This window comes from Lepisma saccharinum, chromosome 8 (assembly GCF_977018435.1).
Source record: "Lepisma saccharinum chromosome 8, izLepSacc3.1, whole genome shotgun sequence".
In the NCBI taxonomy this organism is placed as follows: Eukaryota; Metazoa; Arthropoda; class Insecta; order Zygentoma; family Lepismatidae; genus Lepisma; species Lepisma saccharinum.
This window is the reverse complement of record NC_139236.1, coordinates 30,630,566-30,766,657: the sequence shown is the minus strand read 5'-3', so window position 1 is coordinate 30,766,657 and position 136,092 is coordinate 30,630,566. Positions and strand designations below refer to the sequence as shown.

Below are 136,092 nucleotides of genomic sequence, written 5' to 3'. Positions count from 1 at the left end.
GTAATCAAGGGGTCCCAGGTTCGATACCTGGTGGAGGCACATAGTGGTTCGGATTCCACTTTAATCTGTAGGTCCAGTCCCGATTAGCCTTACTGTGCATAAAGTGGACTTAAAACACAAACTCAATCAATCAAATAATTTCCTGAGCACATACTGATATCTTGAAAGCAACTGAAATTTTTGTTGTGCACTTTGAGGAAAGGTGGAGGAACAAGCAGATGGAAAATATAAAACTGCTTCTTATGAACGATACTGAAAAAAAACAAGTTAACTCAATTTTGTTTGCACTACATCATCAGATCAAAGTGAACTACTCTTAAGTGTTCCTTTGAAATACAGGAGTGAGCTTCCGAGGCACCCAGCGATCACAAACTTTTCGATATTCTAGATCTGTGATTATTGCACGCCACACTTGAATGCAAGCTCTGCCTGGGTTATGTGACTGTTCGCTCTAATTAGAGTTCGACATGATTCTGATGACCTTTGTCACACGTGTTGAGTTCCTTGGTAGGGATTTTCAATTATGGGCACAAATAGTCCGTCATCATACAGTGCAGACATCTACAATTTGGGGCACATTTTCTGTGGTCAGAAACTCTCGCTGCAGAAATTTATGACTTCTTTCATCTAGAATCTAGTATTATCAAAGTGAAAATTTATTACAGAAATTCGAAGGAAACATAATTTTGCAGAAGACTGACACTCATGAGAACGAAAGAAACAAGTTTCTAAACTGAATCTTTTTTTGGGAGCGGAACTGCTTGTTCATTTTGCAAGTTTTTCATGCTGCCATTTTCCTCACTCAGGGTTGTTACGATTTTTTGATTATGAAATTCCCAGGTTTTCCAGTCCAAAAATGAAATTTTTCCAGACATGTTTATCATCATGATTTTTGCTTCTGAACCTTGTGTTTTTCAATTAAACATATAATCCATTAATTATTATGAACATTCACTTTCACAAACTTTTTTTTTTTTTTTTAGCAAATTTCATTCTACACACACAAGAACACGTGAAAATTTGAAGAGTAAAATGCAAAATTACTATCAGCATCAAATAAATGTCTTGGGTGCTACAATCACGTGCATTTTGCCTTCAAACTAAGGTAACAGAGGTACCTCATTTCACGATAGATCTTCACAATATAAAAACTACAGGTTCATAAACCATACACAATTTTTCATTTTCTGGTGGATTTATGAATGTACTTTAGTTATCAATCAGATATCTGGACTGAAAATTTTACTTTGATATTCTTTATAATATCTAGTATTATCAAAGTGAAAATTTATTACAAAAATTAGAAGGAACCATTATTTTGCACAAGACTTTGACACTCATGAGAATGAAAGAAATAAGTTTCTAAACTGAATCTTTTTTGGGAGTGAAACCAATCGCAAGAACCGAATACAGAAGTGGAGGTGAACTGCTTGTTCATTTTGCAACTTTTTCTCTTGCAGACTCCAAAATGCACATAAATTCTAGACAATCTGCAAAATTACCTGACATTTCTCTGTTTTCCGGATGTGTAGTAACCATGTCACTGCATGGTTGCTCAAAATATGTGTAACTGTAACCAAAAATAGAAGGCATTACTTTTCAGCATGCCCTCATAGATAAAATGCATGAACTTGAAAGTACGCGAGCACGTGTTTCTACATACCTACACGTGCGTGTCATATAGGGATTTGCATGTATTGGTCACTGGCATCTGAAATCATGTCTTCTAATTCTGTTAAGTATGGAGTTTCAAGATTAAAGTCATTCCATGTCAGATCGACCAGGGCCTCCAGGTCATGGTTATTTGATATGAAGGTTCAATCATGTCTGGAAGGCTTGTACTCCAAATATTAGGTTCCTCCGAGAAATTGTATACCTGTGGAAGAAGGTGGTGCGCAACAGAATATGTGATCCAAATATGAGAAACGAGCCTAAGAGCTAAATTCAAGACTCAATAACTTTGGAATTATTGATCACAGCTTAGTGATATTAACACACCAAACAAACCTTCCACCCAGGGACACGTGTATTGCATCAAAATACCCTCAGCTTGTTACGTTAGCAAATAAAATATACCAAAATATGCCCTTAAAAAATCTTACGTGTCAAAAAATTCATATTTGGTGTGTGTGCTGTTACAACTGTAATCCAACCAGGAAGATGGCATTAATTTTTCTAGTAACCCTGATGTGAGCTCAGTATGCACACATTATGTCATCTCCATATACATCACCCAATCCATATTATATGTGGTCGAATATGCAAGAAATTGAAAAATCACCAGAAAATGGTGAATGTTTGAAATGGTGTAGCACAAAAGGAACAAGAGATATCCAAGCCAAGTTGCATACACTACATAATTAGATCTTCCTCTAAGTGTGTCAAAATTTCAACTTGTTATTGCAAGGCCCCAGTGCACAGTAAAGGTTTGCCCTTAAACGCTTAGCGCATTTTCTGTGGGAAGTTTAAAATTGTGCAAGGTTTTAAATGAAGATGTATATATCCGTAACTACGAATACTATAGTTCCTGAATATTGCCTAATATGTATTTCGTTCCCATAGCAAGAATTGTGCACTTACTGATGACACTTTCATAGAAAATTATTTTCTAATATAAAAGCCATGATTTTTAACGGGAAATTCAAAATTCCAAATATTGTTATCTTGGAAACAATGAATCTTGGAGTTAAAACTTATATCTCGTTTTCTTTCGTATATATTAAATATATTCAGAATCAAATTGAACTTTACTAAATACTAATAGGATGCTTAAGGCTCTTTGTGTAGCACTCAAGACATGTATCTCTTAACATTGCCTGAATCGCAGTATACTTCAAAAGTCTAAAAATCAAATGTGACGTATTTCACTTCTCAGCGTTTGTTTAAAAACATGTATTGGAACAGATGACCACTTTTCTGTAACAACCACAAAATTGGATTTTAACCTTGCAAAAAATCACGAGAGAGGAAGTAGATGATTATTTACAGTTCTTTAGACATACATTAACAGGGTGAATCGACTATCATAGGACACCATTTCATTTCAGAAAAGGAATGGATCATTAAATATTCGAGTACCACAAGTAAAAAGGTGTGACAGGACCTACGTTGCAAGATAGAACTACAACATAGCACCCATATTGAAATTTGCTATCTTGTGTATCTTGGATTTGATTTTTTTTCAATTGGAAAGGGTTATATATCATATGACTTACATATATCGAATTGGGCCATTTTTTTCACTACAGAATTTCATTTCTGCAATTAGATTTGTTTTGCCATATGTGGTGTAGTATGAAAGTCATTAGCTCCAAAATTTGAAACTACTACATCCAAGTGACCACATGATGTGCTACTATTTTGTGTGTTCGGTATGTTAACCATTGTGCTCGTTGAAGTAACTTTGTCTAGTCGTTATACACGAAAACATATGGAGAAATGAATTATGTTGTAGGCCTCCAGGATTCCTTGCTGCAGGTGGTCCTCGCCGCACCCATATTCACCATAAATGCACAGCGCTAGCTGGAAATTCTACAGGAGAAAGTCTTCTCTTCAATTCTTGGTGAAAGAGAGGATGGCAGTTTCCCCTGTTATTTCCAACATAATGAAGTTCCATCATAGTATGGAGCAAATGTTCGTCAATGTGTCGACATGAATTACCTGGTCCTTGGATTGGTTGGCATTATCCAGAGGAATGGACATCCAAATCACCCGACATCACACCCTCCTTTCTAATATTTCCAGATATTCTTGTGTGGGTGCATAACGAGTGCATTATGCTGTGCTCAGCCACACAAGGAGTACCGTACTGAACACATCACATACGAGGTCAGACAATAAAGTAATGAGAATGATTTTATATTGTGAAAAGGAAACAAAATAATTGAACATTGCTTGTTTATTACTAAAAGTACATCCCTCCTGCATCAATACAGCAATTGGCACGGTTGGCCAACGATCGATACGACATCTGCAAGTCTTCATGTGGTATGACTTGAAGATTAGACGTCACAACCTGTTGACTGGTCCTGTGCTCATCAAGTGTGTTATTTCAGCAGCAGCTTCACTTTCGGGAACGGGAAATAATCACAGGGGGATAAATCTGGGGAGTAAAGACGATGATTCAACACATTCACTTGTTTTTGGACTAGGAATGTATAGACAACCACTGCTCTGTGGGACCGTGTATTATCATGGAGCAGGAACCAACTGTCTGGTTCAGGATACTGAGGTCTGATACGGTCAGTTCTCTTCCATAATTAATCCGAGCACTACGATAGTAACAACCAATTACACTTTCACCCTCTGGAACAATTTCATGATGAATAATGTCTTTGCTATCATTAAAAAAAAACATTGTCTTCACCCTTGGCTTTTCGAGCTGCATTTTCTTGCCTCTTGGTAAATTTAGTGACTTCCATTCAGCAATTTGTTAGTTCGTACAAGGACCATAGTAAAATGCTCTGTTTTGTCCTCCACAACAATAGAATTCAAGAAATGTTTATTCCAGCAAGCAGTTTTCAGAATGTCCTTCATGAAACTTGATGTTCACTCGCTGCTCCACAGCTATTACATGATGACACCCTTCACGACATGGCGGCATAATTCCCAGCATGCCTATCGCAAGTTCATGAGGTGTTGCCAGGTTGTGGATTATGGACCACACTACATCAGGAACGCGTTACTTCAGAGATAGAATGCATATGTGGGACAATAAAGTTCAATTTGATTCTGAATATATTTGGGTGGGGGATTTGAATTTACTGCTATTATATTAAAAATTATATTTTTTTCTCAGAAAGTATCAGAAGCAAGTCGACAATTCTTGTCACGAGAATGAAACACACATCCGGCAATATGCAGGTTGTTTTAAACCATATCTCGTTCCCACATTGCCTACGTGGGGGGCCTGATGAAATTTAAATTTCGTAAAAATACAGTTTTATTTAACTTTCGTCTTCTTCTACTTGATAAATGAAAATTAAGTTTATTGGACCATGGGCATATTGTCTACGTGTACAAAAGAAAACTAGATATAAGTTTTAACTCCAGGATTCATTGTTTCAGAGGTAACAATTTTTGGAATTTTGAATTTCCCGTTAAAAAGCATGGATTTTATATTAGAAAATATTTTTCTACGAAAGTGTCATCAGTAAGTGCACAATTCTTGTTCCGAGAATGATATATATATTAGGCAATATGCAGGAACTGTTTTGAACCCTCACGTCCTGGCGTTGCCTACGAGGGGGCCCGACAAAATTGAAATTTTGTAAAGAAATAATACAATTATTAACCTTAGTCTTCTTCTTCTATTTGGTTAGTGCAAATTGGATATTTTCAACAATAGGCATGTAGCCGAGACTGTACTGAAAGAAAAGCTATAATTTGTAACTACAGCATTCGTAGTTACGGAGATATAAATCCTAGTCTAAGACTAAGTTTGCCTTGCTCACAAAAACATTGAAACAGAAAAAAGAACCACGAGGTGATAATATATTCACCCAGGTCTAACCAACCTAATTTAACTTGAAGCTGCATCCTTTTTTTGGATAAAAGATCTCGGCACTCTTCATAAGTTTGTCTGGTATGGTAACACTAATGAAAAAGGAAAAGTAAACTTCCTATGGAAATCATGCAAAGATTAATAATAAAAGATTCCAAAAATATTTTGTCTGAAAAGAAAAGAAAAGCACTTACTAAACCTTGTTTGTTACAACCTGTCATGTTTCCTGCACTAGCGATCACTGAGACAGTTTTTGTGCCAATGAGAAACTAGGGAAAAGTCATCTGATAAGCAGCGAGGAGTGAATGGAAGCCTGAAGAGAGGCACAGATATTGTCGTCACGTGTTTTGTGTGTCTGAAAGAAGCTTGTAAGTATGGTGGTGAATTTGTGCAATCTTGCATATTTTATGCACAGCCTTGCATTGGCTTCACTCAACGTGGGGTTCACCCTGTCTATAGCAGCAACGCCACATGGTTGCTGTTAGATATGGTAACGATTGGCAAGCATGGGAAATATGACAATGTGGTTTAATATAAGCAGGTTTGCAATTGAATATGCTCATAATTCTTCAATTTCATTACCAACAGAAAATTTCATGTAAATTAATAAATTACACAATTAAACTCGCCAGGCGAAAGAACTTGCTTCAGTCTTTCGCAGTTTCGATGTCAAAAACAAGCTGTTTATGGATGCTTGGACTAAATTCTTGTCTTTGCCTTTTACATTGTGCTTTTCACTGAAAATGTTTCTGTACGGATTCTCGATGTTCCCATGAACCTTTGCAATTGCAATATTTGCACAAGAATTTTCGGATCACTGCAATGAAGTCCATTCTTCTCGGGATGACCCTTTCCAAAGATACCCAAATGTCAATTTCTCAAAGTCTTCCAACCACAGAGTCCTTTTCATTCAAAGACAAAGCTGCGAAGCTCCAAAAGCTTTCCTATGCCCGTCTGAGCAAAATTTGCTTTTACAGTCAAGTCAATGAAAATTTTGGAATTAAGTTTTGGTTTTTAGCTAACACCACACAAACTTTTGGTGTTCCTGATGTTCTGGAGTCCTTGCAGGGCAGAGCACACTTTGAGAATCCCTGCTCCATGGGAATTGTGTTGTGTCGTCGATACTAAATAAAGAGAGTCGTACTCAGCCTTTTATCTTTGTCCTTGAAAACTTGCCTCAGGGATTGCACATCACCAGTGCATCCCTTTCTTGAAATTTTCACTTCATTCTTGTTGTGATGTTAACGAAGAATGATTTCAGACACTTGCAAATGTGAATGTTGGATTTTTGCTGTATTTTATCTTCCAAATAGGTGAAGAGCTAGCAGGAAGAAAATTCTTGTTTGCTCTTCACCTGTAATCGTGTCAGTGGAAAACACGCCACTTCATATATCTCGACGTGTAAATGCCATGGCTCCACGAAACTCCTGCCGCTGGAAGATGGTTCTGTTGTCACCCAGTAGATGCAGTCATGTTGCAGCTGGTGTGAAGCAGTGCGTGTGAGAGCCGTGTGAAGTGCAGACGTGTAGGGACTTGCCGTCCGGCATATCAAGGAGGCCAGCAAGGAAGAGCAGTGAACAGTCTTGCATTTCCTGGTGGCGGAAGGCACTAGTACGGTAGACATTCACCAATGAATGATGGCAGTGTATGGAGAACGTTGTTTCTCTCTGTCGCGAGTGAAGGAGTGGAATCAGAGGTTTCGCAAGGGAAGAATGTCACTGCAGGATGATAAACAATGTTCCCAATACACTGCCGTCATTCGACGGTGAATGTCTCTGTGTACTGACTCGCTGCTCTTCCTTACTTGCCTCTATGATATGCTGCACTTCACACAACTCACACTTGCACTGCTTCAAAGAAGACTGTGCCATCTACTGGGTGAAAACTGAACCCCCTTCCAGTGGCAGGAGTTTCGTGGAGCCGCGGTACATACATGTCAAGATATTTGAGGTGGCTTGTTTTCCACTGACTGACCCTTATATGTAATAGTGGTATATTCCTACAACCATGCAAAGTTGCATTGAAAGTAAAGATGTCACTTCTTGGGGGGGAAAAAATAATGTACAAGCAAGGCATTGTTGTTGGCTAACAGAAAAAAAAATCCAGAAAATCGCTCCTAGCATCAGACCTATGGATGCTGGATGGGCCAAATTTGCAGGAAAGCATGACAAAAGATCACTCTTTGCGAGTATGTAATGCCCATCCCCCAATTTTGAAAAAAAATGGAAAATATATAAAATTGGGCATTTCATGCTGGATCTCTATTTGTCGCATGTTGTGAACATATTCTTTTGCTTTCATTATTACATATAAAAGTAAAATATATATTCAAAAGGCTGTGGGGAAAATAGAAAGAAATATTCAAACTCCACTTGTTAATAATAGTAACAATGGATATACTGTTTTCTGATTCAAGTGTCATACCTTTATATGTATACAAATGAACAAAAAGGCAGAACTGAAATATCATGTGTAGTTTTGAAGAAATGGCACATTAATTGCTGCCATATGGTGGTGGTGGTAAGACACCTACTATACTACCCGTCCACTAAAGGTTAAATCTTAATGGTTCCAATAAAACAAATGCTGTAAAATTTTCCCACATTTAAAGTTTTTTGATCTTAGTCTGCAGAAGAGCATAAAATCAAGGTTTCACTACGTATGTAGATTGATTTAGTTTATTTTATGTTGCTTTTCTGCCACTCTGGCTAGTCATAATGTTAAATTGATTGATTTTTATAATATTCGCACATTGGCTATTATTGCCCAACACGGAATAGTGGGATAAGCCCCCTTAACTAAAACAAAATTGATGATAGGTTCCTAATAAGAAAATAAAATGTGTGTTAAGACTTTTTTAAAACTATTTAATTCATTGTAGATTATCTATTAGGACTAAAAATTTTGTAAAGGGGCAGTCGGCACACACAAGGACAAACACAGCAACGTGAACCTACAATGGGCCACGGGTCCAGGCACCAGAGCCAAATAGGGCTGCAAGAAGCAGTTATCAGCAGGGTGTGAAATCCCGGTGGGGGATGTCTTGAAATTCCAAATTCCTCCCCACCAAACATTTCCGGGTGGGAAGATTGATTGATTGAGTTTATTTTACTTCGCGTTTTGTGCCTCTTGGCTACTTTGCGAAGATGGGTATGATTGATGAATGGACATTCACAAACAACCGAGCCCGAGTGGGATTCGAACCCGGGACCCTTGGCATCGCAGTGCCTGGGTGAGAAGTTTGTTCTAACAAACAATTAATTTACGAGTTGAATATACTTTTACTGGAATAATATCGAAAACATACGCAAAGATCGAACAACAAAGAGCCTCATCTCTAAGGGCACTGAACCCAGCAATCCCTAGAACACAGAAATTAGTCAGACTTGCTATTTCTTCTTCCTTTTTTTGTCAGCTACAGCAAAGTATATAGATATATGTATAAATAAAACACGTAATAGCACTTAAATGTGAATTTTATATAAGATACCATTATCTTCTTAATGTCTATTAATTTTTGCCCCTTCCCCTTAGTCACACACATCATTGTTCATGTTCATGGCATTAGTAGTATATTGAAATCTTAAATTTGCAATTGAATTTGAAATGGGGCCTCCCTGATGATGTAGTGGTACAGTCGTCACCTTGTAATCAAGGGGTCCAGAGTTCAATACTGAATGGAGGCAAATAGTGGTTTCGGATCCCACTGTAGGTCCAGTCCCGATTATCCTTACTGTGCATAAAGTTAACTTAAAACACCAAATCAATCAATCGAATTTTAAATAAAGTACAGCGGATATAATATACTGTGTGTATATGTATATTTTATAATATAATTTGATTATATAAGACGTAAGCGAGTTACTAAAGATATATCGACGAAACTTACTTGTAAATGTTCTATTAATTTCGGTTGCCTCTGCCACCATCCACTTGGGAACTCTATGCTTTACTGTTAGGTTGGCTTCCGGTTCCTGTTGTTTCCTCGACTACCGCTAGGGGTGCTGGTGTAGCCATTTTGTCTGCTGCGCATGATGGGTTTCAGCTGTTGTAATAGCGGGAGCCATTAGGCACACATCACACACCCTAATCAACACCAAAATCAAAGAGACGCATGCAATTATGCACTTTCCGCACAAGCTGAATATCGACAGCGGTCAGGCTCATCACGCGCAGCAGACAAAATGGCTACACCAGCACCCCTAGCGGTGGTCGAGGAAACAACAGGAACCGGAAGTCAACCTAGCAGTAAAGCATCGAGTTCCCAAGTGGATGGTGGCAGAGGCCACCGATATTAATAGAACATTTACAAGTAAGTTTCGCGGATATATCTTTAGTAACTCGCTTAAGTCTTATATTATCAACCATGTTGTTTATTCCCCCTCAACATGAATAATTTGATTATTTAATAATTGACACATGTCATTAAATGTGACTCTTCGGTGCCTTACCAGAAGGCCACTCCTTAAGCCCCTCACAAATGCAGCTAAATGGTGATGAGATGGATAAAAGGACAAACCCAAACGTATATGGACAAAACAACACAAGTCCCTTAGAGAATTATACTGACTGCGAGTCCAAACATTAGAGCCCCATTACACTTTGTCTCAGGAATCACTGGAACAAGTGAATGAAACAAGTCTCTGCACAAGTAGTAGTCACTCGAGAGGGCTCTGACCAGGGTTGGCAAGGTAATTTAGTCGCTGTTTTTTATGCAGATGTAAAAAAACTAATTTTCTTTCGTAAATTAGTAAACTTAAATTTTCTTGCATATTTCAGCACAAAATAATTATTTTCTGAAGATTGTTTATAGGCGTTTTTCACCTACGTCACAAACGGTTGCATTGCAGCTTCAAGCAGCGATGATTGTGGCCAGTTAAGGAATTAAAGCGGGCAGGCGGGAGGTACTAAAACCAACGAACTCATGAGAGTGAAAGGGAATGGAGCTACCAACAGATTCCAGAGACAAGGGTACAGTGTGCAAAAATGCAGTCCAGTGTGTACTACATGAAAGTGAGATTGACATTCGCCTGCCTTTTGAAGGAATCACCCCTCCAGGTAGGTAGGTGTGAGGGTAGAGGGGTGAGTGCATGTGAATTTTCCTATTTGTTACAGTTTCACCCTAAAATGATCTCATCACCATATCAAACTTACTTAACAGTTGGGGAATGAAGGTTAACTACAAAATGTATCATAATTCAGGCAAGCACATTACATAAAAAGACACATTCTACATTTCTGCTTAATCTATTACTAAACCACACTTAGCAATGGTGCATTAGGTACTACATTAGCAAATACAGATATAATTGCATAATATAGTTTTAATATAACTGTCATACTGTAATTTTGCTACAATTATATTTCAACATGGTAAGGAAGTACAAATAACAACAATAATTCAGACCAAGATAGACATTTAAATCTCCTATGTCCTTGAATTCTGTTCTGGAAAATAGTTGGGGGAAAGATAGATTTTACACAACCACAGTCATAAGAATGGGGGAGGGGGGAACTGATCTTTTCTTTCATTTATTTGCATGGCTGTGGGCAACTTTATCTCTTGATCATGTCCTTCGTATTTTAACATTAATGAATAATTTAATAGGTTTTAAAGTACAAATACTATTACAATAAAATTAACTAATATGAAATTTCTGTGTGTTATGTACTCATTTGATTCAAAACTTTTGTCTGCGCATTTACAACTGACATGATCAAATTGAATTATAAATTCTTGGTTATAATTTTATTTGTTAAGGTACTTATTTTCTCTTCCCCCCTCTACTTAGCCATTGCTTCCTAAAGCAAGAACTCAATATTTAACTTAACCTTTAGCGAACAGAGCCTCGTATGCCAGGAAAGCCTCTGTGGACAGGACCTTTTCATGCGTGCACTTTTCAAATTTGCCATGAAGTAGAAAACAAATAGTAGCTCAAGAACTAATTGTCGTGGAGAGATGCAATCTGTTTTGTTCTCTTTCTTAAAGACAGGGCTTCGAGAAAGGCAAAATTTATACATTGTATCCAAATTATTAGCATTAAAGGAAGAAAATTGAGATTTTTTTTTTTTAAACTGTGGGCCCACACTAATAAACCGATGTGAATGAAAATGTAGTATGTAGCAGCTGTACATTCCTAGAACCATGCAAGACTGATACTTCTTGGCTACAAAAATAATAATGTTGCCAGCTTACCAATTTTTCGAAATTTCACTTCTAGCATCCACCCTATGGACTAGATTTGGAGGGAGACATGACAAAATACCACCCTCTGAGGGCCATGCCAAACTTTGAGGAGGGGAAAACCGGAAATTACAGCAACTGGAAATTTTGCACAATTATGGAAAATTTCAAACTTTGGGCCTTTGCACTAGCATTTCCCTGGACCTTTGTCGCACATTGCTTAAAAAAGTTGCTTTTTACTCATCATTACACGTAGGAGTGAAATATATTTTAAAAAGTGGTGGTTGAGGTATTATAGCCCTTTATCTAAAATGTACCTCATAATACCAAAAGGGAAACAAAGGACTTTTTTCAAACACTGCTTGTTAATAATAGTAACAATGGACATATTGTTTTGAAATTAAAGTATGTAATACCTTCAGAGGTATACTAATGAACAAAAGAGAGAGAACTGAAATATCGTGTGCGTAGTTGTCAAGAAATGGCATGTTAATTGCTTGGTCGATGTATCGACCATCCGTCCGCTGAAGGTTAAATATCCAATTACTTATTCGTTCAAATTATATCAGGCATTTTGGTTGGGACACAGTACCAAATGTCCAGCCTCAAATTTCTATTAAAAATTACACTTTCCAATGATTAAGTCGAAACATTTGTGTCAAAATACTCTAACATCTTTTTAGATTTTGGTCATAATTAACTGCTAAGAAAGTACTATCCTTTAGAAGTCTGTTCAAACAATGTTGAAAACAACTGCATGTGTGGTTCTGGAAATAGAAGCCCACCACTCACAAACAGCACAATGAAAAGCAATAATTCTTACATAAACTCTGGTATTATTTTCAAATACTAAAAATATATATATATATTACATGTGTGTACCCCATAGCAAACTGCTAGTCAAGGGTATCTGTCTTTGGAATTCAATAACCGAGTGAAAAAAAAATATTAACATGTAATTCTGCACTTGGAAATTCATGTTGCTCAAACTTATATCCCCAACAAGTGGAATAATTGATAACTGGCATTAAACCATGTTGTTCTTCCTGTGCAACACGCACGCACACTACTTTAGCGTCATTGGTCCCATTCAAGAATTCATTTATGGTGCTTCTTTTAAACTACAAATTTGCTATGGAAGGGATTAATATAGACTTGGTGCAAAAAAACACAGAATAAATATGATTATGTACATTAAAAAACACAAATATCATTTATCTAGAGCACTACATTATTTCTGAGGAGAATGTTTTTGTTATCAAACTTACTACTATAGATTCAACATTCTCTTTTTCTACTACACATGCACACGCGCGAACACACACAAACAAGCATATTCCACATGGACAATATCCCAACGCATATTACATCTGTCATGGGTCTTTTGATATTACAGTTACTCAATTTCACAAGAGGGATTTGAAAAATATAATGGAATCATTATATTAATTTAAATACACAGGTGGCTGCATAAATTTACCAAAAATAAGTGCTATACTTTCTACCGTGCACATAAAAAATTAAAATTACTCTGGACCAAGATCTACATGCACTACCTGCTATATGGCATACTCACAAGAATAGCAATTCTAAAAAGTTGGTTATTACATTGATAAACTTCAAAACTGTATGGGACTGCACCACACACAATTGTTAATACAAAAACAGACAGGACAACTAAAAATTACCCAAAATTAATAACAGCATAACCAGAAATGAATTCTTACTTTGGGACTTGCTTTTCAACAATGCCTTGTAGTTTTACATTCACAACCACATTACCCCCCATTTTTTCTATTTTCTTACAAAGACTGCCATGCACATGTAATGTTTCCAAAAGGGTAATTATCTATGGCTACCTATGAAATTATAACTCCCTCTATTATTTCATAGTACATTTTCACAACCCCATGCCACAACAATTATCAGAAAAAAATCAGTTCGTTCACTTAGCAATAATTTTTATTTTAATGGGTTCTACTTGTGAAGCTATAAATCCACAATTATTCTTTTTAAAGATTTCGAACTATCATTCATGCTAAAAACTTATGCAAATCCACCCTTAACGTGCTAAATGGTTATGCAATGACTGTCAATCACAACTGTAACAGGAACTTTTGGGCCCACCTTATCGCATGCTGTGCTCTCCCACATAATCCTACAGTAATTTGAAAACACAAATAGAAAGAACCTTCTCGCCTACAGAGAATATCACTATATCAAAATATCTGGTTCATGCATAGGTACTCTTACACTCCGACCTACAGTTTAACGAACTGTATTTCATTGTGGGTCCACAACTGAGCTCTCGATCCCTTGTGTTCTGACAAAGGCACTTATCAACAGCAGTTCAAGACTTGGTATGTATCAGAGCACTACGATACAGGCACTAGTTCTTCAACATACATCTTAATCAACTAAACTTCTAACTATACTGCAATCCAACTTTCTATAGAGTACCTGAATGACACCATTTTGTACAATATCATCATATTGGGCTCTGGTAATTTAGCTGCAACTAACAAAAATATACTTCAAAAAAGACTAAAAAGAGACTGACATTTGGCTACCACTAGAATTCTTATAGTATAAAGTGTCTACCAGAAGGGATACAGACTTGCACTTCTACAGTAGTGGGTCTGAATATGTAACGAAACATCCCTGGAATGGGATGCAGTGTTGTAATAGTGAGAAACTGATGGAAAAAGCACAATAAATAGATTACAATACTGAATAAATATTACAATCAAATTGAATAGAACTCTATATAGTTTTATGATGAGATACAGTCTGCATTTTGCAATATGGTTGCATGAAATTGTATTCTGAATAAATTTATCTTTGATTGGTAAATATACATGTAAATCTACAACAATGACAAAATATAACTTTTCACATATGCCTCAAGTCAATAGCATTCAATACCCAATCATACATTGTATAAATACACCAACAGCCTTTGCTGCCCGCATACACTCATTCATGGCAGCTGCTGGTATATTTATGCGCTCTTACTTGAGAATATTCACTGTAAGCACAAAAACAGTACATAATAATAATAGTAATAAAAATCTCTTCCTTATGGGAAAGCCAATAAAGAAAATTTAATCAAACTTCACATTCTTTCCTGTACACATTTTTTTCTTCCTTTTAAGTGGTGACCCAGAAAATCACCTTGAAATGTATTCAAATATCACGTACAAAATTTACCTTGTTTGCCACAACATATATCTTGCATAAAACAGTATCTATTTCATGGCTGTTGATGCCCTCAGATGCATTATCACTACCATTCAAGTGTGTAAGAAAAAGTGGCACATCATTGTCAATATTACAGCCATCAGCCAAGATATCAATGAGTGTGAAATTTAATCAAACTGTCCAAAGGAAAAAGTCACTAAACTTCACAATCGAGCCTACCGACCCAGTGGAGTACCACCAAAGTTGAATGATGTAGGCACTGTTTGCTGATGAAACACATATCCTAAAATAAAGCAAATCAAAGTTATTCATGGTGTGATGCGGAAAATGCAGTGAATGTATTAAAGAATTTCCATGTTGCTCTTTTCTTGATGTCATCTGATTTATTTTGAAGAATCTCTGCCTTTATTAAAACACGTTTAGACATCCTGGATAACAATGATAGCACATTCTTCGAAATTAGATAACAGCAAAAAAAGAAAACGGTGGAAATGAGGAAACATAATGCAAAATCAAAATTAGTAGACATTTCCTAATAATGTATTACAGATATAAATAAGTTTATAGACAACATTTCAAAAATAAAATAGGCCAGAACTATAATCACAGCCTGTCATTTTTGTTAATTTATATCAATTTTGTAGTCAGGAGGAGTACATTGATATTGTCCAAGACTGATTAAAACACCCTGAAATTTCTACAACTTATGCCAGATTCTGATTGATTGATTTGGTTCATTTTACTTTGCTTTTCTGCTACTTTTGGCTAATTGTGAAGATGAGGATGAGTGATGATATGATGAAACTGATGAAGGGACACTCACAAAGAACATCCATGCTCAGGCCGGAATTCAAAGCCCAGGACTCCTGGCATTGTAGCATGCTGTGCTAACCACTCTGCTAGGAAGTCAGACCGTATTTTGAAAAACAACATTGTCTTGGGTAATGGCTCATGATGTTTAACAGTCATAAAGAAATAAGTCATGAATTTCTGACTGCATTTTAATGATTACATAACACTGGCAATTTCTTCCCAACTGTTCTCTACATATTTAATGTGGATGAAAGATAGGTTGTTCAAATAGAAGAAACACTTACCCTGATGTAGAACTTACAACTCCTTTGGAGCTGGTATTCTGTGTTCCAGAATTTTACATTTTCTTGCAACGTACGAGGAGCCTACTGAAAGTAATGAGCAACACTTTTTCAAAAATCAGAATTCATCAAGACGCAAACGAAGTAAATCATCGCAAATCACAGGCTTTACTGAATGCATCGAGGTAGTGTGATGTTTCGATTCGACAACATGTATGATTGAATTCCTTCTTAAAGAGGGAATTCTTGGTGCTGAAATTCACAATAGACTTCAGCGTGCATGGGTGCTATTGTTAGAAGATGGGCAAAACATTTTAAAGATAAAAACACGAGCATCAAAGATCAGCCTTGGAACTGCCTCCACGGAATGCAACATGGAAAGAGTTGACATGATCATTAAAGATGACAGACTGGTCACTGTGGATACAATTGCAGCAATACTTGAGATTGGAAGGACACAGTGCAGTGCAGGAAGTGACGGCAAGGTTAGGCTATTGAAAAATTTCTTGCAGCTGGGTCCCACGTTTATTGACGGAAAAACATCGCCCAAGAACTTCTTCCGAGCTATCACAATGAAGGTGATGATTTTTATTGAGTATTGTGACCGGTGATGAAAGTTAGTTCCATCATTATGAACCAGAAACATATCAGCAGAGCAAAGAATGGCACCATTCGACGTTGCCAGCAAAAAAGAAAGCAGAGAGAGAAGTCTGCTGGCAAATTTATGGGCATTGCCTTCTGGTTGAATTCCTTGAACCTGGGGTAACCATAAAAGCTCATCATTATATCCAAACACTTCACAGGCTCCGTTGTGCATTGCGGGATAAACATCCTGGAAAGAAAATCACCCTGAACACAATAATGCATGCCTGCAGTCTGGTCAGTTCACCACGGAGGAAATTGACGGACCCTGTGGCCGAGTGGTTAGCACATCGTGCTGCGATGCCAAGAGTTCCGGTTCAAATCCCACTTGGGCTTGGTTGTTTGTGAATGTCCATTCATCAATTTCATCATTTCATCACTCATCCCCATCTTCGAAAATTAGCCAAGAGGCACAAAACATGAAGTAAAATAAACTAAATCAATCTTAACCACGGAGGAAATTGGGAAAATCGGGTGGGAACATCTGCATGACCCTCTCTACAGTCCTGACATTGCACCCTCCAAGTACCAAGTGTTCAGTTTTGTGAAGGAACAGTTATGAGGCCACCGCTACCAGATGTCAGAAGACATACACAAAGCAGTGCGGCTGTCTGCGAGCAGCTGGGACGGAGTTCTACCATTAAGGGTATTTTCAAGCTTCCAAAAAGGTGGGGAAAGTGCATGCAAATAAATTAAGACTGTTGAAAAGTAAAGAGAAGTCTGTAGATTATGATGTAGTATGTTTTTCTTTAATAAAATTAAAACCTGGTTCCTGAAAAACTGTTGCTCATTACTTTCAGTATGCCCCTCATAGATATATGATTTCTATCAAGTTTATTCCTGAAGAGAAAACTATTTTTAATTTCAAATTTTTCTGCACAATATATATCTTTGGTTTTGCATTACATAAATTCTAAATGACATGTTTAACTTGCATTCCGCACTTGATTTCCCATAATCGTAGAGCAAAATATAGTAGAAAAATTAACCAGACACCTTTCAAAAACTCCACAAATCAATGTTCTAGTGGGTAATCTCACAACCCATCTATAAGTCTCCACATTATGAATGTCTTTTGAATTTTGATGAGCTAAAACCACTTTATGAGCAACTTGAAACATCATACTCACCACCACTTTGTTCTATCCTTTTGCTCTCCGCAGCAGCTTTCCTCTGGTCGGCTAGGAGAAACACATCTTGAAGAGATTTCTGTTGCTCACCAGTCAAGTGAGACGTCAACATATTGTACCAAGTAGGATCACTACCTTGAATATCTGGAATTGCAATTAACACATTTCCCCATCAGTTTCCTTGAAGTGCTACAGAAAAGCTTAACACTGATTGCTTTACATGTACATCACATGCTTCTTCAAAACGTTTCTCTCTAAAGAAGAGGTTTTAGGAGGAGGCAAGTTATAGGTAAGAGTTGGTGCTGGTGTTTTACGTCCTATATTTTATGCACAGTAAAGCTAATCGGGACTGGACCTACAGTTTAAAGTGGGATCCAAACCACTATGTGCCTCCAATGGGACCTATTGATTCCAAGGTGGTGATGCTACCACTGTGGTATCGAGGAGGCATTATAAGTAACACGCTGATATGTTTGACCATGTTTTAATGCATCAAATTCAACAAATCTCTAAAGATATACATTGCAAAGTTTCAGAAGAAGATAGATATATGGAGAGGCAGTATGCAAGAAGACAAAAGGTGAAGTAAAATATGAAGTGAAAAGGAAAGCAATAGTTGAGCTATAAGTAACACACACACAAAAAAAAAAAAATTAGATGCTTCAATTTACATTAATTTAGGTATTCCACTAAACCAACTTAACTGAACACAGATTTCAATTAACAGAATTGATGCTTAACATTTCAGCAATTTGAAAATATTGTGAATAATACTTCAACTGCAAGAATATACAGTTACTATGTACATATTAATAAAATCTTATCTTCCTAGACATGTTCATTGCCTGTCGATTTAAACTTTAAAATTTAAAAAAAAATAAAAGCTTTCACATCAAGGCTAACTTTAGGTTCGTTTTTATTCTGGACATTTAAGACATTAAAAATGTTATATAAAGTATATACATATACTTACGTTGTAAAATTTCTTTGAATATAACATATTCATCTACGTTGCAGTTTTCTTCATCTAAAGGTGTCGTATAACTTTCCAAGGCCGTTTCTTCAGCCTGTTCATAATCCTCATCACTTTCGTCATCTGTGTCTTCATCCTATGAACAAGAAGTCATTGAAATATAAATTAATGGGCATTTTTGAAAATCATAATATTTTTCTCTGGGTCTAAATGCTACAAACTGCAAAACTTCTACTGGGATGAAATGACAGAAATTGCACATGACACATATTTTGAAAATATTCATATGAAGGGTTCGTTGGAGTTGGATTTTTCTTTCATTATGTGGCTTTTCTGCACCTTTAGGCAAATTGCGACTAAAGATGAACAACTAAGTTAAACTAAAGAATGGACACTCGCAAATGAACAAGCATGCTCAGGATAGGACACGAACTCTATACCTTCAGTTTCAAGGAAAAATGGAGAATTCTAATTTTTTTTTTTTTTCAGGTTGGATGGTTTGTATCGAGTTTGCAAATTGTTTGCAGGATCTTGGAATCAATTATTTATTTGCCATGTGGAAAGCACAATTAAACTTCATGGCGCAACAGCTATCTATGGACCAGGGCCTGCTAGAGCAAATGTGTCATTGAGTGAAGCATGGTCAGTGCATGGTCACCTCTGGTTTCTGGCTTTTGTAACTGATGCCTGCTAGTTCTTCTTTTCAAGTAGCTTTCCTCACAATGCTGGATCAACGTGGGACTGCTCACACCAAAGGTAAGAGTGATAACCATTTGACTACATGGGAGCACATATAAACAAGAATAAAAAAAAATAAAAATAAATGCATGAAACTAGAATTATCTCTCAAATACGTATGGATCTGTACTTAACAATATAAATTAAATGCTCTACAGAAAAAATTCATTCCACATTCACTAATAAAAATAAAATACAAAGCACTACACAAAGGCAATTTACGAATTCACTACCAGTCAGTGAAATTAAAAACTGAATCAGGCTAATGAGGAAATCATTGACGGTATAAAAAAAATAAAGCATAACCCTTTCATTTCCCATGAATTTTAACTAAAACCATTTGAGTTTTATAAATATGCTGCATAAATCTAAAATAAAACATCAAATAAAATTGAAATTACATGAATAATTTGCATTTTGTTTTCATCAAAATTAAAATTTTAAGTATGTTTATCGTAATATATTATTCTATGAAAAAATAAAACACACTGCACTCGGAGAATTATATCATGATTAACTATAGTCCTACTTCCAATGCCTGAAAGAAAGTTAGTGTCAATGTTAACAAAATAAGGCATGGATCATTCTAAGTCTGATATTGTAAGTAATACTGTTGAACTTCCTGTTAAAAACATGCAAATATTGCAAATTCCTTGATACCATACATATTAGCACAGTGTTTACTTTGTGAACTTTGTATTTGTTCCTTCTATGGTGTAACTTTTCTACATTCTCAGTTTCGATCCTACAAACAAGCATCTGGTAATGCATTTGGCTATGCAGGAGCTTGAAATGTCTACAGACTTGACAAGTACTTATCATGCATAAACAATAAAGCATGAAAATAGGTTGTTACATTTTGCACATGAGATGGTTTTGACACAAAGTTCACAAAGACCAGTGCTTCTTTTCTGGCAGAACACAAAGGTATGTTGTACAGCACCTTCTTATAGGTGATCATTTCTGAACATCAGTCTGTGCTATTTCTGCCGTGTCAATTTCACCGAGGCCATCTTTTCAGTTCAATCCAGCCTTGACAAATGCCAGAGTTTCAAAACGAAAAGGGACAAGATTGGTGAATGAATGTAAAAGGAAAGTATATGTAAGGTAGCTTACTTTGGGAAATTAATCATTCTGATCCAGAAAGAAGACAAGTGAACGTAAAAGTTGAGTCTTGACGAAAGACGAGGAGATGGCTGAGAATATGGAGATTATAGAAACAATGCATGGAAGGAAGCCATCTCTTATTTACGAATAACGCTACATATTTAATGTTTTAGCAATTTTACGTAGAATATGAATTATTAATAAATAAATGTAAATGAACTTTGCGTTTGACACTAACTTGGAGGAAAACCAGTCAAGGAACCTAACACACGACGTGGGGGGATTGACACAGCAGAAATAACACGACAGTGATTGTACCACAAAATTTTGAGTTCTTCTGATGAACACAATAACAAACTAAACTGGAGAGTACCAGAACCTTTCATTACAGAAACAAAAAGCACCGACAAAGAGTATAAATGTTAGATAAGTATTATGTAGCAAGCCACCCCCAACTTCCATTCAAAATACAACAGTTCTGCTTCAAAACATTCAAATTTGCTCGAGATTGAATAAGATCCGCCATACTTCTCCCACATATATTTGGTGGAGAACTAATAAAAACTGATATTTTAGCAAAGTCTTGTCCACGTTTTGCATATACTAGGCAGGATGACCAAACTGCAAAATTTGCCACTTCTATTTTAAGTAATTTGTAGCACGAGATACATATTGCACTACCGAGGAAACAAGGTATGATTTTGGCAGAGATCGAGTGTGCATCTACATTGGTATTGTCGCACAATAAAAGGTCTTTCCCAATGTATTTTAAGTCATTTTAGTGGTCCTTTAGTTGTTACAAGGGTGAATGATATTCGAATACATCCACAAGGGAAAAATGCCTATGCTGGGATTCAAATTCTGACATTGAGATGAGACTGTGGCAATGAGATCAGCCACAAAGGTGATATTGGAGAGAAAAATTAAAGCAATACTAAAACAGCTGTAATGAATCAGGCATACTGTATACATAACATAATGACTGCCCCCACCCACAAAAAAACACCAGTATACATAAAAAAACACATTACACACTGCACTTTGTGCAACATTTCACCATATTTATGGGACTTGCTATTGGATTCATGGTGCAACAGCCTTGGGAGGTAACCGGGCATTGAGCTTCATTGCCTGTTTATAGGGCTGAAGAGACTCATTCCCTCATGGAGGTCAGCTACAAGGGAGCATGTTGATACATACACTGGAAACAGTATGCAGTGTCTGGTTCCTACTTTAAAGAAGATGAAATATCTCTAAAAGTAAGAATTGTATTTATAAACCATGCCTCCCTTGGTTGATCACAGACCAGGATATAAGATTATGTTCGTACAGGTTAGATTGTTTGAGTTTATTTTACTTTGCTTTTCTACCACTTTGGCTAATCGCGAAGATGAGGATGAATGGTCATAAAATGAGATGGATGACGGAACAATTGCAAACATATAGGGACGACACAACAAGAGCACCACAGAGGATTATACTGGCTGCGAGTCCGGACATCAGAGCCTCGCTAGTCTGCAGAATGCAGTGCAGGATGTACTATGTGGAACGGATGTTGGTATTTGGGTGTCTCAAGAAAAGGGTCATGCCTTAATTTTATAAAGGATCCAAATGGTTCAGTAATTAGAAGACATTAAAAAAATTCACAAAGACGAATTTTGCCTTGAGTGAAACAAACAAGTTTTCAGGTTGTGTTACTAAAAATCATATCAACAAAACATTTCTGAATTTCCATTCTTTTCTCATCTTCCTGTATTTAAAGCAGCAAGGAAAAAAGCCACCCACATTGTTTTCAATGCCATTCAGAACATCATGGAACAAAAGACAATACAAAACCATGTCTCACGATACACAGACAGGACACATTCATACATAGGACAAAAAAAAAAGCCCGCCAACCTATGCAGCATATTTACAGATCAAGAGCCGTTCCTCACAAGCCTATTTTTGTATTCACCTGAATGGTAGCTGTTATGCTGAAGGGACTGCTCTTACTGGCTTTTGATACCTTTTCTTGGAGCTTCTCCAAATATTCCTGGTTCGCTTCATCTATTTCATCTTCGTCGCTTTCCAAGACTTCTGCAAAAGATAAAGAAGGTTTTAGTTGTCAAATATTTTTTATTCACTGCAGAGTTAATGACCTAAAAATTCTCCAAAAATGATGCATAAAAGTAATTTAAAATCACAAAAATAAAGATTTTAAAATATATCAAACTATGGAAGCCTCTCCTGCATGGGCCGATAACCGATATTCTACCAATCCGATATAAAATTCCAAATGGTTGACTTAACCTCCTTAATAAATATACGTTACCAGATAAGAAAAAGAAGCTGTATATTTAGACATTTACTTAAAAAAAGTGTATTATGACCAATCAAGGATTGGACATACATGCTCAGACCATGATACTAAGAGACATGGTAGGCTTATGCGCATCGCCGGGGGTTCCCGAGGCTGCTGTGATGTCAACTGGTGAGCAACTCGAGATTTCGCCCGCTACATCTGGAAGTGAATCTTTGTCTCTCGCTAACAAATAGACGTTTCTTTCTTTACTGAGAGTTTTCTTCAAAATGGCTTGTGCTGTGTTCGGATGTAATAATTACAACAGTAAGACTAAAGGAGGAGCTGTTAGGTATTTTAGATTTCCGAGAGATGAAAATGCACGAGAACAGTGGATTTCGCTTTGTAGAAGCGTGTGTAATTCACACATATATGTATACTTATGTAAAATGTGGAGCATGCGGAATTCCAGTTTAGACGCGAATATAGAGTTTTTAAAATTTGCCTAAATAAATTTGTACTTATTTATTATTACTTACGTTTTACAATTTATGACTATTTTAAAATCGGTTTCAAGACCAGATAACAATTCCAAAACATATAAAGCTCTGGAGCTTATTCTGAGCTCATTTTGAATTTAATGGGATGGAAAATCAGGAGTTTGTAATATGAAATTTGCGAGCAAAGCTACATGTAATAATTTTAATGCAGGTTGCTATGGGGTGAGGAGCATTTCCCCTCCTCTAACTTGATTCATTCCAAATCAGGAATAATCATTTCCTACCCACTGAATATGAAAATCATATTTTTAAATATATCGTACTTACAGAATTCTACTTCAGTTGAGTTCATTTTAGAGCCCCATAGCTATATATAAAATATCATTAAACTAATTTATGACAGATATGTACCGTATGCAGTGCCCTTTAGAAGCCATGTATTCGGTATTTTCTCAGACTTCTAGAAGGTGTTTTACAAAAGTACTTTTCTATCAAATAAGAAAACTTTGACGTATGTTAACAGCACTTTTCGAACGCTTGTTGACAGCTATAGCGTTGTGTTGTCTTTTTTTAAAAAAAAAAAAAAAAAAATACTGAATCGAGATGATTCCCGATCAACTCGAAGAGTTGACTTTGCAGAATTTGTAAAACATTTGACATAGTAATTATTTGTAATGTAATTAGCTGTACCTTATGATGCTCTTCAAACGCTGAAAGTACTATCATTGCATATGCTAAACCGAAATCCTTCATATCTCAGAGCAAGCAAAGTTGGAGGAAAACCATACGCTTGAAATAATTTCTTTCAATGGTTGGTGGTAGTGTTGCCCACGGGACGAGACGGGACAGGCTTTTAAAAATTCGAGACGAGACGAGATTGACCATGTGTCATAAGACAAACGAATATTTTCGAGACGAGACAGCATTTCCACGAGACGAGACAGGCCAAAGTCTCGTCTCGTGCGCAACACTAGTTGGTGGACAATATGAAGAGCCGGTTTGAAAAGCAGGGTTTCTTTTGGGGTGTGGTCGTATTAAATGCAGATACATACATGTGTTTTATGGTGACATGTTAATTCCTCGTTTATATCAAAAAGTGAACTTTAAAATGTAAGCGAAAGCTTGTATGCGTCACCAGTCGAAGATATTCGCATCTACAAAGAAAATTCAATACACATTCCCACCTCACTCAAAGACTTTGTGAATCCAATTCAAATTGTACCAATATCTACAGCTGAGTGTGAAAGCAGGGTCAGTGCCATGAACTTTACCTTAACTAATTAGAGAAATCATTTAGAAGTTTTAAACCTGCTTTTTTTTCAATACTTGTAGACTCCCAGTGCATTGTTTTAATGCAGAAAACTTTGCAACAAAATGGATCAAGTCATAAGCATTACAGTGTTCTTGACAAGCCAAATGGCAAATCATCGAACCTGCAGTGTTTCATTAATTTCGTGCATTCAACTGAATAATGTAATTTTCTTACAGTTTGACTTTAGAATTTAACTTGAAATGGTGTTATGTTTGTGTTGCATTCAATATAAAAATTAGATTTTAAGCAATTTATGTCCAATTCTAAGCATATCTAATTCATAGGTAAATCCTCCCCCTCTGATAAAATCACAAATCGCACCCCGTTTTAATGTCTAGGAAATATCGCTGATGCATTTCAACTAGGAATGGTATCGAGATGAGACAAATGTATCACCACTCAAACTTTCACAACGTATATATGTCATTAAAGCAAAATCTTTTCTTAATAAAGTTTTTCTGCTTTACATTTTGTACGAGGCTGCGAAACATTTTATACTGAATTGATGAAACCGGGTAGCACAGGCTCGCAATTGTCACTAATGGATTAACTTTTCAATTACAATAAACAAAATAAACGACTTATTTGGAATATGAACAAGATATACGTTTTGTATGTCTGAATAAGACACACTAATTTAAATTTATTTTAAGTAAATTCTTCAAATGTGATACCAAAGTTTCGAATGAGATCTTCTCAGACATCAAGTATCGTCTCGTTTTGATTTTGCAGATATTTATTTCAGTCTCTTCTCCAAATTTGAGACTTTTCTTGTCTCAGTACCATCTCTATTTTCAAAAAATCTCTTAATATGTAGGTTTAAGTACAGTTTTCCGAACACCCTCTGACAAAGTAATAAAAATAATCGGTGAGGTATATTGTACCCCAGAAATTAGTCTGTCGTGTCGCATCTCGAAAACAAGTCGAGGCAGGAATTCATTTCGGAAAATTCCATTTGAAAAATTCAAAATGAAAGAAGGTCAGTCATATGCTCTTCTGATGCAGTTTTATATCTTCGAATCGACGCGATCACTTGTTTATAAAACATGTACCCCCCTAATACGAAAGGAATTCGTCTGCAGCATGTTTTCTGAAAGTAAACTTTAACTCATTCCATCGTTCCACACACATTTTGAATAATTTTCATCTCCTTAAAAATATTTCCAAACACACAGATCAATGAACTAACTAGTAGCAAGCAGAATGTAGTACATGTAAAATAAGTCTACAACGGCTTGAATTCCTGTGGTAAGGAAATAATGCTTACAACTTATATTTTTTGTATTGAGCAATTAGAAAATATTAGGTTCTTTTAACAGTATCATCTTGTATCTGAGGGGGGTACAAGGGGTACAACTAGAATCTTCGATTTAGGGGGTACAGTACCCCCTTAAAAAAATTAGGGGGTACAATGTACCCCTGTAAACCCCGTTCCTGCGCCACTGTTCTTATGGGCTTGATTCTAGGTTAAGATGGATTACATCAGCCCTTGTGCTTGTACGTGTGGTACTGTATTGTTGTTTGTGTACTTTATAAAATTTGTGTTAAACTAAAAAAAATTGCAGTACAAACTTACATTAGAAATAATGTAACTAAACATTTGGCATTTAGGAAATATCATTTACAAGAAAGGAAAAAACTGCACTATATAAAATTTAATATTTATATTCTTCATTCTTCCATTAAAGAAAATATTCAATTTAAATTTTTGTTGTTTCATTGATACTTTTTCCACCCGACGAACTGTATCTTGGATGACTACCGTATGTACTATATTTAACTTTTTTTACTACTTTTCACAAACACTGATATGGGTATATTAAACTAACTAAAATTAGTAACAATGACACTGAAGGATCTTAGAATGTGTTTTAACACATTACATTTTAGGAATTTAAATATTAGGCTTCATTTTACATTTACGTATCATTAGACAATATATCATTTAGTAAATGCAAGTAGTGTCTAGTGAGTTACAAAAGTTCGAATATAAATAAATAAAATAATAATGCATTTCTGTTACTTGCATTTGCGAAAATATTAACACAATGTCCAAACACTTACAAGGATTAATGCAACATGTGTTAACTTGAGGTACAGAGGAAAAAGCGACTAAACCAGCTACAGGTTTTCTTCCGCATGTGCCTCCCCTACGCTCATTCCTACTTTTACTGACTTTGTGCACAAAGAAATACCAGTCCTTTTAAGCAATAAATACGGTTTTAAACCTTCCCCGGAAAACTTCATTCAATGAAAAAGAACCCCTGCTATGTGTTTTCTACCCGCTGGCTGCGACATTTGCTCACCAGATGATGTAATGCGCTGGAAGGGACGAAAGTCGTTCGCCATATGAGCCAACCTACTAGTCTTAGAACCATGTGGTCAGACACAAACACCCACAGACCCAACCTAAATGCAAGGGCCATTAGGTTAATAATAGAAAGGGATGGTGAGAGCTATTTCTCAATGTCTTATACTTTCCAACAAATAGCATCATGAGTAACGCTCAAAAACCATTTGCTACACCCATGGGATGGATAGAAATGCTTTATTCATTAAAAAGTAACAATTTTCAGGCAAATAGTAGCCATCTTGAATACAAGAAACCATGTGCTCCAAACCATATACCGTATTTACGCATGTATAATGCACGTGCGTGTATAATACGCACCCTCATTTTTGATGGGGAAAAGCAACAAAAAAATATATCTCTTATATAATGCGCAGTACAATTCAGGTCCCAGTAATGGCTTTCTTTGTGTCGGACTAACATTTACGTATTTCATTTCAAATTCATTAGTAGATCATAAAAACGAGATTTTCCTTGCTTTCATAGCTGCTGCATTCACCATGCGACCTTGAACTTCCAGATGTTAGGCTTTTCATAGGAGAGGAGGGAGCAAAGTTATCCACTGCCCGTTCAAGGTCGCAGTGCGTGATGTTTACAATAGATGGATGACATCAACTCTCACCAAGCGGGAGGGTGAAACATGCGTCGCTGCCGATTGTTTGTGAATGGGGTTCGTGAGGCATGGAACTCCATCTCTCTGGAAATGGTGATCAAAAGTTTTAAGGTAACGGAAATATCGAACAAAAGTGAGGACATTTCAGAAAGCTTGTATTAGTAACTGGGAGTGAATGACGAAATTAAGTGTAAACGTTATTTACGTGAGTAAAGCTCCAATAGTGCAGTAAATATACAGTAGTTATTTGTATAAGTGTTGACATAATTATTTTACCTTCATATTTGTTACAGTCAACTCTCAATACAACGACCTTTCTCAGTTCCCGGGAAAAAGGTAGTTATTTCGAAGAGGTCCTTATTGCAATTTGCACCAATAACGATTATCGGGAGATAATCGGGCAGAATGAACGTTGAATTTAATACGGGTTTACTAGAGCATTGTCTGTTACAAGATGAACTGGTAAGATAAGATCTCTTGGAAAATCTTACCTTTCTAGGCACACACACACACACAAAAAAAAGAAAAAAAGAAGTGGATGTATAAAATACATCATAAAAATGTCGTTTTCCTTCCTTCGACCAACTTCTAATTCACCCCCTCCCTATTCCAGGGAGCAATCCATACTCTTCCTCGACTTGAATTGTAAGCCAGCCTGAAAAAGGAAACACGCAACTTGCGATCTGTTTGCACCCAGTGCGTATTCTAAGACACATTGAACAGTGTCGCACTCGATAATCATTTTGGATTGGAATTGGATTTCACTAAAGTGGAACTGTATATTTAGTCCCGATTAGCCCAAAACCTAAAATGAACACAAAATAAGCTTTATGAAACCTGTGCATTTTCAGATATCAAAATGGGAGATTGTTATTTACTCTCACGTTAATCGACAATAATCGGGGTCAGCTTATACATTAAATACTTTTTTTAAATCATTCTCAGCTTACACATTGAGCAGTTTTCTCACCCCTATAACACCGAAATTTTGCTTTTTTATTTACCAACAATATGTGCCTCTAGGCATCAGCCCTATGGATGTTGGGTCGACCAAAGCCCTATGGACATTGGGTGGACAAAACTTGCAGGGAACCATGACAAAATACCATGTTTTGAAGATACGTAATGCCCATCTTCCAATTAAAAAAAAAAAAGGAAACTAATTTTCAGGAAATTTTAATTGGGTAATTTCCTCCTGGACCCCTAATTGTCGCATGTTGTGAATATGTTCTTTTGTTTTCATCATTATGTGTAAAAGTACGATATATAATCAAAAAGCAGTGGTTGAAGAGTAAATAGCCCCTATATACAATCTATCCCATAATATGTTGAGCAAAATCAACATTTTCAACTCAGTTTGTTAATAATAGTAACAATCTTATATATTAGGGATGGGACAGATTAATCAATACTCCATCAATATCGGCTGATATAGGTATATCGGTGTATCGGCACAATGACCAATTATTTTACCACTCTATAAATATCAATCTATGCAATACCATATGCAATACCTACACTTCTCCAGCTCCCATCCGTTCCACACCAAGAAAGCCATCCCATTCTCCCTGGCCCTCAGAGGTCAACGCCTCAACACCTCAGCCACCTCCCAACAGAACTATAACCTCCGCTTACACCAAGCCTTGACCAACCGTGGATATCCTTCCACCCTGGTCACCAAACAAATATCCCGAGCTGCTTCATACACTCCCACCAAGAAACCTGCCACCAATCCCCCTGCACTTGTCACCCAATATCACCCCCCCCCCCCCTCAACAAAATCAGACACACTCTACGTTCCCTCCTTCCCATCCTGCACAGTGATCCTGACACCAGAAATATCTTCCCCGACAAGCCCAGAGTTGTCTTCAAACGCCCTCCCAATCTCCAAAACATCCTGGTCCACCACAATCCACCTACTCACAATCAACTCGCACCTGCCCACAAATGCAACCGCCCAAGGTGCAAAACCTGCCCCATATTTGTCACTTCCCGCACCCTCCAGATCCACACTGCCACCGGCAAATTCACCCTCTACCCCAAAGGAACCTGCAACAGCTCTAACCTAATTTGTATCCTCACTTGCGACATCTGTGGGAGCTTCTACCTGGGGGAAACATCCACAGCCCTGAACCTCCGCATCAACAACCACCGCTCCTCTACCCAAAACCTGGACTTTGCTGTTGCCATTCACACCAATCACCACAATATTCCTTTTAATGACTGCTTCCAGGTAGCATCGTCCACTCCTTGCCCCAATCCACCAACACCTCAATACGTAGAAGATGGGAGAGGGCCTACATATCGACCATGAATGCAACCACACCTCCAGGCCTGAACAAGGCCACCCAGTAACGCCCCTCATCCCCTATCCTCACCCTCACCACCACATTTTCCCAACCAACCCCCCCCCCCCCACCACTCACAGTTTTCGACAAGCCAGGCGAAAGAACCATTTCTTTTTTTGTGGTACTGTCAACCCTTTTTTCTCTCTCTTCGGGACCTGGCAACACTGCAGGTCATGCTTACTCTTCCCTCTAGTCGCTTAGTTATACACGTGTCTCTACTCCTGAAGATGTGATACACCATCACGAAAATTTGAATTTTTTCTTCGTCCGGTGTGTTTCCTCTCTCCTCTTTCACTTTTTATTTAGCCCTTGTGGCCCTCCTTCCTTTTATTCAATCTATAAACAGATATATCTATAAATTTATTATAATTTAGTGCAAAATTCTGCCATTTAGTTATAATTTTTATAGATAATGTCTAAATATGCAACTTTCCTTGCGCTGCAGTTACCTTGAAACATGCATTTATAAAGGTCAAAGATCCATTCAAGTTATTCAAGGACCATTTATATCCGATCGGTAGAATATTGGTATCGGCCAAAATTTCATATCGGGCCACTATTATATGTACATATATTATTTTGTGATTTAAGTATGTTATACCTTCCTTCCTATGCATACAATAAACAAAAATGATACAACTGAATTGCTGTAGTTTTCAAGAAAGGGTCTCTTAATTATTGCCACGTGAAGGTGGTAAACGAAGCTACTAGTTACCCACTGGCGAATATGCATGCTGGTAAACATAGTTCCCACTCATCTTTCAAAGGCTAAACTACTGAAGCTCAGGGAGGAGGAGAACAATTAAGTGCTTCTGTAATCTTAATGCTAAGTCTTAGATTTCTTCCTTCGCCATAATATACTTTAGGTGAAGCAATGGATCCATTTTCTGAATTAGGGTTTTTGAAGAATTTTTGGCTTAAATGCAATAATCGGTCGTAGAGGAACAAGGTGAAATTGAAGAAACCTCAAATATTATGAGAATTGGAGCTAAACCGATCCCAACACCAATGTATTGGCTACAGTTGATAAAGTCTGAATTTATTCACCAATACCTTTCTGAAGTTTTAGTATTTCTCAGGGTCCACAAAAATGCAGTCTCTCTCTCTTGCAGTCTATCATAAAAATGCAAAATTCTTGTATATTGATTCATATAATTGCAGTGGAATACTTACATATTAGGATTACTATTTTGGATAACTTTTAATAGTTACAAAAAATTAGGAATGGGACAGATTAATCGGTACTGTATCGGTATCAGCCAATGTATGTATGTTCAGAGCAAAATCAACATTTTCAACTCAGTTTGTTAATAATAGTAACAATCTTATATATTAGGGATGGGACAGATTAATCAGTATACCATCAATATCGGCCGATATAGGTATATCGGTGTATCGGAAAAATTACCGATAATTTCACTGATCTGATATATCTATAAATATCTTATAATTTAGTGCAAAATTCTGCCATTTTGCTATAATTTTTATGGATAATCTCGATGCCCTACAAAAAAAGTAAATGTCTAACTCTGCAACTTCTCTTGAACTGTAGTCACCTCAAAAGACACATTTATTAAGGTCATTGGCTCTTCAGGGGTTGCTTGGAATTTTATATCGGATCGGTAGAATATCGGTTATTGGTATCGGTATTTAATATCGGTACTTTATCAATATTGGCCAAAATTACATACAAAAAAATGCAAAATAAAAACCACGTTTTCTGCTTCTAGATTTAGGGAAATGTTTAGTATAGCCACAAGAAATGAAGAAATGTTATCACTATTTGAACTCTGCATTAACTTTTACTTTCTGCCAAATGCAACAAATGACAGATTGATTTTAGAAAACAAGGAATTTAACTTTGTGTTTTGGAGGTGCTTATTAAAATTATGTAAGAAGTAGATGGATCTGTGTGATCAAATTCTACGAACTGCTCAGATTCACTTAAAAAATATATAAAACAAAACCTTACCCTGGTCAATGTCAGATTCTTCCTCTTCCTCCTCCTCTTCTTCACCTTCTTGTGCTTTAGCTGAAATAGAAAAAAATATGTTACTTTTGTAAGAAGGTATTGATTGTATTACAGCTGAACTCTTTATTTCCTAAAACATCAAAAGAATAAACAATACAGAGAGAGCTGACTTTTTGTGCTCTACTATACAGATAATTTCCTCTACAGTAACAGCCACAGAAATTCCCACCATACAAGTTGGTCATAAAAACTATATGAACTGAGGCGAGTGAGATTACTTTTAACTCCATCTATGATTCATTTACTGGAATTAGGTACTCAATTATATGCGAGTCGTTTGGTATCTAAAATGATACAAACAAATCAAGTTTCGAAGAGAGGTGATCTGCACAAAGAGAAACCAAACAGCACGAAGGACCCTGCTGACAAGCACACCAGGATCACAAAGCAGTCAAAAATGGCCCAATAATCAGGCATCAAGACCACAAATTCCTCCTCCAACCTAACAAACTGGTGAAGTGGACAACTTACCAACTAAACTAAAAACCAAAACATCGAATCTGACCACAAACTAGCATAGTGTTCTGCAAGAGTGCCGATGCTAAAAAACCTAATAGCATATTGACATTGCAGTAATGTACAATTCAATACCCATAAACCTGGCACTAAGATCAGTTGAAAGTTTACTAATGATTAACAATATAGCTCTGCTGCAAGTAAATAAAATCACCAAACTGATAGAAATCTACCTCCAGTGCAATTACAAGGTAACCAGAAAAGTTCTTGCAGTTTTTGAAGTCCCATTAATCATGCGCTCACAGAGAGGAAACGAAATGACGCACGTGCCTGCTAAGCGATCGGGAGTTAGTCTGACCATTGACTGTCAGTAATACAGGCATGTTGCGCACACACAGCAGCCATAGCTCGTCCAGTGTCGAAGAGAAATGGAGGTATCGAAGCAGCTTGTTCACGTGTGTTTGTTGTATGACTTTAAAGTGGGCCTGTCAGCTGCCGCATCAAGTCGCCGCATTTGCCAAGAATGCCGTGCACACTGCCAGGCATTGGTTCCAGAAATTCTGTTCGGGAGATGTGAGCCTTTCGGATGAACCTCGCAGTGGACGACCACATGTGTTGGATGACGAGGCCCTGAAAAGCAGCCGTCGAGGAGGACAGCGGTCTAACGTGTGATGAACTTGCAGAAAGGTTCCATGTTTCCGCTGAAACAGTCAGACTGCACCTGCATGGGATAGGGAAGTCATACAAGTTAAGCAAGTGGGTACCCCACACATTGTCGGCAGCCAACAAGGAACAACGAGTGACAGCCTGTTTGTCCTTGCTCACTCAGCACCGAAACACACCCATATTTGATCGCTTGCTCACTGGTGACGAAAAGTGGGTCCTGTATGACACTCCCAAGCATACCAGACATTGGTTGTCGCCACGTGACCCTGTTCCTCACACCTCAAGACCACCTCTGCACCCACGAAAGGTTATCCTCTCTGTATGGTGGAATTGTCGGCAAGTGGTGCATTACAAGCTCCTTCCACCTGGTCAGACCATCACTGCTGACCTCTACTCTCAGCAGTTGCAAAGGGTGCACCGTGCATTGCGGCAGAAGAAGCCGGCATTGGTGAATCGCAAGGGTGCAAGGTTCCTGCACGACAATTCCAAGCCACATGTGGCAAAGAGGACCTGGGAGACCCTTCAGCAACTTGGCTGGGAGACACTGTGCCATCCACCATATTCACTGGACCTTGCACCAACAGATTACCACCTGTTTCGTTCCCTCGACAACCACCTCTGTGGGAGATCCTTCGCAAATGAGGGAGACCTGCGGAACGCACTCACGGACTTCTTTGCATCCAAGCCCACTGAGTTTTATCACCAGGGTATTGTGCAGCTGTAAGAACGTTGGCAAAAGGTGTTGGATGCTGATGGAGATTACTTCGAAACCTAAAGGTACGTACCGTCCACTGTACTGCTCTAGAACGGCAAGAACTTTTTTGGTTACCTTGTACTTTCTATTTGAGGATTTTATATCAGCAGGTGGACAAGTTTAGTCACGAGTAATCCCATATCAGCTCCTATAGCCAACATAGTGATGCACTTGGTAGAAGCGATCATACCAGAATCTCAGTATATCAGCGGAGGGTATGCTGATGACACTATAGTCATTTACAAATGCCAAGAAGAACCAGGCTTCCTGGTGGGAAATTTGGCAACATCCAAGCCAAACAAAGGGCAAATGTGTGGCTAAACTTTCTCCAAAGATCCTTCTCTTATTTGTTACTCCTCAAAAGAGGTAGATCTGGTGGGAGGAGAGCAATCATTACAGAACTAGGCCTAAAATATGGTTACACCGAGCAGGTAGAACACTAATCAAACCACCCTATGGCATTTTGCTTGTATTTGTTCGCTTGTTGTGTTTATTACTGTTTGCTGGGTTGTGTTTGTGATGTCTCTTACAATTTGTAACAAACCGTTTTGAAGTGGAACAAAGAAAACTGTGTCGTTTTGGTCTCTGTTGCACATTCTACAAAACACCCTCGATATGATACACAATGCCACAAACTATTCAGTTACTACATTTTCTTTATTATATTTATAATACTATGTATAATAATAGTAATACTATTATTAGTGAATACTATCCTGATTACTGCTGTGTACATTTGTGCTAATTATAATATTTATTAAGATCAATTTAATTGAATGATCAAAAAACGTTACTGGTTTACAAACAAGTTTATCTACTAATGTGACGTGATGGATACTTTCCTGATATTTTCTGTTTGCTATATAGTATATGGATGGCTATTTCTTTCATTCTGTACCCTTACATAATTCGTAAACATCTCATGTATTTTGGCGGCGATGTTACTACGTTTGAAACTTCATTGTTGTTACCACATCAGACCATTTTCACCGAACCAGCTTCCTGAGCAAAGTGCCGTCACCCCTATTTTGCCAATGAACACGTCCAGTTGGCGCATGCACACTTCCGTCCATGGTCTCAGCTAAGGCAGCCAGACAGTACTATACACTACACTCTTCCATTTGTAAATTTCAGATTTCTTGCTGATTCTACATTTTCGCCAAAAAAAAAAAAAGTTGCCATGAATTATACACCCGCTTTTGTTATTACGTAACTTTGTGCCTCTCTATTAATTGGTTGTCTGCATAATATCCATTGGCACAACTGATACGACCTTATCTAGTAATTACAAGGGAGTCAAATTAAAACCTTAATCTGTTTTTGTTACTTATCTAGTAGTATCTGTGTGTAGGGTTGCAGAAATTTGCTGCATTTTAGCACAGAGATATTGCGAGAGGCACATATTTTTGGTAAATAAAAAAGAAAAATTTCTGTACAAAAACTGAGTCAATTTCAGGTTCAAAAGCGGTAAATAAAATAAAATATCGGTGTTATAGCGGTGAAAAATTGGATGAAAGGTGGTATATAAAAAGACATTTTGGTTTTAAAATTGTGAATATAATCCTAAATTTGATTTAAAAACTACGCTTATTCCACAGAATTAACATTTCACTTCTAATAGCACATTTATGTAGTTATCAGAGTATTAAGTTTATTTCTGTGTAAAGGAGTCTATTTTTGCTTCTCCAATATTAACAGCACAATTAATCAATTTTCAGGGAATTGCATAACTCTCAGGATAATTCAGAACTCGGAAGGTGTCGCGTCGGTATATAAACGGTAAATTTCGTGTTTAAGAGTTAATTTCACTTTTTGCAGTTCATTTCGCATTATTTCATGACAAAACATGATCACAAAATGCATCTCACACCTTTCAAAAACATGAAAAATTAACACTACAATGTGTTTTTTTCAAATTTCGTTTTTTCGTCAAAAACGAAATATGCATGCCCCTAGATATTGCTGATCTACATATATTTTCAACTTTGAGTTATTGCCTGTATACCTTAAGAAGAATCCATCTTTGGGGTCCACATGCAGTCACATATGAGCCACTGCGAAGGCCTTTTTCCTCAAATAGTAAAATTGCTGGTGTGGTAAGCATGGACAGATATTGAATTTTCATGTCGAGAAATTTCTGTAAGTTTAAGGCTGACAGAGGCAAGAAAACAAGCCTCTTCACTGGAGCAAGTGTGTATAGGAGGTACCTCTTTAATAAAACAAACCAAAAATGGCATTTTGAAGCACACTTGATTAGTGTTGCAGCCTTGGGGTTGATTTGTAAATTGTTGATACCTCATGTAAATTTGAGCTGTATACAGTCTGCCCTACAATTTCAATTGGACTTTTAAGGATTTCATTTGACTCTTGTAATACATAAGAAAAATGATAAGAAGTGTTGACAGTAAATGTGTACATATTGCAAATACTGTTTGACATTACCCCCACACCCCCTATACGCCTTCATGGCGTGGTGCTATGCACAGGGGAATACTTTACCTTTTTTTTTTTTTTTTTTTTCCCAAATAGCTTCTAACACCAAGTGCTGAGCAGAACATGTTCATCTTATCTGTCAAGAGAGCAGGAAAACAAAACAAAACACAGCACATATAAAATTACAACTTACTGCACAAGTTCTTTCTCAGCATAAGCGCAACTTCAAGAATTGAACTGTCAAATTTAATTCAAAATTCAGCACTTGCATCTACTCTCCAGATATTTAAATTTGTACCGTACCTGCATATGCTCGTTTCAAGCCGTCAAACAGAAGAATTAGAGAAGGAATGATCTGCTGAGCACATTCGTTTACAGCCAATGGACGTCCACCTGCAGAACTAACTAAGGTACACAACCCCAATACACAGAGCTTCCTATCATGCAACCTGCAAGGAAAAACTTTTTAAGTCACTCTCCTTAGTTCATAATTATGTTTCAAGTGAAGATAATCATATGAATGAAATCTAATACTACACTGAACCTTAATTGTATCTATAAACATATATGTTTGGCGGTTACGCGGAGATAGGTAATTTACTCTAAAAAGTTCACATTTATTTTTTCCATGTAGTTTTTGTTTGCAATTGATTTAATCCAACAGTAAATTCATGTGCAATCTTAACCTCAACTTACAGATTTAGTGCACTTAGATAAAACAATAATAAGTGGAAGCTTGATTTTACATTTTCCAGGGGTCTAATGAATAAAATTTTAACCGGTTGTTGAAGTGGAACAGGGAATATTAAGTGTAATATGTAAAAAATGTAGAATGTGGGAGCATAAAATTTCAAGTTCTTAATCCTTAGAATATACTATCGATTTCATGTGGTTCAGAGAAATTTTTGATACAATCATGTGACAACTAAATCAAAGCCCCAAAACAGTAGTTGTATGATTCAACATGTACTCAAGTATAAATTTGTACACACATGTATTTGACGTACCGTTTAGCAAGATATGGCGCACAACCACTTTCTGCTTCTTGCAGAGTGACTTGCTACTGAGAACAATTACTTTCTTAAAATCTGCACTATAAATACAGTTCTCTCTGTTTTACATCTTTTGTTTTGATAAATTTAACTAATTTCTAACACAACAGATGTGCAGATTTCAAAAAATGTTGTCATTTTGCTCCATCATGTAAAGATTATGTAGAATTCAATATTTTGTGCACACTATGAAACTTTTCTTGGTTGCGTTATAAGACCACACTCTTATTCGTCTAGCATCCTTTAATTCTTCTAAGTATTATTTGCATGAAGTAAACTTTCAAGGCATCTGGAAGTTTCCTATGTTGGTTTTGAACTGTTATGTTGGTAAAGTGATGTACATATACATATATAGTAAGTAACGAGGATGTGAATTTTCACACCAGATGAAGACAAGAGTTTACTGAAAGCAAGTTGAACAATCTATAGTAAGGGGCTTACAATTAACAAACAAGTTAGATACTTGGATCAAAATTAAAATAATATTTACGCCAGGTACATTTTATTGGTACAGGAATCATGAGAAAAAGTTCAGCAACTGTTTCCCAGTAGAGGATAAACTGATTTCTTGCTGTGATATTCCTACCTTGATAGGTCAGTCAGGAGAAGAAACAGCCAAATGATAAATGCTTGTTTACTAACTCATCAAAAAGGAATCTAAAAAGGCAGTTTTGCCACATAATGATGATAAATTTGCATCAGTACCACTACAAAACTTTTCAGAGGATCTAGAGAAAAATACCAAAAACACAATTGGTTCGGTTTCTATGATCTGAAAGTCTCTGGTATTTTACTGGGTCAACAAGTGGAGGCTATATAAAATGTCCATGCCTTGTGTGTGATTGGGACAGTAGGGAAAGAGAAAAACATTGGACATTTAAGGCATAGCCAAGGCGAGAAACTTCAATACCAGGAATAAAGGATGTCAAATATCCCAATTTAGTTAATCCACAGAAAGTTCTACTTTCGCTTTGCACATTAAATTTGGTATTATGCAGTGGCGTATTCCCCCACGTTATCTGGTTTACCACTGGTAACCAACTATTTTCATATTATAGAAATTGCAGAAAAATTTGAAGTTGTCGGACTTCTGTTCTTGTTTGACTTTCATGTCTGCATTGGTATTTTATTTATATTATAGCTAATTAATCTAGATGAGGTGTATAATAAATATATACAATAAATAAGAATTTTTGTGGAATTTTCAGATTACGCCACTGGTATTATGATTCTATTTTTAAAGGCACTAGACAAGAATAAATTATTGATTGATTTAGTTTATTGTACTTCACATTTGTGCCTCTGTAGGCTAATTGCGAAGATGGGGATGAGTTACGATACAATGAAATTGATGAATGAACACTGACAAATACATATGTCCAGGCCAGGATTCGAACTGGGCCCCCTGGCATCGTAGCACGATGTGATAACCACTCTGCCACGGGGGCCGGCTAGACAAAAATGAACAATGTTTCAGAAAAAAATTTAATAACTTTTTTGTTCATATGAAACTCACTATTTTTTACAACATATGACTTTCAAGGTTAGAGATAATTTTTTTACAAAATATTAAAAAATAAACAAGTTTTGCACATTGCAAAAAATCCTGATGTGATGCAAGAAAACTGCTTCCACCTTGGGATTCAGAATGCTTCAATTATCGTAATCTAAATCACCTTTTAAATTTGAAACAGAAAAAAACTTCAATTTCGCAGGCAAGTTGAACTATCTCCAACATTCTTGTTACTCACCCAAGAAAGCAATCTGTGTCATGTATCCACTGTTTAATAAAATGTGATGTTATGGTGTCAGTTGCATTAGCTGGAATTTCTACTTTATCTAAGGTTTGAAATAGCAGCTGTGGGTTGTAATACAAAGCTGCTATCACCACTTGCAAGCACATTGTTCGTAACTCTGATGTTTTCACTTCCTTCATTAGCCTCTTTAGCACCACTTCCACGAAGGATGGGATACACTGCAAATAATAAAGGATACCATGCATACAACAGAAACAAATAAATTAGTGATAAACTAAACAGGGAATTTACTGACCCTGATATGCTAGCTGAATATTTTCGAACCAATTCTGTGCAATTTTCAATAAGACAAACATATATATTTTTTATTATTGTTTGCGATTTATAATTTTCCCCAATTTTATACTAGTACAAAAGCAAATATTGATACAGTCAACTCTCGATTCAACGACCTTTCACAGTTCCCGGGAAAAGGTCGTTATTTCGAAGGGGTCGTTATTGGAATTTGCACCAATTTGCAGCTTAAAGGGAGCTCAAACGGACACCAAGATGCCTAGGAGATGGTAACACCATTTATCCTAGTAGTTATACAACTGTTATGCACAGGATGCGTGTTGTGAGAAGGAAAATAGAACATGAAAAAGTTTTCACAAAAGAGAATTTAAAATAATGTTACTTTATTTCAATTGTGCACAGTCGTTGCTTTTCCAGGAAATTCTTACAATTCTAGTTCATGAGAAACCTGTTTGCACCGAGACCAGTGGAATGGAAAACAATCTCTCGCTTATTGCAAGCGAAACTCGAAGAATCTTGACACCAGTCAGACTGGTACCAGCAAAAGTCGGGAGATAATCGGGCAGAATGAATGTTGGATTTTATACGGGTTTACTGGAGCATTGTCTGTTACAAGATTAACTGGTAAGATTAGATCTCTCAGGAGAAACAACACAACCTCTCTAGGTACCAGACAAAAAAAAATAAAGGCAGGGCTGTAATTTTAGTTCTGGTTCGGCTGTGTAAAATACATCGTAAAAAAAAGTCACTTTTCTTTGCTTCAACCAACTTCATTCACCCTCCTTCCCCATTCAAGGGAGCAGTCCAAACTCCTTCCTTGACTTGCATTGTAATTGTAGCGATTTTCTGCAATTCACATTGCAAAATCTTACAACGTCCAACTCGTTGGGTTGGAAATTGCTCCGCTCCTCCTCCTGATCCCCCGCCAGATGGCATCACTGACTATTTGTGAAATATTTTGTTGCAATCACGCCATCTGCAGCTCGGAAGTTACAGGAAGTGAAGGCAGTGTGTGGGTATGTGCGTGAGCACAGAACAGTTGCGTCGTGTGCTTGGTATCGGCAATACACGTAATTCTCGTGCTCCACTGCAAAAATGTATCTCGTAATACGTAGTTTGGACTTTGTCGTCTTTAGAAACTCCTGATGAATTGCCAAGATTTGTGGAACATTAATCAAGAGTCTTCAATTGCTAAAATAGACGTAGCTACGTTTCAAATATGGTACCGGTTTCAGAATTGAAACATACGAAGGAACACGGCATTTGACAGTTTGTACGCTGCCGGTGATATGGAAAAAGGGAGAGTGAGGTACTTCGGCTTCTCACCACGAGGCACGTACACCCAAGAGTGAAGGAAGTCGTCCCCTTGCCAGAACCTATAAGTTGCGACGCATAAAACAAAGGTAGGAAAGTGAATTTGTAGTTATTGGTGAATTAGAGTGTGAGTTAAGAAAAAATGCCGATTTTTACTCGACAAGAAACTACTCGATTTTTCGTAACGATTGCTTCAAAGTGCTAAAAATAACTATTTGTTACTGGACAAATTCAGTTTTACGTAGTACATATATGTGTAGGGGATTGCTAGAGAAACGACTGGATTGAATCCTGTAATTGATACCAAAGACGTAACTTTAGTGCAACACGTGGGAAAATTAATGGTGCGTCGCGTGTTTTGTAAGGAACCTAGTACAGTTCGAACAAATGGATGAAAGTAAAATGATGGTCTTAATATGCCCATACAAAACAGTTTGATAATTGCCGTTCGTGGCGGGTTGGTTATTTTTGCGAAAAGACTTGTAGCATTTTTTTTGGAACACGTCGCAAATAGTTACCTTAACTAATCGCGACATCATCATTAAACAACGACGTTCCACCTTTCTCCCCCCCTTTTTTGACATTCCGCCAATTATTGGCGAATATGGCAAAGTGATTAAAATACTTGATTTTTGAATGAGCATCTAGGATGGTACCTTGTACAAAATTGATGTGAAATTGTCGCAATTTCTTGGCATGGTTTTTTGCTGTTTATACACTTATGATAATGTTGACTGTGTTTTAAAATACTGAAATCATTGGATTTAATCTTCGTCTCTAAAAATGATTGAAGCATAGACACTAAAGTAAGATAACAAAATTGTAGATTTCACAAAATTTGCTTATTTTGCAAATTTTGAACATTTCCTTTTTTTTGTTGAATGGTTGCTTAACATTTTTGAAGAACAAATACAAGTATAGTGATAAATGTGGTACAAAAAGGATTCAAACAATTTGTTTCTAGTCAACGTCGAAAGGGGCATAATTTGTTACTTGATTGGGATTAACCAACATTATCTTAATGTTATGGGGGAACTTTGTTAATGATTTAATTAACGAAATCTTGTTGTGGTAAATGTAAAAAGAATATACTCCTTGTTGTGAACATTTAATTGTTGAATAAAATGTGTCATTGAATTGTTGAAATTTGTACATCCGTTTTTGACTTCATATAAACTTAATTTTCCTTTTATCACTGCGTGGTCAAAAATACCAAAAGAAGAGTGAAATAGGCATTTGTAGTTGCATGTAATTGTAGTTTTTGGTGGAGGTCAATAATACTAGATTGCAACGTGAAAAAGGAAACGTGCAACTTGTGATCTGTTTTCACCCAATGCGTATTCTAGGACAAGTCATTAAACACGTATTCTAGGACAAGTCATTAAACAAAGTCGCAGTCAATAATCATTCGGGTTTGGAATTGAATTTCACTTTAAACTGTATATTTAGTCCCGATTAGCCCATCAGCATAAAATGAACTGAAAACAAGCTTTATGAAACTGCGCATTTTCACATATCAAAATGGTAGATCGTTATTTACTCTCACGTTTATTTAATGTTGGATTTAGGAGTATTCTCGTTGTCAAACACCCACCCTTCCAAACGTTTTCCCCTTGAATAATGTATTTTTAATCAGTCTCGGTGACCATTCCTACATTGAACACACTTTCTTTTTCCTCCACATGAATGGTTCTGAAGAAAAGCGGATGCAAATTAAATTTACAGATTTGAGTATCAGAAGGCGCAGAACATGAAGTTATTTTAACTCTTGTTTTCCTTTCCGGAGATCGAATTTCGTTATCGTTTTGCGAGATTCAAAACAATAACTTTTGCCATCGCGCTGGATGAGTCATCGCTGTTATCGGCAAGCAGGAGCTTTGCAGACGCTAGACAAAACACTGCCACCAGCTGCAACGTGAAAACAAGGAGACCGGCTGGAAGTTCGAGAAACAGGTGGCGGAAGACAAAAGTCCCAGCATTTTAAAGATAACGCAACTGTCGAAGACTGAACTTTTAACAGCAGTGTAAAGAAGAAAGAAATGACCCTTGCTTTACATTTTACCATGCAACAGACAATAATACGGGCAATATTTCCTATGCAGACAACAGCATTAAAAAAATAATAATAAATAAATAAATAAATAAAAAAACTGAAATCTGCAATTATCAACATTGCCGTGCACACAAGTGGCGGAGAATGAGCTGGGGAAAGGGTAGAGGGTCACTTTTTTTTTTTTTACTTGTTCTATGGTTTTTGTTCGTTTTCAAGAATATAACCAGAACTGGTTGCCCCATTTTAGACGTCAAAGGAAAGGAAGAGGGGTGGTTCCTTTTCCACCCTCGCCTGTAATCAGCCCGCATCAGCAAGAAAATCCTGGCTGAAACAATCTGCACCCCCCCCCCCCCCCTACGTTTGCTGACAGGAAAAGAGGGAGAAGTCAGTCGTTTAACGGAACACTTTTTGGCAGATATTACGACATCGACACAATTAGGAAAACATATGAAGTGGGAAATGGAGTTATGATGCACGTAAGATCAAAGTAAACTTTTGTGCAAACCTGGATGACAACGCATTAAGCGGGTTGACGATCTTTAGTTCACCTATGTGGTTTTGATTATCACTAACAGTTTTGCTTTATTATGAAGTGTTGCAGGGAACAAAGAACACGTTTTGAATGAAAGCGGTTACCGGAAGTTGTCGGCTACAAGGCCGAAAGTTGCTCACTCACAGGAATCTGCTGAACTCTAGGTCAGAGATGGACAGATGGGCCAAACTTCCAGGTGCCACGCATCTGTATTTTGGAACATTCCTGCGATCTTATCTCTCAAGGTGGTGTATTTAGCCATGAAAGAGCTTGACCTGCCATACACATTGGCAAAGACTGCAAGTCCAGCAGTCATTGCGGGCTGCTCCCACCCTCCCCCACAAGTTTTCAGCAGCTCTTAGGACAAGGAAACAAGTCAAGTCGATTTAAAATAACATCCAAGCACATTCGATCTTCTCTTCTTGCGTATCCAAGAGCAAGCGTGGCAAAACAAGCCTGGTGCTTTGGGTAGCGGCAGTCGGGTGCACTTGAGGGAGGGGAGGGCAGAGGTCAAGTGCTATTGGATATCACTCAAGCATGGTGTGGTGGCGTCTATTTTTAGTTCAGACCTAACTGTGAGTGGTAGAGCGTTCATAAAGGGAATGAGTGGAGGAAAAAACAATGCATTTTTCGGCCGATTTCCTTCAATTTTTCAAATTTTTTTTCCAAATCTTTTTTTTCTAAATTTTTCACGGTTCCCGGGAAAAGGGTCGTTACTTCGAGAGGGTCGTTATACCCGGCGTCGTAGAATCGAGTTGACTGTATGTATTTTTAAAAAGGAATAAAGTGCATCAGATTTGAAAGCATTACAATGAATCAGAGCTTCAAACTTTTCTCATATGTTTGTATTAATCATGCAAAAATTAGGGAGTTGTTAGGAAAAGAAACCTGCTTAAATTTTTTGTGTATAGTTTTTGGTTGGGAAATTATTGACATCTTACCCAATTTTTTATACACAAACTTAACTTTACCTACCTACCTCTCTCTCTCTCTCTCTCTTTCTCTCTCTCTCTCTCATGCAACATCTATTGTAGCATGAGCTAAAAATGCAGCAGCCTCACTCAACAGGGACTCAGTTACAATATACAAGGTCTATTTTATTCCAATTTTAGAGCCCAATACTTATTTCAAGACAGCAGATATCATTATGTATTTTTTCAGGTTGCTAGTACTATATCAGCATAATGGGTGGAGAAATACTACTTGCAGGCTCAAGCTAAAATAAATTCACTGCATTAACAATAACAAATGACATAAGTGAAAATTGTTGTATAATAATAACTTATTCCTCATTGGTTAAATTAATTTAGCCTGCAGTGTGCGAAACTAGGTGAGATTATTAAAATAGTTGCAAAATATGGCACTAGGAATTTCTCAATCCAAAACTAATGCAGCTACTAGGATGGCCACAAATAAATTTTAAAAAGCAAATATTTTTCACTTTTCCCCTAAAATCTGGTTACAACACACATGTCCTCTTGATCAAACTTTGGAAAGTATGAAAACTAGTATCATAATGAGTATATCTAATTTTTGCAGATTTGGATAATGGTTCCAATATACCATATTGACAGATATTCAAATGTCAGAAATTGGATGTCACACAGCTAAAACAAATATACCGAGCACACAGCTAAAACAAATATACCGAGCGAGTCAAAAAAATATATATATACACTTTGAACTGTCATAGAAAATTTATTTTACAACCTACAAGGTTAAATTTCTGGGAAAAGAAAGGCTACACTCCAATTTGAAAAATAAGTGTCCTTTTTGGTCAAACTGAATGTTCCAAATGGTGGTTAAAGTAAATGTTCAAAATGATGGCCATCAGCTTAGATACATTTCTGAGTACGAGTCACAAGTACCGTTACTTCGCACCAAAGTGTCCAATGGGATTTCTTTACACACCGCTTGAATCTCATCCCAAAGTGTGTCCAGGTTACGTGGTTTACGACAAAACACCTCATCTTTTACTGTGCCCCATAAGAAAAAATCGAGCGGCGTAAGGTCTGGAGAGTGTGCAGGAAACTCGATTGGTCCCCAGCATCCTATCCACTGGCCTGGTACATTTTGATCCAGGTATGCTCGCACATCTGTATGATAGTGCGGCGGGGCGCCATCTTGTTGGTAATAAAACCTGTCATTACCGTACATTGCACGAATGGCAGGGAAAATGGAATCAGCAAGCATTGTTAGGTACTTTTCTCCAGTTACCGTACCTTCAAAACGGAAAGGACCAATGAGTCCCCTAGGAGACAAACCACACCACACATTTACACCAGGCAAATTCACAGCCTTTTCAACAGTAATGTGGGGATTATCTTCAGCCCAGTACACACAATTATGTCTATTGACAGTTCCATTAAATTTGAATTGTGCTGCATCCGACCAAACAATGCTACCCATAAATCCCGGTTTACGTGTAACCATCTCCTGAACCCATTCACAAAACTGTATCCTGCGATCTGAGCCATCGTCACTTATCTGTTGCACCAGCCTTGTAATGTACACACGCAACTTGCCTTTCTTTAGAATAAGTAGCACACTACTAGCACTTACACCTCTCTCACGTGACTCGTACTCAGAAATTTATCGAAGCTGAGGGCCAACATTTTGAACATTTACTTTAACCACCATTTGGAACATTCAGTTTGACCAGAAAGTACACTTATTTTTCAAATTGGACTGTAACCTTTCTTTTCCCAGAAATTTAACCTTTTAAGTTGGAAAATAAATTTTCTATGACAGTTCAAAGTGTGTATACATTTTTTTGACGCACCCGGTATATACCAGCTAGATCTTACAAAGTTTTCTTGGATAATAAAATGTATTCTGTACCTGATCGATTTGACCTTTGCATTGTAGAATGATTACTTCTAGGAGTTTGGCGGCATGGCACTCTGGATCTTCGCCAGCATCACCTTCTAAAACCTGAAATGATAAAATGGCATTATGAACAAGATAAAATTGTTTTCACTATACATCCTAATTTACAATAATTTCCTTCCTGCAATTATAATTGGTCACCACTACCATGAATAAACAGTACTTAGTTATAAATTGAATTTTCTTGACATATGAAAACATTTCACTTCAAGATTTCATAGTGCCTTTTTGTTCAATGCTTGGGTTGATACATGACAATTATATACACAGATTTTACATTTTTCCGCATTATACATTCATGCATACAGTGAAACCCCGATTTTACAATTTTCTGCATTATACATTCAATCTGGATGGTCCCAACATAGTAAAATGTTAATAAATTATCCTAGATTTTACATTTTCCTAAATTTTAAGTTTCTTTAGTTTGGTCCCCTGAAAAATGTAAAATCGATGTTTCACTGCACTTTATTTGTTAAAATCATTCTCATGTAATTTAATAAGCAACTATATTTTCCTTTCATTCTTAGGGCATGCAATGTTTTAGTACAACTCTCCCCTCCTCCCTCATCTCCATAGAACCAAAAAATTGTCAACCTAATTCTACATGATTTTATTGATGATATTCAGGGTTTTAAGATCTTTAAAAATTACCATACATTTGTTACACTAAAATGGGCAACATGATTTTTTTCCAAATATTAAACAAAATTGCACATCGTTAACCATATAAAGCCATATATGTAAAGAGATTAAATAAAAACAGAGATGACGTTTTTTGAGTGGAGAGAAAAATATCTGTTCTCTCTAATGTGTTTTACAGCACATTCCTGGTTTCTAACTTCATTTAATCCCAACGTATAGATAAGATAAGAAAAGGGGTAGAATTACTCCCCACATTGCACATGGGGGGGATGTGGAGTTATCACCTTACATATTCACAAACTCTGTCATTTGTGAAGGTGATGTGATCAGCACCAAGGCTGGGTGAACCCCAGAGCTGCTCCACGATATATATTGATGCAAAAATTTCCACCCATGAAATCGTTCTTCGACCCCCTGCAAATTAAATTCATTTTCATCACCAGCACAAACATAATTTTAAGAACAATATTTGAGGACATGCTAAAAATAGCAAATATATAAAAAAAGAACTTTTAAAATCTGGTTTTGGACAATACCTGACAAAGCCAAAGTAATCATTAATGTGACCAATAAAACAAACATCGCCATATTCATGCAAGCTAGAAACATATTTAATTTAGGTATGAAAAAAGATTCCAGAATAATCATATGACATGCCATAAGAATCCAAAACCTAGTAATAAAGACTGCCAAGGAGCCTATGACATTAATTGGTTGTCTTCAGTGTCAGCTGATATACAGGGTGACTGGTAATTAGATGTATTCCCTGAAAGGGGTTAAAGTAGAGACAATTTGCAATAAATTTGACCATATGATACCCCATCCGAAAATTAGTAGTTTTTGAGATAATAGAATTTCTTTTGTTTTTTTAAAAAATGACAATTTTCCACATAAAAACATGAATTGAGAAAAAACTGCTCATTGTATGGAACTTATTTCAGCGTTTTCTGATAGCTAACAAATAAGTGGTTCGTTGAAAAAAAAAGTTTTTTCCCAAATAACAATCACATGTAAGTACCGGGTGGGTCTAAACTTACAAGTGATGATAAAAAAATGCACTCTTAGTTTACTTGGCAACGTATTAATAACAAAAATGGTATGACACGAAGCGTACAAATTACTTAAATTACTTCCTTGTGTCATCTGCTATCCAACAAGGTACAAATGTTGCTAACATTCACATTTGTGTACAAGAAATAATACTTCATTCATCTTCATATGAATGGAATCAATGAACAATAAAATTAAAGAACATTACACATCTTGCTCAAAGTGGGCACCTCCGTTACGAATGCAGGCACGGAGGTTTTTACGGACATTTGGTTTCGTAACTCGTGATGCGATGGTGTCCTTGATGTGTTGACCAGCTTTTAAGATCCTCTCCCTGAGCTCTTCTTGCGAGTTTACCAGTGTCTTGTCATGTGGCTCCAAATGTAAAAGTCGCAAGGCATCCAATCGATCGGGGGATCGAGCTGGGCAGTCATCATGCTGATAAATCATGTCACGTCTTGTAGCTAGAGGCACATCCTCCAACAACATTGCCATCCCGTTCCTCAAAAAATGTTCATAAGTGATGCCATTTAAGATTTTGGGCAGGAAAAATGGCTCGATCAAATTATTGTTGATGATGCCCATCCATACTTCTGCCTTGGCGTGCGACACTGGCTGGATAAAAATTACCCAAAGAAATGGATTGGCCGAGGGGGCCCGTTTCCCTGGCCGGCTCGATCCCCCGATTTGACGCTTTGCGACTTCTACATTTGGAGCCACATGACAAGACACTAGTAAACTCGCAAGAAGAGCTCAGGGAGATGTTCTTAACAGCTGGTCAACACTTCAAGGACACCATCACATCACAAGTTAAGAGAACAAATGTCCGTAAAAACCTGCGTGCCTGCATTCGTAACGGAGGTGCCCGCTTTGAGCAAGACGTGTAATGTTCTTTAATTGTATTGTTCATTGATTCCATTCATATGAAGATGAATGAAGTATTATTTCTTGTACACAAATGTGAATGTTAGCAACATTTGTACCTTGTTGGATAGCAGATGACACAAGGAAGTAATTTAAGTAATTTGTACGCTTCGTGTCATACCATTTTTGTTATTAATACGTTGCCAAGTAAACTAAGAGTGCATTTTTTTATCATCACTTGTAAGTTTAGACCCACCCGGTACTTACATGTGATTGTTATTTGGGAAAAAACTTTTTTTTTCAACGAACCACTTATTCGTTAGCTATCAGAAAATGCTGAAATAAGTTCCATACAATGAGCAGTTTTTTCTCAATTCATGTTTTTATGTGGAAAATTGTCATTTTTTAAAAAAACAAAAGAAATTCTATTATCTCGAAAACTACTAATTTTCGGATGGGGTATCATATGGTCAAATTTATTGCAAATTGTCTCTACTTTAACCCCTTTCAGGGAATACATCTAATTACCAGTCACCCTGTATATCATATATTTGTGCCATCTGTAAAATTATCAATAATTTTACTAATCTGAATCTATGAATATTCTGCCATTTAGTTATTAATCTTACGAATATAAATCATATGTCATAGTTTCATCAAGTAAAAATCATAATATACAGATCCTTTTCAAAGGCAAATCCACTGCATTTACAGTTATAGTATCAGACTGGAAGAACATCCATATCAGCAGATTATCATTATTGGTAAACATTTCACATCTGTCCATGCCTAAAAAAATGAAGTATTAATTCAGCTAATGTTACAAAATAAGTAGTAGAACATACACTTCGACACATGGTGAAGATTGCTAGGATGTAATTTTCATTTGAGAGGAAGGCAGACGTATCCACTGTGACGTAATTATGAAGGGCAGGCATCATGTCAGTGAAATAGTCAAAGCCATCTCGTTGAAAGACCTGAAAAAATAATAAAAAATTAAATACAAGTAAATAAATTTCAAAAGCATTCAGGGAAACTATGATCCTTGTTAAGTACCATTTATACACACAAACAGATTGGCTGTTTTATCAGACAAAAAAATAATGGATGGAAGAAGACTTGAAAATCCACAATGCAAAATATAGAACAGAAAAATATTATTCATAAATATTAAAAAAAAAAAAAAGTCTTGGTATGGATTTTTTTTACTTCATCAGTTCATTTTAAGGATTAAAAACTCTGAACACAATTTGTAGTGCAAAAGTCTGAGATACATCAATCTTAGTGCCATTTATGTTATTGAACTGGGTAAGAATATATTAATTTCTACAAGAAATTTAAGAAATATGTATAAACTATTTTGTAATCATGTTTTTACTCCATGTATAAAATAACGCAAGTTTGGTAAAATACGATTTTTAGTGTTGAAAATTGCAACATACATATTTATTTTATCACAATCAACTTTCAACGTGATAATTCTCTTTGTTCACAAGGTTTATTTTTGAAGGGCTCGCGAGTAAAACATGGTAAGCGACATTGTGGTCATTATTAAGTTGCAAAGTAAAAAGAGCCATCCTTCTATTTTCGCAAATAATTGCCATGTCATGCAATATGTGTTGGACTCGTTGAGTGCTTCTGAAATTGGTGAACACAATACGAAAACACTTTATCTAAATAAAGCTTCTAATAATCCCTTTTCCTTAATAAACTCAATAATCACCAAAATAACTGTCCCCATGTTTTACTCGTGAGCACCTCGTTTCATAATATGTGACAATACGGATCTTGTTGCTAGATTTATGTACTTTGCAAAAAAAATATGAAGTATAAGAGCATTTGCATATTCAGGACCATGTTATTCTAAATAAGAATTTCGACAATAAATCCAGGTATTTTGGGATAAATCTTGACGCTCCTACTTATAAAATAAGTAAAATGAGCATGATAAAATATCATCCCAAAGAGCCAAATGTGTATGTGATTTTGTGTGTGACAACTTTACAGTCAACATCAGACTTAATCAGATATGACTGTAAAAAAATTGCATGGCTACTAAGACAGGAAAAGAAGAAAAGTGGGAGGACAAGTGTACTGTGCTTACCTCAAACATATCACCTAGTACACTCCACATTTCAGGAGAAATAGTCTTGCTTGTGAGATTATAAACCAAAGACAGAGCTTCTTCATAAAATTCTGCAAGAAAAATAAAAATCGATTGTGGAAAAAACAGGCAAATGCAAGAAGCAAGAGAAGTCAATTAGTGAAAATTGATGATGCATGGTATTGACCAATTAAAGTATTTTCTATATTTATTTTATTTTCATTATCAGTCAAGTGTTTGGAGAATTTTTTTATTTTTTTTTCCCTTGGGTGGAAAAACAGTTATGTAGGAAATATTCACCTATAAATTCCATTCTCTCTCTTCACGTTATCCTAACATATTCATAACTAAAGAAGAAAAGTCATTAACTGCAGAAACAGGATTCTACTATCAGTATTACATGAAATGTTACCACTACCCTAAAAAATGGTCAATATATGGTAAAAATATATTCATTTACATGACCAATAAAACCATCACCACTATATTCCACAAAAGTTATAAACATTACAGTTAAACAAAAATACCTTTTCCTCACTGATTTCACCCCAACCCAAGATAAAAATGTGCAACACAAATGATACCAGTGATAAAGGTATTAGTTGGAATTTTTTGCACTCCATAAAGTATCTGTAGGTAACCGTGATCTATTTGAACAGATATCTTCCGAGATTCTAACTGCCCAATACTGTTACCAGTCCTAATTTGAAATCTTCATTATTTCTTACATTTTACATACTGCAGGCAAGCAAACTCAGCTACAAGCTTTTCACAGAGATTCATAAAAAAAAAATCTTGCTTTTCACTGGCTACACTACCACTAACACTTGCACCCTTGATCCGTATAGGACAAATGTGGATGCATGAAACTCATTTATATGTATTCTATAAAACATACCCATCACACTTTTCGTAAATATGTGCCCAACAACATTTAATACAGTAGGTTGAAGTTGTGCCATTATTTCAGGTTGATCATCCATCACAGCCAGGAGGGTTTCTATTGTGTTGAGCAATCCCATTGATGTTATAGCTTTTTCGTCTGAGCCTTCGTCCGTTTCCAACACTTGACGGAATGTTGTGGCCTAAAAATAGACAAAAAAAAAAAAAAATAACTAACCATTAAATTAGAGATGGGGCAAACTAATTGGTACTCTATTGGTAGGAACGTTTTTATGATGGAAACATGAAATTTGTGATTATATGGCGTAATGTTTGATTCTTGGAGAAGTGTGAGGTGCCCTTTCTTACCATGTTGTCATGCAATGATGTAAAATCAAATGTAAAATCCCCTCGAACACAAAATTATCAGCACAACACTTTCCATAGTCCAAGTTATCCTACGAGTCATGAGAAAATCTCAGAACATTGATTATTTCCGTTGCAAAATGGACTTCGCTATGAATAAAAGCTACAGAGTTCTTAATTATGTTTCTTAGTCAGAAATGTAAATTGTAATTGAATGATTTTACTCCTTAAATATTACCGCTTACCAAACTTACCAAGTGATCACATATTTCAACTGCTATTGGCAGGAGCTGTTCTCTGTACGTACAAACAATCCTCTGCATCACGTTCGAAAGGTCATCATTCTCGGTTTCTCTGATAATCTTTAACAGTTCTAAAGTAATCAGTTTAATCTGGAATGTAATAATAATAATAATAATAATTTTAAATAAAAACAAGCAACCTTTGCAATGAAATAACAATTAGTTAAAAAAAACTATTTTCATGAATTTTTATGTAGCTGGAAAAAACTGGCCTTTCACACATGCATAACTAATTTGTCATTGCTTCAAATGTGAGAACAAGCCTTCATTTCTTAATAATTTATAGGGAAGAGAGTTCAACCCACTGGTTTTTGTCCTCCATAACAGTAAGAATTGAAAAATAAAATCACGGACAAATTGCCTTCCTTGATACACACATTTACCACAAGAACAATAAATGTCATGTAAAACTCTTCAGGAAACCAAATGCAGGAAATAAGTTTATCCACTAACAATCAAAACACCCTGAATCTCAGAAAAACAATGTTTGGTTACAAACTTTGTAACAAGAGCACCAAAAATTCGTACTATCCAAAATTGCTTACTTGAAGGAAAACTTTAGCTGCCTTGAAACAAATACAGGTTGGACATCACAGAAAAAAATATTAGTAAAGTTAAGGCAGGCAGGCAATACAGTGGAACCCCGATATTATGCTCCAAGATTTTACATTATCCCGCATTATACATTCAATCTTGATGGTTCCAATATAGCAAAATGTTATAAAATTTTCCTCGATTGTACATTTTCCTGCACTTTAGGTTTTATCAGCTTAGTCACCTGAAAAACGTAACATCGAGGTTCCATTGTATCGACAAAAATGCCAAAACAGAACAAAAATGTATAGGCATTCCCTACGTAGAAGGGGGTTTCCTAAAGACTAGCTGAAGTCATTCAGGCTGCAAAATCACCTGCCAAGCTGGCCAAAAAGCACAAAATTCCATCTTCAAAATCATAAAAAAAAATGTTAAGCATAGAAATTAAAGTTAACCCGCAGCTGCCTACCTCAAGACTGGTTTCTCACAATGTCATTGAAACCAAAAGTGCCACTGAATCTAATTACAAAATTTTTGTCAGCTAAATGTCCTTTATCGTAGCCATTACAGTTGCACAAACTATCACATCTTTTTTAATGAATGCTTTGTTTTTTTTATCAAAGCTGTTTGATGTCCTGAGCACACTTTTACATTGATTAATTTTGGAATTCTGTCATTGAAGTTTTATAGTGAGTATAAGAATTAGAATAAGTGGAGATTGAAAACCTATCATTTTGATACTGAGTATGCTGAGAAAAATAACAATTTTTGGAAAAAGTACCACCAAAATATTCATGGCAGGAACACCAACTGGAATACTTCATACCTTAGAAGAATGCCACCAGTAGAGGAATGCATATTTTGTTTTTGACAAAAACATGAAATAACACATACAGTGAAACCTCTATTTTACGTTCCCGCATTATACATTTTCCTGCTTAATACGTTAATTCAGTCAGGCCCCGACAAAAGGTCATCTTAAATAATAGGACGTTCACCTGAATCTTACGTTCGTTCTAACTCTCGTTTCACGCTTTATAAGTTTTCAAAGCTGTGGCGATGTCTTAAAATTTGGCACAAACCTGTTCTGTTGACCACGTAAGTTCTCCCTACTTTTTCTTGCTTTCGAAGCTGTTTCATTCACCACGCAACCTTGAACTTCCAAATGTTAGGCTTTTATGCGAGAGGAGGGAGCAAAGAGCCATGGTTCAGTGAAAAGTGGGAAGACAGGGCACAGCTTGCATTTGTCGCACCTTCCTTAACGGACAGGAATTCCCAGTGAAAATACAATGGGCAGATTCTTCTGCCTCAGGATCAGACAAAAAGTGCACTGTTGCCAAACCGATTCTCGCTAAATGGTGCCTGCCTTACAGTTTGGACAAAGAAAGTTCACCCTCCCCCCTCCGAGTGGAAAACTGACAACAGGACTCGATCATCATTTGCTTCTTTGCCCACAAAGATTGAATCCTTCCTAGTTGATGGGAACGAAAAAGAAAAGCGAGAAGGGAACTTGTTTGTGAAAACTTTTTTCCTTTCCTCTTGTCTGCAGCCTTGGGATTAAAAAAAAAAAAAAAAAAAAAAAAAAAAAAAAAAAAAAAAAAAAAAAAAAAAAAAACGGTTTGCCAACCTCTGCTATCCGATACTGAATAAGAACTGCACTTCTTTAGCAGACAAATTTAGTGCACATCTAAATGCCATTAAAATGCAGGTGATCTAAGCTACCACATAAAGCGGCTCTGGAGCTCACCCAGACTAAAATAAATTTGTACCTGGGGGCAACCTTGGGGGGGGGGGGGGGTAAAGGCTGCCGAAGCATGGTGCTCATCACATCACCTCCAAATTGGCAGATCGAAGAGTATGTGGGGTAAAGATGGCCGGAGCATGGTGTTGATCACATGATCTCCCACATCTGCTATATATGCATCATGGCATGATGAAAAGTGCATGGGGAACTTTACCTTCACCTTTTTCTCATTTGAAAAGGGGGGTTGCTTTCTCATGCCCCCTACGGTATCATCACTAGTCTTGTAATTACTGAAAAGTGCCAATTATTGCTGCCCTGATTTTCTTGCTCGTGTGGAAGTGAAGCCCCTTACACGAGACATCTTAACCAATTAACATAAAGTTAAAAAGCGATCTCCCGTCTCCTTTCCTCTGACTTCTAAAATTACGCAGTTGCTCTTGAACGCGCATTCAACGAACATTGCGTACTGCAATTAAAAGAAGAAAAAAAAAGACTAGCTGGTTTCTCATTCTTTAATGGCCTGCATCGGAAATCTTGCTCCTATGTCTGAAGCATTAACATGACAACATGGGAGAGTGTAAGCAGTGATCCCCCCCCCCCTTTTCCTCCTTTCTTTTCTTTCTGCAACTTGGTCGGGCAGGAATGAGCACTCTTCTGATAAGACTGCATTGATGTCGCTCCACCACCTGCTCATCTCCCCCTTCCCCTCCCTCCCTTACAAGCTGGTCAGAGGGCCCCCCCGATGGCTTAGCGGTAACGTCGTCCCCTTGAAATCAAGGGGTCCCAAGTTAAATTCCTGGTGGAGGCACATTGCACAGTAGTTCGGATCCCACTTTAAACTGTAGGTCCAGTTTAGCCTTTCTGTGCATAAAGTAGACTTACAACAACAATTCAAACTGGTCGGAGGGGTGTCTGCAAGCAGTGGGCAGCTGGCAACCGGCACCAATGTTTCATCTCTGGCTTCAGAGCTACGACTCATTCAGTCTGAAGGGAAGAAAAACGGCAGTGTTTTGAATCTCGTCTCAGAAGGTTGTTTTGCTTTGAAGATTAGGAAATACGAGCAGCAGAGACAATGCGAGAGTTAAAAAAAAGAAGAGATCATTTTTTTACCCTTGTCTGTCTTCTGATAAATGCCTTGAACACACAAGACCTGTGCAGGAAGGAAATGCACATGATGCTAAGAATAATATAATGGCAGTTTTCTTTAGAACCATTCACGTGCTGAAAATAAATCACGCAATATTAAAACGTTCATGGCAAGAATATAAAAAAAAAAAACGTTATTTATGTTTGCCCTCCCCAAGACTTCTAAATCCAATAATAAATCGTCAATTAATATGGATTTAAATAACACTCAGTGGCATGCCCGGGGGTGGAGGGGGGGTTATGGGGTCATAATATATAAAGATGCTTGACGTCCAGCTATGAATATCACCTACCCCTCCAATTACCCGGGACTTCAAAAACTAGCAACTAATTACCAGTTTACAGAGTAAATGGAGATCCCACACAATCAAATGCATCAACTGAACCTAATAGGTGGCAGTTAGAAGAGTCATCCACTGTCCCTATTTATTTAGAAATTCATTATCATACCTCTATCCCGTTGTTAAACAATTTTTGACATAATATACCTCTAAAAGTCGATTATGTCATCATTTCTTACTGACACTTGAGTTTCACTACTCCCACATGCTTTCCTGCTTTTTACGTTTTTTTTATTTATGGGCCCCTGAAAAACGTAAAATCGTGGTTTTGTTGTAATGTTAATTTTTCACATATATTTATATATTTTCATTCTCGCGAAATAATGAACTGCAAAAAGGGAAATAAACTATTAAACATGAAATTTAGAGTTTATTTACCCTTCTGAAGTTTGAATTATCCTGAGAGTTATGCAAATCATGGAAAATTGATTAATCCTCATGCAAATCACAAAAAATTTGTTAATTCTGCTGCAAATATTGGAGAAGCAAAAAATGACTCCTTTACACAGAATAAATTTAGTACTCTGATAACTATATAAATGTGCTATTAGAAGTAAAATGTTAATTTTGTGTAATAAGTATAGGTTTTAAATGAAATTTAGGTTTTCATTCACCATTTTAACACCAAAATGCCACTTTATATACCGCATTTGATCCCGAAATATGTGGTTTTTGTACAGATACCTTGATCTTTTATTTACCAGAAATATGTGGCTCTAGCCATCAGTATTTACACAAAGGTTTGTGGCTGTATTGCTCTTTAATCATTTGGTACTTAGCAATTGGCCTGCATACAGAACACCTTAGACTAGGGGTCTTCAACCCACTGCCCTCTGGCCCACTGGCCCGCAGAGCCCGTTGCCATGGCCCATACCCGTTTAAAAAATTAAGCACCTAACAAAACCGGAGTAAGTAAAAGGTAGATCGCAGCATCTTACAGTTCTCAATACCGTAGTATTAAGCTTCTCGACTTTCAGCATTCAAAACGAATACAATCGAATGAAAATGTAGCTTACCTGTGGTTCTACATATTTTTGAGCTTTCTCTTGACTAGTAATGAGCATCTGCAGAGCAATTGCCGCCTCCACTTTGACAGGAAGATCTTGATCGTTTAGCAATGAATTTGTTGTCAGTCTTATAGCTTCTGCTAGTACAGGCTCCTGTTTAAATCTTATTGCACTAAAGTAATGGAGTACCCAACATGCCTGAAAAGAAACAACACAGAATTGTATGTTATTCATCCAGAATGTTCTATATACTGAAAGGCAAGGAACAATCACATTTTCATCAACATTACAAAACACTTGACTCAACTGAATATTGCCAGAAACCATAAGCAAGATCTTATATATTTAATAGAGGATGTTCCAAATAAATCTAGATCTTCCAAGAAAATTTCTAAAATGAAAAATCAAAAAATGAAAAAAATAATAACTGTCTGATGAAGGGAGCGTGTTTTCCTGAAACGTTAAAACTGTTTTCTTATACTTGTAATAACCGTAAACTACAGGAAAATATGATCTATTATTTGATATATCTAAAGGTATGAGGTTATCAGATACACTTACCGAAAGCAATCATAATTGTTAAATTACCCTTAAGCAAATCTCCAAATGGAGCAAATAATAACCTTACCCTTGCTCTCATATGACCCCGAGGACTGCTGAATTCTGGAAAAACATACTGACACAATAATTTGTCCATTTGTTCCTTGTACAATTCTTTCTTTAATAAGATGTCTGCTAATGAACCAACCTAAAAATAAAAATAAAAACAGCACTATTATTAACTATTTTTTATGCAGAATTATGAACAATCTATGCAGTAATAATCTTGTGTGCATATGTTTTCATCTATGGCCTATTGTGACCAATAATGAGTTATTTGTATGATTCACTCAATGCTGATACCATACAGATTATTATTACCATGCAGATACTTGACACAGTTGTTCAGAATATTTGTAAACTTGATATACATGTGTGTTACATTGCAACTATACCCTGACAAGCTACCAAGTTTTGATTGGAGATATAATTTAATCATGATATTCAATTTCATCACACAATGTTGATGCAAAATTAATGAAAAACACAGATTTTGCAAACAGTATGAGATGCTTGTGCTCTACATCAGCTGGGACTTGTGATTAAATTCAAACCAGTATTTTTTTATTACAAACTGGTTTATCTCTAACTATTTGCAATCCTTTCAATACAGAAGGTAGTACTATACAACGTATCATGTTTTACACTTTACCAGAAAGAAATTTATACACAGTGCAATGCTGACAAAGTAACAAATTTATGTTTATAAACTTATTTTTCTACATACACAAATATATATACTACTTTCTAGTTCTGTTGTAGTTCCTGTATGTTGTTCCAACCTTTTGCACATATTACCACATGACATAGTTTAGAAATAAAATAATGAATATTTAAAAAAATAAGGATGTTCTCAAATAAGAATAATCTCAAATGTTTACCAACTTTTCAGTAAGTTAATATTAAACATCTATATGTAAGTACATTCTAATAGTAAAAGCACCTCTTCACCATAATATAAAAAAAAAAACATTTTAAATACTTCCATGTACTGTAAAATATATTTTTTTGTAGATTGTTGGTATAGCCATTATTCATCAATTTTTCATTTAATCTTTAATTTATTCAATTGCTTACCATGTGTAAGGCACCATCCTTTTGACGTGGGTCAGCATTTGGAGAAGTTAAAACTTGCATTACAAAGTTCATGGTCTTCTGTAACATGTCTTTTCTTTTCTTGCATGACGAATGGAGAAGGGTTTGAGCAGCTGTTACTGGGGACACAAAGTCTTCAAAGATATCTGTAAACAAATTATAATATGCTAACTTGATTTAATTCCAGTACTATGAAGTGAATATACATTTGTACATAATACCATGTCCTTGGAATAATATAGATGAAAGTAAAATGCATGTTAGGGATCTTTCACCCCAAAGTGACAAGCAGCATGCAAAACACATTTAAAAATGAACACACTGCGATGGCATCTTACAATGCATAAGGCTGTAGTCAATTAGTCAGTCTTCAAACTGACAGAGGACACATGTTGCCTCCCTGTGGTATCGCCCTTATACGGGGGTGGAAATTAGTTAAAATGATCAAAATTATTGCTTAACTGACAAACATACAAGGATAAATACTCATCAATTCAAATAAACTCTAGCAACATAGCAACACGCAAAAAAACAACTGCAATTTCAAAAATATATATTAGAGATGGGACCGATTAATCGGTATCGACCGATATAGGCATATCGGTGTATCGGTAAAATTACCGATTATTTTACCAATCCGATATATCGATAAATATCTGATAATTTAGTGTAAAATTCTGCCATTTTGTTGTAATTTTTAGGGATAATCTCCATGCCTCCATCTACTTTCTGAAAAAGTAAATGTCTAAATATTCAACTTCTTTTGCATTGCAATGAGCTCGAAACACACATTTATTACGGATATCAATTAAAATTTCAGGGTCTTCAAGGACCATTTCTAATTTTATATTGGATCGGTAGAATATCGGTTATCGGTATCGGTAAATTTTATATCGGTACTGTATCAGTATCGGCCAAAATTTCATACCGGCCCATCCCTAAAATATATATATTACATGGTTTCCAAATCTTCATATCTAACATTAACGCATTAAAAAAACATTCTTAAAAACAAAAATTATGACAACAAAATATAATTACTATCACATGTCTTTGGATAATATCCAGGATATTCACTCTGCAAAAGTATTGCATGACATTTTTCCAGACTCTGGAAACATATCATCTGGCATTGGTGATTAAATTCCAACCGATATTTTGCTAATACCAATACATACCACGGGTATTGGTCTCAATCCTAGTTCCCATTTAGTCTGACATTTAATTCCCTGATTTTCTCAAATTTTTCAAGTATTTTCAAATAGAGACATATTTTCCAGACAATATTATAATACTTTACCTTACTAATGTACAAATGTTATGTCTCAAACCTTGGTGCTGCTATCGGTGCTCACTTCCAATTTATATGAAGAGTCATTTTAACAGTATTTAAAATATTGGCCTGTGGTACTCTCTAGCTGACTCTTATGGAGTCACAATTGACCTGATCACATTCTAAGGTGATGATGTCATAAACAGCAGTATTAGACACACCACAGTTGTAGAATGGGTGTTGTCAGAGTGAGTGCAGAGCTCACTCGTGACCGATTATGTTACTTTTTTTTATATATAGATTTGTGCATTATTTAGTCAATAAGTCTACGCTGTTTCTAGTGGGTTTTCATACCTATATGTTATGTTAATAAAAATACAAAAAAGAGTAAGTGATTTTATATTGTATGATTTGCGGAGCACAGATGGAACTGCCCCAGAATTCTTAAGGGCCGCTTTGAGGAGCATGTGCTTCTTGTTAGCGCTGGAAATTGTTTGCTTCTACAGTGTATTACGCTGCTTGAAAACAAACATTTTAAAACAAAAATGTAATAAAGAAGAAGAGATATAATAAACAGACCACTAGTACAAAAATTAATTTGAATAAATTAAAATGCAGAGAAATATACCTGAAAAGTAAGGGCGAGGAGTGGCACGTACGACCGCAACCAATCGAAGGTTAATAGGGGTAACAATAAATGAACAAATATTAAACACTTTTTACAAAAAAAAATTCTTTCATCAAAATGCTCTTCTTTTATTAAAAAAAATGTGTTTTTAAGGCTTTAATCCTAGCAAACAAACAAACAAAAAATATGATTTTCTAAGATTTCTGAATGACTTACAAAATTCAATGACTTGTATGACATTCCACTCGAAACTGATTCCATAACTTTTCCACAGAAAGGCGAACCCTATGGGTCAACACTGACATTTTGGAACTCCAACCCAAGACCACTTACACGAAATATAACAGTACTAACCATTCGCATATGCAGAAGCTCCATTTTTTAAATACCGTATACTATTTTCCATGGGAAGCAAAGCCAACCGTGCATGACAACTCCTTGCTTACATATTTCTTGTGTGGATGGTACATATTAACCTGGTATCTATTGGTAACGGGCGCTATATTCATACTTTTATTCAAAGGAACCTTGGTTTTACGTTTAAATGGAAACGAAGGGGGAAAATGCAAAAATCCAGGAAAATACAATTTAATTTTTTTAAATTTTTATATTCATTTTAAAATTTTATATTATTGCTCTGTTGGAATGATGTGGCAAAATGTGAACTTGAAATGAGTGTTGCACTAGATCAGTTTACCCATAATTTTGTCATTAATTTTAAAAATCTAGTACACACTTTAATACAGAGAATAAATCTTCCTCTTTCTTATTGTTTCTACCAATAAAAAAGAGTAACTCTATTTCCATAAAACAAATTTCTAAATACATCATTTTTTGTTTAAGGTAAAAGCCACTGCACACATATACACAAAAGAATAAGCTTACTGCTTACCGAACTTCACACGAATGTATTCATATGGATCAGTGTTCCACAACTCCTCATCAGCTTGGGAATAACACAACAGTGGGAAAAGAACATCCTGGATAATAGCAAACATATGTGGTTTCAAGAATTTCCAGGAATATGCATGGCTGACACTGTAAGAAAAAAAACCATTTGCCTTGTAATAAATGCAATGAAAGATGAGGGAATGTAAGATCAAAGTTCCATTGTATGTCATCGTAACGTTGGTATTTATCATTTGAGAAATTATGGAACATACTTCCTCAAAAATAATTTCCAATGTATGATTCTGTTCCTGACAGTCGGTGGGCAGGCCATGTGGCATGAAAGGGAGAGGAAGGAAGAGTTTACAGGATTCTTGTTGGGAAACCTGATGGTAAGAGACCTGTAGGAAGGCCAAGATGAACATGGAGGGATAACGTTGAGATGGACCTAAAGGAAATCGGTAAGGATGGAAAAGATTGGATTGATCTTGCCCAGGATAGGGACAGATGGAAGGCTTGTGTTACTGCAGCAATAAACCTTAGGGTTTAAGAAGGCTAGAGAGTGAGTTAGTTATGACACTGTTCCAAAATCATAGGCCATGTGACCTACAAACTAAAATACAAGTTTAAAAGCACAATGAAGATAACATTTCAGGTATATTTGGCAGAAAATGTAACAAAATAAAAATGCAAACTTTGGAAAAAAATAACACCATTTTTCTTTTGCCAGGGGGAAAAAGAACACCAAATAATCCAGGTCCCTAACTAGAGCCAATGATCCAAAACAGATGCACCATATCCTGCAAACATTTATATATGAAATATCAAGAGCTTGAAATTAGAAATTTGCAGATAAAGAAATTAAAGGAACACTTTGTATGGCAGTCATCTGTTGTTAACAGCCAATTAGGCCTACTGCTGCCAATCTCTCCTCCCCCAAAGCAGCCAGCAGGGAAACAGGATTTTGTCCAAATAGCCGTTGTGCTGTGACTGCACACCTGTTCGTAGCCTGAGTGGAGAGTAGGTTAAAATTTTCCAGAACATTAGATTAGAAATTGCCTGTATTTAATGTCAACTGAAATGCGGTGTTAAATAACCATTCAGTCATTGTGTGATAAAATATAAATGCAAAGGAGTTATTTACGTATATAAGTTAATATATATAATCAAAGTTAAACACTAATAATACTTACCCCTGATTTATGTAATTAATGGTCTGCTGAATTACGCGTGGTGATACATATATTTTTCTTCTATACTGGTCCAATATTTTTAAAAGAACTTCTAAAATACCAGCAGAGAAAGTCTTCAGATACCACTCAGCAAACTCTCTATATGGTTTTAAAACATGGCCTGGACTTCCATACCTGAATATAGAAAATATATTTTCACTTATACGAAAATGAACAGCAATATGCTAACACAATATTACTAGGGAACTTTATTTTCTGATAACATTCTGATAAAAAAAAGGTTTTTAATTTATCATTTTGTTCCAAATCAAAAAAGTGCCTTCCATTTCTAAAACTTTTTGCAAAATACACTAATTTCGGATGCAAGCAATCATCATAAACATTGAGAAAATAGCACTTTAAATTTATAATACAAACCTGCTTCGAATTTGTCTATCAATTTTGGTTAGGGCCTACCTAACCTATTGATTAGGAAGCTATAAACTGTGAATTACACAGAATATGACATATTTAGACCACAGTAGGTATACTCAATTTACTTTGGTTCGCATAATCATTAGCATTCTTGTTGGGTCCATGTGGATTTTTTTTCCCAAGTTCTTAGGGATAAAAATACATATTTGGAGTAAACAGAAATTTGACTACTTCAAAAATACAACTTTGCTTTATACAAGATACCAAATTTAGCTGCAATATGTTTGTCTCCAAATATAATCTTTAGGCAATTTTAACCGATCGTTATGAGCAACTACCTGTAACTATATCAGCTTTTACGAGTAACAGTGAATCAAAGTGCCAAATCTGGATTTTCTCTCAAAAAATGAATGAGAACATAACTCAGCTCTAAAAATATTTGTTGTTTTCAGAAATGATGCCCTTACTAGAAATTTCAGCAAAATAGATGTTGTCAAATCTCTGCAGAACATCGAGGAGAATATTTGTTTGAATAGCACAGGTTATTACTATAAAGATGTTATTGTGGTTCTACATATGTATGAGATGAACATCATCACGTTCTAAATGAACAGATTGATTCACTAATATATTTTCCGCTTTCAGAGAATAATTACGAATCTACAAAATGAAAAAAAAAAAACAAGGCAGGTTAAAAGTGCGAGTTTTTGAGCTTTGATCAACTTTGGAAAACTTATTAGTTTCTAATAACTGGCTGTTAAGATTGATAAGCTTGTCTGATTTGCGTTGAGAGTATGACTATGATGGAGGGGATCTCAATATATTTTATAACAAACTGAACTTGTCCTGACGTGCTGTGAGACACCCAATTCTGAATTTCATTTGTTGGTTCCCTTTCGGTACTCATTATTTTTCTCTTGAATGTAATGTTGTTGACAAAGATTCTTTGTTTATTTACAAGGTCACCTTCATTCTGTTTATAGATTGTAAACAGGCAAACAAACCCAAAAGAAACGGTGGTAGCAAGTCTATAAAGCAAAATAAAAATTGTATTCTACAAATAACTTAGTTTTGGTGACTATTAATATAAGAAGTGAGAGATGTATCGCTAAACTTGAATGAAGCACCAACTCTAGAACAAATTCTGTTACTGAACATGGTGTGTCATGTTGCTTTATAACTACATATTTATAAGACGATGTAATAATCGCAAAACTTAATTGTAAATGTTCTATTAATTTCGGTGATATCTGCCACCATCCACTTGGAAAACTTGATGCTTCACTGTTGGGTTGACTTGTGGTCCCTGTTCCTTCCTCAAGTAACTTTCGTGGAAAATATTTTAGTAACTCACTTATGTCTTCTTATTATGAACTTCATTTTTTAATCTCCATAACATAAAAATATATACAGTCAACTCTCGATTCTACGACCCCGGGTATAACGACCCTCTCAAAGTAACGACCCTTTTCCCGGGAACCGTGAAAAAATTAGAAAAATTCGGAAAAAAAGTAGAAAAATTGAAGGAAATCAGCGGAAAAATGCGTTGTTTTTTCCTCCACTCATTCCCTTTACGAGCACTCTACCGCTCACAATTGGGTCTGAACTAAAAATAGACACCACCACACCATGCTTGAGTGATATCCAATAGAACTTGACCTCTGCCCTCCCCTCCCTCAAGCGCACCAACTCGACGGCCGCTACCCAACGTGCCAGGCTTGTTTTGCTCTTGGATACGCGAGAAGAGAAGATCGAATGTGCTTGGATGTTATTTTAAATCGACTTGACTTGTTTCCTTGTCCTAAGAGCTGCTGAAAACTCGCAGGGATGGGGCCCGAAATTACTGCTGGACTTGCAGTCTTTGCCAATGTGCAAGGCAGGTCAAGCTCTTTCATCGATAAATACACCACCTTTTCCCAGGAACCGTGAAAAATTTAGAAAAAATTAGAAATGTTCGAAGATACAGATGCGTGGCGCCTGGAAGTCTGGCCTATCTGTCCAGCTCTGACCTAGAGTTCAGCAGGTTCCCGTGAGTGAGCAACTGTCATCCTTGTAGACAACTTCCCATAACCACTTTCATTCAAAACGTGTTCTTTGTTCCCTGCAACACTTCATAAAAAAGCGAAACTGTTAAGAGATAATCAAAACTACATAGGTGAACTAAAGATCGTCAAATCGCTTAATGCGTTGTCATCCAGGTTTCCACAAAATTTTACTTCGATCTTACATGCATCATAACTCCCGTTTCCCACTTCATACGTTTTCCTAATTGTGTCGATGTCGTAATATCTACCAAAAAAGTGTTCCGTTGGCTGACTGACTTCTCCCTCTTTTCCTGTCAGCAAACGTAAGGGGGGGGGGGGGGGGGTGCGATGCAGATTGTTTCAGGCACGATTTTCTTGCTGATGCGGGCTGATTACAGGCTATGGTGGAAAAGGACCCAACCCTCTTCCTTTCCTTTGATGCCTAAAATGGGGCAACCAGTTCTGGATATATTCTTGAGAACGAACAAAAACCATAGAACTACTAAAAAAAAGTGACCCTCCCCCCTTTCCCCAGCTCATTCTCCGCAACTGGTGTGCACGGCAATGTTGATAATTGCAGAATTCAGGGTTTTTTTTTTATTTATTATTTTTTTAATGCTGTTGTCTGCCCGTATTATTGTCTCTTGCACGGTAAAACGTAAAGCAAGGGTCATTTCTTTCTTCTTCTTCTTTACACTGCTGTTAAAAGTTCCGTCTTCGACAGTTGCGTTATCTTTAAAATTCTGGCATTTTTCTCTTCGGCCACCTGTTCCAGCCGGTCTGCTTGTTTTTACGATGCAGCTGGCGCCAGTGTTTTGTCTAGCATCTGCAAAGCTCTTGCTTGCTGATAAGAGCGATGACTCATCCAGCGTGAAGGAAAAAGTTATTGTTTTGAATCTCGCAAAGTTGTTTTGATTTGATGATAACGAAACTCGATCTTCAGAAAGGAAAACAAGAGTTAAAATAACTTCATGTTCTGCACCTTCTGATTCTTCTGATGTAAATTTAATTTGCATCCGCTTTTCATCAGAACCATTCATGTGGAGAAAAAAAAAAAGTGTTCAATGTAGGGAATGGTCGCTGAGACCGATTAAAAAGACATTGTTCAAGGGGAAAACGTTTGGAGGGGTGGGTGTTTGACATGGAGAATACTGCTAAATCCAACATTAAATCGTCGATTAACGTGAGAGTAAATAACGATCTGCCATTTTGATATGTGAAAATGCGCAGCAGTTTCATAAAGCTTGTTTTCAGTTCATTTTATGCTGATGGGCTAATCGGGACTAAATATACAGTTTAAAGTGAAATTCAATTACAAACCCGAATGATGATCGACTGCTACGCTGTTTAATGACGTGTCCTAGAATACGGATTGGGTGAAAATAGATCGCAAGTTGCGCGTTTCCTTTTTCACGCTGGATTACAATGAAAGTCAAGGAAGGAGTTTGGACTGCTCCCTTGAATGGGGAAGGAGGGTGAATGAAGTTGGTTGAAGCAAAGAAAAGTGACTTCTTTTTACGATGTATTTTACACAGCCGAACCAGAACGAAAATTACAGCCCTGCCTTTTTTTTTTTTTTGTCTCGTACCTAGAGAGGTTGTGTTGTTTCTCCCGAGAGATCTAATCTTACCAGTTAATCTTGTAACAGACAAAGCTCCAGTAAACCCGTATAAAATCCAACATTCATTATGCCCGATTATCTCCCGACTTTTGCTGGCACCAGTCTGACTGTCAAGATTCTTTGAGTTTCACTTGCAATAAGCGAGAGATTCTTTTCCTTTCCATTGGTCTCAGTGCAAACAGGTTTCTCATGAACTAGAATTGTAAGAATGTCCTGGAAAAGCAACGACTGTGCACAATTGAAACAAAGTAACATTATTTTAAATTCTCTTTTGTGAAAACTTTTTCATGTTCTATTTTCCTTCTCATAACATGCATCCTGTGCATAACAGGTTGTATAACTACCAGGATAAAATGTGTTACCATCTCCTAGGCATCTTGGTGTCCGTTTGAGCTCCCTTTAAGCTGAAAATTGGTGCAAATTCCAATAATTCCAATAACGACCCTTTTCCCGGGAACTGTTCAAGGTCATTGAATCGAGAGTTGACTGTATATATATTTAAAAAGAATGTATATCTTGTGGTTAAACAAGAAAGGAACACAAGAAATGAAGCTACATATTCTATTTTCTATGTTTAACAAACTAAACAAATACTGCAGCATATGCAATATGTAAACATTTTCAAGCATCAATTAAAATTTTTTGTTGTTATGTAATTATTACATATTAACTTCACTACAGCAATCCCTGTAGGCCAGGATACTTTAAATACAGATTACATGTTGAATCTGTTAAAATTTCACTGACACATTTTAAAAAATAAAATTAATCAGGGCTGTATGTTATATTGATTGATTTAGTTTGTTTGACTTTGCTTTTCTGCCACTTTTGGCTATTCGTGAAGATGAGGATGAGTGTTGAAATTGTTTAAGGAACATTCAACAACGAACGAATGCCTATTCCCAGACTGATTCAAATCTGGGACACTTGTCATCATGCATCTGTGCTAACCACTTCACCATAGGTATATTACTTGATTTGACAAAAATCTTTTAACATTTCCAGTTGAGGAAAAAGGTAAAGGTAAAGTGCTCCCCTGTGCATAGCACCATGCCATGAAGGCGTATAGGGGGTGTGGGGGTAACGCCCCACACTTTCTTGATCCGGTCGTGAGTGGGGGTGATGTGATCAGCATCATGCCCCTAACTGCCTTTACCCCCCAGGGTTTCCCCCAGGTACCCATGTGTTTCGATGCTGGGTGGGCGCCGGGGCCGCTTCTACCGTTAGAAAAGTTCCAGTTGAGGAGGAAAGTTTATCAAAAATCATTCTAAATGGCTTATTTTAAAGACACACTGTTTGATTTATAGATTGTCATTTATACTTCTTTCCAGAATAGGCATAACCAGGTAGGCTATCTTACCTTTCAAACATTCGTTGAAGTATATGAAGGGCCCATTTCTTGCATTTCCACCAAGGCAGATCCACACGCTCTTCCTCATCAATGGCATTTGTCTGCTCAGGAACTGGTCTGTCTGCCACAACTCTTGCAATTTCCATCCATTGGGAGAATACCTCACGTGAAATCAAATCGAGTGGAAGAGAATACTGGAGGGGAGAAATAAAGAAAAAAGTTCAGACATGAACGGAGAAAACACATTAATAAAGGTAGGGGAACATGTTAACTGATAATAAAACTGGGGGTAGAGCAGATTAATTGGTACTCTTATCGGTATCAGCTGATATGTGCATAATCGGAAGGACATGTGTATTTAATTTTTGACAAAAACACGAAATGTGAAATAACGCATTGTAATATTTTTTCACAAGAGCAAAAATGAACTCTTTTATACAGGAATAAACTTAAAACTGACTGTATAAATGTGCTATGAGAAGTGAAATGTTAATCTTGTTTAATAAGTGTCGTTCTTAAATCAAATTTAGGTTTTTATTCACCATTTTAACACCGAAATGCCATTTTATATACCGTTTATGATCCCATAATATGCCAGTTTTTTGTACCGAAACCTTAATCTTTTATTCACCATAAACATGTAGCTCTATGCATTCTAATTCCCTGAATGTTCCCCTATGATTTTTTGTGTGGTTCCTCTTCATATTAAAATGTTTAAGCAGACTAAACATGGAAGACATAGCATACATACCTGGGTTAAAGCAAAGTATATTTTCAGGATCTGCTTCTGGAGGAGGACAGACTGTTCTGACTGATCGGGGAGAAGACGCACACACAGCTGATGTATCATGGGCAACAACATGTTCATTGCCTCATTGAGTGGACCTCTTTCCTCGGGTTTCTTGTATCTGCAATAAAAACCAACTATTACAACACATACATTCAGAATAAACACAAGAAATTTTTTAAAATATACGGTAATTCTAGACTCCCAACACAGTACGTACTTTCTGTAATTTCACCATACATTTACTGATAAAAACTTCCCGAACCGAAATAAATTTGTAATTGTTCCTTGACCTCTTTACTTAACATTTGTACCCACGTGAGTGGAAAAGATTTTGACTTTGAAAAAAATTACTGAATTATATTTAGACATATAATGTAAAAAATGAAGGAAACTGAATTATAAGTTTATAATTATAAAAATAACAAAATGGAAGAATTTTGCACTAAATAAGATATTTACAGATACATTGGATCAGTAAAAATATTTGTAATTTTACAGACAAACAGATATGCCAATGTGTCTATTAGCATATATTGATAGGGTACCAATACTGATCAAATTATTCAAGTTTGAGTAATATATTGTGTTTTTTAAGAAAGGAAATGGTATGAGAGCATTTTGATACCAATTTAAAATATAGTTTTTTGTAGTAAATAAAACGTTTTCACACAACGTTGACACAATTTCACATAAAAAGTAGTAGTCACTTCCAAAGCTTTTACAAAAGTATATATATTTTTTATTTTCTCACTCACAAATACACACTGTTCTGCAAAACAGTTTTTATTTTACAAATATATAGAGAGAGGCTGCTGTATGCTAAAGGTTACGAATATTGTTCAACTAAATAATTGCTATAGTAATGTTCACTACATAATTTTCTGTCTAATAAAAGTGACAAGTCTTCAAGACCATGTCTCCACAATTCAACAAAGTAAGCCCCACGACAGGTTAAGTTTGAAGCAGATTTTATGTATTTTTCAACTCGAGAACGGCACTCTGCAACTTCAGTGCCAGTCATATCCTAGACTGTGAGAAAATTCACAATATTACAGCTCAACTAAATTCTGTGTGCACTTTTTGTTCTATATATGCAAAAATTTGCTGAAAACTTAACGTGTCGCAGGGCTTAGTAATATAATATTCACCCTGTGCTCTTAAAAATGAGAAAATCATTACACCGCTGAGATATTCATACTTACTCAAAGTTCTTCACTAACTGATACAAGCATAACAGAGCTCCTGGCCAGCCAGCTGCATCAGGATTCTGTAAGTAGATACTGATCTTGTCCACAATTTGTGTCCATCGTCCAGGGAAATCATGCTTCACAATGTTGCTCACACATACAGCGAGCTGAACCCTAAATGATCAATATAAAGCAATGCTATTATATGGTGGTATGGCACAGTTAAGAAAGCAAAATGCAAGCAAGTTTTAAGTTAGATTTTTGCTGTTCTTTTAACTACAAGGTGTCTGAAAAGTAAAGCACCATGGGCCAAATGGAAAAATTGACAGTGTCTTGTCAAATCTGGATGGGTTGAAAAAGACCACTGAATGGGTCTCATTCTTACTGGCTATAAATCCATTAGACTTTGCATTCTAAATACCACGTGCACACAGTGAAAATTCATGATCTGACACACATCTTTACCATGTTCAGGATAAATGGTATGCTATAGCTCTACACTATTTTCCCCATGTGCTCAACAACCTGCAATTTCACCTACAGACCTGTGTGAAACTCAACAGGGAACATATTGAATAAAAACTGTCATTTTGTCCTACAGTGCAAGACGTTTTGGATACCTTTCAAAAGCAACATGATTTTAGCAAATGCTGTTGATGCCATCAATATTTACAATAAAAGTACGGTACATTGTCAAGAGAGCTCCTGTAAACCATGTTAACTACATCAATTTACATTTCCACCTTTCAGTGAGCTTTATCTGCATATATCTAAGTACATGCGATTATTTTGATGAAATGTTCCTCATGAAACAAAGACGTTAACAAACAATTTTGACACCTTAATATAAAGAAATTCCATCAAGTTGTCTGTATTTGAGACAAAATGCTACAAATTTCAAGTAACATTTCTTCCTGTCAATATTTTATAATATCTAGGACTCAACTGATACTGATGAACAGTCAAGGAAAAAATAATTCCACAATATAGTCTTAAAACCAGTAATCTTGTGGGGAAGTATTTCTTTGCACGACTGAACAGGTATCAGGAAATATCGGTTGGAATATATTTCGGTTGGAATATATTTACTATCACCAGTCAATACTTTTCCATACATTGGTAATGTTATTGGAAATTATGAAAATATGAAGTTTACATTTATTTTGCACCAGTATTGTGTGAAAAAGTAGATTTTGTGATACAATTACAGCTAATTTCATATTCCGATATAATTCTTAAAACATTTGAAACCAAAACACTAATAAATTAATGCAGATAATTGTGGTAGAATACCTAAATATAGAGTTGGAAGTGGTCGGAAAAAATTTGCTTTCTTGGTTGGACTTTTCCAACCAAAGTGTTTCAAATCAATGAACATACATTACATGGTTGTTCCACAGCTTTCATTTATCTCTCTACTGCAAAAAGACACTAATATCTACAATGAAAATACAACTTTCGACAAGGAAAACATAACTAGACACAAGCAGTAGTTGGGAAAATGCCGGCTTTTTTGAACTGATGGTTTTTCCCCCAAGTGTTAGCTTCATATTTCAGTAGGCTTAATACAAAAGCACTAGGAAAGTTTCGAAATACACCAATAATTTTCACAATCTTTCAAATTATTTTCCACAATACTCTATACATTTCTTCATTATTCGAAACCACTCACTGAATCAAATATACCAAGTTTCCTCAGCAAGCTGGGCACACTCGTCATTCCATTCCTTAGAAAATTCTCTTTGTTGGAAAACCACAACCCTTTTAGCCTCTTCTTGACATGAGAGAACAACGTGAAGTTGCATGCAACAAAGTCTGGACTGTAGGGAGGATGCTCCAGTATGTTCAGGCCTGTATCTGTCAAATGCTCAGTGCAAACTTTGGTGCGGTGGGCAGGAGCGTTGTCATGTAGCAAAAGCCACGTATCTGCCCTTGAGCATGGATGAATGTTTTAGAGAGCTAGAACAACTCTGGGCAGGCACTCCTCGGTGTACACTTTGCGGTGACTGACTTCACTGTTTCCAGCACCACATGTTGCACAACTCCCCTTACAGTGAAGACGACGACCACGATTATCTTCTTAATGGATCAGGATTTTCGCACAGACAGGGGTATGTTTTCATCTTAAAAAACCCAGACTTTGATCTGGGCTTTAATGGGCACGTCATAATAGTAAAACCAGGTTTAGTCACCTGTTAAGATGCTGTTGACATAGCAAGAAGTTCCATTTTCAAAGTTCTTGAGCATTTCGCAGTACCATGAAACGTGTCACGCCATCTTCTCGATAGTTAAGGCGTGGGGTATTTTGAGGTGGTCGTGCAGAATGATATGAATTGCTTGTGCAAGAATGTAGAAACCCTCTTCTTCTTTGTGAAACGTCACAGGCCTGTTGAACTTTAGCAGCTTTCTGACAGCAGCAATGTTCTCCTCTGTGACAGACGAGGCTGGGTGTCCTGACCTTCGAGCATCTTCCAGGCTGAAATTTTCTCTCTGAAACTCATGATACCACCTGCATGTGGTTGTACGATGAGGACAATCATCTCCCAGCAGAGGAGCCATTTCCTCCAAACACTGCTCAGCACTCAGTGTGCAAAGTTGTAGCGCAAAATTGACCAGTATTCAGTTTTTGACCACGCTGACATTGCAAGTTCTTTTCACTGCCACAGTTCATGAGCAACTAACATGAAAAGGTCATGCTGCCGACTACAGTGCTGGTTTGAACAAGTCTTGACTCCCTTCAACTTGTCACAAAGTGAGATCTTCGGTTGCGCCATATTGCAAAACTTTCCTAGTACCCCTTGTAAATTTATCTAAGTACTATATAAACACACTAATAACTAGAGTACATTTGTATCTATTTTGCAAATAGAATCTAACAGTACAATTTTCACTTTGACATATGAACATGACCAAGAAGCAAAAAAAGAAGAAAGAAAATAGTACTACATCTTTTAACATACTCATCAAATGTACCCTCAATGATACAGTTTTGTCTTTAACTATATCTGAAATAGGGAATCTGGTATAAAACTCCTTACATTTGTATTCCGGCTTTCAAGTGCATCATGTAAAATTTAACTTAATGGCTGATAAACCTGGTCATGGAGTAAGTCTTGACATATTTTGGCTACCTAGTGTGGTTGTCAACCGTGAGACAACAGCATGTAGAGTTGGAAATGACCGGGGGGAAAAAAAAACTTTTGAAAAAACAGTTTTTTCAGTCGCTTCTTTGGTTGGGCTCTTCTTCCCAAAGTGTTGCAAATCAATGAAAATACTTTACTTGTCTGCATTTCTCTTGTTCCACAGCTATCTCCCTATTGTAAAAAGACACTAATACCTAAATTTCAAATACAACAGTGAATGTGGAATTCATAACTTGACAAGCAGTAGTTGCAAAAATGCTGGCTTTTTTGAAAGGATGTTTTTTTTCCCCAAGGGTTGGGAAAACTTCATATTTCAGTAGGCTCGCATAACTAGAGCAGTTTTGTATATATTTTGTAAAGAATCTAATAGCTTAATATAATTTTCAATGTTTAGATATATATCAAATGTACTCTCAATGATACAGTTTTTATTTTAACTACTAAAAATAAGATTTTGATTTTAAATCCAATTTATGCACAGAAATGCTAATCAGGATTGGAACTATAGTTTAAAGTGAGATACGAACAACTATGTGCCCCACCAGATATTTAACCTGGGACCCCTTGATTACAAGGCAATGATGTTACTAATAACCACTGGGTGACCTATATCTAAAGTACAAAATCTAGTGTCAAACCCCTTTAAAAATATTTTATGTTAAAAGTGCATTATGTATAATCCTTTGCACAACAGCCCTGAAGGGCCTTAATTTGCCTTAATTGCTGGTAAACCTGGCCAGGTACAAATCCTGACATATTTTGGCCACCTAGTTTGGTTGTCAACCGTTGTGAGGACACAGCATGGTAAATTCATTTTAGAAAAGTCGATGACCTAAATTTCTTTTACCTATTTCAAATTTTTTAAACTTTATACATTAATATGCACCTTTGAAATGAAATGCTATTAAGAAATAAATTATGGCATATGGAATATGTCTAGGCATGTTGACAAATGTAAAATCAGAGTTAAAATAGTTGGCAACTGGGCCACGCCTGACAGTTGAGCAAAACTTATCATCCTGGTGCACAGTGGATCTAAAAGTGAAGCAGAAACTGAAATAGATTGACCACAAATGGAAAAAATAAGTTAATTAAGAAAATCTGGATTTCTCTCAGTAAAATTTTGTTTGTTTAATTCGACTTTATGCTCAAGATATTCTAATTGGGATTAGACCTACAGCTTAATATGGGGCCTGAACCACTGGGCCTCCATTGGAGATTGAATCTTGAACCCCTTGTTTACAAGGTGACATCATTATTCAATGCCATCAGGAAGGCTCATTCTTTTATATATATCAGCCTATTTTTCCAGCAACAGTACTCACAATTGTAAGTTAGTTTGGGAACTAAATCTACCTTGTAGTAGATTAAATGGGGTATATATGCATATATTTGGATAGTAAAAGTTTAATTGTCCTGAAACATCTACTAGCCCCTGGTCTAATAGTTTAATAGTAACATTTGCTTCATTCCTTCTGACATCAATGGCACAAACATGTGAGTTTGTTTTAAGTTCATTTATGCTCAGATAGTCTAATCAGAATTGGTCCTACAGTTTTAAAATGGAATTTGAACCTTTATGTCTCCACTGAAGAACAAACCTGGTACCCATTGATTACAAGGCAAAAGGGTTACCACTATAGTATTGAGTAGGCACATACATCAACTCACGTAAGGCAAAAACAAATTAATAACTACGTGGTATCTAAAAAATCATGCAACCGAGATTTTTGATTGAACGTAACTTTTGTACAAAAAGCAATAGACATGAATCTTACTCAGGCTATTAATTTTGTCTGGATATTTCTTGAACGTTAAACTAACCTATCTTTTGTACGACCAATTTCAAGTCTCTTCTTTTATCTGGACACTAATTGAATAACATAGACAGATGTCTGGCATATCTGGTACTGACACAATCAATGTTGCCAGTCAGTACAACTTGTATTTAAAAAAATATATACTTTTTTATGAATACTCCATAATTAACCCCATAAATTGCCTGCAATGCGTAAGATGCATACAAATTTATCATTTCTTTATCAATTTGGTAAATATCCCCTGAGAAAATCTTTAGACATCAAAAATTTTTGCAAGCAACTCCACAGCTGTCTTTTATCGTTTGTTTTCACTTCATACAAAAACTATTTGCACCTTAGTAAATTTTTGCCCATACTGAACGTTCATCTACAACATGATTTTCTAGTTTAATGTATTGCCAAAGTTAATACCCAATGTAAGATTCATGTGTCTATCACTTTTTGTACACAAGTTAAGTGCGTTCAAAGTTTCGGTTATGTGATTTTTGGACACCCTGCAGAAGAAATTAAAAATGTGTGTCTTTTGGCTACTACACCATGTAAAATAACTTAGCTAGTTCAAAAATATTACATTTAAAACTCTAAAACTCTTGACTAACACTTCGAGTGAAATTGGTTAACTACAATTGGCAAAAAGCCAAAATTTGTTTTATAATCTTCAAAAAAGTCTGCTTCTTATCTAAAAAACAAACATCCGTTCAAAAAAGCCAGCTTTTTTTGCAATACTACCTGAATATTAATATTAATCAATATTTTGAACTTTTATTTCTTACAATATTTAAGCAACAATATTCGTGAATACTAAAAAAATCATCAGTTATTAGTTCAGGCCTGTTTAAAACATCATTAAATTTCCTGAAAACAAAATGATTTTCCAGAACAGATGAAAATGCAATATATATATATTGTAACCTAACTGCAGGGGGAGGGGCTTAATGTATAAGCCCCTAGCATGCTTTGCAGAATAACATTTTGTCTTAAAAAATTAATCTTTCCAGCAATAGTAATTACTGAAAACAAAATAGTAATATCGTACACTTACCTAATTAGATCTGGTGCATGAACTACAGCGTCAACAATAGCATCTCGGATCATGGCACGATCCTGCTCATGTATACTGAAGGGGATTGGCTGGCCAGGTTCCACCTCCTTATCAGACCAATATTGTGTGACCAGATTCTTTAAGAAAATTACCCCTGAAATACAGAACTTTTCTTCAGCCTTCTTTCTGGATTTCATGACAATGTTGTTGATAAATATAGGACTCTGTTTATCACTTTCATTTTCATTCGTACTATTATTGTAGTTTATTATGATTTACACCTAATTTTCCAGTTTGTCAAATTTTACATTCTGTGTAGCAAGAGTTAAAAGTTAAATCAATTTCGTGGGATTATTAGCTCAATTTTTTCATTTTGATTTCAATAATTGGAATGAACAACCAATGTGAGGAAAGTACACATGTATGTGGATTGTTTGTCATGCAAGTAAAAGTTAAAGAACTGTTGTAATATTTAACAGCGAATGTTTGAAATATTGTACATGTTCTAATCTGATAAACTCTTTCAGAGACAACAACAACAACCACCTATTAACACAAATTACAGATTTCCAGTATTAACTTTTGAATACCAAGTTTTGAAATTTCTCCCATACTGAATAGTAACGACACACTAGAATTTTTGTAATACCAAGATGATATTACTTAAATACCAAGTCATATTTACATACTAAACTAGATACTCAATAATAATGTTTTTTCAATATTACTTACATACAACTTATTCACATAAAACCACTTCTAGCAGCATGTGCTGTTTGTCTTACTTGCCTGCAAGCATTAACACAAAATTACACATCTGGCCCACCTATTTTCCTCACTGGTTTTTAAAATCCATTTTAAACTTGCATACAACAAAGCTAAATTCTGTGATACATTGTAAACAATTATGTGCTAAAAGATGATATTATAAACATACAAGAACTTATTTTTAAAATACGGTACATACCTGCTTGTCTGACAGGCATATCCACTTCAGAAAGCATTACTGCTTGCAGAAGGGTTGGTGCAAACCCAATGATTTTATGAATCTGGAATGGAAATTCAGCATGTCATGATATTTGAAAAGATCACGCAATTTATTCAAATGCTCATATACATTCAATATCACACAACACAAATATATATGAACTTCCTGCCACTGACTTAGTTATTCAAGATGGATAACAATAGCTGCTATCTCTAATTGACAATGAATGACACTAACCTTTTGAGGATTCTAGGAGGTTGGGAAAAAATAATCACAAAACTCAAACAGGGAAAAAATAATCACAAAAATCAAACATTTGGCAAAGTTGGTTTTGAATCCACTACAGTAGGGTCTGAACTACTGTGTGTTGTACCTCCACTGGGGATTGAACTCGGGACCATTTGCACCAAAAGTGAGAGGCCTAAACATTTGGCCATGCAGGAGCCCACTTTGGTGACGGAATCTTGTAGATTCATTATTTGGTCAAAGTCCCGATCGTGTTAAGTTTACATTGATTTGAATATTTTTGTTTTTGCCAGCACCACCAGGCAGAGTTCCATCATGACATACATAAATGCCTGAGCAAGACACAGAAGAAACCTGTACACAAGCAGTCTGACGTAATATGACATGCAGGTCAAACAGGGTGTTGGATGTTGCCTACGAGAGCTTCCTTGAAGCATGCATGGAAAAATTTCAATTGAAGTTAGTGATAGATGCTGTTTAATTTTGTAATTTAGCATTTTCCTGTAAGAATGTTTCGCTATTGTCTCAAACCACCAGCTTTGACTGAATTGGTGTTTTAAGTCCACCTTATGCACATTAAGGCTAATCGAGACTGGACCTACAGTTTAAAGTGGGATCCGAACCACAATGTGCCTCCACTGTGTATCGAACCTGGGATTCCTTTAGAAGGCGACAACGAAAAACCACCAGCTATTTGCACCCATCTCAAGATACTAAAAATTAATCTATGTTGTGTTACTATAAGTGAAGTCTTTAGAACTAGTGACGTTCGGCATTTGTTGGGCTGTCTACAGCATTGCCACACTGTTCTTTTGTTACTTGCAGAGCATTAGTTGTTGCTTGGTCAGTGAGAACGAGGAGGTAGAAGTGCATGTGGAATGCGGACTTTGATTAGAGGTAGGTTTGGCAACGGTGTTCGAGCGTTCTTCTAGGAGTTGTTGCAACAATGGGATCTGGCTTACGCAACAACAAATGTATTGTAAGCAGCATGCCTGTTGGGTTGAAAGTGTGCTTATCTGCTAGATTTAGACTTTTATTGTGAGTTTTTTTTATAATAGTTTTAACTTTAATGTGTGACAGTGTAATGGCGAAGCCAGTTACAAGTAGCGGCAGGCTATGAAATGTGGTAAGTTTGGTTAAGTTAGGCAAGCATACTAAAAAAAAAGGGGGTTGAAACACTGACAGGGGCTTACGTCATCAAACGTATGCAGCAGCGAGAGGAAAGTGTTTTTAAACGTGCCTTTTTTTTTACCAGATTTTTTAATTTTTTTAACTATGCTTACCTAACCCAACATTGCGGAAATGGTTCATGGGGCTAACGTGAATGGTTTTTGGGGCTATCAGGAATGTTTTTTGGAGCTATCCGTCAATGGTTTGTGATGACATAATGAACACGAAAGTAGGTATTTTTCAGTTAAGAAGGTTGCAACACTGCATGCCCACTCCAAATCGACAAAACACAAGCACGATGCGTGATGATCCACAGCTGTGCGCGAAATATTCTACGTTCCGCAACGGATGAAAGGACCCAAAAGAATTACTCGTAATATGAAAAAACAAAGTTATTTTCATGTAAAAAGCATAATGGCACCTTGAAATAGATTCCGCAATACACAATTGGTAAGTACGAACCATTTAAAACTGAAAATATCCGATAGAAATGTGTCTCCGATGTATGAAACTGTTACCCAGATTCATAATTAGAAGGCCAAATTTAGTTAGTATACCAAATATTAACGAAATTAAGAGACATTCTCTATATTCCACATTCGCTCCATAAAAATAAACGCTTGTCAACTCCACCTGCAAATATTATTTGCATCGGTAACACTTTACTATACCCGAGACAGATTTCTTCAAATTTACAGGAGAAAGTACTTAGGCAAATCATTTTCTGTAGCGTTGTTGAAGTTCGGGAATGTAATTTTGATTCATTTTAATGCGAATGCATGTGGTTTTGTACGAAAATCTATTTCCGACGCGCTATTGCTGCTGCTGCCCTTTGCTTCCTGCATGAGAGCACAATACGCTCTCGTATTGTCCGTATATGCTAAATTGAACGAAAGGAGTGCTAATGAAACCAAACCTAACAGGCCTAACCTAACCTAGTAGGCATACCTCGTCCCCGTGATGGTTTGTGGGGCTATCGTGAATTTCTGGGCTAACGTCAATGGTTTTTCTGGCTCAAGGAACGATCAATGTTAAGCTATCGCCATGTTGTGTGTGGAAATAAACAAGAACAGTAAGTACTCGTAAATGTAAGAAATATACATTACTTTCCTAACAAATTCAATTATTTCACCTAAATAAGTGTTCCGGAATGCAGAATAGTACGTTAGCAATGTAAAAAAGTGTGAAAGAAATTATTCCCAGGTGTCTCAGGTATAGTAAAGTAGTACCTTTGCATCATTCTATCAATTTGAAATGCCACCAATGTTTTGTTACAACCTTACATTTTGATGTGCTGCAATTTCTTCCTACCATGGATTCATTGTGTTCAATATAGTTAATTTGGAGTGTTTCCACAAATGAGTAACCCTACTGTCATTGAATACTGTACACACTGAAGAACTGAAATGATGTATACAGACAAGTTATTAGAATAACTTAACAGCTGTAAGAAGTGCACAACTTTGGCGCGAATAATTTCATGGGCACCACACCAACATGGGAAGTAGGCATAGTGATCAATTATTTATTATCGGTGCTAGCTAATAGTCCGTTAGATACTAATCCGTTTATTTTCTCAAACAAGCTATTCGTTGTACAATGGCACCCTATTAAACTACAAATCAGGCAGTTCCATCTAGTACAAAGTTAAAGTTCGGATTACATTAAATTGTTTACCTAATTCTCAATAATATTCAAGGTGACTTCAAATTAATCTCTGACGCTAATATGCATAATCTAATGCCATTAAATGGGAGACAAATCAATTCTATGAATCATTATTCATGTAATATGGTGTTATAATTGCAATTGTGCACATGTTTGAAGACTCATCGTACCTGGTTAAGCTGATCTTCAGCTTGCTGGCGTTGGTTTTGGTCTATAGTTGCCCTTAATATTTCTATTAACTTTCTTGTATCCATCTTTATGCGTCACTATCACAATAAGCTAGAAAAAATACAATAGTGTGACTATTCTTTACAATTTCTTAACCCGGTACATTCACTTTGATCTTACTTCACGTGATTCGATGGTAACATGGCGGGCTTCGAATGTGGCAGAAGAGTGCAACAAACACTTAATAACCAAACCACTCTTGGCTTATACAAGACATTCTTATTCTGTTGCATCGGAAATAAAATACGATTAAAATAAATTAAGGTATTTGAATATAAAATGTTTTGTATTCTGTTTCATATTTTTTGTGTACTCTAAATTTCTCACTAGACATTCAATGAGCTACTGTGTACCAAGTGTTGCCACTTGCCACAAATTGCGCAGAATTTCCCTTTTTAGAACTAGTGATTTTACTTTTCCCGACACTCAACCAACAGTATAAATTTTACACACTGTTTCCCTCTCAAGTAGTAGTTTTTGCGAATAAAGTGGATGCAGGCATAAACTGTCGACATTTTAAATACTACTGCTACTGCTCCTTCACTTGCAAGTAAAGTGAAATGAAGTATGCCGATGCATCAAAACATGCTGCATCTTCTGCTGCAATATGCACGAAAGCATCCATTTGCAAAATTCGTTATCTTTACAAAGAAATACCACTTAAATTCGTACTGCACATGCAAAATAAGATGTCGTTAAGTGTAAATATATAATATTCATGAAATATCTTCTGTGATTTAGTCACTGATGGTGATTTTTCCTGATAAACGCGGATTTGCGTGTGCATTCCGAATCTAACTTTCATTTGTTTCAGTATGAAGCTTTCCTAATTTCATCGAAATTGACATCATTTTTGGTGCACCAGTCTGATGCACGCTGGTGAAATCTGGAAAGCGGGGTTTGCTTCCAGAGATCTTTACTAATTCCTTAAAAAAAAAAATAGTAGGGGTGTGCGGGACAGAATTTTTTGGGTCGATACGGGAATGGGATTTTTTAAATTCCGACATTTGGTACGGGAAAAATTCTCAATTTCCCGAAGCTCTTGAAATCTGAGGCTGTGTCCAAAAGGTACAAAGTACATACTTGAAGTACAGTCTTGACGGAAGTGACGTCACCTAGTGCAGTTCGAAAGCGCCAAGCAAACGAGTGTACAAGACCAGAGGACGCAGCACACGAGCGGTGCACACTTGCGATCTGTTCTTGCTTTTCATTTGTTAAAAAAATGGACGTCTGAAGTCAATCAGCTGGTAGTTGTAGTTCTTCCATTGTGTGGAAATGTAAGTAAACAAGTTTTTAAAATACTATGTAATTTTATTTATTAGTTTTATTCATATATGCGTGGTTTCTTTCTTCTATAGTGAGAAGGTGTTTAAAAGTGAGAAAACAATTTCTTTTCCCGCGATCGTAAACCATGTTGCGGAATGTGTGAAAATTAATTTGAAAGAGCAAATTTCTTTCATATTTCTATAATTAATAACGTGCTGTGTTATATAAACTGCACGCCGAGTCATGTGTGTGTTGTTCACGGAAAACAAGAGTGGCACATACAGTCAATGTTTGATAATTTTAGTTTCGAAGCAACTTTTGTTGCATTCCTCACTTCTGTTGGCGTTGCAGTCGAAGTGCAGTTCGAAAGCTTTCCGCTTCCAGGCTTCAAGACCGCACTGCGAGTATGCTCTCGAAGTATGCTCGCTTCAAGTATGGTCTTGCAGCTTTCGGACACAGCCTCAAATTCTACACGCCATTTTCACCTAAAGTGGTTATTTTTGCCTTTCTGGTACCAAAAGTAACAATTTCCGATAAGTTCCAGACATTTACAATGCAGAAAACGTCGAGAATTAAAGACTTCTTTAAATGACCATTCGGTGTTTCCCGACTGCTCGGGATTACGGAACGTGTCATTTTCCGAAATCGGGATCATTTTTTTCCCCGATTCCGGTCCCTACTTTTCAGAATCCCGCACACCCCTACTTGCTAGGGGTGTGCGCGACAGCGTTTTTTGGGTAGAGACGGATTTTTTTAAAATCCCGACATTCGGGACGGGAGAAAAACGCAAGTTCCCGACAAAGTCGGTAAATGTTCGAAATTTCCCGAAGCTCTGGAAATTTCGAGTTCTACACGTCATTTTCACACTGGCTGCGTTCCGAAAGTCTTAACGAAACGAACGCATTCAACGTAAATAACTGGGCTCGTGAATCTGGTGAAACCAGTTATTTTACAGACTTATGGGACACGCTAGGCGAAAGCGCAGCGTTTTGTTTAGAGAAAGTTTCCGCATGGCGTCAGCGGAAGGAATGTCCTTATGACAAAAATAAACTCTATTATGGCCACTGTTACTCATTTTAATCACATTCTAAGAACGGTCAAGGCATACTTATCTTGTGCATGTTGCTTCATATCGCTATCTGTTAAAATTATAATACATTTTCCGAACTAGTGCAGTTTGAATCCATCAGCACGCGCTTTGTCTGCAAGGAGCAGACGATTTTCACGGAACAAACCAGCATCCTGGCCCGTGCGTTTGGTGAATCTCGTTCTTGCACGAAACGCACGCACTTTTGGGATAGCATAATGAAACTCACGAAACGCACGGAAGCACTTATGGAACGGCCAGTTGCCATAACTCGTTTAACGCGTTAAACTCGTGCGACTTTCGGAACGTGAATTAACGACTTTTCAAAATGACCATTCGGTGGCTCTGTCCTAAAGGTGCAAAGTACATACTTGAAGTATGATTTTGACCAGTGATGTGCGTCTACGCGTAAACAACGATAGTCTACATTCTACACGTAGACTATGTTATACACGTACATGACGTAATCTATGTAAACAATATGGCGAAAGGTGATAACTTAGCAGTGATGTGCAGTAGATTATAAGTTTACGTCTACATGCGTTGTCTACACGTAAAAATTAATTTTCAAGGGTTTCATGAAGGGAAAGTGACATTTTCAACTATATTGGTTCCTAACGAAATTAAAAGAATCCTATTCACAACAAAATTTATCTTCTCTTCTATTATCAACTATGGAAGATGATAAATGGTATGCAAGAAACAACAACAGATGGCAGTCGTGAGGCAAGAGTGTTCTTCTTCAATAATAATACAATATATTTATTCATCGTTAGACATTGTACAATGCAATAGATGTCGTCAGATATTGGTTACATATTTGTTATTGTATATATGTAAATATATAATTATATATAGAGAGAGGGATTACATGGAACTCCAATATGTTATAGATACTAATATGAGAGTATATGCATATATAAAGTAAGAGTACATAGACATAAGACAATTATAATATTAGTGACGATGAAATAATATAAATATGGCAGTGGCAATATACATAACAATAATTCATAAAACAGGAAATAAACAATACAATACATTCTAGAATATTAAATCATTTTTGGGATGGATTTCGAATTCTTCTAGATTGTAGAAGACCTTTTCTTTTAACCAGGGTTGAAGTACACTTTTAAATTTTTTAAGAGAGACACTGTGAGCAGTTTCTGGTAACATGTTGTATAACTTAATTCCTAATACTTGTAACTATTTTATGTTTTACTTAATCTGATTGATGGTGTGTCGAGCTTGTAACAGAATCTTGTATTGTGTCTGTGCACAGTGTGTCTTGCGTTATAATTATGTACATTTTCTTTTGTATACACTAGACAGGTAAATATATATGAGCTTGGCACAGTCATTATCTTTAGTTCTTTAAAGAGATTTTTACAGGAAACGCTAGAATATTTCCTATATTAGGTTTCTTCCTAGGTGAGAAACTATTCTCGGAGGATGCTCGCTTCAAGTAGGGTCTTACACCTTTAGGACACGGCCTGTATTTCCCGACTCCCGATGGCGCAGTGGTAGTGTCGTCGCCTTGTAATCAAGGGGTCCCGGGTTCGATACCCGGTGGAGATACAAGTGGTTCGGATCACACTTTAAACTGTAGGTCCAGTCCCGATTAGCCTTACTGTGCATAAAGTGGACTTTAAAACACCAAATCTATCTATCTATTTCCCGACTGCTCGGGATCCCGAAAAGTCGGGAAGTAATTCCTCGAAGTCGGGATTTCCCGATTCGACTTTTCGGGATCCCGCAAAATGTGAATTTTTCTCAAACTTTCGGGAGGGTCTGGAGTGGAGTCCTCGTAGCGTATGGTTAGGAATTATGATAAAATTTATACTTTCAATGAATATTTTGCGAATGTATTTGTTTTATTTTAGTTTGATTTTCGAGAGAGTGGACAGGGAACATCTGCTGCTGTGGGATGGTGTGATGGAAATGGTGCACCTCAGATTCATCATTGATGCCTGTGATGAAGCAATGAATGTACATGATAGGCTTGTTTTTGTTCACCATGTTTACAAAAATACAAATGTTCTGAAACTACTCTTATAGTAGATACTAGATAATGCCATCGCCAATAGTGTTTGACAGGTGTATTTGCCACATATCACGAACACATAGCATATTTAAATTTAATGGATTACGGCATACTTCCAGTGGAACTATTCTTGCGAAGAGTAGGGAAAGAACAGCTGATGGTTGTTTGCATGATCAAAGGTATACATATTTCATTTATCCCTGTGTATTTAAAAAATACCTTCTCAAACGTAACCAAAGATGAAAGCTGCACCTTCGTTTGCAGCAACAGCAATGAGGAAGGTTTTTTTAATGTGTCCTTACCTTTTTAACCTTTTCTGTTTGTCGTGTTCAGGTTCCTTCACAACCTTGTGTTCAGGTTCCTTCACAACCTTGCACTTTTAACTTTACCAAGGGATACTTTACACCCTTTTTTTAACTTTAAGGTAGGGGTTTTACATAAGAGGATTTTTCCTCGTATACTTAGAAGGGTGCAAAATGACAATAAGTGCCGATGCTCCCAAAAATGTTGACTGTAGTCACTCGCACAATAGAATGAGCCACTATGAGAGTTCCAATATATTTATGTAACTTTTTCTAATTTTTGTTCTTTATAAGCTAGAGGTAAAATGTGATTCGTTATTAACGCCTTGCATACAGACATTTTCAATTTCAGAGAATGCATAATTTAAAATGCAGAAGTGACTCCAACATAAAAAGTGTGCTGTTTCCACGGAAAAATTTTATCACAATTTTGAGTAAGGGAAATTTCACACTGGCACGACAGGCGACACGTGTCAGCAGCCTGCGTTAGACTGGTGAAATCCTCAAGCGACAGCTGTTGCCTGTCGCTTCTGTGTGAATTTACATTCACTTTTTAAATGTAGTACCTGCTTGTACATATGTATAGAATTCGAGGTACCAGTTAGATATGCCGGAAACACATTTAACTCGTTTATTTTCAAATAAAATTCATTTCTACTTACCTCATATGCATAGCTGAACATTTTTCAACTTTGGATCACTTTTTTCCATGAAAAAAGCATTATTTTTAACATTATAATTATTTATTGGTCTTTGCTAATTCAGCAGGCAAATCTCGACTCACGTTGTCTATTGTCAGCTGATGTGCAGTGTTTCCAAACTTATGAACCGATAAATGCCGCACAAACTAGTCACAAAAGATTTTTAAGCGAAAATTGATCCACAAACCATTCACGGAAGGTTAGGTTCAGTTAGGTTAGGCAAACAGAAAATTAAATTGGAAAAAAAATCCCGCTCACACGTCATCTTGTAAAACTACCACGTGGTTGCTACACTGACAGGGGTTTACGTAATCGAACGCACGGAACATTTGATTCACGTAGTTGACTGTAATGGTGGCACGAGCTATCGTGCAACGGAGATACATGAATGTCGAAAAATACCTTATTTACAGGCCGAATAAGTTGCACGATTCGAAAAAACACTTTCCCCAGCTTCAAAAAGTCCACAAGAACTAAATTCCATAAGTACTTTCTCGTTTTTTCTCCTGTAAATTTCAAGAAATGTGTTTCCGGTTTATCTAATCATTACCGAATTTGATTTATGGGAAAAAAAAATGGTGTATGATTTAATCGGGGTCCAACTTTCAATTACTGGTTGTTGAAACCTTGTCATCATGTATGCATCTGTTGTAAAGTTGCAGCAAATTGCTGTTGTTAGGAACTCATTAAAAAACATGCTGGGATTCCCGCATCTTATACCCTGTCTTGAAATATGACTTTGCATCATGCATTGCCTGCTTGATTTTTACAATTACCTTGATTTTGCAGTTGATATACCACTTTAAGGACAGACTAGTTGCATTACCCACATATCATGATAAGGGTTGGATTTTCTAATTAATCCCTTCTTCCTATGGTTTTAATTTATTTCCCAATACGAAGTAGACAAATAAACTACACATCACCCCGTAACTGGTTGGATGGTCTCTTACCTTCCAGTAGTTTTCTCACGGTCTGTTATTCCATGAAAAAATTAGATAGAAATATAAATTATTACAACACTACACATTTATTTCCTGCGATGCTATGCACAGCACAGTTTATACAAGATGATCCAGAAAGGATGCCCGATTGCGATTGGCTACTGCAAAGCCAACACTGGTCGGCACATGCTGGCGCCAGTGAAGCATGTGCACGAATAGTGGGAGAATTAGTTGCGATGGAGAATTGGAATGTGCAAAACCGTGTTCGCGCGGTGGGGCTGTTTATTGAATGCAAGTCCATTGTAGCAATCCAACGAGCTTTCTGCCGACTAGACCAACTCTGCGTTGGACACGCACTGGATATCCACACCATTCGGTGCTGGGTAGCGAAGTGGTGCAAGGAGGGTTCAGTACGAAATAGCACGTTTCCTGGCCGACCCCGAGCCGTAAGAACACAGGAAAACATTGACCGTGTATGGGCTGACATCCAGAGAAGTCCACGAAGATCAGTGCACCACAGATCGCAAGCACTGCATGTGAGCACTATGTGACCATGCTCCAAGACTTTCTCGTGCCGGCGCTCAAACACCTTCCTCAGATCACATGGTTCCAACAGGACGGTGCAACGGCACACACATCCCGTGTTTCCATGGCCAAATTGCGCAACCTCTTTCCGGGCTGCCTCATCTCCCGATGTGTTGACGTGGCTTGGCCGGATCTGATGGCAGCCAATTTTTTCTTGTGGGGATACTTGAAGTCCTGGGTCTATGAAACCCATTCAGCAACGATCCAGGATCTGGAGGTTAACACATTCGGGTCTGGCCTCATAATACAGCATTGTTACCTCTGGTCTGCGGTTTTTGGTTGTTTTTAAAAAAATCATAGAAAAAATATTTTTAATTTGTTTTTATTTACCACATATTTCTTAAATCTACAATACTTCCTCTTTTCAATGAACAAAAATTCATTAAATTTTATTTTCATTTTTAGACGTTTTTTAATATTTTTTTCAGCAATGTTTTGTGAAGAAGAAGAAAGTAGAACATTGTTACAAATGTTAATATAGCAATATTTGAAGTTCGTAATCTGGAAATTTCAATAATTAACTACATAAACTATCAATACATCTTTTGAATCTTGCATTAGAATACTTTTTATGTGCACATAACCAAAACGTAATTACAAATTACAAGTAATTATCTCTTGTATGAAAAAGTGGCTGCAGGACAGGACCAGACGATGTATCAGTTGGTTCTGCGTCATCTGTAAAAATAAATAAATAAATAAAATAAATAAATTAAATAAATTTTCATTTTACATACACTACACAAAATAATAAATGGAAAATCTAAAAATACATCAGTGCATGTAGGAGAATCAAGCAAGAGGCAAGATGAATAGACCCAAAAAAATTACCACTTCTCACTTCATTCATAAAATACTAGAGTTTGCAACACTGTTTATATTGTCGACAATAATTATTACGAATATAACCTACCTTCCAAATCTTCAAATTCATCTGCATCATCAAAATCGTCGCTAACTTCAAACTCTGAGGCGGAATCCTCTGTGCAGTCTGGATCTAACGATGCCATTCTAAACAATGCACAGTACATCAACCCGACAACAAACAGTCACAGGTGCGAGATAAAAATAGCACATGAGTCACCTAGCGGTTGGAATTTCAACAGAGGGGCTTGAATGAACACGCGCATGAGACGAAGTACGAGCATAGCCCGTCATTCAATCAGCAAAGTGATTGCATATTGCAGGATGGGCTATGCCCGTCGTTCGTCCACATTGACTTTAAGTGCACTGCGGGCTATGCCTCTGTTCCTGTTACTATGCTGGAGCTGGAGAATATATTGTGGCGTAGCTTCGTGGCTCGGCTGCATGAGTGCTCCAACAACGGTGGTGCCCACCTGAGTGATGTGATATTCAAAACCTAAGTGATGAGTGATGTGACATTCAACACCTGATTGACATATCTTGCGTCAAACTCCCATGTCTGTGTCACACATCTGTCTTTGTAGCTTGCAATTATTTGCATAAATACAGTGATGATCACCAATTAATATCGGGCATCCTTTCTGAATCACCCTTTATATTAAATAAACCCATGTGGATGTGCAGGTCAAAATAGTATTCATGTGCTTCCATGCAAATAAGTATCAGTATCTGTAGGAAATTGAGGCACGTGGACTATATACATAAAACAAAGCAGCCAAACATATATTGCTTTTATTCTTTTTCCTACTTCAACTGCCATGTGTGGTCCTCAATTCTGATTAGTAGTTCTATGGTGTTAAGGATGAATTCAAGGACGTTTTCTAATTCTCTCATTAACTGAAGACTAGAAAGCTCTTACATGAACTGGGAGCTAAAAGCCCTAAACCTTACCCACCTAACCTAACAATTAAAACAATTTAGCAATGAAATATCCTTTCGCACCTCATGTACATGAAGCACATGACAGCAGTAGTCCATATCCAAGATGGCTGCTCACAAACAAAGAATCGTAGGAGTATACAGAAGAGAAAAAACACTCTCCAGAAAAAGTGCAGTAATTTATCACTTCAACTGAAGTATGTGTTAACAGACATAATTAGAAATCGAATATATAAAAAAATGTCTGTGCATCATGATGATAAATTACAAATTAAACAATTAGAACTTAGGCCACTATTTCCTTACTCCCGTCTCCTTTTTGTGCACACTAGCATTTTTTACACTGAAGAAATATATGATGCAGGCAACTTAGGTAAATTTGATTTGATTATTTTTTAATTTACAAACTTCCTTGTTCATTTTAAACCCCAAAACCACAATTCCAGCAGCCATTGACATACCCAAAAGGGGAGTGAGGACTGATGGGGCTACAGCTTTCCCCAAAATTTTCAAAATCAAATGAAAGCATTAAAGAAGTCATGAAAATCATGTGCAAACTTCCTTGATATGACTCCACCCTTCCAATAACCATTTTTGTCTTTGAATAACTTTTAGAAGTGAAGGTTTAAATTATAATTGGAGCTCATTTTAAGGGAAGTAAATCTAATGAAAAACACCAGAGTATCACCAAAATTGATGCATGGCAGTGTATTCTATGATCCAAGCAAAGATTTAATGTCACTGGAGTGGTAAACATCATTGTTACATTGTAACAGTGTGGGACATATAGTGTTGATACAGTTGAGTGAGTTCGGACAAATATAGTTTACTTAATATTGAAAGGAGAATGCATCATTGTTGATGTTTACAATACAATACAATACAATAGTGGCTTTAGCATGAGAACAAAGGACTGAATGAATTTTGTTTCTTCAGTGGATAGCATATGGGACATGAAGGAGTGTTTTTTCCAAGATATACTGTACTTGCCATCCTTCTAAATTTTTATTCCCCTCATCCCCCTTATCAATTGATTTCTCACTGATCACTGTTGTGAGCTTTGCCGGCATCTGTCATTAGAATTTTCAAATTCTAAAAGTAAGTGTAGATCAACTTTGTTGTCCATAGTTTCTTCTAGCCTCTTGCCGATTCTTTTATCTCTATTAGACATTTATCTGTTTTCACAAACTACATGCGTAAATCTCTACTGTAAAAGACACTCATATATAAATTGAAAATTCACATTTCAACATGGAATTTATAACTAGACACAAGCAGTAGTTAAAAAATGATGGCTTTTTTGAATGGATGGTTTTGCCCAAGTGTTAACTTCATAAACTTCATATTTCAGTAGGCTTATTAAATATATCTACAAAACATATAAACACTCGCATCATAGGCATAACTAGCAGGGGGTCTGGACCCCCCAACCTGACCTGCACCCAAACCCCCACGGAAGGTTTGAACCCCCCTGCATTCAAAGTTGGGTGGTCCAAATGATCAATGCATCTGATCAATGATTACGAGTCAAATTCGTTGCTACTACGAAAAACTGATACAAAGAATCAGTCATTTGGGAAATGATTCTTAATTCAATCTTTCTATGTGAAACACAGTTCGCCTGGAAGTAATTCTCTGTTGCAGGGCCAAGTACATTCACTCCTGTTCTGCCAAGTGCTAAGACAATGCATCCACATTTTGTCTGTCATTATTCAGGAACAGAGCAGTTCCCGATTTCTTTCGTCAGTGTGCTCATCTCTCTACAGGGACCTCCGTGGATAAAGGTGCTGGCCATGCGGAAAGCTGCACGTGGGTCAAATTTCTTGGAATTTCAGGTGCCTCAGCTAATGTCCACTCCACTTTGCAAATTTAGACTTGGTCAGAGAACACAATCATTATTCAGAGTAGAACAGCCTGCAAGGAGTAGGTATGTTTTAACAGCAGAGAACATAATGGGACATTGGCATTCTTTTTCAATGGAATACCTTTACCGAAAGTATATGGTTCCGAAAGTACCATATATACCCGGTGTGCTGGTTAATAATTCTTAATTGATCCGAAAGAAAACAAGTGTATCTGGGGAGAAAGGTAACAAATGCTTTATTCGAAGTATACGCCATCGCTAGCTATACATTGTGCCCATGTGTCTATCAAATTGTGGATGCCCTTCCATAAAAATCATTTACATTTTGAGGTGATCCAGTCAGCAAGCCATTGTCTGGTGAGTATGGCGGGTGGGGCAAGAATTCCCAGCCAAGTGCAGAAATGGTGTCTCTGACTCCTTTCGCTGTGTGTGATGTGGCATTGTCATGCTGCAAAATCACTTTTCTGTGTCTTGTCACCCAATCTGGGTGCTTTTCAATCAATGCATGGTTCAAATTGATGAGTTGTTGACAGTAGCAAATGGCATTCACTGTTTCACCCGGTTTCAGAAGCTCATGGTACACCACACCCTTCTGATCCCACCAAGTACACAGCATTGTCTTCCTTCCGAAGGGATTCTGTTTTGCGGTCGATGTTGAAGGTTGTCCTGGGTCAACCCATAACATTTTGCATTTTGGGTTCTTTAAGTAGATCCATTTTTCGTCCCCAGTCACTATCCGATGCAAGAAAGACTTTCATGCCGAGAAAGCAACACTTCACACACCGTTTTTCACTTTTCCATTTGTCTGTCGTTCAGATGATGTGGGACCCATTTTCCTGTCTTCTGGATCTTTCCCATGGCATGAAGACGAACAGATATGGTTTGGCGACCAACATTTAACTCTCTGCCAGTTGTTGTTGCGTTTGCGCATCGTCTTCATCCAACAGTGCTTGCAATTTGGTGTATTGGAATTTTTTCGGCTGGCTCGGGCAATCTTTGTCTTTCAAGTCGAAATCACCACTTTTGAATCATCGAAAACAACGCTCAGACGCATCTTGCATTAGGACATTGTTACCGTACGTTTCCACAAGGATACGATGGCTTTCACTCGCGTTTTTCTTTTGATTGAACAAGAAAAGCAGGACATGCCGCACTGTGCACCAACCCTTGCTTCCAGCACCATCCAGTGACGAAATTAAGAATTATTAACCGGCACACCTAGTATCAAAAGCGAAGTCGCTCTGGAAGACCATTCTACTGAAGTCTGTCGCCCTGATTAAGAATCCATTCACTGGTAAGTTTTACTAGTCTATTTTTTAATTTACGATATTATCTGTTCTCAATGGACATATTGTGTCTTGAGACTAGTAGCGGAATAACCAATTTTCCCGAAGGAAGATGGAGTGGATAACCATCTCTTTAATTCCTTAGTTTTTTTTTTAAATGTCAGAGGGAGATGTCGTCATTTATTCTTATGTTCCTAGAGATTAATTGTTAGTTGGGGGAAGAGTGATCAACTGATCATTGAAAGGAATTTAAAGTTGCAAGGGGTGAAGAACACTATCATACAGCTTCTGATGCAACATAATTTTTTCGTATCAAATGTTGTGTTTCAGTTTGTGAAAATTGTGTAAGTAAGAGCTCTAATACAAGGAGAGAGAAATGTGGTTGGAAATGACACATAAGTGTAGAAAGTGTCTACCAGAAAAAAAACACCATATTCACATTCCCTAGCCAACCTACGTGTTGGGGTGTTTAGCATATCACACTATAATGCCAGGGGTTAGAACCCCAGCCTGGGCATGAGTGTTCTTTGTAAGTGTCCCTTCATCAATTTCATAATACCATCACCCATCCTCATCATCACATTGATTAGTCAAAAGTGGCAGAAAAGCGACATAAAATAACATAATTCAATCAGTTAGTTACATCTTTTACAGGAATATACACTGTAGATCAGGTTTCGTCAAGTCCCTGTGTACAAAGTTGTCTTTAAAACTGATTTTTGTCATTTTATTGTTTCTTGCTCGAAATACAATCTTCTTAGTCTTATGTAGCTGACAGTACCATGCACAAGTAATTTCATTTTCTTGTAAATCAAGGGCACATGTGATTCACAACAAATTTCGTGGGACCCCAAATTCTCTAGAGCCTCGCATCCATTCAGTACTTGGGCCTCCCGATGGTACAGTGGTAGTGTTGTCACCTTGTAATCAAGGTGTCCCGGGTTCAATATCCGGTGGAGGCACATAGTGGTTCGGATTCCACTTTAAACTGTAGGTCCAGTCCTGATTAGCCTTACTGTGCATAAAGTGGACTTAAAACACCAAATCAATCAATCAATCAACCATTCATGAAATATAAATCTCTCCACACCACCAAGTGTATTATCCAAAGTCTTGTTTCAGCAGGTTATAATATAAACAGGGTGTCTACCAGTCAAGAAAGTCATGATTGTCAAGAAAACTTAATTAACAAGTAATTCAAGAAGTCAATAAAAAGTCAAGAAATTATATTTGTGGTGAAGATTTTTTGCTATCACAGTGTCTGATGGATGTAGTTTATTTTACTTTACTTTTCTGCCTCTTGGCTAATCGTAAAGATGAGGATGAATGAAGGGACAATCACAAATACATAGGGACGAGAACAGGAACCTCACATAGATTATACTGGCTGTGAGTCCAGACGCCAGAGCCTCGCTAGTCTGCCAAATGCAGTCCAGGGTGCATTAATAGATAAAACAAGTCTCTTGTTAAATAGAGTTTCTGTTTTTGCCTTTTGGTAGGGGTTTTTCATTAAATATATATTTTTTATAGAATTATAGAGAGAGGTATAGTTAGGGCAGGAAGCAGATGCTAAGGTAAACAGGCCACTGAAGGAGGAAAACAAAGTTTGTAAAGGGTGAAGGTCACGAGACACTGTGAAAATGTGAAATAAAAGTACTTGCGCTTTGTTTAATTAATACTATATATTTTCAGTTTGCAAAGAAATAATTCAAAAGATTTTCTTGCTCACTTCGCTCGCAGTCAAGCAATTTACTTAAGTTTAAGAGTCACATCAAAACTATACTTATTATTAATAGTGTATTAATACACCTTCTTTGCTATAGCTAAGAAACAACAGATTGTTACTGTAGAGGAACGAGTGGTACTCAAGGGAAAATTCATAATAATTTATGAATGCCTGCCTTATGGGACCAGAGTTATTATTTGCATGCAAATATTCAAGAGAAGTGTAACTTAAGAGAATAACATTTTCCTCAAACATGGGGTGGGGGCTCCAAGATCTATTTTCACCTTGAGTGCAGAAATCACTAGGTAGGGATCTGATATACACATGCCAATTTCACAACTTCCCTATCAAATGAAGTCATTTCAAAAATTTGTATTTAGTGCAGCTACATACAAACACATTCACACACATGTTACACACACACACACACACATATACATAGGCCTACATGCAATGTATGCTTTTCTTCGATCAACATCGTCTATACTAAGTAATATAATGCAGTTATTAACTGTGTCAGTGATTTCAATATTTTAGTGTAGTATATTTATTTTTGAAGAAAACTCTTTAAGATTTGCCAAATATCTGACTGTTGTATTGATGATTGTATGTGTAAATGCTTTTGCTTATTTTTCTTTGCGCAGGAAGAAATGGAAAGGTGTTGTTGGTTTGGAAGTTCATGCACAGATTGCATCAGTGTCCAAGTTATTTTCTGGAGCTGGCACACAATTTGGAAGGTCAATTAACTCCTGTGTTTCTTTCTTTGATGCTGCAATTCCAGGGACTCTGCCAGTGAGTGCATATTGATGTATAATTTCTTAAATTAATACAAGTTTACTAAAAACTGGGCAATAACTCGATGCTTCATTAATCGAACATTTGCAAGTAAGTTTCACGGAAATCATTTTAGTACTCATATACGTATTCTAATTATCTACTGCGTTTGTTATTCCCTTTAACATGAATCCCATTAACTTTCAATGGAATCATTACAACCCAGAAGTGTCCGTGACTTTACCATTGCAACTTAAATGTGAAACAAGCAGTCGTTTTTTTTATTATTTTTGATGACTATTTTTATTATTATCTTAAAAAAAAATCATAGATCTCAATTATCATCAGACAATTCAAAATCATCATCTCTTTTGCAGATTCTTGATTTCTTCCATTACTTTAAATTTAAAGACGGTGGCTTACCCCACTTGTGGAAAAGATAACTAGAGTGGGTCTGTGTTTCCATGCTCATTATTTAATTTCTTCCAGTGTCCTTCTGCAAATGAAAGAAGCTTCCTTGACATTGAAATCTTTGTTTCCCGTCACTCTTTTTAAAACCCTTCTCTTTTTAATCATATGCCTCTCCTTGATGATGTGAGCTGACTAACCTGTTCCTTGGTTAAAATTATAATTTACAGTATCTAAATCATATTCATGCCATCTTATTGCAATTTTTCTTGATGTTTGTCCTTCATAATCTTCTGAACATTAACAAGTTATATATTCCTGTGGATTCCACATCTGGTACAGATTTTCTCATTTTGTATTTATTCAGTGAGAAGTGCAGTATCATAATGGAATGTCATTACATTTCAGGTTCTTAACAGGAAATGCGTAGAAGCTGGGGTGCTAACAGCACTTGCACTGTCTTGCAAACTGAACCATGTGTCTATGTTTGATAGGAAGCATTACTTCTATGCAGATCTGCCAGTAAGTATTGTTAATTGTTACATGATTATGTAATGAACTTTCCTTGCAGATATAATAGAAATAAGAAATATATCTTTTGTAAGTTTATTTATGCCACACAAATCCAATGTAGAATTAAGCAACTTTCTATCATTATATATGTATATCTTGTGTCAGGGTTGAGAGACGGTACATAAATAGAATAATAAATTAAGAGGAATGCACATTTAAAATGTAGATTTTTGAGGCTGCACTTAGTCTGTGTCTTTGTAAGTTTTTACATATATTACATTTTTTTATGTAGTTTACAGGTTTTCTACATATTTCACCCACTTTACAAGTAGAAAAATTACATGTGAAAAGGGTTAGAATTTTTCACTTGACTAAATTGCATTGTAATCATACTCTTAAAATTCAATAAAAGTATCTATTTTAAAATTTCTCATGTCTTGCTTGTTTAACATACATAGAACTTGAAAGTAGGAAAAAGAAAATTGTTAAACATATAATAATCCTGTTTCTTTCTCAAGTTCTAACTTGCTGGGCCAATGCACCCCCCCCCCCCCAGTAAAGTAAAGCGCTGCTTTTGAGTGGATTCGGAACACTAGGAAAGTATGGAGGAGACTGACTAACTAACTAACTAACTCTCTAGCCTTCCTAAACCCGAAGGTTCATTGCTGCAGCAACTATATACAGGGTGATTCAAAAGTCGCGCGACATAGGACAACTCCGTTATTTGTGCAGATACCGAAAAAACGATAGAGGGCATAAGTGTAGGAAATACATTGTTGGAAATCATGAGCGTAATTGTTACGACAGCAGATGGACCATTTATTAGTCTGCTTGAAATCACAAACAAAACAAAACAAAATGACTGTCAAAATGGCAAACGGAAAGAAACACAAACAAATCAATGTCATAGCCGTACTCCATTTACGACCGAACAACAAAATTGACAATCGCAATAGCAATAGCAACCGCACGGAGTGGCAAACTGATACAAAGGAATGACCTGAACTGACATGTCCAGCAGCTGCACTGCTGGGACACTACCGGAGGAATTGTTCAAATTGATTGCCATCCCGTGGACGGCACATCTGAATACGGTTCACAGAACTCTTGCGCACATTACGTAACACCATAGGTGTTATTGCTGCACAGGCTCCTCTGATGTTTTCCTGAAGTTCCTGCAGTGTTCGGGGCCTGTTTCTGTACAAGACAGATTTGAGATGGCCCCAGAGGAAAAAAATCAAGTGGTGTCAAATCTGGCGACCTAGGCGGTCATGATTTCAAACATATGTCCAACAATTTTGCCCTCTATTGTTTTTTCGGTATCTGCACTAATAACAGAGTTGTTCTATGTCACGCGACTTTTGAATCACCCTGTATAAAGCATAAAGTATGGAGGACAAATTATTAAAAATGGAAATGGACAGATAATCATAGGTTTTTGCATACAGAACTCAATGCTGATAGAAAACTCCTTCTACAAACATAAAACAATACATCAAATAACGTTTGAAGGCAAGGGAAGAAATGCCAAAAGCATCATAGATTATGTAATATACCCACAACAAATAAGACAACATATCCGAGACATAAAAGTAATAAGAAGAGCAGAACTTGGAACAGACCACAGGCTGCTGGTAGCAGAAACACGGTTTTCCACAGGGATGAAGAAGGAAAATAAAAAGACCTATTACAAAATAAAAACGGAAGAGTTGAAAAAAGAAGAGAAAGAAACCAGAATACCAGAATAAAGTAGGAGAACAACTAAACCAAGAAACAAGATGTAGAAGAAATGTGTCAAAAATCAAAGATATAATTACTCAAGTCAACGGAAGAGGTATGTGGGGAAAAAAAGAGTAAATACAGGAAGGAAAAGAACCAGATGGTGGAATGGAGAGGTGAAAAAGGCAGTACAGGAGAAGAAAAAAAGCATGGAAGAAATATATTAATACAAGAAGAGATGAAGACCAATTAGATTATCTAGAAAGAAGAAACACAGCTAAAAGAATAGTGAGAGAAGCAAAGAGGAAAACATGGGAAGAATTTGGAGAACAAGTGGAACCACAATACAAAGAGAATAAGAATGGATTTTGGTGCATAATAAAATGAATAAGAATAAAAGGTGGAAGAAGAATAAGAAGTGTAAGAAACAAAGCAAATATTGAAAATGTGTTGGAAACATGGAAAGAATATGTTGAAAGTAAATATGAAAAGGAAGACATATGAACAGCAGATGGGAGGATTGGAAAACATAATAGACAAAAACAGGAAGAAGTATAAGAAGAATACAAGAGCAGGATGAGGAAGAGGATGGGAATGAGATAGGAGAGCTAGTAAAGGAAGAAATGGGAAATAGCTCCAGAATATATAAAATATGGAAGAAATACACTCTTGGAAGCAATGACTAAACTGTATCAGAAGATCTGGAGAGAAGCGAAATTACCAGTAGAATGGGAAAATAACATTATTATACCACTGTATAAGAAAGGAGACTCAACCAACTGTGAGAAGTATCGTGCAAAGGTCCATTGTTAATAACCATTAACCTCAAGGTTGGAAGCCAATTTGCAAATTACTGATAAATAATACATTTCTGCAGACTGTCATAGGCTGCAATTTTCAGACTACATTTTTTGTCCTATTTTGCATACCATGCTTTGCTATGGTGACTTTTCGCCAGCTGAATACTGTTGTTTTGTATCTCCAATTTTCATCTGAAATCAGTTGTTGTCAAGTTCTGTACATATTAATGCATCATGTTTTGAAGCAACGTATCTAGATGTCAAGTCATGCGAATTATCAACAGTAAAAAAAAAATGTTTGCACAAATCTTGTAGTGTATTTAAAATCCACAAAAATCAAACTTCAATTAGCTCTCCTGAAAAGTTAGTTCAGATGGACATGTGACAACACAGTATTCAGCCAGCGATTTCTTGTGTTCACAAGAAACTTTACTGAAGCTGGTTTTTCCATGGCAGGTCATAGGATATTACTTTCAATGATGGGCATAGTTTTTCCCTCTAAGCTCCTTTTTTCCCAATTTTGTGTCCTGTAATATCCTAATTTCAGTTAACCTACTGTACAGATAGCAACGTTTATTCAATAAAGCAGTTAATCTAAAGGAACAAGGAACTGACAATTTTCTTAGCAGTTAATTTCATGTTTATTGTACACAGAAAAGTAGTATATAAATGAAAAGCAAATAGAATTCTGAGATATGTTACTAATTCCAGACTGGGTATCAGATAACGCAACAGCGAATGCCTCTTGCTCACCACGGCAAATTGGATTTCTTGGTCTTTAATCCAGAGACAAATATCAAACCATACAGGAAAACCTCTAAGATCGTTCAAGTTCAACTGGAACAAGACAGTGGCAAGTCATTGCATGATGAAGTTGAGAATAGGTGAGTGTTCCTATAACAAATGTTTTTACTTATGCAATGTGTCCAGGAAGTGCATACCCCTACCTAAAACCTTATGAGTTAATTTAAAGTACAGTGTAGTGATGAACTCACTGGGTTAGTGATCCAAGGGGTCCGTGTGTGCTCCATCATGTTGAACACACAGATTGATGTACTACCAAGTTCTTTCTGACATCCTTTCAAGCATTTCATAGTGTGAAATACATGTGTGACATATTGGAAGGCCTCCCATACATACTACACATTGAAGTTGGTTTTTTTAGCACATCCTAATTGTCTGTCCTGCACGTGGATGTTCACGAATTCATGCACTTGCCACCAACCAATCCTCAACAGGAACACAACAAATGTTGAAATTAGCTATTTGCAAGATTACTATTTCTCGTCTTTCCATTCCATTTTCTTTGTGGGGGATAAAAACATCCCTGGCAGGGATAGAAAAAAACCTTTTGCCAGGATAACTCTTTTTGTGGAGGGAATCCCCAGCACCCTACGTTAATTTGCACACTGGTACCTTATACCTTCGTGCAATAAGCGTTTGATTTCTGCCAAGCCAAGACATTTGGCAAATGGAGAACAATGCTTTTGGTCTTGATTTGTCATTTACTACTCTTAAATCATTCTCTCGTCTTAAGTGAGAACAATTTCTGGTTGCAGTTGAAGATTAGAAGATGTACTTTGCTTAAGGACCACCTTGAAATAGTCCAGAACTTCATTACACACAGGCTTGTCAAAAAATTACTGAAGGAGTGTAGCCAGTAGCATTTGTTATATCGAATTTTTAACCAAAGATCAAGTTCATTCAAATATTTTATAACATCACATGCTGAGCAGAATATGTTTGGTATTCATGGTAGCAGAACAGTCATAGAGATCAAACTGTTTCTTGGTTATTGTATTACTGATGTGATGAAAAGCAGTTGTGGTTGATTGATTAATTGATTGAGTTGTAGTTTTAAGTCCACTCTATGCATAGTAAAGCTAATTGGGACTGGGCCTACAGTTAGTTTAAAGTGGAATCCGAACCACTATGTGCCTCCACCAGGTATAAAATGACACTACCACTGCACCATCGGGGAGCCTGTAAATCAATTGTGAAGATTAATGCTATCCCTTTCGTGTCAAACCAGTGGAGGTGCATAGTGGTTTGGATCCCACTTTAAACTAATTGTAGGTCCAGTCCCTATTAGCCTTACTCTGGACTTAAAACACCAACTAAATCAATCAATGAATCAAACCTTTCGTGTCAAGGCAATTTTTCCATAATAATGAAGTACATTGGGTTTCCCTGACAAGATGATGGGGTGCAAGGTGCCAGAAGTCAACTTTACTTCTGTGTAGTGCATCCTGGTAGCTCCCGTCTTATAGGCCAATGAGGTCCTGGTGCTTGAACCTGCAGCCAGTATAGTCCTCTGTGCTTTATTATAGGTGGTGAAATTTTAATCCTCTGTTATTTTATTGCTTTCAGTGTAGGTAAGAACTTTTGTCTCCACATAATGAGTTTTACTTAACAAGATTTGTTTCACTTAAGACCTGCTTTTCATGTACAGTGGACTCTTTTTAATTCGAACTCCAAGGGGCTACAAAAAAGTTCGAATTATCCAAAATTCGAATTAACCAGAATATAATTTAAAAAAAAAAAACCAATGAAATAATACACTGTATTAAACAGAAAACTGCATTAATACGCAAACAGTACACCTTACCTTACAACTGCTATGTTTTATCCATATCTCCATCCAGGAACAGTACACTACACTACATTACACTACACTACACTGTATTAACTAAGTAAAATGTAACATAGGGTAATTGCAGTTAAATTAACAATACACATGCTGTATTTCATATGAAACATAAAATCACTACCAGAAGTACTGACGAATCCAGTTTTCACTTGAAGAATTTTGTTTCTGAGAGGGTGAAGGTCACATTCCTACAAACAAAAGCTCGGGGGGATTCCCCCTGCCCTCTCTTATCTGCCGTCGGCACATCTGTTAACCATAAAAACAACCTTTTCAAGAAGAAGGGGGACGAGTCATCTGTTGGAATTTCTTATGTAGCAACCACTTTGGTCTTTCTTGGAAAGATTTATGTTAAATTATTGGAAACCTGACTTCGAATTATCCAAATTTAAGCATCAAAATTCACATTTTTAACATTGTTTTAGATAGGGGTTTCAAGGGGAATGTGCTTTTGTTCGAATTATCCAAGTTCGAATTAAAGAGAGCGCACTGTAGTTATTTAAAATTACTTGTCTTGATGTAACTTTGATGGGTGCCAAATAGCTTTTGTGCTGAGTCATCCAACATTTCAACAGAAGCTAGTAGATTTGACATTCAAAAATTGTATTATTGTGCAGTTTAGTTTCATAATTTTTTGTATTATAGATGTATGAAATATAATTAACCATACACCTTAAACTGCACACTCTTGTTAACTTTCAAAGTATTAAATATTATATTATTATATATTTTTTCTTGTCTTCAAAGGAGCCTTGTTGACTTGAATCGAGCAGGAGTACCCCTGATGGAAATAATTTTTGAACCAGATCTGGAGAATGGGGAAGAAGCAGCCTGCTTAGTGAAAGAACTTCTGCTGATTCTACAGAGGCTTGGGACATGCTCATGTAAAATGGAAGGTGATAGCTTTGTCCTCTCTATAATGAGAATTTTAACTTATATTTTACCTTTGCATTTTGATTTATTATAGATTTTACTAACATGTTTAATATTTGCATTCTTGTTGCTCTTCATTAACTCTCTCTTGAGTGTCTTCCTGCCTTTGTATAACATGAGAGTTTTGCTCAAATCAGCAATTTATTATTTTCCTTGCCAAAATTTATATGTATGGATCATTTGCTGAAGGACACATGGTGATGAATTGTTGCACACTGTACAGGGTGAGCCTAAAAGAAATAGACAGATTAAACGCTTTATAAATCGAAAACTGTTTTTTTTTATCAGGAGGCATTTTGTACTGTTTTACAGAGAAAGTGTTCAAATTTACGACCTCCCCTTTTTATTTGTTTTCGTGACGTCAGCATCACGTGAGTGAACTTGACAGTCGAGCAATATTTCCACCAACCAGGTAGAAAATGCTTTCTGTGTGCTTGTGATTTAACACTGTGTCACTACTTCTTGTGGGCTGATGCTATCCCCCCCCCAGTTTAGAAAATCTTCATAAAGCAGCATCTTTCCAGTATAGTTTGCATAAACATCCTCTCTCCATGTTGATCCACATAAGCATATACCCCTCCTATCCCCAAACTCGAACCATGCTTCCCTCCTTCCCCCAGCTGGGAATTCCCACTTCGAGCACTGATCATATTTAAAGATTTAAGGCAGAAATGGGATGTGATATATATAAAACTGTTGGTGTTTCGTGAACATAAAATAAGTACCAGGTTTAGTTACTATTACTCATTAATTGTTCTCACCCCATTAGATATGACGATGTGCATAAGATGATTGTGAAACATAACCAATTTCCGTACATTTTGTGAACAATTTAGCTTTACTATTACTACTACTATTGCTGCTTATACTATACTACTGCTACAACCACTACTACTACTTCTTACTACAACACTACTTATCCCTCCTCTTCCTTCTTCTTCTTCTTCTTTGAAGTACAAAGTGTAAGCCATTATCATATTGGGAATAATATGGTGAGTCATCCTTACTGTGAGAGAGTTATTGACACTTTCATAAAAGTCCAATAATTAGTTGTGATAAAATGATCATTTCAGGAACATTTGTCAACACGAGACTTAATCAGTTCATTTACCATCTTAAATCAAGTGCCAGTTACCAGCACCTAGAAAACATCTCGGCATGACCCCATTTGAAATGGTTTTTCATATTTGTTTTATACTTTTGTTTGCTTCTTTTTGTATTAACAGAGCAAGTGCATGTTTAATGGCAAGGCGATGGTACTTCATACATTCATAATAGCTTGTGCTGTTGTTACTTCCATGTCATATTAAACAAGTTTTTTTTTTTTCCTTCTTTTCTCCAGAGGGTTCCCTTCGAGTGGATGCCAATGTTTCAGTGCATGAAGAAGGGACGCCATTGGGAGTAAGGACTGAAGTGAAGAATTTAAATAGTGTCCGTTCCATTGCTCGATCTATCAACTATGAAATTGAGCGCCAAATTGATGTTCTGGATGCTGGAGGGACAATAGTAAACGAGACAAGGACTTACGATGTGGAAAGCAAGCAGACCGTGCCTATGAGAGACAAAGAGGAGAAACAGGTTAGGTGCAAAAAATGGTTTCTAATTCAACACACACACACACACACACACACAAAACATCATTCTATACTCTGTCCTGGGTATCTCTGTAGTGAGCGAAGAAAAGCATGTCTCTGCACAAGTTGTGACATAAAGCTTGACCAATGAACACATGTGAGGGAAGGGGATTGCATGGAGGTGGGAAATCAACTGTAGCTACCAGCCTTTGCAGCTGCGTGTACTGCTTTGCTTTTTCCCTTTATGTGTGGCCTTGCTTCACATGACATGTGAAAATAATACATGCAATACATATCAGAGATGAACTAATACGAATCTTTGACGGGTACAAGGAGGTTCTGATATATGATCAGTAATCTGATTGATTTGCTTCATTTAACTTTGCTTCATGTGTCACTGTTGGCTGATTTGTGAAGATGGGGATGAGTGATGATATGGTGAAATTGATGAATGGACACTCACAAACATCCATACCCAGGCCAGGATTCGAACTCAGGACCCCTGGCATAGTAGCACGATGTGCTAACCACTCCGCCACGGTGGCTGGCTGATAACAAGTAATGTAAAGGTAAATCTTTATCTTTTACGTTTCAAAATGCAATGGTGAGAAATGGGTGCAGGTGATAGAGCAGGGCCCATACTTGCATGATCTCAAGTTTTTTATGGAGGCAATATGACTAGCACCATGCATCAAACTGCATTTTCCCTCCCCTCAGTTACAGGGGGGCATGTACCTTTCCAAGCAGGCAGGGCACATTTTTCTTTTGGGAGGGGAGGGGCCAGTTAACCTCTATATTTATCTCTAACGTTTTTGAGAAGAGTTCCTTGACATAGAGTAAGTAAATTGTTCGAACAATGGGTCACTATTTGGAATGAAATGTAACAAATTCGGATCAAGATATCTCTTAGTCGCTTTATCTTCGTGTCCCTCGCGTGGCGAGCAACGTGATTGGTGGCCCAGACTTTTGAGTGACAGCACCTAGCAGATGCAGGTTTACCCAATGTCGGGTGTGTTCACTGTTGAAAGTGGCTAAGGTAAAAGTGTTGTTTGAAGCTGCACAATGCCGAGAAGAGGGTGAACTTGTTGTTCTGCAATAAATTGCAAGAACAATGGGAGAAGTAAAGATGAACAAGGAAAATATATAAGTTTCTTTCGCTTCCCAAAAGATAAGTTTGCAACGTCCCACCACAATCTAAACACTTCAATTAGGAGGACGGCAAAAGTCTACCCATAAATGCTAACTTCTTACCAGTCGTTGAACACAGATTCTATATATCTCAGGGCTTGCTGGGTAAAACGTGAACAACAGCTTTATATATATATATATGTTTATTATAAACTTATCGTAAGAAAGTCTGTTAGCACACTAGTCTTTAACCTTTATCACTTAAGTGCATTTACATTTACCATACACGTGCATTCACCACTTCTGGATTCAAAAGGGGGGAAGGGACCATTCAATTTATTCCTCGCAGTGAGGCGCCAGGGGGAGTATAGGGACCTAATTTTATTTAGGGCGCTGTTTGCTGCTGACGTCACGGACTCCCCTGTAAGAGAAAGTAGTATGTGCACGGTACCCCCAACCACAGCTAGGAACTGGCCGTAGCCAGCCGGCACCTCCGACAAGCGGGCGCTGGGTAAAGGATTTAAGGATGCCGCGACACCCCCGGCGTTAGCTAGGAATCGGCAAGCCGACCGGTGTCTCCTGTACAAGGGCGGCAGGTTAGGAAGGAGGTCTAGGTGCTCCTAGTCAAGCCAGGCAGGTAGAACCTGGCACCTAGACCGGGTAGTTAGGTTGCTGCTAGGCTCTTCTTCTTCTTTCTTCCTCCTTCCTTCCTTCTGGGATGGCTGCTAGGCTTCTGGCTGGATGGCCGGTTTTTCCCAAGATGTTTGCCAGTTGACATCCGGGAGCCAACTCCGCTCCGGCCTCGCTGCGCTGGGTTTTATAGTCGCGGTGGCGCATGGGTGGTGAAAATTTTAACTACAAGTGCACGTTGCTAACTCATTTTTTTACATATTGCAAACTTCGTACTGAGGAATATCAAGGTTTTGACATTGAGAAATTACTAGTGGGAAAATCACTAGATGCACGTGACAATATAAACTAAAACTGTGTGCATTCAGACAATACAATTAATAATGAGCCTCGCAGGACTCTGCTATTCTAAACAACACGTTGAACAATGTAAATGACAATAATTGATAACATTAAAAAGAATATAGCGACCATGCAGGGTCTAATAATGAGTGAAGCTCGTAAACGTAGAGGTGGAACCGTTAACGTTTTCAGAATACATTTAAACTAAAAGCGTACGCCTCGCAGGGACATTCCGCTTAACTCTTTCATCCGACTAAAAAGAATATAGCGACCACGCAAGGTCTAATAATAATTAAATGGCGACCAAGCAGGGTCGTTACATATGCCCCTTCCTCGGGCGAAAATTTTGAAGAAATTTAAATCTTACAATTTATGAAAAATTTTTATGAAACATTAATTTAAAATTCAATAGAAAATATGACGGTAATAAGAGTCTGTTTCTTCTACACATTAGTCACTAGGTCATCTTCTTCCCCTACCACTTCTCTTCTTCGCTCCGATGAACACCTGTAGAGGCGAAGGTTGTCGAAGTTGACTCGGTCGATGGGTTGCCTGGTCCTGGGGTGAACTAACATTGCTGTGTTGTTCCGAAGATCAGTGGCTAAATAAGGTCCAATATACACTTCGAAGAGCTTAGCTATTGTTCTATTCTTCCTCGAACTAAGCTTATGATTTCGAACAAGAACCAAGTCGTCTTCGTGCAGCTCGAGCGCATGGCCTTTAGTCTTAAATTTTCGTTTCATATTTCTAGAGCGCTCTTTGGACTTGGCTAGAAATAGCTTTTGATTCCAGTTGGATATTTGCGGGTCTACTTCGTTGATAGGCCAGTTGAAATGATCATGGACTTCGTTAGGAACGGGTCTGTTGAAGAATAATTCTGAAGGAGCATAGCCGGTGGCTTCAGATACCGAATTATTGAGTAGCCAACAGATTTCAGTTAAAAATTTAGACCAACTTTGATGTTCACGATGACAGAACAATCTGAGTAACCTTACAATTTCTTGATTCATCCTTTCGATTGTATTACTGCTTGGGTGGTAGGCGGTCGTGAAGAAATATCTTATGCCTTTCTGGTCAAGGTAGTCCTTCCATAGTCCTGAAGTAAACTGGGTACCCCTGTCTGACAATATGGCCTTAACTTTTGGAAAGTGGGAAAAGTATCCTCTCTCCATTATATTTATTATTTCTCTTGCAGTCCCTCGCCGTAAGGGATAAACTGAGACAAACTTTGTACCAACGTCTATCAGGGACAAGATGTATTGGTATCCCTGAGATGAAGGTAACTTTCCAATTAAATCTATGGACAGCATCTGGTGAGGATCCTTCTGATTTATGTGCAGCTTGTCCTTAAGGATTCCTAGTTTATCCATCTTAGTCTTAGCACATGTGAGGCAATCTCTAACATGCTTAACTACATCTGCCTTCAATTTTGGCCAAAAATAACGAGTCTTAATTCGGTTTAAGGTTTTGGCTAGGCCGAAATGTCCCTGCTCGTCGTGATTTTCTTTCTTAACTTTCTCCTTGAACTTTTCTGGAACACACAACTTCCACGTTACTTCATCTCCAGAACTCTTCCTAAACAAAAGATTACCATACCTTTGGTACAACTTCTTAACTTTTGTTTCTGCAGGCGAATCTTGCTCTTCCTTTTGTTCTAGGATTTTGATGACAGGCCGGCAAAAGTCATCAGCTTCTTGAGCTTCTATCCAACTTTCCACCTCCTCTATTTCATCTCGCTCCTGCCAAATGTAGTTCACATGGAAATTTCTGGTTTCTGGTTCCACATCTTCATCTTCAACTGGATATCTGCTAAGCACGTCAGGTACTAAGTTTTCTTTTCCTTGGATGTAAATAATCTCGAAAGAGTAGGACTGCAATCTGAGGGACCATCTAGTAAGACGGCAATTCCAGTTCTTAGAGTTTTGTAGCCATACTAATCCACGGTGGTCAGTATAAATCTTGAAATGTCTACCCTTCAAATAAATTTCAAACTTATTCACTCCAAATAAGATGGCCAAACATTCAAGCTCATGAATTGAATAATGCCTTTCATTGTTCTTTAATTTTCTACTAGCATACTGAACAACAGCTTTATCTTCTCCTTGCTCTTGAAATAGGATGCACCCTAAACCTTTAGTTGAGGCATCGCTCTGAATACAGAACTCTTTATCTAGATCCGGCTGCACTAATGCTGGAGAACTTACTAATTCTTCTTTTAACTGAGAAAAAGCTTCTTCTTGAGCTGGACTCCAATTCCATTTGGTAGCTTTGGAAAGCAGCTGCACCAGAGGTTCTGTCTTCACAGAGAAGTTCTTTATGAATTTTCTTCTCCAGTTTGCTAGTCCTAAAAATTTTCTAACGTCCTTTTTACTATTAGGGCGAGGGAACCTTAGAATGGCTTCATTCTTCTTTGGATCTACCTTGATCTGATCACCAGAGATTAAATGTCCGAGATACACTAGTTCTCCTTTCACAAAATTACATTTTCTTAATTTCACTTTGAGACCGACTTCTTCCAGTCTGCGAAGAACTTCTTCTATGTGTGTTAAATGAGTTGGAAAATCTGAATCAAAAATAAGGAGATCATCAATATACACTGTTAAATAACTTTCAGTCTCAGGTCCAAACACACGGTGCATAACAGATACAAAAGTAGAAACTGCATTCGATAAGCCATAGGGCATTTTTAGGAATTCATATTGACGACCTTTGTAGGAAAAGGCTGTATATTTTCTACACTCTGCTCTTAGGGGAATCTGCAAGTAACCTGAGGCCAGATCCAAACTAGTGAAGTATCGTGATCCTCGGAATCGTTGTAAAGATTCGTCAATTGGTGGAACGGAGCTCTTAGGGACCACCATGATTGCATTGAGTTGACGAAAATCCAGACAAGGCCGTACACTACCGTCAGGCTTGTCGACCACTAATAATGGGTTCAGATACGGAGACACAGATGGTTGGATGATATTCCAAGCTTTCCAGAGATCTAATTCCTTTTCCAAAGCTTTTCTTTTGGAAAGCGGTACAGGGTATGGGTGGCGGTAAACTGGTTCAGAACTTTTCAATACGATCTCGCATTCAGCATTTTCCATGGTTCCTGGTTTCTCTGAGAATGCCTCTAAATACTGCAACAGCACACTGAATAACTCATGTTTCTGGGAATCGAGCAAAATATTTATCGTCTCGACCTTCTCTCTGAGGTCAGTGGGTTTATACATCCAATCCACTTCTTCATCTTGGATTCTTTGGATATACCGCACTATATCAATATTTAAAGGATTCCCCTCTCTCTGCTCAGAAGTTTTCCCGAACGACAACGTTACCATATTTTTCCTGAAGTTGATTTCAGCCTCGTGCTGTTTCAAGAAAGGCATTCCTAACAGAAGATCAGTTCCAAATCCTTTTAAGATGAAAACCTCAGTACTGAAATTTAAAACTCCAATTTCTAACTCCACACGCCTGCTTCCACATACATGCTTCTTATGACTTCCAGAGAAATCTACTAATCGAACCTCTGGAACTTTCTGGATCTGTATGCCAGGTATCTTATCTACTAACTTAGTCCAGATTGAATAATTAAGGATCGAGCATTCACTTCCAGTATCAATCACACAGCTTACTGTAAAGTCCATTAATTTAGCTTGCACCACTAGAGATCTGTATCTAATTTTGGATTCCCTTGCAGACTTCAATTCCTTTTGTAAAATGGTCTCTTCAGTTTCTGTTAGCTGGAAATTTACTAGTAACTCTTGGACATCTTTATCTATTAATTTGGGCCGCTCCATCGAAGTCCCTTGCCTAAACAGGAACGAAGCATTTAGACAAGGTCCTAGTGTGTCTGGCTAGACTGGGACCTTTGATTTTGATGAAACTCCCGCGCTGTTTCTACGGCCTCCTCCTGCTCCGATGTAATGTTTTGTCTAGGAGATGGAGGTCCGCGAATCTCATTCAGCTCACCCGAAAATTGTCGTCTCGGAGGACTAGGGCTACTTCTACCCTCACGGATCCTTCTTGGGTCAGGAGATCTACGTCTTTGGTTTTGGTAAGGTCGGAAAGAGTTTCTTCTAAAATCACGCCTGCCTCCTCTTTCATTAGTGAAACGTTGAGAGCGCTGATAATTGCCGTCTGACTTCGTTTCTATGTTCCGGACTTTATAGTTCCTTGAGGGATTCTGTTCTTTTCCCTTCGGTTCATCTTTGTTCCTCCATGCATCTGCCTCATCATAGATTTCAAAATCCTTCAGGAAATGAGTTAGGTCATCTACCGTTCTAGGCGCATGTGCTAAACAAAGGTTTCGCATTCTATAAGGAAGTTGTCCGATGATCAAATTAAGAACTTCTCCCTCATTAAAGTTATCACTCAAGTTTCTATAGGCCGCATAAACGCTCCAGGCAAAGCTCTCCATACTTTCGTGGACAAGTCTGGAATATCTCCTGTTCCTCACAGCTGTTAGCTGCCGTTGTCTAGCCTTCTCAGAAGCGAATTCTTCTTTGAACCTGGCGCAAAAGTCAGCATAATTCACGAAACTATCAATATTTCCTGCAAGCCAGTGTTCAGCTTTATCAGTGAAGACTCTAGGAAGCAACTCCAGCCTATAATGCTCGGGTACCTGCATAAGTTCAAAGCTGACGTTGAGCTCCCGAAGATATTTTTCAGCTGACTGAGCCTCAATGTCGCCTTTAAATTTTGGAATGTGGGCGATATCCGCCATTCTAGGCATCTTAAAATCTGGTCTTCTTCTAGGTGGCGATCCATCTGAAGTATCATCGTATCGAGGCCTCTTTCTTCCGTCAGCCTTCATTCTGTTGGCAGCGAATAGAGGTTTCTCAGCTAACCTGGGCGGCTCATAAGGAGTAGCATCCGGATTCAGATCTCTATCCGGAGTAAAAGGGCTGGAATGAACATCTGGAGTGGGTTCTGGCTGAACATTCAATCTTTGGAACTGAACCTGAAGTTCGCTTACCCTCTGAAGAAATGTTCCTGTCTGATCTTGCATTTCTCTTCGCAGAGATACTTCAAGCTTCCTTGTCTCTACCCTAAGAGAATTCACCTTCTCTTCAGCTGCCTGCTCTACGTCCTTCCGCAGAGTTGCGGTCATTGACTCCATCACTTCCTTCTGTTCCTGCACGACTTTCTCGATGGATTCGGTCTTCTCTCCCAAATTTTGGACAGCTTTCTCAATGGACTCCACTGTAATCTCTACTTGTCCGCGCCACTGAGATAATGGTTCCAGTTTTTCCTGAAGTACCCCTTTTAATCTTTCCTCAACCTTTACTATATCTTGCTGAGAAGTAATTTGAATACTTTCTACTCCGGCCTTAAGACCTTCTATGTCAGTCCTCTGCTGGGCAAAAAGGGCTTGCAGTTCATTCCTACGCTTCTCTTCTTCTTCCTCTTTTTCTCTTCGTCTTCTGGCTTCTTCTTCCTCTTTTTCTTTCTTTCTTATTTCCTCTAGGCTCTCAATTAAAGCTCGGAGAGTTTCAAAGTCTCTTTCCCTTTTCTCCTCAATTTCTCTTCTTTCTAGCTCTCTCTTCTCTTCAATTTCTCATTTCCCTAGCTCCCTTTTCTCTTCAATCTCTCGTTTCTCAAGCTCCCTTTTCTCTTCAATCTCTCGTTTCTCAAGCTCCCTTTTCTCTTCATGAAACTCTATTAGGGATCTAAGTTCTATCAGTTCCTTTTTTCTTAGCTTTTCAGCCTGAACTGCCTCTCTTTTGCGCAATTTATCTTCCTCCTGTTTCTCTTTCTTTCTGCGCTCTTCGTCTTCCAAGTCTCTATTTCTCTCGGCGTATTTCTTCTTCAAGTCTCTCCTTCTTTCTGTCTTCCCTATCTTTCGTCAGCCATTCGAATAACCAATGGTCTGATGGAGGATTGGTCAGCGGACTTGATTCTTGTGTTGCAGTCTCCGCTACCTGAGTCTGCGCAGCAGATTCGCACGTCTGACATTTAACTCCTACAGCAGGGAAGGTAGCCACATCTTTTCCATCACAGTTCCAGTGAATTTGGCGCAGGCACTGGCAACACTGGAAATATGCTACCTCTTCTCCCAGTTCTTCACAGCAACCAAATCCAGACTCTGAATCCATGGTCTTCCTCCCTCTACTTCTCAGGTTCATACCAGTAAATTCTTGGTCCATGTTTAATACAGTCCACACTTTCACTTTCACTGGACAGTCCTTTTAATGCACGGTTCGGTTGACTTCACTTAATTGCACAGTTCTGTCGGGCCCCACGTTATGGCGCCAAAAACTTTTGCAACGTCCCACCACAATCTAAACACTTCAATTAGGAGGACGGCAAAAGTCTACCCATAAATGCTAACTTCTTACCAGTCGTTGAACACAGATTCTATATATCTCAGGGCTTGCTGGGTAAAACGTGAACAACAGCTTTATATATATATATATGTTTATTATAAACTTATCGTAAGAAAGTCTGTTAGCACACTAGTCTTTAACCTTTATCACTTAAGTGCATTTACATTTACCATACACGTGCATTCACCACTTCTGGATTCAAAAGGGGGGAAGGGACCATTCAATTTATTCCTCGCAGTGAGGCGCCAGGGGGAGTATAGGGACCTAATTTTATTTAGGGCGCTGTTCGCTGCTGACGTCACGGACTCCCCTGTAAGAGAAAGTAGTATGTGCACGGTACCCCCAACCACAGCTAGGAACTGGCCGTAGCCAGCCGGCACCTCCGACAAGCGGGCGCTGGGTAAAGGATTTAAGGATGCCGCGACACCCCCGGCGTTAGCTAGGAATCGGCAAGCCGACCGGTGTCTCCTGTACAAGGGCGGCAGGTTAGGAAGGAGGTCTAGGTGCTCCTAGTCAAGCCAGGCAGGTAGAACCTGGCACCTAGACCGGGTAGTTAGGTTGCTGCTAGGCTCTTCTTCTTCTTTCTTCCTCCTTCCTTCCTTCTGGGATGGCTGCTAGGCTTCTGGCTGGATGGCCGGTTTTTCCCAAGATGTTTGCCAGTTGACATCCGGGAGCCAACTCCGCTCCGGCCTCGCTGCGCTGGGTTTTATAGTCGCGGTGGCGCATGGGTGGTGAAAATTTTAACTACAAGTGCACGTTGCTAACTCATTTTTTTACATATTGCAAACTTCGTACTGAGGAATATCAAGGTTTTGACATTGAGAAATTACTAGTGGGAAAATCACTAGATGCACGTGACAATATAAACTAAAACTGTGTGCATTCAGACAATACAATTAATAATGAGCCTCGCAGGACTCTGCTATTCTAAACAACACGTTGAACAATGTAAATGACAATAATTGATAACATTAAAAAGAATATAGCGACCATGCAGGGTCTAATAATGAGTGAAGCTCGTAAACATAGAGGTGGAACCGTTAACGTTTTCAGAATACATTTAAACTAAAAGCGTACGCCTCGCAGGGACATTCCGCTTAACTCTTTCATCCGACTAAAAAGAATATAGCGACCACGCAAGGTCTAATAATAATTAAATGGCGACCAAGCAGGGTCGTTACAAGTTTCCTTCATATATTCTTACACAGAACAGAATGTTCTGAAAGTCGCAAAGCGCTTAATTTTTTTGATCGTCAATAACATGAAAACTGTTCTTTTAACATCATAAAGATCCATCCACTGGGGTGTTTTTTAAACCATTTTCCCTTACTTGAGTATCACTGTCATTTATATAACACCATTAAGCCTTGTTTCCATGATATAAAAAACTCAATATGCTGATCAAAGCAGTAATTTATTTTATTATAAAACATAAACTAAACATAACGTTTTAACCTTCTAGCAAGGTCTTCTTCAGACTCTGCACCAAGTACAAATGTAACAAGGTACAAAAACAGGATGATATATATACACAAACATTACTCCCCTCCATACTATTAGAAAGTTGTTCTGGAACATTCTAGCAGGTGGCTTTCCCTTGTCAACTGTACTTTCACCCAAAAGGCTAAACATATTTACTTCCATCTAGAATGTGGTTGGACTCATTATATCACGCTCTATTTCCTTCATTCTTCTTCCTTCTTCTCTCCTCTTTCTCTCTTGTCCTTTCCACTCTTTCTTTAACACTCTTTCTCCTAAGGAGGCCAAGGAAATAGAGAAGAAAGGTGAAGAAGACACAATGAACTGGAATGGGGGACTGAAGTTAAACAAAGAATGGAATAAGGTGTTAGAAAGAGTGGAAAGGACAAGAGAGAAAGAGGATCCTCTCTCTCTCCTCTTCTTTGGCCAGATCGATCACTGGAGGTGTCGTTGAAGGAGGATTCCTGCTATCTTTCCGGAAAAAGGTGGAGGTATCAGGAGCAACAGCTGGTCAGCTCTTTCCTATAGATTTTGCATAATCTGAAAAACAGTAGATTACGGTATATTATTCCTGTATATAAATACTTCCAATTCCAAGAAAAAGTGAAAGAAAAAAAAATAAGGTACTGCTAAAGGATGGCCTACATGAGAAGTGTCCAGTTTTGGTTGTAATGAGCTAAGAATTCGTCCACCTGGCTATAACCCTGATGTAGAAAATTATGCAGCTCATCTCCCAAAGTGACGAAATAATCCCGCTGTTGCTGTTCCAAGCTCTCCTGTTCTTCCAAGAAATTAAGAGTAATAAACTAAGAGTAAATTGTTTTGGTTTGAACATTGAACTGATGTTCAAGAAACGTTTTACACAGATTTTTTGCTCTGCTCCATCATATGTTCCTGAAAATATAATTGCATGATTGTGATTACAGTCTGTGCGGAATACATGAGTGACAGCGAATTTCTCATAAAGGATATATAGATATGAGAAAAGAAAGTGACACTTTTTTTTCCCCCCATTTCATTTTCAGATGTCATGTCGTCTACCGCTGAATTTCGATCTTTTATATGGAGATCTGAAAGAGGAGAAGGTTCAGGAGAATGCCGGAATATGTAGAACAGGATACGAGTGCAAGAAGTAGAAAAACATAGCTTGTTATGTGAATTTTTGTGAAGAAAATGGCCTAGCAGAAAATGTGATTCACAATATGGAGGTGACATGCTGCGATATAAAAGTGAAAGTAGACATTTTAGTCAAAAATGTGGAACAAAATAAGAATGTAAAATAAGCATAGTATGTACCTTCAGGGTCGCCATTAGGGAACGCGAGGATAAAGCGAAATTAAAATTATCAGAATGAAAGACCAAATTTTTAGTTTTGAAAGGAAAATTTAGCCAACATCGGAACCCACTAATAAGAATCAATTTCAAATCAATAAAAAGAGTATTGCCTTTTAATCAAGGGGTCCTGGGTTCGATACCCGGTGGAGGCACATGGTGGTTTGGATCCCACATTAAACTGATGGTCCAGTCCCAATTAGCCTTACTGTGCATAAAGTGGACTTACAACACCAACTCAATCAATCAATCAATAAGAAGGGTAAAGGAGATTAAATTTTTTGGGGTGATGCTGTAAGAGGGTTTATTTTTCAAAAGCCTCATTGATAACATAACCTCAAAAGGGGAAGCTCTCATGAATAAAATAGCTAAGGTAGCATCCAACAGATGCTTCATCCATCAGTTAAAAGAAATGTCTAGTGTCCATTTACCTTTCAATCATCATTGCACAAAATAATGTACGTTCGTAAGCTAAAATCTTCTTACAGAAAAGTAATTCTCAGAATTACTGCTGTTTTTTAAAACAACCTCATCAGAAGCAATGTTTGTTATAATGGGAATTGTGCCAATCAATTATGAAATTAAGCTGAGGGCATTGATTTATCACTTCAAAAATGGGAATGAGAAGTAGATATCTGAGCAAATGGGAGGATTCCTCCCCACCACCCAGGAGATTAAGGCAAGGATCCATCAACACTGGCAACGAGAATGGGAATGGGTTTAGATTGTGGCATGCCTTTAAATGAATTGCATGTTCCGAATATTGATTCTCTTGTGTTGTCTTGTTGATTCTTTGAAAAATGGGCTTTAGCAAACAAATTGTTTGTACTGAATCTACATGAGCCTTGCACCTACCAAAAATGTATTTTGGTTGACTTTATTTTTATTTGTGCATATTATATATGTGCGCATATATTATTTGCCAAAGTACTATGTCACAAACCTTTCCGAATGTGCTGGGCATGTCTGATAATAATTTGCCTTTTAGTATACTGACAGGTAGTCCAAACATGATTTTTTCTCTAAGTTGAGTGTCTGTTTCATCTGTTGTAAACTCACATGTTATTGAAACAACTTTCAAATGATTTCTGTATGTTGTAGCTGACTCACCTTGCTCTTGTTTAATTTGCATAAAGACAGATCTTTGAATCCATTTGTTAACTTCTGGAGCGTATATTTTCCTCAGTGTATTAAGGAGTTCCAAGGTGCAACATTGTGGATCCTTTGGACCTAATCTTTGTGCCAGTTCTTGATATGGTAAACTACTGATAACATAAATGAGAGTAAACACTCGTTTCTTCTCTTGTATATAATTGGCTTTAACAAAAGCCTTGAATCTTTTGATATACCAATTCATATCCTGGCTTGGGTCATAAGCCTCAAAAGCAGGTACAGTATAAAATTTACGAGTATGTATTTTTCCATACTTAATTCTGGGCCTCCCCGATGGTGCCGTGGTTGCATCTTCACCTTGTAATCAAGGGGTCCCAGGTTCAATACCCAGTCGAGGCACATAGTGGTTCAGATCCCATTTTAAACTGTAGGTCCAGTCCCAATTAGCCTTACTGTGCATAAAGTGGACTTAAAACACCAACTCAATAAACCATACTTAATTCTACTTACAGTACTGATTATCTTCTTTAATCCTCGTCGCCATTTTTGTTATGTCTTAATCTTCATTACATAAACATAAAAACACATTTCAAGAGTGGAACTTCATAAATAATATATTTTAACTGTAAAGGTGGATTTACATCTTAAACACTTAAATACATACATAAACAAGGTGCATGATAGTTGCTATGCACAGACTAATGCACTTGACCATAGCTGCCAGTATATAACAGTATATATAAATGAGAAATCCAATGTGGTTATAACCAAGGTTATTAGAAGTATAGAGATTGGGTAAGAGGTGAATTTATCCATGAAACAAATTCCAAATCTTTGCGCTAGTGTTGCACTATGCAGATAGGAAACCATGCCAGGAACTGAACACACGAAATGGAGTACACAATGAGCATTTCCTGATGTAAGATGCTTTCTTCTCTATATTATCAATAAATGGGCCTTCGAAATACTACAGGCCTGAATCTGCCATGCTAAAAAGGCTGGTGAGGTCAAAAGAGTGATCCTATATTTTGGGGAAATACATACGAGGTTTGGCTAGAAAAAAACCGGACTGATGCTATGAAATCTTTTATTCGGCATTTTGTACAACAGGAACTTTATCTCCTTCAAAGTACTCCCCTGCACGATCTGTACACCGCTCCATACGAATTTTCCATTGCTGGAAGCAGTGTTGCCAGTTATTTTCGGAGATCATGTTCATTACATCCGTCGCTTTTCTTTGCACAGCTTCTACTGTCTCAAATCTGGTTCCTTTAGGGCGGACTTCACTCTGGGGAATAAAAAGAAGTCACAGGGAGCAAGGTCCGGCGAATACGGCGGATGTTCTAACACTGGGATGCCATATTTAGCCAAAAATGTCTTCACTGACAGGGCCGTATGGACAGGAGCATTGTCTTGATGCAGAATCCATGACTTCCGTTGCCACAAATCAGGTCGTCATCTTCTTACTCGCTCACGAAGGGTTTTCAGCACATTAATGCAATAATGTTGGTTTACAGTTTGACCCTCGGGTACCCAATGAACGTACACAATGCCTCGAGTTTTCGAAAAAGACAATCATCATGGCTTTGAATTTGGACTTGCTCATGCGAGCTTTCTGGTGACGTGGCGAATTCGGGGTCTTCCAATGCATTGATTGGCGCTTTGTGGCAGGGTCATACGTGAAAAACCACGATTCATCACAGGTTATCACGCTCTCTAAGAATGTAGGGTCTGTTTCAATGTCAGGTTCCTTGGCACGAGTTTTGAACACACTTTAATCATGTTCAAATTCTCGTGTAAAATTTGTCAAACACTTTCTTTGTCTATTCCTGTGATTTCAGCAACTGCTCTAATGGTCAATCGACGATCTTTTCGAATCACATCACTCACTTTTTGAATGTTTGTTTCCGTTTTCGACGTGCATGGTCGTCCTGAACGTGGGTTGTCTTGGATTATTTCCTGTCCTTCTTTAAACCGTTTAAACCACTCAAACACTTGTGTGCGTGATAAACACTCATCCCCGTACACAGATTTTAACATGTCGTACGCTTCTGTTGCGGATTTCCCCAGTTTGTAAAGGAACTTTATATTGACACGCTGTTCCATTTTAATACTCATCATTTTTCCGACGGAGCACAGACGCATGTTCCGCTTTGTCCAAGTGCCACAGCGAAACTGAGAGGCCTGCACCCAGGGCAATTAGTCATTCTGTAGGCAGGGTATGGTAGTATAGAATCATGCATTGCTCAACCTTCGCACATTCGTTGTTTGCCAATAGCAACATCAATCTGGTTTTTTTCTAGCCAAACCTCGTATATATTTGAATGAGCAAGTAATTCGAAAAACAGGTCATGTAAATTTATTTATTTCATAGAATGATTAATAATTATAATCGCAAATTAAAAATTATTATATCCTGATCAATTACAAGTAGATTATGGTAAACATTATATCAAATAAATATAATGTCCAACAATGAAGTTTTAAGACTTCATTAAATTTGAATAGCCTATTTCACAAATATATTGTGTATAATTTTGAACCTTTTTACTCAATATAAACAATGCATATTATTTTATCCCTTTGTAGAATGTCCCTATCAAGAACAACAAAATATTTTTCATTATCGTGATGTTGTTAATGAACTATTTAATTTTTTTTTTACCTCAAAGCAGTATTTAAGGTGTATGGAAATTTAAGAAAGAAAATCTGTAGACAAGGTATTAAAGTGAAAATTTACTGTTTAAAGAATAGTGATTCATACCTTTGCACAATCAGTCATTGCATTTCATGTAACCTATTTGCTTTATTTTCATTAATGCTCTGCATGGAAGAGTAACAAAGTGAGACATTTTGTACTAACCTTTTCAAAATGTAACAAGTGGTTTGGATCCGACTTTAAATTGTAGTTCCAATCCCGATTAGCCCATATGTGCATAAAGTGGACTTGAAACAACAGAAAATATAAAAATCCTTAATGGATTAATTACTACTTTCGAATTCAAAATGTTGTCCAAGTTTAGATTACAGTGTGATTATATTTTCCTTATACATACATCTATTTTACCTGACATAATTTCGGCACACATCTATGTCAATTGGAAGTAAATTATCATTGTTGGGAATTAATGAAACACTGGCCGATATTCTTAAAACTTATGCCTTGTACTGAAAAACAACTTGCATCAAGAGAATTGCATTTTCAAAGTTTGCAAGCTTATTTAAAATGAAGTCCAATCTTTCTCTTTCCCAATCCTCCTGTACGTCAAATTTTCAAAAATTATCTTAAATATGGAACTCGAACACGTAAATTTTTATTACATAGCAATTAACTATGTATGAATGCTGAGAATTTTTCAGGGATTTAGATAAAGATTCAAATGTTTGATACAGTTTTAACTAATTTGAAAAATAATGATAGATTATGCAGAACTGTAAAGTTTGGATTTAACGTTTATCAATGTTATTTACGTATTTTCAAATGTTCTTGGAGGTGAAGTCAACATTCTGAATTAATAAGAAAAAGGATGATTAGGTCAGAAAACTAAATATTACACTTTTACAATGTGCTGTGTTAAATGTTGATTATGTTGGACCGGTCGTGCGACGTCACAGAAGCTGGTGTGAGGCTCGTAATATTTCGGAAACACATTTACAGTTTTTGACTTCAGATGATTTGAATACACTGACGGGTACATATTATACATAACATGAAATAAAAACTAATTTCCAGATGTTAAAAACGAGCAATAAGATTTTTTTGTTTCAATATTTTATAAATTTTATAATATAAACACAAAATGTAATATTCTACATTTAATTTGTGAAGTTTAGTAAATCACTTTATAAATTTCATGTTTGTCGCGGACTAATCGCCTGTTACTTGTCCATAGTCTTTCTAACTTACAGTTGCAGTTTAACTGTTTGATGACTCTAGCGACTTACACATTATCTTTTCCACAGCCTACAGTACTCATTCTAATATAGACATTGTTCTTGTTCTAGTGTTTAATATCTGTATATTGCAACACTGTCATTCTGTCACTTCACCTGACTTCACATTGAAGTGATACATCCATTTAGCCAGTTACACATCATCGCACGCAAAAACTTCAGCCGTTACCATGGATATGGACCCGGGCTTGTTATAACCATGCCTTACATTTATTATTAATTAATTAATCAAATAAAACTAATACGTTATTTAGGCTTTTTTTGTATTTTATGTCTTGTCTTATATTCCGATTAGTTTGTCTATTTTGCTTCCAAATGGTAATATTTAATAATGAAAGTGTATTCTTAACCATAACCATACATGTATTATTAATTAATAGGTTTTTATAATTAGCAAATAGTTAACCACCATGGTCAGAGGTGCCAACTTAAGATAAATTTTGAGGGGCAAGGTAATTTTTTGGGGGGGCAAGGTTGGCATAAACAATATTTTATATGTATAAATATATATCAAATGTGACCCTCTTCGTGAATTATGGGGAGGCAGAAAGTGCCTTGCCCCCCAAAGTCAGTGCACATGACCATGGCACTTGTACATTTTTTATCCTCCAGTTTGCATATTACTATCCACGTTTATTTTATGTATTTTGTTTTATATTTATTATATATCTAATAATTACAATATTTTCACAATTAGTATGCTATCATAACTCAGCATGCTGTATTATTAATTAATGTTAAATTATGCAGCTGCGATTTCATTCTGAGATCTCTTAGCAGCCTTAATTTGCACGAACATTGAACCTTGTACGGCCATTGTTGCTAGCATAGAATGCAATGTCAGCTTCATGCCAAAAACCAAGATGACACAGAATGCTGACGCCTGTACCTTATTGGGCATATGCCCTCAACACCTAACCTGGGATAACAGCGAGATAAATAAAAAACTAAAATCTTCTTCCAGGAAGGGCTTATTTGGAATTGATACCCACTAAATTACTAAACTAGCTCAGTATTCAGTATGGATTTAACTTCTTTTCTAAAGAGCACATTCTTGCCACACTCTACAATAAAACCTGATCTGGAAACCAGATCATGAACTACCGTCCATGCAGACTAATTCAAGCCAACACACAACGTGATTCACATTAATGTCACCCCAATCTAAACCCTCACTCCCTCCTCCTCAAACCTATAACAGTTCTGGATACCAGAATGGTTGTCCCTTGTATACCTAACATTCCTTACTAGCAAATAGATAACTAAAACTAACTAAAAACTAACTCAAATTACTCTACACTACTAATAAGTTTACTTTATTACCAATCATACCAATACTCAGTAAATAAACAAACAATTGCAAAATCTGTTCCGGTGACCAGAATGGACCAACACAATAATATAAACTCAAAATCATGAAATGTATGCATAGAATCTCCATCTATTTTCTTTTCTTAGTATATTTGTATTTATTATAAAAATTGAAAATATTGACGAAAAGAAGTAAATTAAAAAAAGTTTCAATTCAGAAAACTGACGTCTTGGTTTATTTTAAGGTACCAGGACACTACCTCAAATGTATGTAGGTAGAGGCGGGCTTAATTCGGGGGTTCCTCCCTTTCTGTTATTATCTTTCTTAGTTTTACCAAATATTAATTTATATAAATGAAGATTTTTATGAAATGTATACATATTTTCAGGATTACAGATATATGCCAGAGCCTAACCTGCCTCCTCTTCACCTTTGTGACAGGGAAGATGGTAGCAGCATGAAGGATGTTGTAAATATTGCTCCCCTTAGAAACCAGATACCAGAGCTTCCTGAAGAGACAAGGCAACAACTTATCAGTCAATATGATATCAGCCTAGTGAATGCTGTGATGTTAGTGGTATGTAAGAGTATGAAAGAAAGTTTCTGTGTCATGTATGGCGTAGAAGCTTTTTTATTGTAATTTTTGAAGATTGAATTTTGTCTGCTCTTCTGAAGAATAGCTCTTTCCACAAAATTACCACCATTTGGCGATATCCAGTTAAAATTTCTTACTCTGGGAAAGTAGTTAAAACATACACTATATAGCCAAAAGTCACTGGACACCCAAGTGAACATGGTGGTAGTGTCATGGTCTGGGCTCGGACCATTAGTTTTGAACATGAACAGTGGTGTTTATGAGGACAGTTTAGACAATAACATGCTGCCCACTTGTGGCAACAATTTGGAATGAGTTCTTTTCTCTATCAGCATGACAATGCCCCTGTCCATAAAGCAGGGTCCATTGCATCGTGGTTTGAGGACAAACAGGTGGATGTGCTGAGCTGGCCCACTCAAAATCCCAAGTGGAACTCCATAGAACATCTTGGGTGGGTGGGTGGGGGGGGGGGTCGGTTGCTGCCCTGAAGAGTGACTTTTGGCTATGTATAAATTATTCAAATTGTTGCTAAACTAACCTAACTGTTTGAAATGAAGTGAGTTGATTAATGTAAGTGGAGAAAATCACATGACAAAGCAAACTTAAGTCACATGATGATGATGTAGAATATTACTATATGAATTACTGACTACCATGCTAAAGGTCCCGGGTTCGATCCCCGGCCGGTTCAAATCCGGGAACTCTTCTAACGATGGAAGCGGCCCCGGCGCCCACCCAGCGTCGAATAACATGGGTACCTGGGGGAAACCCTGGGGGGTAAAGGCGGTCAGGGGCGTGATGCTGATCACATCACCCCCACTCACGACCGGATCAAGAAAGTGTGGGGCGTTACCCCCACACCCCCTATACGCCTTCATGGCGTGGTGCTATGCACAGGGGAGCACTTTACCTTTACCTTTTACATTAAATATAGTTTATTTTAATTCATAGAGAGAAGGGGAGGCAACAATGAGAGAGGGAGAGATATAGAAATCGAGTGATAGATGATCTGTGCAATATGGGGTAATTTATTACAATAAGTACTAACCTATGATAGCTAATCAATATGATAATATTGTTTAATATACATAAATAAGCGGCATGCATTGCTGCGAATGTCCTTGTTGCTTCCACTGTGCTGAATGACAGACTGATGGCATGGATCACAAGGGAGAAGGGAGGAGGAGCTTTCTGTTTGTCAGAGGCATCAGGAAACTGCACATGTGAGAGACACGTGAGTTCTCTGAAGGAAGTTCTGATAGGATGAAAACATGTCAAGCATCATCATGTTGTTTCCATGCAAGAGGGAAATAGAAAATCTGGGAATCTAAAATTGGGGGTCCACTGTACACACTTATTCGCAGACAAAATGAGGTTTCCTTTAGTTTTTATTTATTTCCTTTGTATTTTTCAGAATCAAGATGTTCTCCTTCAGCACTTTGTAAATATTATGAAAAAGAGTGACCGTAGTCCAAAATTGGCCTGTAACTTTCTCACAAATGAATTGCTAGAACTGGTGAATGAAAACAAGATTCTGCTAGAGGAATGGTATGTAGCAATAACCTTAATTCTTATGCTGCAATTATGTAGAATTTGTGTACATGTTTGAAGAAGGCTCTAAACTTTTAATTTGTACTGTTCAAAATGAAAGATTTTCCGCAGTTGTTCAGAACATGAACAACATGTACGTAATTGCAACACGAAAGTACATGCGTTAAAAAGATGCCAATAGCTTACATTTGCCATGTTACAGAATAAAAACAGCACAGCGGTTCCTTCAGTGAACATTTTCAGTTGCTACTGATTGGCCAGATGAAAAGTTACACGCTTGACCAGAAAGTAAAATTTATATATCAAATGTATTCTTTAAATGTAATGTATTTAAGAATCAAACTTTTAGATTTGTTAATTTACTACTTTATGACATAAATAACCTGTATTATACTGTAGCTTGTTCCTCAAAATTGATACAATTACAGTATTTTAATAATTATATGACATGGTATCTACGAGGGCCATTTTTCTTGTAGTGGCAACATGTATGAGAAAGAGACATGAAGAAGATACATACGTGGAATCATTTACAATCCTTCAATGTAATCTCCTGCTGCTACGTAAACACGTTTCCAAACATCTGCAAGTCGTTGGATGCCATTGATAGCTCCCGTTCGTGCCAGTGTGTGTGTGTGCATATACCGCCCTGTGGTCGAAATGATGCTCGGGATGTCTGGAAAGTGTTTCCCCCTCAGCGGTTCCTTCGTCTTGGGAAACAAATCAAAGTCGCAGGGACTCATGTCAGGAGAATAAGGTGGGTGCTCCAACACCTCCAACCCCATTGTGTTACCTTCCATGTGCAACCTGAAATTTGATGAATATTCGCTGTTCTTCACGCGTGAACATTGTTTGGTGCAGTTTTATACACACACTTCACTTTAACTCTTCTAACTACCACACAACAGTACTATTCAGAACCAAACACCTAGACATGATCCATAGTACAAGACTATACAAGACCCGATCGTATTTTGTCCCAGCGACAACTGACAAGCGTATACCAACAGTTTTGCCACTACAAGAAAAATGGCCTCATAAATCTGATTTGAAAGTAATTCTGTTATACATATTCTTTTTTCTTCACCTTGACATACCCATAACTCAGGTTCAACTGTATAACGTATTCGCGTTAAAGCAAATGCTGTTGGCATTAATTATTAAAAAACAATTACAATTGTGTATAAGTCAGGGCTGAGCTGATACCACTGATGATACTCTTATCAATTCTCACTGATACTGATACTTGAAAATTGTTACAAATTACTTCAGAAGTTTTATAAATTATAATACATGAGTTTTCCATTGGTATTCTACCACAGCAACCTACCAGAACTCATTTTATGGTGATATATGTTAAAAAAATTTTATTTCATGTAATCAAAAATCATTTAATCAGAAAATCAATTTCTCCACACAATGCTGTTGTAAAAGGAATTTAAATTATGCATTTTCATAATTTTTTAGAATGTTTGTACTGTGAAATGTCACATAACATTTTTGCAGACTCCACGAGACACCCAGACTCAGAAAAGTCAGTTGTACAATCATCACTCTTTCCCCTTGAAGTTAATTTCTAATACTGTAAATTGTTGATAAATAATAATAAATTTAATCATTATAGCACATATATTCTCAGAGGGGAGGAAATTTCCTGACTTCTCTCTTTCTTCCTTTAATTCGAACACTGAATTGTTGTTTTTAAGTACACTTTATGCATAGAAAGGCTAATCAGGACTGGACCTACAGTGTCATGTGCATCCACCAGGTCTTGAACTCATGACCTCTCAATTACAAGGTGACGACGTTACCACTATGCCATCAGGGAGGCCCTATTTGAACACTGACTACTTATATCATGACATAGCCCTAATAGCTTGCTGACATTCCACGATATGTGTAATTAGTCCCAATTCACATGAACAGTTGAGTAGTATTAAGAGTGAATGTAGTTCTTTTCCTATTCTATAAATATATTTTTCTAGCACTATTACTTCTGATGATGTGGGAGAAATTATAGACCTTGTGCAGTCGAAGACAATTTCATTGACTGTGACCAAGAAAGTACTGGATGAAAAGTTGAATGGCAATATTTGCACACCAAAGGAAGTAAGTAATTTTCATTTAAATTCCTAATAGTTTTTTGGGTATACAACACAATCAGAAACACTAATCTTTACTTACACAACATTTGAAGTTTTGGGTGAACTTTGAAATAATATAATACAACCATTTTATTGTTATGATTTATGTAACATGACTCCATCATTTGCTGGGTAATGTAGTTAGGTACCAGTTTTGAAGATCAGTTGTCATATTTATCCTGACTTGGGCTGGCTTCTTATGCGTCTTCTGTCCTCCATTTCAACTGATCATAGTTCATCCTTAGTATCATGGTTAACATCTAGAAAATACAGGTTAACCTAAAAGAAATAGACACTTTCAAAGTTTTACAGAAACAAGAGTTTTAATAATAGGGCTGAAATACTTACATGGTTTGAAGAGTACGTCCTGAATTTTACATTGGTAAGTTACAAGTGTTCTATGTGTGATCCTTTTGTAACACAGATATCAATGCGATAGTCCAGTTCTTCTCTCCCAGGACTTTTTCCTTTGCACAGACAGCCAGTTTCCTTAAATTTCTTGCTCCAATCGTAGATTGACTGTCTTATTGGTGGTTGTTCTGTACAATAGTAACAGAATTTGTTCTTGCAAATTCAGTCACGCAGAAAGCCTTCTCCACCTGGCTAGCGGCCATACTGCTCGACTTACGTCAAGGGTGGTCACGTGATGCTGACGTAACGAAGACAAACGAAAAGCGGAGGTCCTAAACTTGAAGACTTTTTTATACAACAGTACTAAATGCTTTCTGATATAACAAACAAATTTCAATTCATAAAGCATTTAAACCGTCCATTTCTTTTAGGCTAACCCTGTATTACATGGTTAAAACTTCAGTAGCCAAACTCCCAATGAAACATGCGAAGCAAAGAAACCAGAACTCACGTACTGTCTGCATCATTTTGGTATGGATTATATGTCCACTGGGATGACCATTACCAAGAGGGCAACATTGAAATTAAATATTAATTTTGGCTGTTCCACAAATGATAGCAACATTATGATCACCATATTTCCACATAAAAAAGCTTTAATTTTAAAAAAAATGACAGGGTTACAGAAAGTTACACACTTTTCGACTTACACTAAAAACACAAGAAAAAATACATTTTTGCAAGCATTTTTTTGTGTAAGTAATGAACAGACAATTTGCTTAATAATAATAATAACCTACCTACCTACCTACCGACTCCCACATGCCTCAGCAGAGGTGGGTGATCGTCCAACTAGTGGTCAGCACAACGAACCCCCAGTTGTTATTGTAGGTTTCCATAACTGTGTTACGCTACTCATTTGTAGCTCTCCAGTTTCCTCATGATGGTGAATGGCCACTAGTCGAAATCTCAGGACAAAAGTTGTAATGCTTTCCCCAGGAGACTTGAAGCAACGCACATCCTCTAGCCTTAGACTGCATGGCCACAGTGCTAGATTTTCAATTTGCTTACCTGTTTTAAATGTGGTAAATATTAGGTATTTTCATATTATTTGAAGTCCAAAAATTATAAGATAGATTAACATGAAGACTTCAGCAACAACCACTAAGCTTATAGTTACAGTTGTAACATGGAAGTTAATAAATTTAGCAAATTTCATGCACATTATAATTCAAAGAAATTAATTTCCATAGGAACACATTGCCATCCCATTATGAAAGTTTGCACACACATAGTCAATTGATGTCTTTGAAACATATTTTTTATTCGAAAAAATGAAAATGGGAGTTTTTCAGATGTTCAAAAAAGACTTTTGGAGTTTTTGAAAATTGCAAAATTTGAATGCCAGAGGCATGTTGCACTTCAAATTAAAACTCATAAAAACAGAACAGAATGATGCCAATTTGAGCTCTCTATGTCAAATAGAATTTGATTTACAGCTGTTTAAGGATTTGAAAACGTCAAAATGTTGCAATTGTTAAGCCAAAAAATCTGGAATTTTACAGTTTATGTCAACTTTACGGGTACTAACACTGTACCAAAAATTATCAATTTCTGAGATGTGAAGGTTCAGACCATTGGTTCGTATGACATGAAATGACTGAATAACATATCAAAATGTTTTTCTGGATCTATTCTTTCCATTCATGTATGATACAACACAATTTTGTTTTGTTAATTGTTGTCAGAACATCAGAAGTTACCCCTTGTAATTCATTTCCGATGCTAAACCATATGTTGATAGGTGAAAAGAGTTTTTTGGGGCTCAGTCAGGTTATTTCGTCTGCTGGTGATGTCACCACTGATATGGTCCATTAATGTATTCATTAACTTAGCTCAAAGCAGTGACGTGCACTGAGGAGTGGCTAGTCTAGCAGAGATAGATCAATCAATCTCTCATCTCTAATTATTTCCAAATCACAATATTTAATGTCTTGTTGAAGCCACAGTTCACATACAACATCTTTTTTCATGTGCTTCTCGTCCATCGGTGAGATCAGCGGAAAGACTGGAAGGACCTACTCCAGCTGGCTTTTCCTCCGCTTCACCAGTTCCATGTTGAAACGTCCACCAAAGGGGAAAGCGGTGATAATTTCTGCCTCTACCTCCCTTGCCCCTCGCCCCCTGCTGAAATGGTTGAAAGGTCCTGGTTTATGGTATCTCGGTCGATTTCCTATAGGAACAGATAGGGTATTGGTTTTCCCTTGACCTCTGTTTTTGAAATGGGAACGTATTATGTGTACACAAAAATACTTGGAAATGTTATGCTTTCTTTTATTTTTTTTTCCAAATATGGAAGATATAATGATTAAATAACAAATATTTGTTCACGCTCTCTCTCGCTCTCGTGTTAGTAGTGTTTTGTTTTAAATATACTAATCTCTTGGCTTCCAAAAAAAAAAAATGGGTAAGCTAAATGGTCATAAATACGGATGTATTTATTTGGGTAAGAGAACGTGCGTTCTTATTGTTGTTGTTGGTTTGGTTTATTTTACTTCACTTTTCAGCCACATTTGGTTATAGCTGAAAAGAGGATGAGTGATGATATGACAAAACTGATGAAGGGACCTCACAATGGACATCCATGTCGAGGCCAGTATTCAAACCCATGACGAGTGCAAATTCTTGTTCCTATGTGCTGTACTCTGCAGTGAATAATGAAATAATTTGGAATGAAAAATGTATCCCAGAACTTAAGGAGCCAAATGAATATTATTGAAGAAACTACAGAAAAGTGTATTTTGTTACCAGTTTATCCACCTTTAATATATTGAATTTTTGCCACCTCTCATCATTTTTTTTTCTAGCTATGTAGATTTAATTGCGATAATAAGTAGCTAGTGAGCTTATGGAAGTTATGAGGGGCAATCATGAACAGAGAACTCTGGACTCTTGATTTTGCAGTGCCCTGCAGATTCACTGGGAAAAAATTATTTGTATTTTTTCAACGTTGCTCTTCCGTCACTTTACCTAATTTCTGCCATGATGAACATAGATTCAATAAAACAGGTGAAGGGTGGATACAAGAGAAACACTCATGCACAGGCCAGGGCTTGAACCCAGATCCTTGAGTAACGACATTGTGAGATGTATCATCTTGGCGATTAACGAAATGTTAAGTAACATAAATCATTGATTGATTGTTTGATTTGTTTTATTTTACTTCTCTTTTCTGCCACTTTTGGCTAATTGCGAAGATGATACGATAAAATTGATGAAGGAACACACACAAAGAACACCCATCCATGGCCAGATTGGGATACGAACCCGGGATTTCTGGCTTAGTAGTCAAGTCAAATCTTTTTTGATTTCCAAGGGGGGAGGCGGGGGAGTTACATGTACTTTTTTTTAGTAGTTATTCCTCAATTGGCAATCTTTTCCCATCTTGGACGTTCTTTTTTTTTTTTTAGGAATACTGTCCTCCATCAATCACCCTTGAGCATGCCACTGATTGCTACCCCAAGTGTCGACATCACCGCACGTCACTGGCTCAAAGTTTTATTACATAGTGCCACAATTTACCCCTATTTGTTGTTGAAATCCGAATAAAAAAATATTGACCTATCATAATACTGAAAACAAAAAAAAAATCAGTCATCTTGTTACGGTACCTCTAAATATGTTTTCACCTTGAAAAATAAGTTATTATTATATGTATTAGTATACTTTACTATTAATTACTGTATATGCTTGACATTTACAAACATATTCTCTTTCCAGATTGTGGAAATGAACAACTGGTCCCAGATATCTAGTGATGACAAGCTGATGAAGATATGTAATGAAGTGTTAGAAAACAATCCTAAACTTGTAAGTTCATTTTTTTGCTTATTGGATATTAATATATTGTACAGGAAAAAATGGCCCATTATGTCGTGTATTGTTTGTAGAATATTTATTTATTAGAATAATTGCATTCTCCCACATCTACTGTTAGGTGAATAGCCTGAATAGGATGTGTAGTAGGGAAGCAGAGTAGGGGAAGCCTTTTTGGGAAGGGAGGGAAGAGAAAAAGAGAAACCTTTTTCCTTTCCATCGGCATGTAGATAGCGATTGGCTACTTGACTGAAAATATTGTAAATGGTAAAACGATTAATCCTACCAACTCTCTTGCTTTTATCAAAACCCAGTTATTCGAGACTTAGCTACTGGACTGTGAGACACTATGAGACATGCTTTCTTAGCACTAACCTCCATTTGGGTACACATTTTATAGTGCATATTTCAGGGTAAAAACTTTGAAAGGTACTAGAAAAATTACATCTTTGGAAGATTATTTTTTAAATTACCCAAAACCACTGACATTAGCGAAAAATCAAATAGAATCTATTTTGTAGCTGATCTAATGAGGATCAGGAGCAAAAAAAGATTATTTGCTTAAGACCATTAAGAGATATACACAGTCTGACAATTAAGTAGTGAGACTGATTTTATATTGTCCCATGTGTGCATTCTATCTGTGAAGTAACGTGTTTGTGATGTAGTGTGGTCCATAATCCACAACCTGGCAACACCTCATGAACTTGCGATGAGGGCCTCCCCCATGGTGCAGTGGTAGCGTCATTGCCTTGTAATCAAGGGGTCCCGGGTTCGATACCTGGTGGAGGCACAAGTGGTTCGGATCCCACTTTAAACTGTAGGTCCAGTCTCGATTAGCCTTACTGTGCATAAAGTGGACTTCAAACACCAACTCAAACCAAACCAATGAACTTGCGATGGGCATGCTGGGAATTATGCCACCATGTTGTGAAAGAGGTGCAAGGGTGTCATCACGTAATAGCCATGGAGCAGCGAGTGAACATCAAGTTTCATGAAATACATTCTGAAAACTGCTTGCGAGAGTAAACATTTCTTGAATTCTTTTGTTGTGGAGGACAAAACAGCATTTTCACTACAGTTCTTGTACAAACTGACAAATTGCAGGATAGAAGTTGCTAAATTTACCAAGAGGAAAGAAAATGCAGCTCGAAAAATCAAAGGTGAAGACTATGTTGTGGTTTTAACCAGCAACAGCAAAGGCATTATTCATAATGCATTTGTTCCAGAGGATGAAACTGTAAATTGGCTGTTGCTATCGCTCCGAGCTCAGTTTCCTGAGGCAGGCAGTTGATTCCTGCTCCACAGTGCCAGGGAGCAGTGTTTGTCTGGGTATTCCTGGTCCAAAAACAATTGAATATGTTGAATCTTCCTCTCTACTCTTCAGATTTATCCCCCTGTGATTATTTTCTGTTCACGAAAGTGAAGCTGCTGCTGAAATTATGCACTTTTGATGAACACAGGTCCTTCCAACAGGTTGTGACGTCCAATCTTCAAGTCATACCACATGAAGACTTGCAGATGTTGTATCGATCGTTGGCCAACCGTGCCAATTGCTGTATTGATGCAGGAGGGATGTACTTTGAGTAATAAACAGACAATGTTCAGTTATTTTGTTTCCTTTTCACATAAAATCATTCCCATTACTTAATTGTCGGACTGTGTAGGTCAGGAACTAGCGAAACTGAGGTGTGATGTATTATGAAAGAACTCTTAAACAATAGTGATCATTGTGGATGGGTGGAGTTTTGCATTGTTACGTTTTTTCATCACAATTAGCCTAAAATGAAAATACAATACCCATAACAATAAATATCAAAGGACCAAGAAAATGTAAAAGTAATGTCACATTTATTAGGATTATGAATCGGTTACTACTCTCTTTTTCCATCTAACATAACAAATATTCTTGACTTTGCAAGAAATCAAACAGTGTGAAGATATACACTTATAGGAACATGTACAATTTTTCTTACATTGCAATATTAAGAAAAAACACATAATACTGTTCCATTTTTCTTTCAGGTGAAACAGTACAAAGAAGGAAAGAAAAAGGTTTTTAATGCACTGTTGGGACAAGTGTCAAAAGCAACTGAGAAAAAGGCTGATATGGCTAAGGTGTCAGACATTATGAAAGAACTCTTAAACAAATAGTGATTATTGTTTGTAAATATTGTTATTCTTGCAATAAGGTAAGGACCATTGTGAGAAAATTTTGTTACCAAATATTTTACAGTGTTGTAAGTAAATCATTTCACCTTACCTAAGTATTTATGCAATACATTTTTTGTACAGCAGATTGTAGTGTTTTTCTGTTTTCAAAGATGTACAAGGGTTGGGAGGAGTAAGTCATGGCAACCCCGTAATAATTTGACAATCGAAGGATGTATTAAAAATGTGTTGTATACAACTGAAAGAGTATCCATTATGGATATTTTGTTGGTAGGAATCATGAAAGAAAACCCAAGCAACCCTGTGACATACACATGTATTAATGTACAAGTTACAAAAACCTGTCTGACCCTGTGTCATACACATGTGCACATGTTACAGAAACTTGTCTGATTATGACAAACCTTCGAAATAATCTCCCGCATTGTCCACAGCATGCTGCCATTGATGTGGAAGACGTCACAATCTGCTGCACCATCATTATCGCCGTCCAGTGCTTCCGGAATTTCATAGTCTTCTTCCTGGAGATGTTTCGCAACATTATGGATAACCATACAGCACACAATTACTGAGGGTATTCTGTCTGTTGCTCATCTTATTTTGTTTTGTATGGGAAACCGTTGTTTAAGTTAGCCGAAACATCGTTCAATTATTACCCATTCCTTTGTAATGCATTTGTTGTACACTATCTCTTCTGCTGTCGTTGGAAACTGAAAAGAATCTTGTGCATTGCACGTAGCTTGTACATTGATACGAGGAACTCCTTTTCTATTTATGTATTCATCTACATGTACAGAAGGTTTCTTTATTAATACATGGGTACAATCCACTGCCCCAATGACATCTGGGAATGTAAATCGTTCCAACCACGCAGTCTTTGCTTCCTGGAGGGCAGCAGTAGTTTTAGGAAATTTTATCCAATTGCTTGCTTTCTCCTTAATTGCGCCTACAACTTCCCAGAAAGTATTTGACACAGTAGCCTGGGTAACACCAACATCTTCTGCAACGCCAACTTGAAAACCAGGATCTCCAACATATTTTAGAAAAATCCTCACTTTTTCATCATTACTCAGTGCACCACCTCGTGTTTCCGTTGACTTGGTAAGAAAGTGTTCCGTCAGCCATTTTACGTTTTCCTTTTCAAATCTATATAATTCTTTATACTTGGGCACATCAGAATTCCTGCATCTTGTACAAATCTTCCTTTGCCTCTCAGGAACCACCATCATGAACTCTGCCATCGCACTTATCAACCGCACTTGAGCACGCTGAGTCTACAAATGTGGAACCTTACAAAATCGTAAGCATTTACTTCTAACAGTAAGCAGTTGCTTGATTTTTATTTATACTGAACCCTGAGCAGATGCTTCGTGGATAAAGCCTATATGCACTAACTACCGAGGAGATATTGAGTATTTTTCCTTTTATTTATACCACATCGAGCATCTGCTTCCAAATTGGGTGAAAAGAGCAAGTGCATGCTTTTATTTATATGGCCTAATGTATATGAAAGTAAGTTTTTTCTTGCCACCTTATCTGGTAGTTGTTAGTTCTGGTGGGCAGAGAAAAAAGCACGTATTCTACCAAGTGGGAGGAGTAATACCAGGATAAACCTTCAGAGGTCTCTCTCCCTTTCCCCCTCCTCCCACCTCTCCTGCAGCTACAACAGACCAAAAAATTGACTTTTACCCCAAATATGCTCTGTTCTGTTTCCCCATATTTTGTTCTCAACTCATATACATACTTCTCCAAATATTTGTTTTGCCTAAGAACAGTAATGATGCAAACAATGTAAAACTCGGCAGGAAACTAACAATAAGCTCCAATATAAATACGGAGAAATTAGTATTCACTTTATCCGCAAAACTGTTTTTTCTTCTTTGTTCTATTAATTACAGTGACCACTGCCACCATCCTCGTTGGAACTTGCTGTACTGTTGCTTGGCGTGTGGCTCTTGTTTGTATTTCTCCATATTTATTATACTACCGCGTCTCTCTTTTCCCAATTATAAATAAGCTCCAAAATGACTATTGATAAAAATGAAGCTGTGTTATTGGAGAAAGTTATACCCTTCCTGGAATAATTGAATCCATGCAGACTAAGCAGGAAAAATTTTATTGGGAGCTCCAGTAAGAAGAAAATTAAATTGCAGTTGAAATAAGATATTCAAACCAATATGAATGGAAGTTATAAATATTACATAGAGGGATTATCCTGGCTTAAGGTAAAACATGTAGATGACTAAAGCTATTTTCTAATATTTCAATTGTTAGGCTTTGCATGTAAAATAGTGGGCAAATTACTTGAATCTTACTACTTTTCATCCAGAAACATCGACTTCCTATCAAAAGGTAGTGAAATATTAAATCTGGAGTATTCTTGCCACACATGAAACTTTAAAGCTTAAGAATTTTAATTTTAATAAATATAATTAATTATATGTATAATAAGGTTTCTGTAAATACCGAACTGATATATGTAAAGCAACCTTGATGCATTGAGTGAATGACTCATGTTCTTGCATCAGAATTTTTATTCCACTCCTGGCTTAGGCATGAGTTTTCCTTTCATCAATATAATTTCATCATCGTTGGATTTATCGAAAGAGGTAGAAGGGCGATGTAAAATGAGAAAATTTCTTTACATTCATGATTATTTATCAATTACAACATTGTCAAGAAGCCTCATTTGATGAAATACTAAGGTACCTGAACCCAATATAGCGTAGTACCCAATAGGGCCTATTTGCTGTTTCCAAGTAATTACATGGTTAATTCAACAGATAACGTTACTATGTCATTTAGACTATCCAAATGACATGATTGAACCTGCTGGTTGTACCTATAGTGCAGTGCTGTAACTTGAGGACAAAGAAGCAAAATAGCTGAACCTCGTGATTGTGTTCTACGTGATCTAATATTGCATATGGAAGTCAATACTTACTACATCTTCCAAGTGATAGGTGTTTATATCTCTAGTCCATATTATGTTAGATCATAATTTGTACTTTACAACAATGTACCTAGTTTAGGCTTTAATCTAAAATCCTATTTAAAACGAACAAAATAAGAACACTTTGTAAGGTGGACTCAATATCGCCTACATATGTGAAATGTGACATTTGTTACTCTATGTTCACTTAGAGTGTCTGGGAGTCACTAAGGATGATGAAGGACCTTTCATTTGCCCAGACTGTGATGTGTAATCCATGGTCTTCTGGTGACAATTTATAACACGTCGCTTCCTTGTTTCTTGGTTTGTAAACGATGTTATTTCTTTGTATAATCTCATTATGTCGTTATGTAAATAAAACACAAGTGTATTAATATACTTATCTACCTATAAAAATAACATTCTGGTACTTTTTTTTATTCAATTTCTGTTGCATTTTTTGATGTGAAAGAACTAGGCCATATTGGGTACCAGCAGCGCCAACTTGTCAAAATTATTGTAGGCTCTGATCACTGAAATAAAGAATGAATGACTCCCTCCCTCCCTTTTTTTTTAAAAAAATAAAAATTACGTCTTCGTATAGCAGTTTTTAAGCAGCTATTATATTCCTCATGCATATGAAATGTAACATGAGAAACATTTAGAAATTTTTTCAAAGTCTCTTTATGTCATTTGTGTCTGCTCATTTGTTTTTTAGATAACAATTAACATTTTTATTGAAAAGTATGTATTTACATTAAGAGGCAGGCCAACCTAACAGTTTTATGCCAGTCTCGGTAGCTGATCGTGTTGGGTGGTCGACTCAACTCACTTTGATCCAGAGGTACCCATAAAAATAATGAATATTTACAATATTTAACAGTTTTATTTAATTATTTACATAATTGCTAACACAAATTGCAGGAAAATAGTTTTACTTTATTGTTCTTGCTACAATATTTTACTTTTTAAATTTAATTTTGCAATAATAAAAAAAACACATCGTATGTACACTAAGATATAAAGTGACATACACAACAAAAAAATATGAACATGATTTCAAAATTAAGCAAAATTTACTCTACGCACTGCGTTATTTTTTATCAACTCATTAACGAGAGGTCTCAGGTCCAAATTATCAAGCACAGTATGTTGTATGTGCAGTACCACTAAGCTGCGTAGTCTCTTCTGCTCCATTGTAGATCTCAAATATGTCTTCAGTCGGCGAAGGGCACTGAATGACCTTTCGGCTGTGGCTGTCGTCACTGGCACAGTGCGGAGGAGGAGCATGAATTTGGCAACTTCAGGCAGATGCTCCTGGAGGGTGCT

General features: G+C 36.9%; 2 protein-coding genes across 3 annotated transcripts; one reads left to right on the top strand and one right to left on the bottom strand.

The window, feature by feature from the left end:
• Positions 1 to 14,766: 14,766 nt before the first annotated feature.
• On the bottom strand, positions 14,767 to 80,889 carry msk (importin-7 msk). Of its 2 annotated transcripts, none has more exons than XM_083126392.1 (23): positions 80,505 to 80,889; positions 77,230 to 77,311; positions 76,263 to 76,416; positions 70,273 to 70,431; positions 69,032 to 69,188; positions 68,290 to 68,474; positions 62,871 to 63,044; positions 61,682 to 61,827; positions 58,871 to 59,034; positions 57,822 to 57,941; positions 57,203 to 57,391; positions 52,374 to 52,511; positions 51,770 to 51,956; positions 50,872 to 50,963; positions 49,613 to 49,744; positions 46,161 to 46,253; positions 39,121 to 39,344; positions 36,621 to 36,766; positions 31,949 to 32,008; positions 22,581 to 22,651; positions 18,728 to 18,863; positions 17,755 to 17,898; positions 14,767 to 15,171 (listed from the first exon to the last, which is right to left on the bottom strand). In XM_083126392.1, exons 1-23 carry the CDS (start codon positions 80,586 to 80,588, stop codon positions 15,104 to 15,106), a joined length of 3,105 nt encoding a protein of 1,034 aa, XP_082982518.1. In that variant the 5' UTR covers positions 80,589 to 80,889; the 3' UTR covers positions 14,767 to 15,103. The 2 variants fall into 2 exon arrangements, with proteins under 2 accessions (XP_082982518.1, XP_082982517.1); XM_083126391.1 differs by having other exon boundaries at positions 22,530 to 22,651; positions 80,505 to 80,888.
• Positions 80,890 to 84,867: 3,978 nt separating this feature from the next.
• On the top strand, positions 84,868 to 131,958 carry GatB (glutamyl-tRNA(Gln) amidotransferase subunit B, mitochondrial). The gene is made up of 11 exons (XM_083126390.1): positions 84,868 to 85,138; positions 94,815 to 94,962; positions 95,761 to 95,874; positions 99,096 to 99,268; positions 101,779 to 101,927; positions 103,307 to 103,542; positions 121,531 to 121,719; positions 123,152 to 123,285; positions 125,274 to 125,397; positions 129,564 to 129,653; positions 131,685 to 131,958. The coding sequence occupies exons 1-11, from the start codon at positions 84,987 to 84,989 to the stop codon at positions 131,811 to 131,813; spliced, it is 1,638 nt and encodes a 545-aa protein (XP_082982516.1). The 5' UTR covers positions 84,868 to 84,986; the 3' UTR covers positions 131,814 to 131,958.
• The last annotated feature ends 4,134 nt before the right edge of the window (positions 131,959 to 136,092 follow it).

Bases quoted from the DNA above. Each gene is read 5' to 3' on its own strand.
- msk (XM_083126391.1), bottom strand. From the start codon at position 80,588: ATGGATACAAGAAAGTTAATAGAAATATTAAGGGCAACTATAGACCAA. The intron at 70,432-76,262 runs GTAAGTGTACGA...TTGATCATTTAG, and splicing joins CATGCACCAGATCTAATTAG to GGTTCAGCTCGCTGTATGTG. The intron at 63,045-68,289 runs GTAAGATAGCCT...TTCTATATTCAG, and splicing joins CTTCAACGAATGTTTGAAAG to GTATGGAAGTCCAGGCCATG.
- GatB (XM_083126390.1), top strand. From the start codon at position 84,987: ATGCCATCGCCAATAGTGTTTGACAGGTGTATTTGCCACATATCACGA. The intron at 95,875-99,095 runs GTAAGTATTGTT...TACTAATTCCAG, and splicing joins ACTTCTATGCAGATCTGCCA to ACTGGGTATCAGATAACGCA. The intron at 123,286-125,273 runs GTATGTAGCAAT...ATATTTTTCTAG, and splicing joins AAGATTCTGCTAGAGGAATG to CACTATTACTTCTGATGATG.